This window comes from Ascaphus truei, chromosome 1 (assembly GCF_040206685.1).
Source record: "Ascaphus truei isolate aAscTru1 chromosome 1, aAscTru1.hap1, whole genome shotgun sequence".
NCBI classification, from domain to species: domain Eukaryota; kingdom Metazoa; phylum Chordata; class Amphibia; order Anura; family Ascaphidae; genus Ascaphus; species Ascaphus truei.
Genome location: NC_134483.1, coordinates 343492313 through 343636491, shown reverse-complemented (window position 1 = coordinate 343636491; position 144179 = coordinate 343492313).

Genomic DNA, 144179 nt, shown 5'->3' with positions numbered 1-144179 from the left:
CTCATTGAGTCACTATGGCATTAGATGGAAAGCCTGCAGGCAACTAGCAATACATTTATTATTGGGGAATGCTCCTCCAATACCTTTGGGAAAGCTGCAGGTTTGGAAAAGGCATTCTCGAGAGCAGAGGTTTTCAAACTGTGTTCCCTGAGAAAAAATGGTAATAGTAAACATATAGCGAAACAATGCACCAATAGTTTTATTTATTGCTAGATTTTATATTTACATTAAACAATCCAAATAGGTGTTAAATGTTATTCTGTAATGTTATAAATTATACATATAATATAAATCTTTATAGAATAAAAACCCTAACGCAGAAATCATATTTTTACATACATAGGATAAGCTGGCAGGGATTCCTCAAAGCCTCAATAGATTTTTTAAGGGCTTTGCATATTTTAAATTTTTTGAAAACCAATGCTCTATATTCCCTCAACCAATTCATCTACAAGCACTGGAAGGTAAGTAATGTTCTCACTGTCTGTCCTCTATGCACTTTACTGTAAGAAGTGCTTGCAGCAACTGAGGACCTGTTGAATAACTCCAGATTGCCAGGATAGCATGAATGTTCCGGGTTTAAACTCCTTAGCACATGGGTGTCCTGAGAGTTGTAGTCCTGTTTTATGGAATGCTAAAAGGTGTGAGTTTTAAAATCAGGAGTGGATCAAACTGGTCTAAAAATGTGGATTTAGTTTACAGGTAGGAGTTGCAGGTGCTATTGACAGAAAATGTGAGCATATTTAACATCTGTGTAGACCCAAATGAGGCTGTTAAATAGTTAATACCTATGCTAGCCAGTGGCGTAATTATCATTTTTGGGCCCTGTGCAATTTTTTTAAAGGCCCCTCTCTCTCACTTTGTCCCCTCCTCCTCTCCAACTTTCCCCATCCTCCTCTCTAACACCCCCCCTCCTCCTTTCCAACTCTCACCTCTCCTCCTCCTCCACTCTATGCCCCCACTCTCACTTTGTCCCTTCCTCCTCTCCAACTCTCCCCCTTTCTTCTTTAACTCTCCTCTCCCCCTTCCTTCTAACTAACTAACAACAGGCGTCAGCAAGCCACCGAGATGTGCTGCAGACCGGAGTGATGGGCAGAATTGTCACAGGAACGGTGGCAAAGGAAAAGGAGGAGCAAAGGGAAGCTGAATCCTTGATCCAGGGAAAAGAGGCCTTAATTTCTGCACTCCAAACTGCCCAGCGTGATTATGATGTCTTGCAGGAACAATTGAATAGGGAGCGAGAAGCTAATGCCGAGGTACAGAGGTGTATACTCCCAGCTATACAAGAGTATGCAGCATTAAAGAAAACAGAGCATCTCTTGCGGAGTGAGTTGGAGGAGCTGACGACAAGTTTGAGTAAGGCCAACACCGCAATTGCTAACATGGAATCAGAGAGAACAAGTCCTGACTGGAGACTGTGCTATCAAATGTCCCAGAGAGATGTGCAAAACTTCATCAAAGACTTAGAAGTTTCTCACCAAGAAGCTAGCACGCTCAAAACAGAGCTGGAGCTCTCACGCCAGGAGGGCCACAGTCTAAACACAGAGCTGGGTATGTTGAAGGAAACCCATGAGAATGCCCTGAGGGATTTAGAGACTGTAAAGAAGGAGAATGTAAGTCTGACGCAGAAAAATTCAGACTTGACTGATCAAATCAGTAAAGGTGATAAGAAGCGCCACCAAGCAGGAAAAGTGGAGAAGCAATTGATCCAGGAAAAGCTAGAGGTGCAGGAAGCACTGCAGAATGCAGAGAGGATGCAACGTGTCTCCCTGCAGCAGCACACACAGGCAACGCACTTATGGCAGAGCCAGCTGCAAGAGCTACATGCAAGTCTGCAAGCAGCCAAGGAGAAGCAGCGAGTGCTACAGGAACGGCTGAGTACCCAGTATGTCCCCACAGAACAGCATGAGGAACTGAGGGCCACGCTGTACGCCACAAGAGCATCGCTAGGGGCAGAGCTGGGAAGCCAGGTGATTCTGTATGAGAGGGAGCGCGAGAAGGTCCAGAGACTGGAGCAAGAGCTGGAGAAGCAGAGAGGCAACTCCATCTCCATGAGTCAGTATGCCAAGGAGAAAGAAGCCTGGAAGACAGAAGCAACAGCGATCCTAGCAACAAGAACTGCAGAGCTCAAAAAGATGAAGGAGGCGTTGATGCAAACCGAGAGTAAGCACCGGGAAGAGGTAAAGGCCCTGAGAGGGGACTGGCAGCATCAGATTGAAGAGTTGAAGATGCAGATGGCTGAGCGCGAGATGCAGCGCGCCAAGACGGAGGAGGTGTCCGTCCGTCAGGTGGCCTGCCTGATGTTGCACCATGAAACCGAGATGGCTGATATCCACAAGCGGCTGGACTACACGACCAATGAGGGGGCCCGGCTACAGCTGGAGCTAGACAAGGTCCGTGAGGAGCACCAGCAGCTGCAGGTCCAGAATAAAGAAAGAGAGACAGATTTAAGCCTTGCTTTGAGTCTGCTAGGAGACGTAGAATCGCGACTCAATTCTAACGAAGATGAACTAGCAGCCGCACTGAGTGAAAGAAGAAAGGCAGAAGGACTGCTTCAAGACCTGAGGAAGGACCTGGAGTCTGAGCGTGCTGGTCGCAAGATGGCGGAGAAACAAAAGTGTGACCTAGTCAAGGAGCTTGAGGCTCTGAAGACTGAGCGGGACGCTACGTTGGACTCTACGGCTGCCCAGCAGGAGGTTTCTCAGATGAAGCTGGAGGAAAAGCTTACAACCCCAAGACAGACGTTTGGGTCACGGAAGCAGTCCATGGGAAAAAGGGTGGTAGAGATAAAGCAAGTGAGGCGCACCAGGAAGCGTGACTGCAATACCGTTGCAGTGTTACAGTCTACTTTTCACAAGGCACGGGATGGGAAGACCAAGGTGCTATGTAGTAGCACAGTAAGAAGCCAGTTGTACTATGGGACCCATAGTGGTTTCCTTGCAAGGAAGGCAGCCACTGTGAAGAGACAGTCGAGAATGGGACTAAAGAGTGTCCATGTTTGTAAGATGAGAAAGGCCTCACAGTTTGTTCAGCAACACTCCCAACGGAGTAAGTTAAGGGGACAAGAAAGACAGGCCCAAGCCTTCGAGTCTGCCGACTGTAAAAGAGAGGCATCATGGGGTGCACTTGGAGTTAAAAAGACCCCCACCCAATTTGAAGTTCTGAAGAGAAATTATGTGAAACCCAACACTGAAGGTATGCTGATGGAAAAAGGTCCAAAACCCATCACCGCTAAAGCGGAGTTGCTGTCTTCACAGGAAAAGGCCAAACAGTCACTGGCAAGAGTATGCAATAAGCTGACCGAAGTCAAGGCTCTTCTACAGGGTGACGGAGTCTCTGAAAACAAGGAGATAGTGTGGTACCAGTACTCAGGCCCAGATGGCCTGGTAATTACCCCAAAAAGAAAATGCCTAAATTGGAAGGCAAGAAAAAAAAAAAAAAAGGGGGAGGGAAGGGCCCATGTCAGACATTTTCGCCAAAGATGCTGGTGCATGGGAATGGTGCACGGGCCGCTCCACAGGACAATGTTTCACTGGGGAGAGGGATATGTGACAGAGTCACTAACTCAGTAGGCTGGAATAGTGAATGGAGAGACGCTGCAGCCAGTTCACAGAGTGTTAATCTCCTCAGACAGAAAGAAGCACACCTGCAGCCTAATTAAGCAGGAGGCTTGAGAGACTGCAGGTTTAAAAGCAGGAAGTTACACACACACAGGGAGCTTGTTTTTCCACAGGAAGGTGGAGAGAACTCTCCCGGCTGGGAAGCCGTTGCTGTTGCTCTGGTCCCCCAGTCCTGCGAGGAGCTAGGCTGCTGGGACCAGCTGGGACCCCAACCCAGGATAAAGATCAAGATCGCTGCGAGGCTGGACACAGCCTGCTCCCCGGAACTGTGTTCCTGTTTGCTACTGGAGCGGCAAAACAGATAAGACTTTATTCTTATACGTATCGGTTATCCTTTGTGTAGCATGTTTTGGGCATTAGCTGGCTGTCCTGTTAGTAAGTCCTGTTAGTAGTCAGGATTAGATTAGCTGGCTGTCCTGTTAGTAAGGGCTCAAGAAGTGAGTTAGTGTCCCTAACGGGACTAGGCTTTAATTTTCAAGAAAGTAGTTTCTTAAAGGGACAGTGCACCCATACATATTTTGGTTGTGGCTAATAAACCACTAGTGTTTAAAGTTTCCCATCGTGTCTAGCGTCTTACTGACCCCGCCGCGAGGCCGTCCTGCCACAACACACACACACACACAGTGTCACACACCCAGTCACAGACACACTCAGTGTCACACACACACAGTGTCACACACACACAGTGTCACACACACAGTGTCACACACACACACACACACACACACACACACACACACACACACACACACACACACACACACACACACACACACACACACACACACACACACACACACACACACACACACACACACACAGTGGACAGGAGGAGGAGGGGAGGGAGAGTGGAACGGCCGCCGATCCGAACAGGTGGCTCTGCCTCCCCCCACGCCCATCTCCCGCCCCATGGGGCGCCCCGCGCTGGCAACCACGGGAGCGCCGTGGGCAAGGGGACCGGAGTGAAGGGCATGTCCTGCTCGGCCGCCACTGCCCTGCTCCCCCCCCTCCCGCTGGAATGCGCGTGGCACTATGTGATGGCGAAGCAGCGGAGGGTGAGGGGACTTGCGAGAGGCTGTAATAATACACCAAAATATCTCTGGGTTGAACTGAACACGGCTTAGATATAATAAATTAGAGTTTATTCCTTAAAAAAGGTGAACACACAAGATATACAAATAACAGGCAAAATATACACTTACTTACGGTTGGAATGATGAAGTAATCAGGTTACACGATTAGCAATTCATGCAGCAATCACAAAAATACACAAAAGACACTGAGTATAGGCTTCACACTGGTTTATATGCAATTTCCAGTCTATACCTTATTATTGAGTGCAGGCCATTGGAGAACAATTATCTGCACCCAATCTCTCCTTGCCACCTCACCTGAGGGGCACCTTAACACTCGCCCACTGGGTGGATATTATTCTAATCAGGGGACTTAGTTCCTCAGCCCCCCTCCCACAAGCCTGGCGTCTTAATGCCTAGCTTGGCCAGGATACCCTTTGTTTAAGGTGTGAAGTACAACACTTAATATCAAGTACCCATGTCCTACATTCCTGTGTGCTCGCATACACAAGCAGGGTGGGGGAGTCTTTGATCAGGAGTTTATGATCGACCATTTGTCTCCCATCCTGATCCTGATCCTGATCATTAACATAACATATGGGCTCTGAGTTTTCATACCAGACCCAAAATACAATTTATACTTTAATACCTTCACATTTTAAAATAATCTGTTCTGCTGGGCCAAGGGGGCTGACACTTGCCAACCCTCATGCCGGAGGGGACTCTCCATAGTGGCCAAGTTTCAGCTCTCTGCGACCCCCAGAACCGGAGATACACAAATACAGTTTAAAACTCTTATTATTTTAATGCAGGATTCTCCGCTTAAAAAGGAATCTCTGCTTTTCACTCATTTCCAATTGAAATCAACGGGCTCCGCCACCATGGGCTTTCAATGGAGCAACTCCACCGTTGAAGTCAATGGGTTCCGCCGCTATAGTCTTTCAATGGGGAAACTCCGCCATTGAAGTCTATAGGGCTCCTCCGCCATAGCCCTTCAATGGAGTAACGCCGCCATTGAAGTGTAAGGGAAAAATCACCAACCTTTACATTTGCCCATACTCTGTCTGGTTGTTCGGAGAGGGCTGGAAATGGCCATGCAGTCATGCCGGAGCAGTGACTATATGCGACCCAAATCCCAGCCCCCTGGTCCTCACAGAACCGGAGATATGGACTTACACTTTTTACCGCTTTGGACCTAGCCGTTTTAACGCCACGCGGCTTTTCCCCATTGGAATCAATGGCCGGCGCCGCCATAGGCAATGCATGGGCGAGCGCCGCCATTGGATTCAATGGGACCTCCGCTCCGCCATTAGAGTCAATGGCGCGACCCTCCTGCTGAGCTCGACCCTTTACGGGGGTCCCTCATTCTCGGACCCGTGGTGGTCGTGGGTGGGGGTTCCTAGGGGCTAGGGGCAACAAGAATTTTATTTCTGGGTGCCCTAGAACCTAAGGTTCCCACGCCAATTGTAGGTGAACTTGACCTCAGTGAAAAAAGCTCTTTTCAAAGACATTGTATCCGCTCTTGCGGTCTGCGGTTTGGATGGCTGCCAACCCGTTCCTGGAGGTCGGCGTCGAGGAATCCCCATTGAAGCCAATGGCCCCATTGACTTACAATGGGAAACCACCGCTACTTCTCTCGGACGCCACCTGCTGATCTTCGCTGGAAACAGGCCCAAAACCACCAGATCTGCCATTGGAATGCATGGAGCTGCAATGGCGACCTATGGGAGGCTGCAAAATGGAGCCTGAAAGAGCGGGAAAAGGGAACAAAGGGCTATAACCACTGAATTAACATTAACCCCTTCCTTCCCGCATCAACCCCAGTGTATGTGTTGGTGCAAACACTGGGATGAGAACAATACACGTTTACAGGGACATATACGTTTGGATTCTGAAGCAGGGTAAAACACATTTCTGGACCGCAGTCCAGTTAACCCCTTGCTTCCCAAGTGAGAGCAGGGGTTGGCCAAATGGGGTGTAACCCCTTTAATACCAGGCCAAACCCCCTCTCCCATGACAATCGTGCTCCCCCCGGAGCCAAGCAGGTTTAAGGGCGCCGCGAGGGAAGGTAGCGGAGAGGTGAGCTGCGGGTGAGGGAGGGTGATGGAGGGGGGGGGGAGCCGGCGAGGAGGTGAGCTTTGGGTGATGGGGTGGGGGATCCAGTGGCAAGCCAATGAGAGGCGGGGGCTGGGCCGGGCCACGGAGCAATCTGATTGGCCAGAGGCTGAGTGACAGACTGACGGACCAATCAGATTGCCCATAAGCACAGCAAACATACAAAGTTTTCAGTTATATAGATATAGATATGGAAACAAAAGAAAAGAAAAGGGTCCCACTGAAAGCACTCAAGCAATGATAAATAATCAATGAATTTATTCAATGGAAAAAACACATACATTACACAAAAAATGTTAAAACAGTCCCCTCGGGGGGGGGAGAAGGGGGGTAAAGGGGAGGGGGGTAAAGGAGAGGGGGGTAAAGGGGAGGGGAGAAAAGGGAGGGGGGGGAAAGGGGAGTGGGGGGGGGAAAGGGGAGTGGGGGGGGGAAAGGGGAGTGGGGGGGGGAAAGGGGAGTGGGGGGGGGAAAGGGGAGTGGGGGGGGGAAAGGGGAGTGGGGGGGGAAAGGGGAGTGGGGGGGGAAAGGGGAGTGGGGGGGGGGAAAGGGGAGTGGGGGGGGGGAAAGGGGAGTGGGGGGGGAAAAGGGAGTGGGGGGGAAAGGGAAGTGGGGGGGAAAGGGGAGTGGGGGTGGAAAGGAGAGTGGGGGTGGAAGGGGGAGTGGGGGGGGAAAGGGGAGTGTGGGGGAAAGGGGATTGGGGGGGGAAAGGGGAGTGGGGGGGGAAAGGGGAGTGGGGGGGAAAGGGGAGTGGGGGGGAAAGGGGAGTGGGGGGGAAAGGAGAGTGGGGGGGAAGGGGAGTGGGGGGGGAAAGGAGGAGAGTGGGGGGGGGAAGGAGGGGAGTGGGGGGTGTGAAAGGGTGGAAAGGGGAGAGGGGGGGGGTGGAGAGCAGGGGGCATATGTATTGTCATAATTTATGTATCTGCATGCCCTCTCCACCCCTGTCCGGGCGTCCATTCCCCCGCTGTCTCGGCGGCTGGCCGCTCCCCCTTCTTGGTTCCCCGATGGCTCGGGGCTCGCTCTTCGCTCCCCCGTTCCCCGTGACTCGGGGCTCGCTCCCCCATTAGCCGTGACTCGCTCCCCCGTTCCCCGTGACTCGGGGCTCGCTCCCCCGTGACGCGCTCCCCCGTTCCCCGTGACGCGCTCACCCCCCCTGCGATCGCTTGGTCCCCCGATGTTTCGGACTGAGACGCGTGCAGGCGGCGGCAGCAGGAAGCACGTGCATGTGTGGGCCTGGGGCCTGGCCTGTGTGGGCCTGTGGTGAGGCTGAAATAGGTGAGTTACTGGGGCCATCAGTTGAGGCGGGACGCGCAGTGATGTGACTTACCTGGGCGGCGTGTGTGTGTGTGTGTGTGTGTTTGGACCTTTGGCCCGTCACTCCGCCTCAGGCCAATGAGAGGTGTGCGGGGGTGGGTGGGCCAAGGGACCAATGAGATTGCTGCTAGGGACAGGGAACACACCAGGGAAACATACATACAATGCTTTCAGAAATATATAGTAAGAAGATAGTGTCTGCTCAGATTCAGCCAAATTCAGCGAATTGGATTGGACAGCGCTTCACTTTACAGATGGACAATGACCCAAAACATACTGCAAAAGCAACCCAGGAGTTTTTTAAGGCAAAGAAGTGGAATATTCTGCAATGGCCGAGTCAATCACCTGATCTCAACCCGATCGAGCATGCATTTCACTTGCTGAAGACAAAACTTAAAGCAGAAAGACCCACGAACAAACAACAACTGAAGACAGCTGCAGTAAAGGTCTGGCAAAGCATCACAAAGGAGGAAACCCAGCGTTTGGTGATGTCCATGCGTTCTAGACTTCAAGCAGTCATTGCCTGCAAAGGATTCTCGACAAAGTATTAAAAATGAACATTTTATTTACGATTGTGTTAATTTGTCCAATTACATTTGAGCCCCTGAAATAAAGGGAATGTGAATGAAAATGGTTGCAATTCCTAAACGTTTCATACGATATTTTTGTTCAACCCCTTGAATTAAAGCTGAAAGTCTGCACTTCTATTGCATCTCGGTTGTTTCATTTCAAATCCATTGTGGTGTTGTACAGAGCCAAAATTATGAAAATTGTGTCAGTGTCAAATTATTTCCAGACCTAACTCGTTTATGCACAGATAAAGGATATGAAAATATCCTGAATCTGTGCAGAGTATGTAAAACCAGAAAAATATATAATAGTACCTGCTTTATTATCTCAAGACTGGCTGGTCAAAGCAGAGATCAAAAAATGTGTGCTAAAGTACTCTACCTGAATGCTAAGTAACAGTACCACTCAATCACCAAGGTAAATATATAACATGTGTAGCCCTGCTTCCTATCGAATACAGACCACTACCATGTGCTAAATAACCTGTAGGCTCACAGGGCCTAAGCCTCTGCCACAGAGAGCCTGGGGTGCTCACAATACTTATGCCTTGGTGCAGCGACTCCACCTGCGATAGCTTCCGCCCTAGGGGAAGTGGTCTTCGCAGGAACTTATGTACATGAACACACACACGCATAGCAATACCGTAACCAATATGTTTTACTTATAGCAACCAGCAACATAATCACAGGTGCCCCCCTCTAGAGGAGAGACTACTACCAGCGTCCTTGAACGCTCACTCTCCCTCTCCCTCCACCGGGTGATCCCACCCTGTGTCCAGCTCCCTCTTGGAGTACGTTCCCCACCCCGCCCCTGTCAAGTGAGTCAGTGGATGTATGAGTGTGTGACTGCGCAGCCACCGTGTCCCGGAGTGAGAATGGTACCGTTGGTGCACTTGACGTTTTACCTGCCGGGCACTCCTGTACCCGGTTCTGCAACTATCTTCACAAAGGATCGGCGAGGGCGTAGATGACGTCACCCGTAGGTGTCCGGGGCGATCCCACCCAGACACGCTGCGAATTAGTAGCGGGGCCTGGTCCCAGGCCTCCCGCGGCTTTAGAACTGTCCTGGTATGACTCGTAGCACAGTAAGGGGATCCGGACCCTGACTATGGCCAGTCCCTAGCTCTGCTGCTTGCTACTGGGGCTCAGGGTCTAACTGGGCCTGGGGCATGCGGCCTAGGTAGGGGCGGCAGCCTCCCTACCCCGGAGCTCCTTGTCCTTCCTCCGACAGCTAGCTCTGAACACTCGTGCGCCCCTCCACTTCCTTTTCCTCCCTCCTCTCGTACCTGATTTGTTCTGGCACGTCACGGGGGAAACGCGGGGGCTGCTGGGACCCTTAGTCCCCTAACTCCCCTCCTCCCCTCCTTCGCTTGCTTTTGTCCCTGCCCTGCGCATGCGCAACCTCCGGCCGGACCAATTCTGCACTGGCGCCAACCTAACATGGTGGCTCCCTCTTGCGTGGAACCTCCGTTATCGGAGCGTTCCCTAGGGGCACCTCCCCCACCCCCACAACTAATTGGGGGGGAAAACGGGGTCCCGGCTACATCCTCCCCCGTTTGGATTCCAACTTCCCTGCTTGGACAATACCTTTGAACTGGTACAACATTATATAATGAAAAATTGCATAACACACGACATATCACTCTCTTAAATCAGATTGTACATTTCGCTAAACATCACAATTACTGATTGCACGCAGCTGCGGGCCCACTGCTGAGCCTCATAGTGGGGTGCCCCAAACTGATCGTAGGCCATCCTCATGGGAGGTTGCCCATTCCTTTGGCTTCGCCTTAATGACTGTTCGGTCACTCCCTTGGGGAAGTGACTATTTTGGTCTTGAATCTCGAGTTCTTCCCTTGAGGGGGTTACAGTCTCTAAATTATCCCGACTTGGTGCAAAACACGGGCTTAGTGGGTCCAGTGATGAATTTTCCGGAGCCACCCCCTGGTGTGAATGCTCCCCGTGCCCTTTACCCGTAGCTCCGTCGGGAGGTACTCTCTGTTGAGGGCCCCTTTGAGAGGTTCCCTCTTGTGGATCTTCCTGAACGGTTCAGTTCCTTGGCATGTCGTCTTCCAATGTCCCATCCCCATCCAACGAGGATGCAGGCCACTCCAAATCCCCCTCTTCCACTCGGGGAATAGGGAGTCCTTGATGCGGTAGACCGGAAGGCCAAGCATTTGTGAGGCTACGTCGTACACTCCCTCCCTCCATCGGTCAGCCAATTTATGTTTTCCTGGCACTACCAGGTTACGGAGGAGTACGGCGTCACCGGGTTTAATGTCTGTGTTTAATTTTGTGATCGTACCGCCGTTTATTCCCAGTGTTCAATTTTTCCGTAGATTTCTCAGCTTGTATGTAGGCACGCTGCAGATTCTCTTGCAATCGCTGTACATATCGGAAATGAGTAGTGTTCTGTACCCCATCGGTGGAGATTCTCAATCGTATATCCACCGGCAGTCGGGCTTCTCATCCAAACATGAGGAAGTACGGAGAGAATCCCGTGGAGTCATGTCGCGTGCAACTGTAGGCATGCACTAGCGTTTCCACATGTCGACTCCATTCAGTCTTTTCCACCCCCGTTAAGGTGCCTAGCATGTCCAATAACGTGCGGTTGAACCGTTCCGGCAATGCATACCCTTCGGGGTGGTAGGGGGTAGTTCGAGACTTAGCGATGTGCAAGATTTTCAGCATTTTTCAAGATTTTTCTTTTATTAAGTTGCTTGCAAAGTCTCTTCCCTGATTGGAATGAAGTCGTTGAGGGAGCCCGTAATGCATAAAGTACTTTTCCCAGATCACCTTGGCCACCGTAATGGCTTTCTGATCTTTGGTCGGGAAGGCCTGGGCGTAGCGAGTATAATGATCCGTGATGACCAGCACATTGCCTATGCCGCGGCTGTCAGGTTCAATGCATAGGAAGTCCATACACACTAAGTCCATAGGCCCTGTGCTTTTTAAGTGGCCCATTGGGGCGGCCCTGGTGGGCAATGTCTTTCGCTGAATACACCGCACACACCGTCGACAGTGATTCTCTACTGCTTCTCTCATTTTGGGCCAGAAAAATCGATCTCTCACTAGACCGAAAGTCTTGTCAACTCCCAAATGACCATGTTCATCGTGTAGAGCCCTCAGCACCAAGTATTGTAGTCTTTTGGGTAGTACTAGTTGTCTCCTATTTGGGTGGTTATGATACTCTACCACCCTGTACAGCAGATTGTCTCTTAGTTCGAACTTGTCGGCTTCCCGCATTAGTATACCTCCTACATCCCCCAGAGCTTGTCTGAGGAGGGCCAGGCAATTTTGCCAGATAGCATAGCGAATGGCCCCCGCGACCGGGTCTTGCTCTTGATAGCGTACCATATCTTTCCAGGCTATGATCTTGTCTGGAGTAACGTGCATGCCACTGGGATCCCGATAAGCCTCCGGTATAGCGTTGGATGTGCACCCTAGAGAGTCAGCCACCCTTAATTCTGAGAATGCCACTTGATCATTGACTATGACAGCGGTACCACATAGCGCTCTTAGTCTAGGTCCCGGGATTTCTTCCCATTGGTCTTCATCGGGGGTAGTGGCCTGCCCTGGTCGTCCAGACAGGGCGTCAGCTCCAATGTTTAAGGGCCCGGGCTTATATTTCAGGGTGAAATTGTAATTGAACAGGGCAGCCAACCAGCGATGGCCGGCCGCGTCAAGTTTGGCTGAGGTCATAATATAGGTAAGGGGATTGTTGTCGGTCCGCACCTCGAATGACACACCATACAAATAATCACGAAGCTTGTCGACAATGGCCCACTTGAGGGCCAAGAATTCCAGTTTGTGCACGGGGTAGTTCTGTTCACTGACAGTAAGGCTGCGGCTGATATAAGCTACTGGTCGTAGTCCCTCTGGATATTTTTGATGTAACATCGCCCCTAGCCCATGCAGACTAGCATCCACGTGTAAGATATATGGTTGTTTGGGATTTGCATAGGCCAAGACGGGAGCCGCGGTTAAACTCTGTTTTAGTCCTGGAAGGCTTGTTCGCACTCTGTCGTCCATTTGTCCCCGAAGGGTTGTCGGGCAGGCGTAGCCTTCCGGCCGGTGTCTTCCGGATATATCTTGAGGAGGCCGTTGAGGGCTTTGGCCCGTCGGGAGTACCCCTCCACAAACCTGCGATAATATCCACAGAACCCCAGGAACGAGCATAACTCCCCTACAATGTCAGGTCGGGGCCAGTTGACGACGGCTTCTATTTTGGCTGGATCCGTAGCGATTCCCTAAGCGGACACTATGTGTCCCACGTAAGTCACAGATGTTCGCCAGAAACGGCATTTATCTAAAGAGAGCTTAAGTCCTTCTTGCGCTAATCAGTCAAGTACCTTCAGGAGTCGAGCCTCATGTTCCTCCAAGGTCTTCCCGAAGACTATGATGTCATCCAAGTACACAAGACATTCTCGGGGGTTCAGATTCCCTAAAGTCTTCTCCATTAGCCGCTGGAAGGTGGCAGGGGCACAACATATGCCTTGGGGCATACGGGTGAATTGGTAGAACCCCAAGGGGCAAATGAACGCCGTTTTCTCTTAGTCCTCATGACTCATAGGCACCTGATACTACCCGGACCGTAGGTCCAACACACTGAACCATTTGCTTCCATGAAGAGCGTCCAGGATTTCTTCTATGTGGGGAAGATTGCACTGGTCCGGTACCGTTCGATTGTTGAGGGTCCGGTAGTCTACACATAACCTCACCGTCCCATTCTTCTTTTGCACTACCATGATGGGCGAGGCGTAAGGGCTTCGTGACTCTAACGATTCCGGCTTCTTCCATCTCATGGAGGGCCGCGCGTACATCTTCCACGTCCTTGGGGGCGAGTCGGCGGGAACGTTCCCTGAAGGGCTTGTATCAGTCATCCGAATGGTGTGTTGGGCGTGTCGGCTACACCCCACATCCATCTCTCCGGTAGAGAATACTGGTCGTCTCTCCTCCAGCTGTACTCGCAGCCGCTCCTTCCAGGTATCCGACAGTCCGGACGAGCCGAAGTCGAAGTCTAGAGGCGCTCCGTGATCTTCCACTCGGGCGGCTTTTACTTGTACGGCCTCATTCACCAAGCTGACGGGGTAAATCCTCCCTATCCTTTGTCCCGTGTCGATGGCCATAGGGAAGGGCAAAAGATTTTGAACCATCACATAAATTCGACGGGGAATGGTGGTCGGCCAATCCCAAAAATTCCGGTATTAGCAGATATCCTCGGCGGACATCTTCTTCGGGCGTGCTTTCGAGAGAAAAGAGCTGCTCCTCGCCTACTCGTTCCGCATATGCACACCAGGCGGGTACCCTCTGCATTTCTTCTGATAAGAGCCGGGTCAGTCCTGCCCGGCTGCAGAACAGCAGTCCGTGATCCTCCACGGGGGCCGGAGGGGAATCCGGGTCCACCTGGACCAGTTGTAGTGTTAGGCTGGACAGGGGCAGTTCGTTAGTTTCGTGTAGATAGGCCCGGATGACGGCTTGTACAATGTCAGCATTCGTACCCAGGATGATTGGATACTTAGGTGTCTCTTTGGGTTCCGGACACACCAAGGCGTCCACCTTCATGGGATGCAACTTCCCAGTGTTGAGCTGTTGTATCTCCAAGTCCACGGTCACTATGCCATCAATAGGGTAGACGTCATTGCTCAGCCCTCTTACTTTGATATGCCCGGCCAATTTCAGAGGACGCTTCTGGAGGTCTCGATCGTAGAATCCTCGATATATGATGGTTACTTGGGATCCTGTATCCAGCAGGGCAGAGGAGTAGATACCGTCTACTAGTACTCGGATCAGCGCTACTGGCCCCACGTGGTTACTCTCCTCTTCGGGTTCGCCGCCACCTTGGGTGGAACCAGGGGCTTCTGGGCTGGTCACGTATACACCACATATCATGGCCTGAGGCGTGAACTTCTTGGGTGACGGGCTTCGGTGGCGAGAGTCCCCCATCCAACAATCGTAGGAGATGTGTCCCTTTCTCCCGCATTTATAGCAGGACATATCTAGGGAGGTGGTACGGCGGTCATACGGAGGCGAGGTTCGGCCAGTGTATTTTGGTCTCTCCGGGCCTGGTTTATCCGGCGGTTCTTCCTTCTTTCAGCACCCCCTTTGGGTTTAGGGTTGCTGGCTGCTTTAGACTTCTGTGAGGAGTGAAGCATGAGATGTGTTTCGTGCTCTTTGACTTGCTGTAACAGTTTGATAAACGAGGGGGGAGGCCCTCGAGTGAGATTATCGTGAATCATGTTTGCAATAGGGTGAGTAGGACTGGACCCCCGTAGGTATTGTTTGCGGAGGTATTCATCCATCTGGGATGCGGCCAAGTATTTATGATGCAGGAGGGGACCCAGGGAGATTTGCACGCGGTGGATATAGGCAGACAAATCTTCCCCCTCCTTTTGATTGATGGCGTAGTACTTAGCCCACAAGGCCGCATCATCCTCGGTCGCACTATAGGCCTCGACTAGAAACTCAATCATCATACGAGCTGTCAGATCGGGGTACAGCTCTCGGTGGATACTGATCAAAGTGGACGCCGCGGGTCTCAAGCACTCCATGAGCCGCTGGCGTTTCACTACATCTGTACAAGACCATTCTTCCATTAATCCCCTAGTATGCTCCTTCCAAGGGTCTATCCCGTCCTCTCCCGTGGGCACAGGTAGAGTCCCCGAGAAGGCCTTTAATTTCCAGTAGCTTTGGGAATGCGTGGCCAGGGTAAGCGCTTCTACTAACGGCGGTAAACTGGATGGAGTGGTTAACTGGTCTATCTTATCATTGAGTTTCTGCAGCATGTCACTACGCACCCCCGGTTCTTCTGAGGCGCTAGACCCGGGGTAGCTACATTCTGACGGACAGCTACCCGCCTCGGTCGCGGGGTAGTGAGCAAAGGGGAGCGTCGGGTCGTCGTCACCAAGTTCCCCTACAGGGGGGGTCCCGAAGGGGATAGACCAAGGGGCTGCCGCCGGACGGAGAGTTTGGAAGCGGCAGATATTGATGGGCGGTAGGCTCGAGGACTACTAGATCTCGCCGACAATCTACGAGCAAGGTGTTCCACTTAGCATCTTGATCTATGAGTACGTCTACCAGGCGGGCTTTGGCAAAACCCGGTAGTTGTCGTAAGGCCGTTTGCAATGTCTCTAAGGGTAAAGCCATGGGTACTCGGGTCACCGCCACTGCGCGGCGGGTGGGCGTGCGCATTTGTCGTGCCCAGTCGCGTATTTCTTGACGCGAAGGAAGGGCCATGGCGATATTTTTTTTTCTTGGGGGGGCACCCCAGGTCTAAGATCTCAGCAGCGCCTCCAAATGTAGCCCTGCTTCCTATCGAATACAGACCACAACCATGTGCTATATAACCTGTAGGCTCACAGGGCCTAAGCCTCTGCCACGGAGAGCCTGGGGTGCTCACAATACTTATGCCTTGGTGCTGCGCCTCCACCTGCGATAGCTTCCGCCCTAGGGGAAGTGGGTCTTCGCAGGAACTTATGTACATGAACACACACACGCACAGCAATACCGTAACCAATATGTTTTACTTATAGCAACCAGCAACGTAATCACAGGTGACCCTCTCTAGAGGAGACACTACTACCAGCGTCCTTGAACGCTCCCTCTCCCTCTCCCTCCACCGGGTGATCCCACCCCGTGTCCAGCTCCCTCTTGGAGTACGTTCCCCACCCCCTCCCCCCTTTCAAGCGAGTCAGTGGATGTATGAGTGTGTGACTGCGCAGCCACCGTGTCCCGGAGTGAGAATGGTACCGTTGGTGCACTTGACGTTTTACCTGCCGGGCACTCCTGTACCCGGTTCTGCAACTATCTTCACAAAGGATCGGCGAGGGCATAGATGACGTCACCCGTAGGTGTCTGGGGCGATCCCACCCAGACACGCTGCGACTTAGTAGTGGGGCCTGGTCCCAGGCCTCCCGCGGCTTTAGAACTGTCCTGGTATGACTCGTAGCACAGTAAGGGGATCCGGACCCTGACTATGGCCAGTCCCTAGCTCTGCTGCTTGCTACTGGGGCTCAGGGTCTAACTGGGCCTGGGGCATGCGGCCTAGGTAGGGGCGGCAGCCTCCCTACCCCGGAGCTCCTTCTCTTTCCTCCGACAGCTAGCTCTGAACACTCGTGCACTCTCCTACTTCGCAGGCTTTTGTCCCTGCCCTGCGCATGCGCAACCTCCGGCCGGACCAATTCTGCGCTGGCGCCAACCTAACATGGCGGCTCCCTCTTGCGCGGAACCTCCGTTATCGGAGCGTTCCCTAGGTGCACCTCCCCCACCCCCACAACCAATTGGGGGGGGGGAAACGGGGTCCCGGCTACACATGTAAAAATAACCACAATAAAGGAGCCATGCTGGATAACTGTATAATCAAAACAAGATGATATGCATGTAGATCCCAAGAGGGAGATTGAGCAATGGCATAAAAAGCAAAGGTAAGTGTCCAGCAGTAATCCAAAGCAGGGATGTGTCTGTACTCCCCCAGGAACCCTCCAACTCTGCTTTGGATTACTGCTGTACACTTACCTCTGCTTTTCATGCCATTGCTCAATCTCCCTCTTGGGATCTGCATGCATATCATCTTGTGGTGATTATACAGTTATCCAACATGGCTCCTTTATTGTGGTTATTTATACATGTTATATATTTACCTTGGTGATTGAGTGGTACTGTTACTTAGCATTCAGGTAGAGTACTTTAGCACATATTTTTTCATCTCTGCTTTGACCGGCCGGCCTTGAGATAATAAAGCAGGTACTATTATTTATTTTTTCTGGTTTTACATACTCTGCACAGATTCAGGATATTTGCATATCCTTTATCTGTGCATAAACCAGTATATATGTCTTGGGGTTCCGATGGGACGGTTTTAACATTTTTTGTGTAATTCATGTGTTTTTTCCATTGAATAAATTCATTCATTATTTATCATTGCTTGAGTGCTTTCAGTGGGACCCTTTTCTTTTCTTTTGTTTCCATATTATACTGTCCCCAGCACCGTCATTAGGTCATTATCTATATTAGTTTGACTTCATAATTTGATTTAAGCAATTTGGTATTATTTTTCTAGTTAGTTGCAGGCTTGTATGTCAGTTTCATATATATATATATATATATATATATATATATATATATATATATATATATATATATACACATACTATGACGTCTCAGTCCCAGCGTCAGATCTTTTGTCCAGATCAAAGGCAGGAAACACTGTTCTTTCTAAGCAGGGGTTTATTTACAGGGTACAAAGCAGGCACAGGGTTAACTCATAACACAAAACAGAAACAAAAGACCTAACTCCTTCCAGGAGTACTGACTAACACTGCTTAGTCCCTAACTAATGGTGGGAGAACTAAACTCTTTCCCCACTTTACCCAGTGTACCTGCAGAAGGGCTCCTTTCAGTCTCCCACAGGGCTGTCTGTGTGTGTGTGCCTTCAGATCAGTATAGCAGCAGCGTCCCTCACCCTCTCTGTATAACTCTCAACAGTGTGTGTCTGGCAGCAAGGGGGGGGGGGGTCTCTGTATCACTTCCTGACTATACAGGCTAGGCTAATTAGCTCATTAACTCACAGCTGAACAGACCTTTCCAGAATGATTAACTCTATGAGAGCTGTACAGTCCCACAACTGCCCCATTCTAGCCCTTAGAGAGCAGTGACGGTATCACAATACATACATATATATACACACACACACAGACACACACAGACACAGACACAGACACAGACACAGACACAGACACAGACACAGACACAGACACACACACACACACACACACACTCACACACCAAATGAAAATATTACTGTATGCTCATTTGCATGTCTTAGACAGGTCTGCAACCCTGCCTTTCACCATTATCACCCAGCACACCGCACTTCCACTGCAGCAAGGGATTCTGGGAAATGACATGCAAATGAGCACACAGTGCTATCTTTTGCTTCAAAACCATTTTTAACATGGTTCTCTATAGGCTTAAGCTTGCTCCATGGTCACAGCTTTGAGCACAGCCAGGGTTAAGATGCATAGCCAGTAAACCCACCCACAGACAGCCGTTTCGACCTTAAAGGGTCTCATCGGTGTGGGGTTGTTATACTCGCTATGCAAAAATGAAGCAATGAGGATGGGTTTTACCATACTTAGTTAAGTTATGGTGGGTAAAAAAAGTGACAAAAACCCTCCACAGCAAAGCATATAGCAAATGGAAATATTCCTGTATGCTCATTTGCATGTCTTAGACAGGTCTGCAACCCCGCCTTTCACCATTATCGCCCAGCACACAGCACTTCCACTGCAGCAAGGGATTATATATATAAAAACAAATTTAAGCAGGAAATTACTCTATAACTTGCCTGTTTTATAAAGATTCCTGGCTCCCTAATTTCTTCTGTCCTTCTTGCTTGCCTCCATGCCCTGAAGGTTGTCCGTATACCGCTCCAGAGAAAAAAAACCATGTGACTGATTGTCCATTGCCAAATATCATGAGTGTGACCTCACAGCCCACTCGTAATACGTGTGCAGTAGAGATTAATAGTAAATTAAATTAGTAGGGTGATGATGTAGTCAGTACTTTCCAGCCATTCAAAAAATTGATCATTTTTTGTAAAAAAAAAAATGTGGGTATTTAATTGAGACTTGAACATAGATAGTAAGGGAGCTTAATCAACACTAAGGGTAATAGAGAACCAGGCATAGAGAGGTGTTTGTGGGAACGGTTATTTAAATGAGAGAGTAGTAGAGACAAATTGGGCAGAAATAAGTTAAATAGTATGAAACGAAAAAGTAATGAACTATGCAGAATTTTGCATGCAACCTCTGTCCCAAACAATCCTCCATTGCATAAATTAAGACAGAGCTAATTATTGACTCAATTTATATTATGTTACCATATTAGAAAATACTTTGATGAATGATTGAATGATATATTTTTTATTAGCAGTTACAAACTAGTGGCAAATGACACAGAGGAAAGGATTGGGGATGATGTCCACCATTTTGCAGGTTTTATTGCAGCTGCTCATGGGAGAAAGCAGTGAATGAATACAATGGATTTTGGATCAAGACACAAGTAGCCACTGAAAAACCTGTGTCATGCTTTGTGCCATCATTGTTTTTGAATCTTATCTGTAATACTTTATCAACAAAAATCTCCTATTTGTGCCAAAAACACATCATATAAACGCATTAATAAAAATAAACACCATGCATTACTCCTCGATAAATGACCACACGGCAGTGAGAAAAACAAAACAATTGTTTGTTGGCCAGATAACATTTGATGTGTAGAGGTGGCCTGTAAGGCACCAGAGTACGAAAAGACTATTCACATACACATTTAAATGATCTAAAACGAGAGTTTTCCAGAGGAAAAAATTAGCAGGTTACCTGTACATTTTATACCTCAGTTTTGCTTTATTGTGTGAAAAATTGTCAATTCTTATTAAATGTGTAATCGTCATTTTGTTTGCTCAGGCAGATGACAGAACGGAGCCTGTTATGTACTGTACAGTAAATAATACACTAAAATGGCTATCTGAAAAATGTGGGACAGGCTTCATATTTGAGATAATATTTTATGTGAGTTGTTGTTTTCTTTGTCTTTTCCTCATAATTATAACCTACTGTACATTTAAATGTGCAACTAAGGGCAACAGCTAAATTACATAATTCATTAGGAATTAATGGCAGTGCCATTTTGCACAACTTGTAATGTTGTCTGCTTATTATTTTGTACATACTTAAAAACAAGAGCTAACTCTCAATGTATTCTTCCTGGTAAAATATTCTTATAAATAACAAAATAAAAGATTGGCATTAGTACACAAATCACACAAACATTTAATGTCTCCATAGTAACCAAATGCTTTGTGTTGCGGTGTCGTTTTACATAGCTACTACATCATAGGGTCATGAACTCCAGGGGCCCCATAATGTAGTAGCTATGTCATGTTCTATTTGCTCGTTTATCTAGGTGAGACCGAGGGTTGGTCATGTGATCACAAGGTGCTGTGGCACTCTGGTGTCGTGGCCACTCCAGAACTCAAAGGCTTAAAAAGTGAAAGAACAATAATCCCCAGATAACATCAAATAAAAATATCACTTGCGAGCACACTCACATGTCTCAGACAGGTCTGCAATGCTGCTTTTCCCCATTATCTCTTGTCATGCAGTGTTTCCACTGCAGCAAGGGATTATGGGAAATGACATGCAAATGGACACACTATCACCTTTTGCTGCATGTCCATTTGAACACAGATAACATCCAAATTAGTGGACCTGGAGAAAATATAAATGGATTAATTTGTACACAAGAAGAAAATACGTGAACATTTGACTTGAGGGGGAATTGAATCTTTGCTGGGAAGTCCAGTACATTGATCAGTTACATGTACAGTGTTAGCAAGCTCAAGACCCAAACCCACTGCATTATATTGAATTATTTGTGTCAATTGGAGTACTATTGGCATAGTGACCTAAAGCATACAACAATAAACAAAAAGGCACAATTCTACATCCAATATGACAAATTATTTAGTTCAATACTATATGTTTTTTCTACTCATAAGTTTGGGTCATTTTGTTAAATATTTTGGCCAAACCACGTCAAGTTACTTTATAGGAACAAGGTGTTCTTTATAGGAGCAAATCCCCCCTAAACCCGCTGGTCAGAAAGCACATTGCACAGCAGATACTAATACCAATTAGGCTAAGGCCCCGGTAACGCCGCTGTAACGCACGCCCGCGAGATTGATGGCGCGTTCAGCCGATGCCCCGGTCTGCAGCTCACTGCAGGCAGAGAGCCCGGGGGGGGGGGGGGGCGTGACGGGGGAGTGATGGGGGCGCGGCCATGACGTCACCCGGCAGGTTCGCCCTCATTGGTTGAACCGCCGGGGGGCGTGCCTAATCGCTCGACGCGAGTCCTGCTCTCAATTCTATTAAGAGCAGGAGCAACTCTCGCCCGAGCTCTGCGGCCCCCCCTCGCAGCGGGCCCGGCGCCATTGAAGGGAGGGCTCTCGTCCGTGCAGCGTCCGCTGTAGTAGGCAGCGGGGGCAAGGCCTTATAGCCTATGGGGACATAGTATATGGCACAGCACCCCAGACTCGCCTTAGCAAACTAGACACCCTCTGCAATTCAATATGCCGCTTTGTCCTCCAATGTAACTATAACACACATCACTGCGAAATGCTCAAAGAACTAGATTGGTCATCACTTGTGTCTAGGCGCAAAGTTCATCTCTCTAGTCTTGCCTTCAAATACTTATTGGGCAAGTTACCCCTGTATCTGGACAAGCGCCTCACCCCTACCACACACAGCCACTTATCACCTGAGATCTGAGTCCAAGGAACTTTTCATGGTCCCAAGGTTCAACAAAGTACCCGGCCGCTCTGCCTTCTCTTACCGTGCACCTCGCAACGGGAACACTCTAACGGAGACTCTCGCATCCGCCACCAGTTTAAGCTCTTTCAAAACTAAAGCTGTCTCACATTTTCATGTGGTCTGTAACTTTTACATACGCCTATAACTTATTTTATCTTTAACTGTGCATGCAATGTCTTTATATATAATGTATAACCCTGTTCACCTATTGTAACCATGTATCTGTCATCATAACTCTATGCCCAGGACATACATGAAAACGAGAGGTAACTAAATGTATTACTTTCTAGTAAAACATTTTATAAATAAATAAGATAAACCCACCTTTAGTAGGTAGGGTTTCCAGAGATAATACTGGACATGTATGTGTCTGGTATTACCTCTATGGACATTGTGACTTGACCGGCTTGGGGGGCCGTGAGAATTCCCAGAGCAGGGTGAGAATAGGGCTGTTGCTAGGAGGCTGTGTAGCTTCCTCCATGATTGGCTGCTGGGTAATGCAGCCACTCAGGAGGTATCAGGGGCCTGAGGGTGGGGCCAAGTAGATGAGGAAACAGCATGGAGCAGAGAGTGGAGAGAGAGGTGTGTGTGTGTCTTGAGCGTGTGTCACACCTTTCACCATTGTGTCCTGTATTTGTGGAGAAGCCACCTGACAACCCTATTAGTAGGTCCTACACCACCAATTTTATACTGCCTTATGTATTTCTTCTTCTGCATAGAGACAGAAGAGGAAACAAAACAACAACAGCATGGGGTATGTGACATGTATGCAGTGCCTAGAGGGTTAAAATGTAAGAAGCACTAATGTGATATGTATAAGCTTCAATGCAGTTAATACTGATTAACAAACAGAAGTGTCCTAATCAATGAAATAGTGAAAAATATTTAAAAAAATCAAGTGTAATAAAAAAAAATATATTTTGCATAGGGGCCTTTTTGTCTATTGTTGTACACATTGAAAAAAAATGTTTAAAAAAGTGTTCTTACCCCTCTACAGAGAAATACCTTTTCAAGTGCCCTTCCCCTCTCCTCCCCTTTACTATGTTGTCTCTGACAGGGATAAGGACAATGCGTAAATCTGGTTCCGTTACGAAATAAACAATAGTTCTGCCTCTTTGTGTGCAAAACCAATCACTGGCAAAGCTACGAACCGCAGATGAAGAGGTTGATTCACCGAGGTCTGTTGCAGGATAACATGTGATCCAGGTCTAACTGTAGAGACTGAATCTAGCAAAAGAAGTACAACTGTGCACCCGATCCTCAGACTGGGTCATACAACGGCGTTTTAGCATCAGGGCATATGGCTTGTTTTTATTGCCTCTTACCAGCATGGGAGGAAAAGAAAGACACATTTTTGGAAGCCCTACGAGAATAAAACAAATCTATATCAACAGCAATCATTTATTTCCGTTGTTATATTTCCTAAATGATCTACGATGCGTAGGAATGAATATGGTTGTGCACGTTTGAGAGAATTATGACGGAAACCATGGAAATGTTTTTGTAAATGAGGAGAAACATACTAGTAAAACAAAGACAAGGCTCATTAAGAATCAAGGAAAAAAAAAAAAGTAGGCCAGACAGAGAGGCTAGCTGCATGTAACTAGCAGGGCCAGGACGAAATCTCCAAGTACAAAGAAAATAAGAAAAGAAAAATAACGCAAGAATTCAGAGCAAATGCTATGACCTATTAAGGAGTATTGCAATCAAAGAGAATCAAGATCAGAAGTTAGTGGGAGGATAATTACTGCAAGAGCACAAGTGGTGTAACAATCACTAGCTTAGGAGGGCACATAGTTTGGAGAATGCAGATGTTAAGAGAAGCAGCAGTAATGAGAATGAATCAGTCAGTGTCACAGGGTTCTGAGAGGGGCGTTGTGTCAACAAGCACTTCAAGATGGGAAAGTTAGGTAGACAAGAAAAAATAGTTAAAAGTACAATATGTACTGTTTTCTTTGTTTAATATTCTGTCACAGATCGTCACCAGTGATCACTCAGTCTAGGATTATACTAGTTATTATTCTGGAAATAGGTAAATACAGGTACACATAAAGTGGACCAAGTAGGTGCTCAAGAAGTATACATCAGTTGCTGAGAAATGGCCAGTTTCTATATGTATGTTGTAGGTCTTAGGTCAAGCTCACCAGGTGATTACTGTCTCTCACAATAAATTGGCTCCGGAGCACTATGATAATTATATGAAGGACTCACCCAGGTGTAGCCATCGGTGCCGTGCCTGTAACAATCTTCTTGATGTGTAGCACCGCCAACCCTCGCACGACTCGTCCGTCGTGAGGGTGGTCTACGACCGGCGGTGAGATGATATGCGGCCGATCCAGCAACCCGGCGTGCAACCGGAAGAAGTAAATAAACAGTAGCAATAAAGTTTTTTTGCATCACCTGACCAGCCTTCGCTCTGTTTGCACGGCAGTGCATCGCGTTCTTCTCCTCCACGAGGTGTTCCTGCCTTTCTGGAAATAGACTTTTTTTTTTAAATGTCTGTCCACCTTTTTATAGAAAAATAAATGTCTGCCAGTGACAACCTGTGTACTGTTGTGTATTAATGACATTTGCATTAATAACCTGCTCAACTACAAGGTATTTCAGACGATCACTACCAGTGTGTTAGGATTCATTTTTGACTTGTTGACAGCACAGTTTTCCTTACTGCCAGTAATGTAGCCATTATTGCTGCTATTCTATAGAAACTATTGAGTGATTCAATGCTCTACCTAGTACCAATATATAGTCATGACTACGGTGCACTGGGATATATAAATATTAGAACAACAAAAGTGTAAAACACACTGTTTATACAAGGTCCCATGTTACTGCACTCAGAGTCAATAGTGTTTAGTGGACTATAATAGTCATGGGAATAATACTTCCCATTGGGGGAGATAACATTTAACTCACTTCAAAATAACACACTAGAGTGGGTATCTAATTATAAGGCGCAAAAACAATAAAATGATATTAAATGTAAATAACGGCGACAACAATAAATATATATATATACACAATATTATTCAAATCCCCAGATTGGGGGGCTTCTTAATAGTATTTACTGAATAGATAGGGTCTACATAAATGTAGTAACCATGTTGACCCATTCAGTGTAGTATACAGATGCAGCGGCCGTTATCCGAACATTTCACAGAGCCATTTCGTGAACTCAGCTGTGTTCCACGCAGCATTCACTCGTTATTCTTCCGTGAATGCTGCCGTGAATGCCGCCACTCACACCCGTCACACGTAATCTTCTACAGATAGAGGATTTGTGTATGGCATAAGAGCCTCAGAAAGGACTTCTTTCCCATGTACAGTATGAACTCGTAACGTTAATCTTCAAATAACAATTACACGCACACACACTTGCAGAACTGTACGGCAATAAAAGACAGGTTTAATTGCCCTTAGATTTTTAGATTTTAAGACAACAACACCCGATAAAAACACTAGTAAACACGCGTCTTAACGCGGGAAAGTTTGACGAAATCATGTGGCACAACCTGGGTATGCCCAGGAATACAAATCGTAAAATGTTCGGAAACGGCCGCTGCATCTGTAAATTTCAGATCGGCACTGTAATTCAGTTTTGTTAATACTTAATGTTAGTGCTGGTAATGCATACAAGACTGAAAGCCTGCCAATGCTAGCGACCACCAATAGTGTTGATTAGCAAAAAAAGGGGAAAAAATACTTGCACCAATTCTCAGCATGGACCATAACACTATCTTATCTCACTAATTGAATCATGTAACGTCCCCTGTAGCCAGCTACATTTCCAGAAATTATGTATAGTACGAGAATATATAGTGATATATCAAATACATATATATATACGATATTAAAGGAGCAACACACATTTGAAGGCATATTCGTATTGTCTGAAAACACCCCAAGCTATGCACATGATAAACTGGCAACAGCGTTATTTATGTAGTGTGTAGCTATTTAGTATCGAATTTCAGGCCTGTTGATGTATGTCCACATTCATTGCAACACCTCAAACCTCAAAAGCCACTTAGTAACTGTTGTCTCACGTCAGCAGAGGCAACGCACGACACACAAGAGTTGTATACATTCAGCAAATCTTTCGGTAACAACAACATGCAAAACCAAAGGGCTTTTAGCGCCAGTGTAAAGAACGCTCAGTGAAAATGCCAGCAAAAACCACCGCTATATGACCGTATCTTATACTATATTAGTGAAAGCACTGTATGCCTGTCTGGATGTCCTGTGTCCCTAGGGGAAATCTCATTGGTCCCTTGGGCCGCCCGCCCCCGCACACCTCTCATTGGCCTGAGGCGGAGTGACGGGCCAAAGGGGACGGGGACGGGGACGGACACACACACACACACACACACACACACACACACACACACACACACACACACACACACTGTTGCTTGGCCTCACTCTCCCCCGTCGACCGCAGCTCACCTTCCCCCCCACCTCTTCCGGTGCCCCTCACTCTCTCCCCCACCTCCCCCAAACCCGCATGCTCCGCAACATCCCCAGCCGCACTATCACGTGCGCTCCCGGACGAGGGGAAGCGCGGGCCGGGCCTCCTGCACTCCCCCGGCCTCCTGCACTCCCCCGGCCGCCTGCACGCACTATCACGTGCGCTCCCAGACGGAAGGGAAGCGCGGCCCGGCCCTCCTGCACTCACCCTCACGTGGCGCGGGTCTCCTGCCCCAGCCTGCCACTCTTGCCCCCCCCCCCCCCGCCAGCTTCCGAACCCACCTCCTGCCCCAGTCTGATGCCACGGGGATATCCGTGCCAGGAGGGGAACCGTCTGCCGCCAGGAAACACCACCCGGTCAAGGTAAGTCACCCACCGTCTCCCACCCACGCACTGTCACCCAGTTACCCACCATCTCCCACCCACTGTCACCCAGTCAAAGTCACCCACCCAGTCACCCACACATCCACCCACACACCCAACCAGTCACTCACTCACCCACTTTCACTCACTCACCCACTTTCCCCCAGTCACCCACTTTCCCCCAGTCACCCACTTTCCCCCAGTCACCCACTTTCCCCCAGTCATCCACTTTCACCCAGTCACACACTTTCTCCCAGTCACCCACTCACCCACCCACTCACCCACCCACTCACCCACCCCCCGACCCAAAGTCACCCACCCACCCACCCACCGACCCAAAGTCACCCACCCACCCAAAGTCACCCACCCAGCGACACAAAGTCACCCACCCACCCAGCGACCCAAAATCACCCACCCACCCACCCAGCGACCCAAAGTCAAACCGACCCAAAGTCACCCACCCACTCAGTCACCGACCCACCCACCCACTCAGTCAACTGAGTCACCCACCTAGCTGTCAAGGGGGGGAAGCCCAACCCTGTCGCCCGCCCCCCCAAAATTACATCCCGGGCAACGCCGGGTATATCAGCTAGTCTGTTTATAAGCAAGACAGGATGTGTCCGGGTGCCGAGTCGAGCCTCCTCCATCAGTGACACCACCATCGTGGCGTCCTAAAACCCTACATACGTTTCGTATGTCTACGCATACTTCTTCAGGGGGGAATAAAGGTTCGTAGCTGTATTGACTTTAAGTGCCCACTCTCGTGGGTGTGTCTTTTGATATATACCAATCCCCAGCCGTAGTGGGATGGTATTGGTCTTGCCTCCTTTATTTCCCTGCTAATATTTCTCGGGCTAAGGAAAGACTTGTAATGTGTGGATGGAGATATCGTAATGAGAGGATTTATGATGTTTTACACCTCGAGGACTTAGGTACAAATACTAATAGAAACATGAAAGAAACAAGAGAAAAAGAAGCCCAAGATGTAACACTCTGGTATACTATAGGCAATATCAAAAGTTTATTAATTAGATGTCACAAAAGGAATAAAAGATAGCACAGAAATTTTAAAAGAACATGGCATAGATCCCCTGTACGTAAACCCAAGACAATAAGCTGACTGAAAGCCAAACATGACACATGAGCGCACTGTAGAAAGCCAGGGATTGATGACAAGTGTCCCTAGCAAAGGTACATGAACCCAAAGAAACTGTACTGAAATACCAGTAGACACTGTTCCCTAAGGGGAAGAAACATACAGTGCTACTCTATGACAGGCTCGTGAGTTGTGGAAATAAACACTCAAAAACTCAAGATTGTGCCAGTGAGATGTTACATTAAAATCTGCACCTGACCTAACAAAATAAAATGCATCACTGTCATGGAACAAGTAATCCCATTTCTGCTCTCTCTGATCACCCCCCCCCCTTCTTTGCAGCTTCTGTCTGTCAGTTCCTAATTTCAGCTGCATGTATATTTGCTCTGCACACACACACTGTGCCTGTGTGATTTACTGTTTATAATGTTTCTATTCCTGCCTCTGTTCATGAGGTCTGTGAGTTGCTATAGCAACCTCTGAGATCTTTCTCAGAATGGGCTATTCTGCCCTCCCCCCTGCCTTGCTAACAGTTAGTTTGTCCCATCTCACTTCTAGTGTGACCCTTGCTCCTCACTTCCTTTTCCACCCTGGACACAGTGAGTACAGCATCTGCCTGCTACTACCCTGGCAAGGCCTTTCTGTTTTACCGTAGTCTAACCTCATTCAAGCATTTCTGACAGAGAAGCACTCTCTACTGACACTACACCTACAAGCACCCTTTGTTTTCTACTTCTGCAATAAAGTTAAGAAAGACAATAAGGACTTGTTATGCTTTGGATGAGGGAAGACATGAGTTAAGTTAACTGGGATTATTCATACATCATACGTGACCCTGGTTCCAGTATAATCACTTTAAGGTTGTGCGGCTCATCTGTGCGCTGACCACATTTATTAAGATGTCCTACTCCTTAAGACCTCCTGCAGCTGGAAGACATTTCACGACCCCTTGCAAGGGAATGTGCCATTAGGGGCTAGCTTTACTAAGTTGTTATGATATTCCGTAAGACACTTTCTGTGCCCGAAGACGCATTGTTCACTTGATTGGGCTGCATGGGGCCATATTACGTGGCCCCGACAGGCCTACTTTAAAAAGAAGCCCCACAATCTGATGTCCCCGCCCCAACACCCAGGCACTATGATGCCAATCATGCCCAGCCCAACCTGGAGGGCATGGTCTCACTGTGCAATAACAGATACTATGAAAAGCGGATGAAACACGCTTAACACTGGGTTTGCGTGGGTTGGGAGGTCTACTAAGCTGTGCTAGCAAAAATGGTCCACAATATGCACTTCCACAAGGGGGTAGATAGTGACTCATAGTGATACTATACACCTCATACATTGACCGTTGCCCCCTGCAGACACACTTACCAGAACGCCCTCCTACTGTCTCTGTACGTTCTCCCTACCTACCAATTAGATTGTAAGCTCTTTGGAGCTAAATGTTCCTAAATGCTACTTTTATGTTTGTCTGAAGCACTTCTTCCCATTATGTGTTATTTATATTATTTACAGTATATGATTGTCACATGTATTACTACTGACAAGCGCTATATACATTAATGACGTTATAGAAATAAAGATATACTGTACTGTGCATACTAACATACATATCTAATTGATATCTATAGAATGCTGCAGTGTTTCCAAAAGCTTTTAAGTGCTGACGATATGTCATTTTTTGAAAATACCAGGGGTGGCAAAAAATACCGGATAATATAGTGACAAGTGAAAAAAAAATCAAGTTCATGAAATAGTATTTTTGTAAATGCCGTGTTTTAAAAAAAATAAAAAACTTTCAGGTTAGAAAATTGATCAAAGGAACATCCACTACTAACGAATGCTGAAGAAAAATAAGCTTGTTACAAGTTAGCCCCACCTTATAATCGCTTAATCTTCTTCTTTTTTTTTTAACATGTCTATGCTTGATAATATTTAACATTATAAAAAATAGGCCCTGAAGCCCAAATTAAGACAGGAATACTTTAAACACGTTCCTGGAATATGTATGCTTTCCTTGTTTGCCAGCATTCATTGACTTTTCCGCGACATTGTGGCTGTATATTATAAAGAGGAGGACATCACTGAGTTGCCATTTTAATGTAATCCACAGAAAATAATGTTGTATTGTTTATTCTCATAGCTGCTTCTATATCTCTACATAAAATGCTGCTGTCTCACTAGATTGGTAGTCATATCTATATGGCTTTTTTTGTGTAGGATTTTTATGTATACAACAAAAGACATAAAAGTCCAATGCTACATCGAATGTGACAAATATACATAGTAAAATACTTCAATATTCTCATGAGTAAGGGTCATTTAGTGAAACCCTTTGGCCAAAGCGTTATAAGCCTGCAAGCCACGTCAAGGCTTGACCAGTAAGCAGGTCCTAACATAAATTGAAAATGCTCATTTACCTCTGCTGGAGGGAGAATGGTCGCAGTGTGTCTGTCCACACAGGAACATGAAAAAAACTGCTACTTTAAAAAGTGGGGTGAGCTTAAATCCTGGGAGGAGGGGCCAGTAACCTCTAAACAACTGATACCAGTTGAAAATTAAAATGAATAAACACACAATCCCAGCAAGCTCAAAACCCACCACACACAAACACACACACACACACACACACACACACACACACACACACACACACACACACACACACACACACACACACACACACACACACACACACACACACACACACACACACACATATGTCAAAAGGAGTAGTACTGAGCGTGGCCAAATGTGTCCAACAAAAGACTGAAATGCCCAATGCTACATCCAATGTGACAAAAATACATAGTAAATTACTTAAATATTCTCTGTGGGCCTTCATCTATATCTGCCGAAGGGTCGTTGCAGCCGTTTCCAGATGCAAATCCCCACAGACTTCAATTGGGATTTTCAACCACAATGGCCTTTTATAAAATGTAATAGAGAAAGGGGGGGATGATCCCTGCTCAGCCCTAGATTAACAATTTGAGGGGTGCTACCTGGGAAGAAGGGAGAATGTATATACGAGAGAGAAAAAATCCTTGATGATGCACCCATCCTCTATTAAATGAAAACAAATACATTTTATTAAATTTCAAAATAAAGAGAACGAACTAAATTAAAACCTCAATATGCGCGTAGGTTCTCAGTATATCTAAAACAAATCACAGAACAAAAAATGAGGAACACACATAAATCCTTGTGGTGTACCATGTAGGGTTACTTGCACCAAGAAAAATAACCAGTATTATGTTCCTTAATTAGAAATAAACTGGTCATGTAGACGTGCCAGTCCTATGCATAGCTTTGTACAGCTATTGTTCAGTGATGTATAACTAAGAAGCACCGGGCTTGCAGATCCCAGTATATCTCAGTATGCTGATATACGGTGGTAGATTATCACCTAGATACCCTAGTTCCCCTACATTGACAGAGACTAATTATGGTCTGTATCATGCTCATTTGTCCGTATGCAGATTATTAATACCTCCAAAAAGGTTAAAAAAAAAAGAAGATCTTTCTTTATTTTGAATTGAATAAAATGTATTTGTTTTCATTTAATAGAGGATGAGTGCATCATCGGGGATTCTTTCTCTCTCGTGTATACTTTTATAAAATGTACTAGTATTTTCTCATGCTATATTGATCCGGTACTTGTTTTCTGCCTCTGATCCCAGTGCACTTTGGTCCTATATTTCTATGGAAACTGGAGACTTGGAGAAACAGGACTAGAATAAAATCTTATAACAACATGGCAATACTGAAACCAACATTGAGATAAACCCATCAACTGGAAGGATGGAAAATTACGAGCACTATCATTATTGTTCACTAGAAATAGGTCTTAATTTACAGGTTGACACATTTTAGTTTTAAGGATTGCAATCATACAGACTCGGCAGTTGCTACTTCCTTAACCCAGGGGTGCGCAAACTTTCCCCCCTGCGCCCCCCTGCATGGGGTCTCACCCTGCTCGCGCCCCCCTCCTTACCTTGGCTCCGGTGTCAAATGACGGCGCGGTGTCATGTGATGTCACGTTGCCATGGTAACGTCACGTCACATGACCCAGCGGCATCATTTGACGACACGTTGCCATGACGACACGTCGCTGGAAGCCAATGAAGTCAGTTACAGGGGTCTCACGCGGTCCCCCGGCATTTGATTTAAATGCCTTGAGGACGAGCGCGGAGCCTCTGTAACCGCCGCGCCCCCCCTCCCGGAAAATCTCACGCCCCCAGTTTGCGCACCCCTGCCTTAACCCTCTTCAAGTCTCATCCTCAGTTTATTATGTGTTTCATCTATGGGGGCAGCTCATTAACCTCCGTTACTGGTTAATGCGGTCGATCCGGTATTAACTCCTATTGATTTGAATGGGAGTTAACGCAGCATCTAACCTCTATTTTTTTTATATATTTTCTTTAAATAATGTATTACTTATATTTTTTTCTATCTTATTTTTTAAAAAAAATTATTGTTTGAGCTAATCTGATTTCTGGGATCCTTTCGTAGGATGGGTACTTTGGATCTTTGCCCACGATGCTTAAAAGTGTTGTCCTTATATCATTTAATCAGGTAGTTCTTGTGGACCATGGCTCATCAGGCTTTGTGAGATCTCTTGCTTTTTGAGAGACCACTTTATGTGATACATCTCCCTTAGACTGCAGATGGTTACAGTTGGTACCTAAAAGCTATTACTGAATTTATGAGCTAATACCATGCAATAAGTATATACATAATACTAAGCATTGCATTTTTGTTAAATCGTTTTTTTTTAAAGCCTGGTAAACTTCAGCTCTCTGTGGATATGCCCACAGGTTTGATATATTAGTGTTAAATAAAATCGCTTTAATAATTTTTTTTTTTTTTAAATCTGGTGAAGAAGATGCCAAAATAATAGAAATAATTTACAAATGTTCCAAATGTGTTATCATAAATGCTATTGTTAATTTAGGCACGTATTAATATAATAATTTTGTTGCACTTTTGTCATATATTTATTTTTGAAGTATATGTAACAAATTGATTTTATATTTGTGGATATTGGTTTCATTGCATATTGACACATTTTGTTCATATCATGATAGTCACTCATAGTGACTGCAGAGAAGATTATATATCCCATAGAAACACCAGCATGATTTCTTTTTTGACGATATTGAATGTATTTAATGATATAATGGGGTCACGGAATGTGTACAATCACTATTATAATAGAGCTGTGATTAAGAATGATGTATAGAGTGTATTTAAATTGTAGCACATTTGTAGACTTATTTACACCCAGGCCGAGAGTTACGTGGTAATAATGAGATCATGTCATTTGCATTTTGTGCGGAAAATTGACTAGCATTGTGGGGGCTATAAATATATACATATATACACACACACACACACACACACACACACACACACACACACACACACACACACACACACACACACACACACACACACACACACACACACACACACACACACACACACACACAGCAACTGTAAATATTACTGTATATTCATTTGCATGATGATACCCATCAAGGTTGAAACATGTCTGTGAGTGGGTTACTGGCTTTGCATCTTACCCCAGCCTTTGCTTAAAAGCTGTGTTTAAAGCAGTATGCATTGGCTTAAGGGTTGCTCTGTAATTAGGGTGACCAGATTTTCAAAATGAAAAACCGGGAAACTTTAAAACATTATTTATAAAACAATGTACATCACGTCACCCCCCCCTCCTCATTGCCATGACAACAAGACACTAACGACAGGCGGTGACATGTTGCCATGACAATGTGGCATCACGTGATGCCTCGTCACCATAATGCATCTCATTGTCATGTCAACTTGATGCCGCGTGACGTCACGGAGCGGCTCGTTGTTATGGCAATGTGTATTACGTGACGTCGAGCGGCCATGTTGACGGAATTTGGAGGGGAGGATACAGCCAAAGGCAAGATAAAAAAATATATAATAAATAGATCTAAAAAAATGTTATCTCCGCGTTAGCCTTCAATAGAAGGTGGTAACCCTGGCTGCAGTGTGTGTTTCTGTATACAGAGGTAGGCCCTGCAGTGGGTGTTTGTGTGTATAGAGGTGGGGGCTGCAGTGTGTGTTTGTGTGTATAGAGGTGGGGGCTGCAGTGTGTGTTTGTGTGTATAGAGCAGTGATTCCCAACCTTTTTTGTTTGGAGGAACCCTTTAAGTATTTCGTTACATTTTGGGGAACCCCTATCTGGATAACATGTTCGACGGGTAAATCACAAAATAGACGTGTAAAGAAGTGGGGGTAATAAATAATAATTAACTCATACTTTTGAATAAACAATGTGTATATATTTTGTAATGATTTTGGTTTAAACATCCCCCCCACAGCTCACATCACCCCCCCCTGCATCTCACATCACCCAGCCCACGAATCAATCGATCTCTCCCCCCCTTCTTTTTCCCTCCTCTCTCTCACCCCCCCTTTTCTCCTCCCCCTCCCCTTTTCTCCTCCTCCTCCACCTCTCTCCTCCCCCTCTCTCTCTCTCTCTCTCTCCCACTTTCCCATCCTCTCTCACTCCCCCTCTCTCTCTTCCCCCCTCTCTCCTCCCCTCTCTTCCCCCCTCTCTCTCCTCCCCTCTCCCCCCTCTCTCTCTCCCCCCTCTCTCTCTCCCCCCTCTCTCTCTCTCTCTCTCCCTCTTTCCCCATCCTCTCTCACTCCCCTCTCTCTTCCCCCCTCTCTCTCCTCCCCTCCCTCTCTCTCTCCCCCTCTCTCTCTCTCTCCCCCTCTCTCTCTCTCTCCCTCTCCCCCTCTCTCTCTCTCTCCCTCTCCCCCCTCTCTCTCTCCTCCCCTCTCTCTCTTCCCCTCTCTCTCTTCCCCTCTCTCTCTTCCCCTCTCCCTCTTCCCCTCTCCCTCTTCCCCCCTCTTCCACCCCTCTCCCTCTCCCCCCCTCTCTCCCCCCCCCCCCCCACACACACACACACACAGTCACACTGTCACACATACACACACACACACACACACACACACAAACTGTCACACTCTCACACACACTGTCACACTCTAAAAGGTGGCACTGTGTGCTCATTTGCATGTCATTTCCCAGAATCCCTTGCTGCAGTGGAAGTGCTGTGTGCTGGGTGATAATGGTGAAAGACAGGGTTGCAGACCTGTCTAAGTCATGCAGATGAATATACAGTAATATTTACAGTTGCTATATGCTTTACTGTGGAGGTTTTTTGTCACTTTTTTCACCCACCATAACCTATATATATATAACACAACAGAAAGAAAAAATGGCGCCATATAATAATAAACAATGATAGATGAATACAATGAAGATAATATAAACAATGCACAAAAATAAAAATATAAATGAAAATAACAGATGAAAAGTCCAGAAAAAGATGTGTATATATAAAAAATACAAATCCTAAAAAATGCTCCAATTGCTATCCAAAAGAGTCTCTGCAGCCCGAATGAAGGGAACACCACTACCTTGAAGATATCTATAGAAACACAGAAAAAACAGGCGCACTCATAGCGTAAAAATGTATAACAATATATTTATGGAGTCAAGGATTTAAAAATGCACACTCACAAACATAGCTTAATAAAAAGCATTTTTGAGTAAAACTCAGCCAGCCAGACGCAGGAACCCGGTAACGGGTGACTTTAGTGTAGTGTCCGGTGTAGATACACTGCAGCAGCCTCTGTGAACGCCTCCGGAGCCCGGGGAACACGAGGGACGCCGCCTTCCTCTCAATCCGGCGTCACACAGTGAGTTCTCAGCTCCAGGTACCGAGAGAACTCAGTGACGTCAGTGGATTCTACCGGAAAAAGTTCCCATGAATGCAACGGGTGGACGGCTGAGATAAATACTTCCGTAGACGCAATAAATTGCTGTAGCAAGCCAGTGAGTGATAATATAATAAAACTGGGCAGTACACCTCCACACAACACTCTCTACGCGTTTCATCTCAAAGAGACTTCATCAGGAGTGTTTGTGAGTGTGCATTTTTAAATCCTTGACTCCATAAATATATTGTTATACATTTTTACGCTATGAGTGCGCCTGTTTTTTCTGTGTTTATATATATATATATATATATTTGCACTGTCGGATGGTATGTACCTGAAGGAGGGTTCATTTTTTTTTAAATCCCGAAACTCTGTCATTTGGCCTCGTGTATATTTAATATTTTTTGTTTAGACTTAAAGCTAGTGAGTCAACCCAGCAAGTGAGAGGAGTGACATCATCAAAGTGGAATCTAATCTTCATCTAATTCTATCGGCTTGTTCTATCCCAGGGAGCAAGGGCTTTTAGGGACTTTCGGCCACTTAGAAATGTTGAATGAAGTTTGGGAGAGGCTTACCGGTGTGTGGAGAGAGGTAAATAAAACAATTATTTTTAGAGCAGACTTTACCTGTTTCAGGTGGTACTTACAAAAACAGTGAGTTTATAGATTTAATAGTTTAATCTGGAGAAATACATTTTGAAGCAGCAGTCCATGCTGATCGAATTTTTTTTGTTGCATTTGCAAGAGATCTCCTCTTCTTGCCCTTTCCAAAGCTGTTTTTATTTTTTCATCTGATGCTTCGTTCAGGAGCTATAAGCGTTTGAAATACTAAGTTTCTGGGAGGTTAAAATGAAGGTCTCCCCAGAGTTGTATGCAGTCTAAAAGTTACCATGGTAACCTCAGGAGCTAGTGGTTAACACTATTGAAATCATGTTTTGTAACACACACACACACAAAGTAAAGAAAGGGATCAGGAAAAAGCAACACAAATCTTAGTCAGAGAACCGCATAGCAAGCAGCCAAGCACAGCAAAAAGTAATGAAAATAGAATTAATGCAAAAAGGTCATTTAATGACTATGACAGTCACAAATATCCAATGTTTCTGTGCAGTGCACCTTCATCAGGGAACCAGAGTAAATGACAAAGCCACCCTTAAATAGTGTCCAGAACCTCAGAAGACCCCCCAAAACACCACGCACACACACACGCACACACGCATGCGCACACACACACACAGTTTAAAGGAGCAGGATATGCTCAGGGGCAGGATACTAAAAGTTAAACTCCTAGGAAGCTGAGGAGATTGCTGATTTAAATAATTTTGATATCAGATTTTTCTCTGAAGCTTTATAATGAACTGTGATGTTGGTTCAACCTGACAACTAAACCAGCTTTCTTTTAAATCTAACCAACCTAATTTAATCTTCTTATCCAATGTAACTCCTACGCTAAGGCAGGGGTGCGCAAACTTCTTGAGCTGCGCACCCATGCCCCGGAGCCGCAACGTTTGCTCCGCCCCCTCCGCCCCCTCTCCCAATGACTCGGCGTCAAGTGACGTTGCGGATCATGTGACGTCACCTGACCCTGCGGCGTCATTTGATGCCGCGTTGCCATGGTGACGCGTTGCCGAAGACCCGCAGAGAGCAGGTAAGTGAGTTACAGAGGCCTCACGCCTCCCCCGCATTTAATTTAAATGCCGTGGAGAAGAGCGCTGGGCCTCTGTAACTGCCTGCGCCCCCCCCCTACAAATTCTCCTGCCTCCCCCCCCCAGTTTGCGCACCGCTGCGTTAAGGTAAAGCATTGACAAGGCACTGCGGCCACACGCTTTTTTCTTGTGACATGGCTGTCCTTTACTGGCAGCAATTTGCAGGAAGCCGAAAGCCTTTAGAAAGACAGGAAAGCAGTGCATTAGTCTCTGTTTGATCAGGCTTTTACACACATGCAGCCAGTCACAGCAAGCAGGAGCAACGGAAGGGGGGAAGCTGGCTGGATGTGCCTTGTATTTCCTCATTGTGAAAATATCTTTTCTCCATTTGTCGCACAGGAAATGTTTCGAGAGTAAGGACTTGCAGAAAGTGTGTGGGGCTCTGACGTTGGTTCCTTTTGTTACCGTGTAATATTTTGTATCTAAACTTCTCCTTCTGTATTCATATGCCTTTTGATAAGTAGAAAAACTTTTTTTTGTTATCCACAGGTATACTAAAAATAAATTCAGTTGATAAATTCAGGTTATTTATGTGTGACCCATGGTAAACAGACTGCAAAATTATTTTGTTGGTTGTATTATTATTGTGTAACGGGTATTCCCCCACCCCCAATCGCAGATAGAGTGCATGTGAGGGGGAACCTATATGTTACCAGGTGTGGTGTGTATACCTGCAGGTTCACAAGAGGCCTGAGCCTCCGCTTGCTGGGAACCTGGGGTGCTTCTCTGGAACGTTTCTTCAATCAGCGCCTCCACCTATGTGAGATACTAGGAGTGTAGAGTGGCCCTCACATAGGAACATCCATAAAGTAACCAGCCCACACCAAAGGTTATGGCTAAAAGGGTTTACTATAGGGATCAGTAACATAACACGCAGTATCATTATATAGAGTATCAACAGCTCTATGCATCACAAAACATACATTGGGTGCAAGGGCACCAATATCCCCTTGGTTAAGGCCCTTGGCCTCTCCGTCCAATAGTAACCCAACCATACAGTGCCCACAATAATCGGGTGCTCGGCACCAGTGTCATGGACCCCCACCCAGATGTGTGGCAGCGCTGCTCACGTGTGTATAGTTGGTGCACTTATAGATACCTGCCCGGGCACACATCCGTGCCCGGTTGTAAATATCTTCAAAAAGGGTCTGACGCAGGAACAGGAATCCGCCTCCGCGTGAGGTGTCTCCCTCGTGGAGCGTCTCACCCACAGAATGTCTCTTGTAGTAGAGCCTGTCTGAGCCCAGACGCAGGCCGCGATCACCGCATGCAACTGGCACCGGTGGTATCACATAACACTGTACTGTAGAAAGGACCCCCCCTTGCACTGAAAGGGGCCTTTCCTGAAACTGCCAAACTAACCGATGTGGCTTCACTGCAAGCCACACTGTCTCTTCTTCTAACCTAGTGGGGAGTGGGGCCTACCTGGGCCTGGGGTATTCTCTGGCCTAGTACAGCAGAGCACTGCTCTCTGTACACTTCCTGCCCCAATCTCTTCCTGGCTCCAAATGCCTAGCATGGTCTGTGTGCAACATTGTATCCTTCTACAACAGGAGAAGCTGCAAACTCTATTTGCTGTCTGGCTGCATGTGATGTGGGTGAAAGGGCAGTCCCCAGAGGCTGCTGGGAATTGTAGTCCACTCAGGACCTCTCAGCATTGGGACTGCGTGCGCTAGCTTTACTGCGTCTGTGCGAAGCTGTAATGGCCGCCGCTACGCTTCACTGCGCCTGCGCAACTTCCAAATACTCCTGCACACTTGTAATGGCCACCGCTACCCTTGCCAACCTCTGCGCATTGCGCGAACCTCGCACCAACCACAACATGGCCGCCGGATTGCCTCCGCGCATGCACATCCAAAATGGCTGAGCTCTGCAACCGATGCCGCCGAGAGCCCCCGCCGACGCGCTCACCCCTGCAGCTCCCTGACACAGCGCAGGGGTCCCCTCGCTAGGCGGAGGTAAGGGGGGCCCAGGGGGAACCCGGCTACAATTGTATTACCAAAGCTTACAGTAAACTTTTTGGCAGGTGATAATAATGTGCAAGTAGTTTTGCCATCAATATAAACTGGACAGATTCCATCATTAAAGTAGCAAAATGTATCATATTATATCTTCGCTCTTGCAAATATAAGGGTAGATTCTCAGAGATCCAGTACATTTGGGCTACTAACGTGACGTTACCTAAATAGGTAATATCCGTTTCCCTCAGTTTAACAGGTATCCACAAAGCTAATCATAAGCAAAAACAATGTTCGTTTGGCAAATTGACATTATTAGGTGAGCTGTGTTAATGGAGTTTTTGTTGCTCAGAGATGTAGTAACCAGTACACTACCCCACCCACACAATACTTACACTACCCCTCCACACACGATCCATACACTACCCCCCCACACACTAACCACCACACACAAATACATACACACACACTACCCCAACACACAAGACACACACACACTGCCCCCGCAAAATACATACATGCACACACAACCCACCCCCACGAGATACACACACTACCCCCACACACACAATATACACACACACTCCCCCCTCCCCCACACACACAATTCCCTCATTCCACCCACGCATTTACTACCCCACCTCCCCCCACAATACACAAACTACCCCCCCACACACAATGCACAAACTATCCCCCCCACACAGTAGCACAAACACACACACACACACACACACACACACACACTAACCTCCACACAAAAAACATACACACACACAAGCACACACTATCCCCCCCCACATACACACGCTACCCCACTCCCCCTCACACACACTACTCCCCTATCCCCCCCACACACAATACCAGCATTCCACCCACACGCTTACTACCCCTCCTCCCTACACAATACACACACACACCCTCGCACAACATACACTCTGCCCCCCCCCACTCACACAATACACACAATACACCCCACACTCACAATACACAAACTATCCCCACCCACACAGTAGCCAGTAGCACACACACACACACACTATCCCCTCCTCCCCATACACACTTCCCCCTTCCCCCACACACTAAACACACTATGCCTACTCTGTCCACCACACTCTACCCCTCCTCCCACAAACACTACACACTACACACTACACACACACACACACACACACACACACACACACACACACACACACACACACACACACACACACACTACCCCCTCACCCCACACTACTCTCCCCCACACACACTACCCCCCAACACACACACACAATACCCCCCTTCACCCCCACACACACTATCCCCAACACACACAATACATACACTATCCCTCGCCACACACATGCAGCACACACACACACTACCCCCCCCCCCACACACAATATATACACAGACTACCCCCCCTCACAATACATACACACATGCGCACACTACCCCACCCCCACACACAATAGATGCACACACTACTCCCTCACACATAATATACACATACACCACTAACCCCTCCCCCCACACTACCCCCTCTACCCCCAAGACACACTACCCTCCCCCCACACACAATACCCCTCTTCCCCCCCACATTACCCCAGCCTCCCCCCACACACACTTGCGCCCACACACAAAACACAAACTACACACAACAAACACACACACTACCCCCAACACATAACATTCACATACACACTGCCCCCCACACAATACATACACACATACACTACCCACCCGCACACACAATAGATACACACACACACAATACACCCTCCCCCAAAAGCAATACACACACACACACACACACACACACACACACACACACACACACACACACACACTACCCTCCAGACATATTACCCACCCCAAAAAAACACACTACCCTCCCCCCCCTCACATACACTCAGACACTACAACCTTCCTGCCGCCTGCAGACACACACTACAGATTACACACTTGCCTTGGGAATACGCGTATGTGGAAATTGGGTCAGGCCCAACTTGCAGTGTGGGTCGGCAGAGGAGAGAGACCTGCAGCAAATGGGGTCCAGCAGCAACTAGAGACCTGGCAGCCGGACGCAGAAATTGGACGACCTCTTACCGGGCCTAACTTCATGTACCGGCCAGCCAGGCCCAACGCAGCCGCCGTGCCCGGGACAGTTGTCCCAGCTCTCCCCCCTGTCGGCGGCCCTACTTACCATTACCACATATTTGCTTAGTTACAGATGAACTTGAACACCAGTCACCAACCGTACCTGCGCAGTGGGTCAATCCAAATTCCATGACCAACATTCTACAAAAGGACACCAGTGTGCCCTGCTATTCACCATTAAGTATTCATACAGTACTGCCTCTGTCTCCACTAAACAGCACTAAACTCTGCTATAAAACATAGGCTTTTGCACCATCTTTCCACCATGAAAGGACATCACTACGACCTGCCACTCATCATTGAACCGTAGCATTGCCTTGCCTTCTTTGAGAGGACAAAACCACACCCTGTCAATTAGCAAGTGCAGTAGGAGCAATACATCAGGTGGAAGCGGAGGAAAGCCTAATTTTCTCCACTCTGAACCAATATTCAGTGAATTTCTCTAGCAACATCCTTCTGCAACCGGTGTCCCCATTAAATACCTTCATCTCCCACCATAAAAATAATGTCCTTCAATAATACACAACGTAAAACAATCACACCCCAAAATCATTGTTAATCTATAGTTGATTGCTCCTACAACTGCCTAAGAATATTTTTCCAATCGTTGTAACCAGATCAAGATAATAGAGGCCTGCAGTCACGCTGAAACTCTACACCAGGGGAAAAAATATATACATAATATAAACAATGGTGGGGTCTATGTACTGTATGAGTATAAAGACAAAAACCCAAATGGGCATACAGAGAGAATAGTGTGTTTAGATGGGTTGTTTTGAGCAGAGCTGTGGCATATGTAAGACCATTTCTTACATCTGATGTAGAATTTTGTACTTACCTTGTATTTCAGATATGGTTGTTTTTTTTTGACAAAGGGACATAGAATGGGGCACTAAGACTCAGACTTTGATTAATCTCATTATAACCATGTAACTCCTCCCAAACTCCTCCCTGGGGCTGGCTTTAGGCTTTGTATGGCCCAAGGCAGCACGCTGGCAGCAGGGCCCCCCCTGTAAAAAAGTTAAGTGGACTTATCTTTATGAGCAGCTCTCCTCTGGCAGCGTTGCAGCTTCATGAAGTCATGTGACGTCATGTTGCCATGGCAATGCACTGCTATGGTATGTCGCGGCGTCATTTGACGTCGGTCACCATGGCAATGTGATGCTGCAGGAGGCAGCCCCCGCTCTCCCCGAGTCCCCAGCCACACTCCTCAGCCCCCCTCCATGTCCCCAGGCCCCTACTGGCATCTCCTCGGCTCCCCCAGTTAGGCCCTATCACCCGGCATCCTTCCCCACCACTCAGTCCCTACTAGGATCCTTTCCCCTCCTCTTTCCCCCTCCCCCCCACCGGCATCCACCATCGTCTGCGGCCTGCGTCTCCAGTTCCGGGTGGGCCCACGTGACCTGGGCCTGCGCCCAACGCCCTCCCTAGCCAGGTGGCTCCTCAGACCCCCCACCGTCCGCTGGACCCCACAGCCACCGGTCCCGACCATCTCAAGGTATGTCTACTTGTTTTATATGTTTTGGGGGGAGTGGGGGTCTTGTTATATGTATTTGGGGGAGTGGGGGTCTTTTTATATGTATTGGGAGGAGTGGGGGTCTTGTTATATGTATGTGGGGGAGTGGGGGTCTTTTTATATGTATTGGGGGGGTGGGGGTCTTTTTTATATGTATTGGGGGAAGTGGGATTCTTTTTATATGTATTTCAGGGAGTGGGGGTCTTTTTATATGTATTGGGGGGGAAATGGGGGTCTTTTTATATGTATTGGGGGGAGTGTGGTCTTTTTATATGTATTGGGGGGAGTGGGGGTCTTTTTATATGTATTGGAGGGGAGTGGGGGCTTCTTTATATGTCTCAGGGCTTTTTTTATATGCATATGAGGGGTTTTATAAGCATTGGAGCTTTTTATATATGTATTGTTTTTTTTTTATATATGCACAGTTTTTTTATATGTATTGTTTTTTTTAAAATATGTATTGACTGTCTTTTTTATGTATTGGGGAGGTGGTTTTTTTTGTATGTATTTAGGGGGGTTTGTATATATTTGGGGAGGTGGGGGATTGTATATATTTGGGGAGGTGGGGGATTGTATATATTTGGGGAGGTGGGGGATTGTATATATTTGGGGAGGTGGGGGGTTGTGGATTTTTTTTTAATGTATTTGGGGTGGGAAGTGTTTTGCATTGGAGGTATTTTGTTTGGTATATATTTTGTGGGGGGAATTATGTGAGGGGGGAGGGAATTGAGTGAGAGTGGTGTAATTGACAGAAGGGGAGTGGAGAGAGGGGGGGAGACAAGAGAGGGGGAGAGGGAGTGAGGAAAAGAGGCAGTGGGGGAGAGAAATACATGTGAGGCGGGGGGGGGTCAAGGATTGAGGGAGAGTGGGGTAATTGATGGAGGGGGGGAGAGTAAGAGGTGAGACGGAGGGGAGAGAAATACATGAGAAAAGGGAGGGTGTGACAGGGTGAATGAACGTCACCAGCTCTATGCCTGGCAGACGCATGTGTAGGTAAGCAGTGCAGCAGTGACGAGGTTAATTTTCAGTTGGGAAACTCCTGACAATTAGAGTTGTCCCAGCTGCATAATCAAGGTGTTTTAAAACCCCCAGGCTGTACACATATGCAGGCTAGCTGGTCAGGAGACAGGACTGATATACTGAAGAGATTACTGCTATAAGGTCTGTTTTTCAAAGTACATGTGTGATAACTTTCGGTGTCCTGCATGCTGAAGAGAAGCTGCCTTGTTTTCTATGCTGAAGAGAAGCTATTTTGTTTTTGTATGCTGAAGAGAAGCTATTTTGTTTTTGTGTGCTGTATGTTTTTAAGGCTCAATAAATAAACCTTATCAAGAGAACCCGCGTGTGTGGTTGCATGTACCCTGCAACAGAGGGAAATAGAGGGGACTTGCAAGGTGTAAAATGGGGGGGCTCGCGAGGTGTGAAATAGGGCTTGCAATACTGCTATTTAAGTAAACATTGTGCCCTAAAAATGAAAAAAATCATAGTAGGTGTGTGGGGGGGGGGGGGGGAGGGGTGGGTTGGGGAGAGGGGGAGGCCCTGCTCCTTGCATTTGTCCTGGGCCCCAAGATTTCTGTTGGCAGGCCTGGAGTCAATATTGGTTCCTGGAAGGAGGTTGCAGACTCAGGAAGTATTTTAGTTGGGGAAAGCGGTAGCATTCCAGGCTAGTGCGGCCGGAATGGTGGTGACATTCCAGATGGAATTTGTGGAAGGCGGTACCATTCTTGACTAGGTTCGGTTGGTGTGGTAGTGACCTTCCGATGGGGGCTCTGAGACTAAGGTACTGAATGGCTAGATGCGCACGAGCTGAGGATATGCCTCGAGCTCCGGTAGATGTGAGCAGAGCAATCGGGCTGGGTCCCTGATGCCCTCTTGACCCCATTCCCTCCCATCTCCTAAAACCTCTTGCTCCTACTATAATCCCTATGCTCACACACCTTTTTAACTCCTCCCTCTGCTCTGGAACCTTTCCATCCTCCTTCAAACATGCAACAGTCATACCATTACTCAAAAACAGCAAGCTTGACCCTACCTGTCTTTCTAACTATCGACCTGTCTCCCTCCTGCCTTTTGCCTCTAAACTCCTTGAACATCTTGTATTCTCTCGCTTGCTCCATTTTCTCAACACCTATTCTCTCCTAGTCCCTCTACAATCTGACTTCCGCACTGCTCACTCCACGGAAACAGCCCTCACTAAAATAACTGTCGACTTCCATGCTGCCAAAGACAGAGGTCATTACAATCTGCTCATATTACTCGACCTCTCTGCAGCATTTGATACTGTGGATCACCCTCTTCTCCTTCACATTCTCCATATTCTTGGTATTCGGAACAAAGCTCTATCCTGGATCTCATCCTACTTCTCCCATCGTACTTTCAGTGTCTCTTCTGCTAACACCTCCTCTATTGATCTCTCTGTGGGGGTACCCCAGGGCTCTGTCCTGGGACCTCTTCTCTTTTCTCTGTACACACTCTCTCTAGGTGACCTAATAACATCTTTTGGGTTTAAATATCACCTCTATGCTGACGACACACAAATATACTTATCAACGCCCAACCTTACACCTGCTATACAGACCAAAGTTTCTGAATGTCTCTCTGCTATATTATCCTGGATGGCCCTCCGTCGCCTTAAACTCAACATGGCTAAAACAGAGCTCCTCATACTTCCTCCCAAACCTGGCCCTACTACCTCCTTCCACATTACTATTGGAACTACGATCATTCACCCAGTAGCCCAAGCATGCTGCCTAGGGGTCACACTCGACTCCTCTCTCACATTCGCCCCTCACATTCAAAACATTTCTAAAACTTGTTGCTTTTTCCTCCGCAATATAACAAAGATACGCCCTTTCCTCTGTTGCTCGACTGCTAAAACTCTGACTCAGGCCCTCATTCTCTCCCGTCTTGATTACTGTAACCTCCTGCTGTCCGGCCTTCCTGCCTCTCACCTGTATCCCCTACAATCTATCCTAAATGCTGCTGCCAGAATCACTCTACTCTTTCCTAGATCTGTCTCAGCATCTCCCCTCCTGAAATCCCTCTCCTGGCTTCCAATCAAATCCCGCATCTCACACTCCATTTTTCTCCTCAATTTTAAAGCTTTACACTCTTCTGCCCCTCCTAACATCTCAGCCCTAATTTCTCGCTATGCACCATCCTGACTCTTGCGTTCTGCTCAAGGATGTCTTCTTTCTACCCCCTTTGTATCTAAAGCCCTCTCCCGCCTTAAACCTTTTTCACTGACTGCCCCACACCTCTGGAATGCCCTTCCCCTCAATACCCGACTAGCACCCTCTCTATCCACCTTTAAGACCCACCTTAAGACCCACTTGCTTAAAGAAGCATATGAATAGCACTGTGGATATTCTGAACACATGATACATAAAGCTTGGCCCCCTGCAGACGCACTTACCAGAACTCCCTCCTACTGTCTCTGTACGTTCTCCCTACCTACCAATTAGACTGTAAGCTCCTCGGGGCAGGGACTCCTCTTCCTTAATGTTATGTTTATGTCTACTTTTCCCATGACCTGTTTATATTATTTGTTATTTATTTGATTACCACATGTATTACTACTGTGAAGCGCTATGTACATTAATGGCGCTATATAAATAAAGACATACAATACAATACAATACAATAACTATGAGATATGTATTTGTTGTAATAAATAAAGATGTGGCCATTAATTTCTCCCATGAAGTTGTTGTGGTGTGTTTATTGAGAATGGGAGCGGGGTCCAGCTTGATGCACGGGTAAGTCATGTTTCATTTTCAACCACGGCCAGCTTCACAATGCAGGATTAGTAAATGAACTTAAATGGCTAAATGTGAAAGGGTGATGCAGTTGTCTTTACGTAGGATTTCTGTTTGTGTATTCCCTTACCCCAGACTTTGCTATACAAACTGAGTAATGCTGCAGGTAAATGCTCTATTGAAATATGCATGTCCACACTGGATGAGAAGCAAACAGAGACACATGCTCATTAGAATTTCATTGCCCATATACAGTTCTAATCATAGTATGACATGTAACCATAAAGTGACGCAGGTTTGGGGGACCGGCTGTGGAAAGCATGTGAACACTCTCATGAGCTTCTGTAAATGCTTATTTCACCCAGAGAATGAAGTATGCCGCCACATATTGGATGATAGAACGATAAAGTTAAAGGTGCGGTTCCACCTGGGTTTTTTTATTTCTCTTGTAGGTGGGAAGAAGGGGGTCTCTGAAGCTGAACCATATTAATTTCTGGTCTGAGGACCCTCTGCATCCTGAGATACATACCTCAGTAGGTGGTGCCGGTAGCATCCCTTGATGGGTCAAAAATATGGAGACTTCAATCTCCCGCGGCTGGGAGCCAATAGAAAGCTGCAATGTCATTCATCGCATCTTCCTATTGGCCCGCATGATGCAGGTGATTTAAACCTCCATGAATTACCAGCAGCACCTACGGAGGTAAGTATCTTGGGAAGAAGTGGGGCCTCCGGAGCTGACATTAACACAGTTCAACTCTGGGGACCACCTACTTCTCAAAGAGGAGACTTTTATTTATTTTTTTAACATGGAATGCTGCTTTAAACTGGTTACTTTCTTAAATGTAGTATTTTGCTATGCTGGGATTTTGCAGGGTTTTTTTTTCAGGATAGGGCTTTGGTGAATTTGATTATTAACATTGAAATGCTGAACATTTCCATCTCTTCTGAGCTCTTCCTGCAGATTTACAGCACAGTATAGGATTCCTATGAGAACAGCTTACATTTTATAGTGAAGCGTAGTGGTTTACGGTTACTGGCTTTTCAAGCACAAAAGAGAATTCAGGAGGAAAAAAAAAAAAGGATGAATGGTTTAATTTAAAATAACCCCCAAAGGTGGTTTAAGTAATTTCTATACTGCTTTGAATCCTCCCTTTCCCAACATTGTGAATCTTCCGAGTGGCGCTACTTCTGACATTCAATTTAAAAAATAATTCTGCATTAAAGGAGTCCTATCGTTAGCAGGAGCAATTAAGATGAAGAAGCTGTAGGCCAAAGTAAAGCCATATGAAAGCAGTAAAGGTTTTAGAATAAAGTATATTAGTAACTTCACTTTTTCTACAGGGAACTATCAGTAGTTAAAAATGCGATCTACAATGCTTTTATATTGCTGTTTATAATAAAACAACATGTAAGCAGTGTTTGTTATTTTAAAATGCGTGGTGGTGTGTTTTGTTGTTTCAGAAAACACTCGCAGAAACCAGACATGTGCTGTGTAGCTGCAAGGCTTTCTGCGAAGGAGAAAACATTATTAACATGACTGGTCTACAGGAGGACTATTTTGCCCTGGCTGTGAACAGGGCCAATCGGATGAACGACATGAACGATAGATGATAGAAAGAAAGCCAGACAAACACATTTAAGCAAAAGACGGAAATTAGTGCACTGTAAATAAAAGTAAAAAGTGCACTAGATTAGGAGGTTTAGTATAAAATAATCCAAAGTGGGGGATACCGAGCAGAGCACCCTATCTGACACCCACTGGAAGGCGAACTCTGAGACCATCCCAGCGGACTCGGCGTACATGTACTATGCTTGGACACAGGAGCACTCCCGTGGCCGGAACATGGCCATGATGTTTAGTGGGACCTCCCCTTCCAAGCGCTGCTTCCTGGTCTTATATATGGCTAGCTTAGCCAATACCAGGAGCAGGTTGATGAGGAGATCCCTAGGCTTATTGTCCAGGGACACACATGGGGTTTCCTTCTTCTCCCTTAAATTTGATTTGCACACTAAAATTGACACACACGTTCATTTGAATCAGTTATAAAAAATGTAGGCTACATCGTTAATGGAATAATTTTACTCCACATCTGCAGGATATTGTTTTTTTGCAGGGGGGGGGGGGGGGGGGTGGAGTGGAGTGGTAAACTAACAGAAACGAGGATGTCCCCAGCCCACTCTAACTATCGTTCTGGACTGTTAAACTGCATGTGTTCCTGCTCTAGGTCCACGATCCACCTAATGCTTTCTTCAGGGTATATGAACGTGGAACTATACATATTCGGTTTGCAAGAGCGTTTTCTGAAACAACAAAACACATCATTTAAACTTGTAAAAGCTGACTACACATTTTAGTGTGGCCCTCCTGCTCCTATCGCATGGTACCAACTGAACGACCCGCTGTTAAGGCGCCTTCGGGTCTGGCTCATCCAAGGCCTGCAGCCTCACATGATCTTCTCTTGGAGCAAACCTGCTTTAAGCATGTTTTCTCCCTTAAGAGAATTGCGTTAACTATAACAGCCATTTGTGTTAATTAGATGTGAGTCATATGCATATGAGGTGTTACCATAACAGCAGCAGAAGATTAGAGAGCGCGCTGTTACCATAACTACTGTATGTCAGCATGGGGTTAACTTTAGCTTCCAGGTTAAAGAGAAGATGCTCAAAGAGAGGAACTCCATGGAGATAACACAGATGGGACACAATCATGGAACAGGGGTATATGATAGAAGAGCATGGAAAAGGGGCTACAGTATGGGGGAGGCAAAATACATTTGAAATGATTGGAAAGTGTGTGCTTTATGTTTTTGACGGCAGATTTCTTGATTGCTGTGATCTAGTTGCTAATTTTCACAGGCACTTTGAATAATTCTCCCGATACCTGTTGGGCCTTGTTCTCTCTTTATGGTTTAGAAAAACAATCTTTTTATGAGTTACATTTATCTCACAATATTACTCTTACATCTGTCAAGGAGAGGGCAAATTGTTTGTATGATAATTAAAAAAAAATAATCATGTTTTTCTGCAGAATACACAAACGCAATAGAAAGAGGATAATTACGTGCAAAGCATTTGTTTTTTTTAGTTTTACTAGTACTATTTTTTTGTGAGTTGCAGATAAAGTATGTGCTGTCTACTAGTGTGGTTTGTATGTCAGCATGGAGTATGTCAATGTTGTTATCTGTGATAGAAATGCAAATACACTCTTTGATGTGTTATTCAGGGTGACTTGGAAGGATAAACATCTGGGATACTGCATAGGTACATAGGAAGCTAACCACAAATTAGAAGTCTGCTCCTCTGCCTTTGTCGTTGTCTCCCCTATTGTTTCCAAATAAAAATAAAGTACCTTACAAGAACAGCTGAGCCATCACAAAGCCACTGTTATTGGACTGTACATTTTGTCACCAAGGTTCTTCTTTTAAAATGGGCAGCAATCAGAAATGTCACTTGCATTTCTTATCTGTGTATTTCTGTTTTGAACAGACAGGGCAGCTTTGTCTCGCAGCAACATCTGTGTAGACTAACATTTGAAGATCATCCTTTCACCCAGGTGGCGTAGATAAAAAGGGAGCCGGCGTGCTTTTTATTTTGCCGATAGCAAGCAAATTTAAAGTACAGAATTGTTTCCGTGTATATAAAGTTTAAGGGTCATGCCATCTGACTAGATTGGCTATCCCTTGAGTCCAGTCGCAAAGTATATTTTTCCTGTCTTGCCTTCAAATACTTTCCGGGCAAGCTACCCGCCTATCTGAACCAGCTCCTCATCCCTACCACATGCAGCACTTATCCTCTGAGATCTGACTCCAAAAGAATGTTCACGATCCCGAAGTTCAACAAGGAATCCGATCTCTCCTCCTTTTTCTGTTACTGTGCTCCTCCCATCTGGAACAACATACCAGAGACTCTAAAAACCGCCTCCACTATAAGTAATTTCAAGACTTCAGCTGTGTCTCAATTGAATCTTTTCTGTAACCTTTACATACACCCATAATCATATTATCTATAACTGTCCATGAAATGTGTATTAATATAATGTATAACCTCTGTTCATTTAATGTAACCATGTATTTGTTATCCTAACTGTGCGCAGGACAACCTGAAAATGAGAGACAACTCTCAATATATTATTTCCTGGTAAAACATTTTATAACTATGTAGCAGGGTCACCCATGACTACTAATCTGGCAGTAAGCCCTGGTACAACAGGCCTGCCAGTAGTAATCATGGGGTTTTCCCACTTCACTGGTGCTGCCCTTGAGTGTCAGAGCTGGCGGTGACAGCAGGTCCTGGGACAGACCTGGTGCCCTCTTCTGGCTGTACTTAAAGGCAGACACCGCTCAAAGTTAGTAGTGCATTTCCCCACTTGAGGAAGGCAGGTCACACATTGGAGAGGCTGCATATTGGACCTACTCTATTTCTCTTCCCCTTGGGGGAGAGTGAGTGTGTACCATACCCCTGCCTCCGCTAGGGAGGTGGGAAAGAGCTAGGATGGCTGTGGGTGCCCTTGGCCTGTAGTGACGGTTCAGGGACCATCATCCAGTGAATGCTGACAGACTGTATCCGGCAGAAGACTGCTGAGTAACTGTTACTGCAGAGTGTAGTAATAAACCATTCCTGTTTGCACTATACCTCCTGCCTGGTGCGTGAACTTACTGGGTGGAGAGGTAATAAGTTTTATCGTGGGAGATCACCTTCAGTTCCTGGAGCCTACGGCAGATGGAGGCATTGCACTGCTAAGGAGATATGCGGGGTATGAACCCCAGAAGCCTGTTCCTGTGTCCCCACTACCATCAGCGGACGACTCGGCCCTCAAGTTGCCAGCAGGTATATGCACCATACACCCTGTAATGGCCCCTATCTGCAATTGGGTGGGGGAAACATTATATTTGGTGGCGCTGCTGAGATGCCAAACAGGACAGGCTTTCAGCGAAACAAAGCTGAAGTAACAAGGTACGCTTCCAGAACAAGTGCTAATGAAGGAGGGAGGCTAGGTGCAGTCAGGGGGGAAAAAACCTCACAAAGAACGACCTAGACGGCCCTATCGTGTGAATGGTCGAGACACAAAAGGCTATTGCTGTTCTAAGTCACCCTAAGGTGGTTTGTCAAGATACCTAGAAAGGGAGTGTACCTGGAAGCCCCAGGAGCCACTGAAGGAAAGGTCTGCGATACTGGCAGACTAGAGGGGCGGCGTAAGGGTACTGCATATGGAGTATCTTTGGAGGGGTGTCTGATGTATAAGATGCTTGAATCTCCACTAGAAGAACCCAGAATACTGCAAGCCAGTAGCCAGACTAAAGAACCACAGAGTGCTTGTAATGGACTAAGATCATGTACATCATATTGCGATGGAGCTTTGCTAGCCTGGGGAACAACCTACTCTTGGTAGACTGCTAATCTATGAACTGTGAGGAACCACAAGGAACGGATTCCTGTCGGAATCGCGGCCACAGCGTGGTCTGTGAAGGAATTGTGTCCAAAATGGAGGTTCCCTTATCCAGGAAAACGCTACATGAGTTACAGGACTTAAAATGGCATCTCCCGCCAAGGCTGGATAGCGCACGTGCTGGTTGCAAAAGAACTGTACGCCTCATTGCAAAATTCTGCCCGGGTCTGGCGCGAAAGTCAGAACCCCACCGAAGCGATGTGACTGGCCCAACTCAGAGTCAGAGTCACGCCCCATCCACGTCATCGGGTGTCCCTCTTCTAATCTCCACCAGAGGGAGGGGACACGCCGACAACCAATGCCTAAAGACTTCAGAGAATAAGGGAGGTAGCGGATGCTGCGGACCGCACCCTTATTTCTTCGAAGCCTGGCAAGTGAAAGGAGCGAGTTGCCCCTTGCTCTTGTGCCCTTGTGTTCAGCAAAAACTGATTATGTCTGGAGATATGGAAGTTGACCCTATCGATTACCAGGAGGACTCATGGTGGTAAACGTGGAAAGGAAGTGGTACCTATGATGCTTCTGTTCCAAATGCGATTTACCAGGTGGCAAACTGACCTGGGGAGCCCAGTGTGCCTGCTGCAGAGCACGTTTCCTGAAGCCCATGCTGCTGCAGCCTACGGAGTTCGCAGAGAAAGATGCGACTGAACCCAGTACCTGGGCGGTCGATACTGCTGTTATTAAATCTACCTCAACTATGGAGGCATCGGAGGGTCCCTGCGCCCTACCGAAGGCCCAAGGGGATTCGAGTGTCCCGACAACCTCCTGCCTAGTGTGTGACCTTACTGGGGGGAGAGGTAATAAGTTCTACCATGGGAGATCACCTTCAGTTCCTGGAGTCCACGGCAGGTGGAGGCGCTGCACTGCTAAGTAAATATGTGGGCTATGAACCCCAGAAGTCTGTTCCTGTGTCCCCACTACCATCGGCAGATGACTCAGCCCTCTGTTGCCAGCAGGTATATGCACCATACACCCTGTAATGGCCCCTATCTGCGATTGGGTGGGGGAAACACCGTTACATCTAAAAAAAAATACCTCACCGCATGGGTGACTGAGTATGGAGCACTGTAACAACACCCCAAATATAGTAGTATTCTCCAGATCTAGTTAGGGTTTGGAGATAGAATAATGAAAGCAATGCTGCACCATGTGCCATTATCCATCCCTTGTGCAGGCCAGTCTAGTTGCAAAACATACTCAGAAACTATACAACTTATTATATGGCAACATTATATAAAGAGGCATGTCCCCCAAACATGACCTATGTTGAAAGTGAGCTGAATTTGATGCCATTTAAAGCTAAGTTTCAACCTTATTTTCTTTTTTCCTAGATGTTTTTGAATTAATTTTTTTACTTAAAGAGGCCCAAAGTCTTCATTAAAGCTTTCCCATGGGATCTTCTACAGATGTAGAAGACGTTATTGCTCCACCTGGTGCATTGCAGCGAGACAAACTTAACACGCCAGTGAGGGCAGCCGCCATTGTGTGAGAGGCAAATACAATATGGTGAGCGCAAAAACAAAGAGAAGGGAAAAACGAAATTAGTACACTCATATGGTGTGGCATATAGCCAAACAGTGTAATAAACACAGGAGTGGAAGGGATGGTGAGTAAATAATTATTAAACTACTCACACGGCCATGTGTGAGTGTCTGCCCATCACACAGTTAACAGCCTCGTCTGGATGGTCACTTCAAAGGTCACAGATAGTAGAGGTGATCTCAAAAAAAGATGGAAGGAGAATGCAATGGGTGAATGTCACTGATAAGTGACAGTGGTGATAAGCAAAATATAATTGCTAATATAAGTTCCACTCACATGGCCATATGTGAGTGGGGGGCACTCAGAGAAAATCCAAGCCTCACTGCTAGATGATTGGAACCGAATCCTCTGGTGTCACTCATACACATAATATGCCAGGAGAGTAAAAAACGGGTTGATTTTATTCAAAACAAATTGTCATTAAAATGTAATGCTAAGCAGAACCTGACGAAGCTAACGAGCGAAACGCGTTGTTCTGAGGAGGATTTTGGACACAGTGAGCGACCGGAGGCAGACCGAGTAGTTGTTCGTTGCCAGACCCTCTGGACGCGGAAGTCAGGATACACGCCGAACGAGCCGCAAAGGAAAGCTGCTGTGAGTTCATGAGTGAAGCAGCATTTTTTATGTTTGTCCATGTACCTTGCATTTTGTACATTTTTAATGACAATTTGTAAAGGCAGGTTTACAGACCTGTCTGAGACATGTGAATGTGCACACAAGTGGTATTTTAATTTTATATGTACTGTATATAGATAGATATATTAAAACTTCTAACATTAAAAAGGTTAAAAAAAATAACTGATTAAGTGTCAGTGGGGCTACCTAGGCTCAAGGAGAACCTAGCTAGCTGAAATAGCACTCAATGGGTACTTGAATTTTTTTTTGTACTTACCCCATCATAGTAGACGGCCATCAGCTTCATGGCAAATGCCCAATCATAAAAAATAAATTCCCCAGGCCTGATGGTAAAAAACAATTAAAAAAAAAAACCCATTGAAATAGAAAAACAATCCATTGACCTTATGGCCAACAGAATAAATTCCCCAACCAAAAAAAATAATCAAGGCCATCCATGGCCTTGAAATGAGGGATCCTTATCTTGAATGACACCCTCAATCCTCACTTGACTGAAAAATCTTCACTTGTTAGTATTTGTTCTTTTCTTCATCTGTTCCTCTAGATATCTTCTTTCTTCAGCGATCAGATGTGGCCTCTGCTACAACCTCCTGCTTTCTGTGACAGCCCATGTCTTTTACAGGGGCCAGGGCTGCAGCAGAAGAGCAGTCATGGCATCACGTTACAGCGACTAATCTGATTGCTTACTGTAACATGTGATTGTCGCCTAATAGTTATGACATCACAGATTATACCACCGAGCGAAGCCAAAAATAGCTCTGATGAGGCGTTAGATGATGGAATCCCCCACAAAATTGAGTTATTTCCTGAATTAACTTTAATGGCCTACTGTGGTTATGCGTTGACGTTTGCCACACCACTTTTGCATATCAGTAACAGTAATGGCGGTTAAAGTTATGAGCAGGTCGTCTTAGCAATAAGACAGGCCTTAACGGGTTTCTCTGGAGCTTTGAAGATCCCTGTTAACTTCAGTTAGTGCTTCGATAAGCAAATAAAGGAGCTCTGAGGACCCTGTCCTAAGAACTGTGAGCTTTTAGCTCAATAAGAAGTTGCAAGACAGATGGCTAAGACTGCAGCAGTCAAGCTCCTTATGATGCATTTTACCCTTTCCCAATAAGGACAAAGCCAGTGGGAAATACAAGTCTTTGATGGTGATCTTATCTGCATTGCTTCAGTCATTTGCCGGTTTTTACATTCCATAGCTTCATTTTTTCACTCTCTCCGATGGATACACACAGACTTGCACATCAATGTGAACGTCCTGGTGGAAATGTCCCTGAAATGTCTGTATTTACCATGTATTACTTTACATGTGTAGCGGTCATGTAAAATGGCTACAGTCATCTCTCCTGCTGACAGTAAGGCCTGGTAAGTTGTGGGCATGCCAGCAGTAATTATGGAGGTTTGCCCTCACACCCTGGTGGGGTGCCCTGTGTATGGATGGGAGTGGTCACATGCTCTGACTCCATGGTTAGTGATGTCAGAGGTGTGTCAGCTTCCAGAGTGTACATAAGGCACAGCACTGTGTCTAAAAGTTAGTTCTGAGTTGTTGCTGAGGAGTTCCTGTTGCTGTGCTGCTGTGTTCAGTAAGAGGCAGATGGAGGTCTGCAACATTGTTGCAGTAGTCTGAATGCAGAGCTGTGAGTCTGGCAGCACAAGCAGACAGAGACAAGCTGCCTGAGAGAACTGTGACCAGGGACCTGGCACAGGGCCGAGATCCCTGCGGGGATAGGGAACCCACCTATTAAGGGAAGGCGTACCTTTCGGAGGGAAGCAGCTGGAAGATGGAGGGCTAAGTACACCCCATTGTGGAGGGCAGCTAGCCCACCTCCAGCAATAAAGATGCTCTTAATCACAAACCCTCTCGTGTACATGTGTGGAGTGAATGTACAGAGAGGAGCACCACGGAGGAGTTCCTCGCCAGGACCATCCCCAAGTGACCGAAGGGACCCTGATGAGGTGGAGGCGCTGCACTGGAACTAGGTAGGACTCAGCACACTACCTCAGCTGCCTGTCTGGACGGGTCCTCCCCACACACCATCATGCGGGAGACTCAGGAGTCCTGTTGCCAACAGGTGCACCACCAGACACTATCACACTGTAATGGGGACCGGTTAGACCACAGGGGCCAATGTGAGATTGGGTGGGTCAGGCCGGTTCAGAAACACCGTTACACATGCAAAATACACAATTATAATTTGGAAAATAATAAAACTCCAGGTTTTTTTTGTGTCACCACAGGAGCATTGTTTGCACTTTGTCTCTGTCTATCTATATTTGTAGCTACTGTATTTATCTATTTCTATAGAGGATATCTATTTATTACACCTGCGTACCTTCCTTCTAGCCACACATCTACTTCCACCGCCAACTGGTACATTTCTCTACTCTCAAAGACATTAGAACATTACCTAGGACCCTTTCTCTCCTTCTCATTTGGTGTCTGTGTAGCTCTGGTAAGATTAGATAGACTGTCTGACTTTTACATTGATTAGACCCCCAATGATCTCTGCTACTCATGAAAAGAACAATTAGGTTAAATGCATATGATTTATTGATTAATAATTAAAAATTACAGACATGGGGGAAAGGTTGGATGGAGGTGAAGTGCTGGTTTTCCTTTGATAGGTACAATAATTACAAAGCATACGTTTGAAGTTCAAGAGGACACCCTTAGGACACAAATTTTTTAAAGTAAAAATGACATTACACTCTGCTCAAGTGATTTATTTTGGACAGAGAAATGGTCGTGAAACATGAAGTGATTTAAAATGTCTTCCCTTGATGGAAATGCTGGAGGGTAACAATATATATATTTTTTTTCTCTGACTATGTAATCTGTACCTCTTAAGAGTCTTATCTATAGATGAATCTACTAAAAAACATCTGTGACAACTGCATGAGATAATCTTCAGAGATATACAGGTATACAAAAGGGGAGTAAATGTGTTGCTTTTCATTAACAGTGGACCGTAGGAACACCAGGGATTAAGCATCTGCCCCAAGCTATTCATATCATTTCTTCGGCCCAATTAGTATTGCTTTACAAGAGAGCTACTTTCTGATGTATTAGCTTGTTTTGAGACAAATTACAATATGTAAGAAATATATGCTGCTGCTGCTGCTGCTTTTTTGATCAGCCAATGGAAAAAAATAGTCCTGCGCACCAAATGAAAATGCTGTCCTTTTACTGTATGTACAATAGGAATGGGTTATTTTAAAGTTGAGCAGCGAACCTCTTGCATTTAATCTTGAATAGGGATCTATTTCTTCACAGACTGTGCTCCAAATAGCAATTCACCTCTTGTAAATGTTAAATGTAAATGATTGATACTGTCACCACACCAATCTTTGGTATCTTTATCCAGGATTTGGAGGCACCCTCTGAAAATCTCTACTATTGTTGAAATGGAAATCCTGTGTATATTGCATTAATACAGAGTAGCATGCTGTATTAAAGAGGCAATCCAAGCAGTTAAAAACATAGAGGGGACATGGCCCATCTCTGGTGGCTATGTCCAGAGATCCAAAAGTACTGGCTTATAATACAGGATTTAATAAAAGAGATCACAGGTCTCACAATCCCTATGGATCCACTGACCTTAATTCTGGGCAGACCGATAGAGGAGATTGATCGCCCAGTATGGAAATTAATCTCCTTTATTTTGACAGCAGCAAGATGCTCAGTAGCATACTCCTAGAAGAAGACAGGGACCCCCACAAAACAACAAGTGAAAAATAGACTTAACGAAGTAATGAGGATGGAAAAACTTACGGCTTTCCTAAAACGATCAACCGAAGGGTTCTATAAAATTTGGGAATCCTGGATAATCCAATAGAATGACCCAGAATAGAATCCCCTGAATCATAAAAGCGACAGTGGAGCGGTAGGGGAGACTAGAGGCGGAGCGGCCGGACGAGGGGAGGGATGAACCCTTTCCCCCCCACCCACTAATCGAACAAGGAAAACCTATACAGGCATACCCCGCATTAACGTACGCAATGGGACCGGAGCATGTATGTAAAGCGAAAATGTACTTAAAGTGAAGCACTGCCTTTTTCCCACTTATCGATGCATGTACTGTACTGCAGTCGTTATATACATGTATAACTGATGTAAATAACGCATTTGTAACAGGCTCTATAGTCTCCCCGCTTGCACACACCTTTGGTACAGGTAGGGAGCTGGTATTGCTGTTCAGGACGTGCTGACAGGCGCATGCGTGAGCTACCGTTTGCCTATTGAGCGAGATGAACTTACTCGCGAGTGTACTTAAAGTGAGTGTCCTTAAACCGGGGTATGCCTGTATGTATTAGGCCAGAAATGTAACGTAACCCAATGTATGTAAAAATGAATATGCCTAATAAAAAATGTTTGGAAAAAAAAAAATGTTTGGGTTATGCAGGCTTCCATTACCTTTATTGAAAACTAATTACCTAAGCCCCCGTTCTGCTCATGTGTGACCTCGGCAGCCCTGTTCTGCACATGTGTGACCTCGGCAGCCCCCGTTCTGCTTATGTGTGACCTCGGCAGCCCTCGTTCTGCTCATGTGTGACCTCGGCAGCCCCCGTTCTGCTCATGTGTGACCTCGGCAGCCCTTTTCTGCACATGTGTGACCTCGGCAGCCCCTGGTCTTCACATGTGTGACCTCGGCAGCCCCCGTTCTGCTCATGGGTGACCTCGGCAGCCCCCGTTCTGCTCATGTGTGACCTCGGCAGCCCTTTTCTGCACATGTGTGACCTCGGCAGCCCCTGGTCTTCACATGTGTGACCTCGGCAGCCCCTGTTCTGCACATGTGTGACCTCGGCAGCCCCTGTTCTGCTCATGTGCGACCTCGACTGCCCCCATTCTGTGCATGCGCGACCTCAGCAGCCCCCTTTCTGCACATGTGTGACCTCGGCAGCCCTGTTCTCTACATGTGTGACCTTGGCAGCCCCCGTTCTGCACATGTGTGACCTCGGCAGCCCTGTTCTGCACATGTGTGACCTCAGCAGCCCCCGTTCTGCTCATGTGTGACCTCGGCAGCCCCCGTTCTGCTCATGTGTGACCTCGGCAGCCCTGTTCTGCACATGTGTGACCTCGGCAGCCCCTGTTCTGCACATGTGTGACCTCGGCAGCCCCCGTTCTGCTCATGTGTGACCTCGGCAGCCACCGTTCTGCACATGTGTGACCTCGGCAGCCCTGTTCTGTACATGTGTGACCTCGGCAGCCCCCGTTCTGCACATGTGTGACCTCGGCAGCCCTGTTCTGCACATGTGCGACCTCGGTTGCCCCCATTCTGCGCATGCGCGACCCCAGCAGCCCCCGTTCTGCACATGGGCACACATGGCGGCCCCCTTCTCGGTACCTCCGTATTGGCGGCTCGCTGAGAAGCGAAATGCAGGGAAGCGGGGCCCTACTGTAGAAAGTATGATCTAATCCTACAGAACTGATTTATTTAAAAAAACACATGTCGAATATTGCTTGAATTGTTCCTTTAAATAAAACATTTGGTTGTGGCGAAGCACTGGTTGTTTTTTCCCAGTAGACTGCAGATGTGACTGTCTGCTCACACAATGCAGTCTCACATTGTGTTTGTTCTCTTTCATGACTTTCTGCTGTTTTGAAATGACTGAGACCCTATCCGGTTTGACCCCTATGCCTATTTGTCAGGTTTTGATATGATCTGCAGCTGCCAAAGTTACTCAGAGACAACTTTTAACTACGTTGCACTGCCCTTAGTGGTACATTACTGGCATTCACACTTCCGAACTCATCATATTTTAAAAGATAAAATACTTACTTTTTGTAGGTGAGTAGAAAGCTTCGTGAAATCTTAGCCCCGTGAAAGGTACTGCCGTGAAGTCGGAAAAAAGGAGAGATGTAAACGCGCTTTGTGTGGGTGACCCTATATCTGAGGCTTCGGACATGGTGTCATTAACAGCGCTGGGCAGCGCTGACGCTCATGCTCTCCTGCTCAAGCAGGAGCTTTTTTGTGTCCCTGCATGAGCGTCAGCGTGCGCGCTTGTGAGCCGGGCGGGAGGCGGGGCGGGAGGCAGTGCTAGCGCGCCACGTCACTGCGGCGACGTCACGGACTGCCATTGGCTTTTGGCGGTCACGTGACCGGCCCTGCGCTTCCCTCAGTGGGAAAACTGTGCTGTCGGCTGCAATTCCACACGCCTCCGCACGCCTGCGGAAGCGTGCGGAAGCGCCGTCTAAAGCTGTGCTCATTAGGGATGATGTTTCCCCTCAGCGCGGCTCAGCACGGTCTTTTTGACCATGGCCCTGGCCTAATAATGTGCACAATCCGTGAATGGAAGTGAGGGATAGCCAGCCTATCAGCCGGTTTCACCAGGATACCCGGAGTACAAGAGTAACCAGTAAAAACACTGAATCGGAATCCAAAGAGTCTTATTTGAAATGGCTGAATTTTTAAACAGCTCCCAGGTCTCAAATATTTTCCTATTCATTTTCTTGCAAATGACCCTTTTTGGAATTTTCTTTTGCTTTAATATCAGTTTCTTCTATGTGTATTTGGAAAGCCGTGGCTGATAACCCAGGTGAAGATTAGAGGAGAATCAGGAATGATGAACCGAATGTTCTGAAACGTAACATTTTTCCTTTTAAGTTTTCCTTTAACTTTTTTGCCTCAAACAAATAAAACAATCTAGGTGATTAACCAAAGTCCAACATTACATGTTATAAATGTATTACATGTTCCACATGTATTTTTTCTGTACTGATAAATGTTAAAATGGTTCACTTTATTTTGCCTATTTAGTTGTGCCGAATAGAGGTCATCCCACAATGATGCACAACATGCGGTAGCTAAGGCTAAGGCCCCGGTATCGCCGCTGTAACGCGCGCCCGCGCTTTTGGCGGTGCGTTCAGCCAATTCCCCGGTCTGCAGCTCACTGCAGGAGGAGAGACCGGGGGGGGCGTGGCGGAGGAGTGACGGGGGCGCGGCCATGACGTCACCCGGCAGGTTCGCCCTCATTGGCTGAACCGCCAGGGGGCGTGCCTAATCACTCGACGCGAGTCCTGCTCTCAATTCTATTGAGAGCAGGAGTAGCTCTCGAGCGAGCGCTGCGTCCCCCCCCTCGCAGTGGGCCCGGCGCCATTGCGGGGAGGGCTCTCGTGCGCGCAGCGTCCGCCACAGCGGACACTGTAGTAGGCAGCGGGGTCAAGGCCTAAGACTATACATCTTGCTCACCAGACCTTACAGAAAACAACTGTCCAAAAATAAACACGAGCGGTATGTCTGTGGCAAAGATTGCCCCCCTCCAGAATCTGATTTTCAATATGGCAACTGCAGTTGATGACATAAAAAAGAGGCGAGTGTGATGCAGGGTGTTTTTGAGGGAGCTTGAGGGGACACCGTTTAAGAAATAAATACACACCCAGGATTGAGGCAGGTTTTAAGACAAAATTATGCCATCCAAACACCTGGATCCCCTTGTGGACCGCTCTGCTCACTATTCGCGCAGCAGATAGATTTCATGGGGTCCAGGATTAGAGTTATGACCAGGCCTGCCCTCCGCCACCATATGTCGGCGGTCTTGCAAGCACCCCCATTTCACACCTCACGAGCCCCCTCTATTTCCCCCCGCTCTTCCCATGTATTTCTCTCTGCTCCATCTCACTCCCTCTCCCTCACTCACCTCCTCCATCAATTACCCCACTCTCACTCAATCCCTTCCCCCCACATGTATTTCTCTACCCTCCATCTCACTCTAACTCCCTCATTTCCTCACTCACTCTCTCCTCTCACTCTCCCCCTCCATCAATTACCCAACTCTCACTCATTCCCTCCCTGACATACACAATCCCCAGCCCCAAATACGTGTTAAAAAACAGAACAAAAAAAATACATATAAAAAAACACCTCCCCAAATACATATAACCCACTCCCCCAAATACATATAAAGAAACACATCCCTAAATACATATAACCCACCCCCTGAAATACATTTAAAAAAAACACCCCCAGAAACTTATAAGAAAAAACACCCCCCAAATACATATAAACCCCCCCAAATACATATAACCAGTGTTCGACAAACCTATACATTTGCTCGCCCCGGGCGAGTGGATTTAACCCCCGGGCGAGTAAATATTGGCCCAAGCAGCACACGTTTGGTACTAGGTGGCGAATAGATTTTTTTGTGTGGCGAGTAGATTTTTTGGTGATTTGTCAACCACTGCATATAACCACCCCTCAAATACATATAACCCCCCCCATCACCACCACCACCAGATACATGTATCTACCTTGGGGATGTCCTCTGGCCAGGCCCGGTAGCTGCGGGGACCACAACTGCTTGTCCTCTCATTGCAACCGGGACCAGCTCTCCCCCAGCTGCAGGCCTCGCCCTCACTCTGCCCCACACTGAGCTTCTGATGATGGCATGCGCAGGGCCCCTCTCTCATGCTGGTGTACGCCTGAAGCTGAGTCCACCTTGCTTCCGGCACGCGCCGACGTGACAGATGCCAGGCATATGCCCCAACCCATCCTTATTGCTTTGTAAATTGTCTTAAAGGGCAGCTGAGAATGACAATGTGTTCGCAGAATGTTCACCTCCAGGGATCACAAGAGACGCCTAATATCTGATTCTGGTCCATTGTATACTTTTTCCCAACTTCATGAGAGCTCACAAGGGGTGAAACGTCTTATTGAACTACAGTTTCTTACATTTTTCTTAGCAAGATATGATAACATTTTAAGAAAGGGAAAACTCACCTGTGGTTCCAAGATTATTTATTTATTTTAAAAATGTTTTACCAGGATGTGATACATTGAGAGTTACCTCTCGTTTTCAAGTATGTCCTGGGCATAGAGATAAGATGACAAATAATACATGGTTACAAATACAGTTACATAAGTGAACAGGGTTATACATTATATACATTATATGCAATGTGTTGCAATATTTCAGCTTCTTCTTGGACCTTATTCACAAAACTTTTTTGGATCCAGCATTTTATCCTATTTAAGTTTTAAGTGCAGCCCCTTTACGTGTAGGTCTGTGTAAGTATTGGTGTATTTTGGTAAAAAAAAAAAGTTAACTAATTTTTTTCCAGGTGGGAAGCGTTTAGTAATTTTTTATAGAACAGGTCAAGACATCACCAGATAGCTAATTTTCAGTAATGTACATTTCTAGCTGTGGATTAACAAATAAAACAAGAAAACTTAAAATACACACGACACAACTGAAAAAATATATTTTTGTAGACATTGACTACACAATAATTTTATATAACTATCATAGTTGCACTATAATTTAGCAAAGTATTAGAATCAGACATTATGGATGAGCACAACTAGCAAATGTAACATTAAGTTTACAACAGAATGAGATGTTAGGGTCATATTCAAGATTGGTGGTTCTCTGCCCTCTCTTCAGGGACCACTGGGCACACTGGTGAGTATGAATAACCAATACAGTTGCACACAGGGGAGTGTACCTAATTTGCGTATGAATAGAATGTTGTGTGATTACTAGAGATGGGTGAAATGTTTTTGCAGATTTGGATCTGCCTCTGATTGTCCAGATCCTTTGATCCATGTGTAACGGGTTTCCCCCCCCGCCCAATCGCAGATTATACTGTGGAGGTGTAGGAACATACAAGGTTACTCAGGTGTGGTGCATTACCTGTTGGCTCACAGGAGGGCTCAGCTTCCGCCACGGGGAACCTGGGGTAATTATACTAGGGGTGATCACTTACAACATCTTCTCGGTACAGCGCCTCCACCTGCGATGGCTCCCACCAGAGGGGGAGTGGTTCCTCGCAGGACAATCATAATATTAATCACTTACACGACAGCATGTATATTAACTATATGACTTTACTAACACACATATCACACATTACATAACATCATAACCTTATCACCTCAGGCCCAATGTCTGGCGTTCCCACCCAGTGTCCGGTAATCCCCAATGTCCCGTACTCCTATGGAGATCGTGGGTGACTGCGCAGTCACTAAATTATCTGTTAGGCCTGTTGGTGCACTTATGTGGAAATACCTTCCGAGCACTCCGATGCTCGGGCCTGCAACACTCTTCTCAAAGGGTCAGACGTGCGATGCATCCGTCTGATCCTTTCCAGGTGATATTCTCCGTGGACCCCAACGTGGGTCCGAACTCCATCACTGGAACCGCAGCATCCGCTGAGTCCCTCTCTAACGATACAGCAACGTGACACACCCTGCACTATAGGCCGTCCCTATAGCACAGCATCCTTAAGTGGCTTAAGGGTCAATCTCCTAAGGCATTTGGGTTTGCCTATCCTATAAAGGTAGGTCTTGTACCCACCATACTCATAATACGGGCCCTGGGCCATGGCTCCCCGGATTGGTTACCGCTATGAACCCCCCCAGTTGCCTCGTACTACGCGCAACGCCGGCCTGGGCAATGGCTCCCCGGATTGGTTACCGCTATGAACCCCCCCAGCGCCTCGCCACTCGCAACACGGACCCTGGGCTATGGCTCCCCGGACTGGTTACCGCTATGAACCCCCCAGCTGTCTCGTGCCACTAATTCACCTAAACGCCTGCCGCAACGCTCTGCAGACTAACCTCAGCCCCCTTTATCCCTGGCTATTCCCCAGCTCTGACTACCATGAGTGACAGGGTCCCTCTCAGAGACTATCCCTGGCAACACTCACTAACCTGAGGGATAAGGGATAACTTGGACCTTAGGGCCGCTGGCCTAGTGCAGGGAGTCCCCGGCTCCTGCACCCTACCTCCTTCCTTGGGCTCCTGACTCTGACTGAACTAACATGCTCCAAGCCCGCCAAATGTATCCACTTGCTCCAGGACAATCCTTCAGCCCTATTGGCTCCTATGAGGCACCTGATGCCTCCCTCGCTATGCTCCATGGGAGTTGTAGTCCCATAGAGCCTATCCTGGCATTGGGGCCGCGTGCGCACCCGCCCTGCGCATGCGCAAGTCTTTGGGGGCCGTCTCAACCTTTCCCTACTCTGCTCTGGTACTCGCGCGACTCTCCCTGACTCGGGGGTTCCTCCCGCGCCTGCGCGATCACGGCGCATGCGCGAGTGGCTAGGCAATGGCGGTGCCCTCTTCGCCAGCCGCCGGGACCTTAGAGACGCGACCGCGGCCTTAGGGACGGCCCGATCGCGTCCCCGGCAACCGGCCCGCTCGCGGAGAAGAGGCGCTGCTCCCTCCTCGGCCCCCACCCTCCGGAATGGCCGTCGGGTCTGCCGCTGGCCTCTGGCAGAACCCGACATCAGTCCTGGCCACGGAGGCTCCCTGGGAGGTCGCAGGGGGCAACAGGTGACCTGGCTACACATGGATTAGTCTCTAAAAGATCAATCTGCCATTTTGGATTTCTTTTCTTCAAAGACAGAGAGCAATCAGGGATCCATTGGGGGCTGAGGGGGGGGGGAGTGGAGCTTCCAACCTAGTAGTGTGTCCAGTTGTATATATATCCCCTCCAACGTCCCTCCAAGTAAATTAGGGAGACATGCCAGTGCTGTAAAAAGAGCACCTGAGGTACCAGGTTGGGAGATATACTAATGGTTACGCAATGTCCTGTTGGGTCTGACTCCATTCCAGTCATTAGGTTGGTGCCTTAGGCTTATCAATTCTATATAGTTGGTATGAAGATCATTTTAGGAAATGTGGAATGGGACTCATTTAAATATCAAATATGCTTTGCATATCCATTAGCATATCTCTCAGCCAGGTACCTCAGGTGTGCTCCTTTTTCAGCACAGGTATATCTCCCTAATTTTTGGGAGGGATGCTTGAGGGGATATATATACAACTGGAGACACTATTAAATTTGAATACTGCGCCTTCGCCCTGAGTACCCAATCTGCAAATGGATTTGGAGTGTTCTGCCCATCTTTAGTGGATACCTCAGAAACCTGGTCTGGTTCAGAATGCAAAATGTTTGGTAGTGGTGGGCTTTCCCATTTCGTCTCTATGCTTCACACAACTATAGAGAAGCTTCTATGCGACTGCCGATAGAAAGTACGGAGATCTCAGAACAGTCTGGAGTAGAAGAAACTCAACAGTAAAAGACTCTATGCCCTCTAACATATGAAAGAAGGATGGAAAGAGCTCAAGAGACCCAGCTACGAAAGACATTCCTGTTACTTAAAGGATTGTCCTACCAGAGAGGACTATAGTTTGAGACAGATGCCAGCAAAAGGACTTAGGAATTCAGGACTTTGTGAACTTGGGAACCTGCCGGACTAGAACCTCTCTTCAGTCTGAAAAGGACTCACAGGTTTCATAGTGTTAAAATGCAATTTTTTTGGTTACTATTTTCACTGTTGCTTGTAATTTTATGCTTATGTACTAACATAGTAATATTTATTTTTAAATGCTCTTCTAAAATGACTGTTTTGGCAATCTGTTTAGCCTCAGTTATATAACAGTTAATAAGAATGGGAGCCCTTAGAATATAACCCCATGACATGAGTGTTTTTCTGTCTCTGCCGACCCGCCCGAACAATCCTGTTATAGAATATTTTTTCCCCATTTGGTTTGCTAACAATCATTCAATCAAGGATAACTTTGTACCCCACAAAAAAAGGTTAATCGATGTGCTTTGATGACTTGTCAATAATCTCTTTGAATGTCAAAGAGTTGAACTCTCCCCTTAAGAGAAGATTGAGAGTTTCAGATATTAAATCTAATAAATGTGATCTTGTCATGTTGCAAAAGACACCGCAATAGGGAGAATACACATAGGTTTATGTGACAAATCTTTTCCTGAGGCTGTTTTTTCTCACCCGCATAAGTTTGATAAATGCAAGAAAAACGATTAAATTGCACCACTATAAAATTGATAGTGATGGTAGACTCTTAACACTTGTTAATTGTTGATAAAATGGATTTGATAGATGTGACTTTAGCTTGCATTTATGCCCCAAATGAGAGTCAGGCCAAATTCTTCCAGGAGGAACTTCCCAAATCCATGCACCACAAGTGTGGCTATCTCATTATAGGGAGAGATTATAACATTGCCCATATCATTCAATGGATAAACCTACCTCTCACACTATCATGAATCCAGTAAGTGATAGAAACTCCAAATCAGTATAAAAACTGGAGACGGATAACTGTTTAGTAGATGCCTTGAGGATTTGTAACCACATTTCTAGAAGCTATTCTTTTTACTCTGCACCTCATAACACTTATTCAAGGATAGATCTTTGTATAGTAAGCACAGATGCGATGTGGAAGATGCTCAAATTGAAAACCACACTTGGCCAGACCATGCCTCAGTGACACTTAAGTTAACAGGGCTAAAGCAAAAATCTTCCATAAAATAATTGAAGAATTACCGACTGGCTTTTGGAAAGACCTGAAGTAAGGGAAAAACTTTCGGAATCAAGAACTTTCTACTTTAACCTGAATACCAGTGACCAGATTACCCCAGCAATATTATGGGCAGCTCATAAAGATGTGATTCGGGGAGAGCACATAAGCATAGCTACCCAGAGGAAAAGATTTCAGATGGAGCATAGTAATAGACTAAATACCAGACTATCTACTTTAGAATGGTCCTTCTTGAATGCTCCTGGCTCTTCCACCAAAGCCCAAATAGAAACTACTATGATATAATTAAGGAACTGCCCCATGGAAAATTTGAAAAAGCTATGAGGTGGACTAAGCAGCCATTTTATGACCAGGTCGATAGGTTAATAACCTAAATAGTGATGCATTTAAAAAAAAGGCTGGAACAACAACACATAACCTAGCAGTAATTTGTGAGGAATCTGTAAAATTTTACAGCCTGGAAATTATTATTACTATAACCTAGAAAGTGGGGTGGGCACAAGACAACTTATAGAGGAGAACATAAGAGTATATCTATCTACTTGCAACTTACCGAAGCTAGACAGCCAGATATCAAAGACTCCTGAGCAGCCCATTTCTACTGAAGAGATATCTCTAACAATAAAGTCCCTGAAGTTCTCCAATGCCCGGGTTCGAATGGCTTCTCTAACACATACAATTAAAAAATGTGCCCCCATACTGATATGCAAACAAAATTTGTGCAAGTGACTTCACAAATAAAAAGATATAGTGGGAAATATATATATATATATATATATATATATATATATATATATATATATATATATATATATATATATATATATATAGCAACTGTATATTTACAGTTGCTTTATGCTTTACAGTGGAGGGTTTTTGTCACTTTTTTTTACCCACCATAACCTTAATAATTATGGTGATTATATATATATATATATATATATATATATATATATATATATATATATATATATTGTGACAGAGTCACTGACTCAGTAGGCTGGAATAATGAATGGAGAGACGCTGCAGCCAGTACACAGAGCGTTAATCTCCTCAGAGAAAGAAAGCACAGCTGAAGACTGATTAAACAGGGGCTGAACTCATCAGTGAAACAAGTGCTTTAAAAAGCAGGAAGTTGCTCACACAAGGTGAGCTTGTTTTTCCACAGGAGGGTGGAGAGACTTCTCCCGGCTAGGAAGCCCTAGCTGTTGCTCTGGTCCCCCAGTCCTGCGAGGAGCTATGCTGCTGGGACCAGCTGGGACCCCAACCCAGGATAAAGATTGCTGCGAGCTGGACACAGCCTGCTCCCCAGAACCGGTGTTCCTGTTTGCTGTTGGAGCTGCATTACAGATAAGACTTTATTATGATACTTATTTGTTATACTTTGTAGATTACATGTTTTGGGCATAACCAGATTAGCTGGCTTCCCTGTTAGTAAGGGCTCAAGAAGGGAGTTAGTTTCCCTAACGGGAATAGGCTTTATTTTCTAGAAAGTAGTTTCTTAAAGGGACAGTGCACCCATACTTTATTTTGGTTGTGGCTAATAAACCACTACAGTTTAAAGTTTCTCATCGTGTCTAGCATCTTACTGACCCCGCCGCGAGGCCATCCTGCCACAATATATATATATAATATATAATATATACAACCCCAGTGGAATGCTGCTCCAGTTTCAAGACTTTTCAAATGGTCTTAAGAAGCCATGCGGACGTAGAACAGGCCGCAAATCCTCCCGGGTTTATGTGTAAGAATAAACACAGAAAAAATACAAATGGTGCAATCTACTTTAAAAAACAGTATTTCCAGGACTATAATATAGTTGATAAATTACCTTATATAGTTAAGTGGGAAACAGATCTGGGAGAAGAGGTGAGTGAAGAAGACTGGTTGGCTATTGTAACCACAGCAGCTAAGAGCTCGATATGCACTACTTTAAAGGAGAACGCATATAAAGTCCTTATGAGGTGGTAGCCTATCCCTGATGAAGAAACCCACTATTAGGCGTTTCGAAACGCGTTGGAGTTTTTTTGGCATCGCAGGGACACCGTAGCAGTGAGATACAGGAGGTGACATCAGCGGAGGGGCCGATCGACCAGACTCTGGCAGCAGCTGACTCCGAGTATTGAAGGCGATTTTCCCTCAGCGTCTGGCTTATTTCACCCCACGGCGAGCGGTTTACCTGGCGAGAAAGACCTTAAAACAAATGTGCATGTCCTAGTCACCTTTGGTGAGTAGGATTTCAATTTTATCAAGGCGGAGCAAGTGCATTCCTCATAGTGCAGATGCACAGAAATTTTACATTGGCATCCATTGATATATGTTTGTCATATTATTATATTATGTTTTGTTTAATTGTTTAATTGTTTTATGTGTTAATTGTTTTATTAAATTTGCTCCATTATATTTATCTATTTTGTCCCTGGGTAATGCACTATTGCAGTGTTTTTTTGTATGTTTTGTCTTTTTTCTTGAGGTAACTGTCTAAGAAAGGAACTTTATCCACGACCACATCCATATCCTTACCTCAGCGCCACAGGAGGTTTTTTCCATCAACAGGAGCAACATGATGAATATTGTCTCCCACAGCTGCAAAAGCAAGCAACGCATTGTGAGTACAAGCAAGATGTGGAAGCTGATACCAGTGTGTGTGTGCCCAGTACCACTGATGTCTCTGGAACTAAAAAAATAAAGAGAAAGAAGAAGAAAAATATTTTTCATAGTCACAGAGGAAGTGACCGAACCACTTGAGCCTGCGATATCATGACAACAGGCGTCAGCAAGCCACCGAGATGGGCTGCAGACCGGAGTGATGAGCAGAATTGTCACAGGAACTGTGATGGGCAAAATTGTCACAGGAACGGTGGCAAAGGAAAAGGAGGAGCAAAGGGAAGCTGAATCCTTGATCAAGGAAAAAGAGGCCTTAATTTCTGCACTCCAAACTGCCCACCGTGATTATGATGTCTTGCAGGAACAATTGAATAGGGAGCGAGAAGCTAACACCGAGGTACAGAGGTGTATACTCCCAGCTATACAAGAGTATGAGGCTTTAAAGAAAACAGAGCGTCTCCTACGGAGTGAGTTGGAGGAGCTGAAGACAAGTTTGGATAAGGCAACACCACAATTGGTACCATGGAATCAGAGAGAACAAGTCCTGACTGGAGACTATGCTATAAGATGTCCCAGAGAGATGTGAAAAACTTCATCAAAGACTTAGAAGTTTCTCAACAAGAGGCTAGCGTGCTCAAAATAGAGCTGGAACTCTCACACCAGGAGGGCCACTGTCTAATTACAGAGCTGGGTACTTTGAAGAAAGCCAATGAGACGGTCCTAAGGGATATAGAGACTGTGAAAATGGAGAATATAAACCTGAAGGAAGAGGTTTTAAACCTGACTGGTCACGTCAGTGATGGGACTGAGAAGCTTCACCAAGTACAGAAAGTGAAGACGCAATTGGCGCAAGAAAAATTAGAAGTACAGGCTGCACTGCAGAATGCAGAGAAAATGCTGGAAAAAGAATGCCTCGCCCTGGAGCAGCTGAAGGTCACGATGAGCGCCACAAGAGCATCGCTGGAGGTGGAGCTTAGAAGTCAGGTGATTCTGTGTGAGAGGGAACATGAGAAGGTCCAAAGACTGAAGCAAGAGCTGAAGAAGCAGAGAGGCAGCGCCATCCCAAAGAGTCAGTATACCAAGGAGAAAGAGGCCTGGAAAACAGAAGCAGCAGCCATCCTAGCAACAAGAACTACAGAGCTCCAAAAGATGAAGGAGACGCTGATGCAAGCCCAGAGTAAGCACCGGGAAGAGGTGAAGGCCCTGAGAGGGGACTGGCAGCATCAGATTGAAGAGTTGCAGATGCAGATGGCTGAGCGCGAGATGCAGCACGCCAAGAGGGAGGAGGTGTCCGTCCGTCAGGTGGCCTGCCTGATGTTGCACCATGAAACCGAGATGGCTGATATCCACAAGCGGCTGGACTACACGACCAATGAGGGGGCCCGGCTACAGCTGGAGCTGGACAAAGTCCGGGAGGAGCACCAGCAGCTGCAGGTCCAGAATAAAGAAACAGGGACAGATTTAAGCCTTGCTCTGAGTCTACTAGGAGACGTAGAACCGCGACTCAATTCTAACGAAGATGAACTAGCAGCCGAGTGAAAGAAGAAAGGCAGAAGGACTGCTTCAAGACCTGAGGAAGAACCTGGAGTCTGAGTGTACTGGCCGCAAGATGGCGGAGAAACAAAAGTGTGACCTAGGCAAGGAGCTCGAGGCTCTGAAGACTGGGCGGGACGCTACGTTGGACTCTACTGCTGCCCAGCAGGAGGTTTCTCAGATGAAGCTGGAGGAAAAGCTTACAACCCCAAGACAGACGTTTGGGTCACTGAAGCAGTCCAAGGAAAAGGTGGCGGTAGAGATAAAGCAAGGGAGACGCACCAGGAAGCATGACCATGATACCGTTGCAGTACTACAGTCTACTTTCCACAAGGCACGGAAAGCGAAGGCCAAGTGGCGATGCAGAAGAACAGTAAGAATCCAATCATACTACAGTGCCCAGGGGACCCAAAGTGGATTCCTTGCCTTGAGGGTAGCCACTGTGAAGAGACAGTCGTGAATGAGATGGAAGTGTGCCCGTGATCATAAGAGGCGAAAGACCGCACAGATTGTCCAGCGACTCTCTCAACAGAGTAAGTTAAAGAGTCAAGACAGAAAGGCCCAAGCCTATGAGTCTGCTGATGGTAAAAGAGAGGTGCCATGGGGTGCACTTCGGGTTAATAATAATCCTGACCAAGTTGAAGTACTAAAGATAAATATTGTGGAACCCAAGACTGAAGGTACGCTGATGGAGAAAGGTCCAAAAGCCATCACCGCTAAAACAGAGTTGCTATCTTCACAAGAGAAGGCCAAACAGTCACTGGCAAGTGTATGCAATGAGCTGACCGAGGTCAAGGCTCTTCTACAGGGTAAAGGAGACTCTGAGCACAAGAGAACGATGCATCTTCACGATTTGCAGATCAAGGTCATAACGTGGCGTAGAGTCCTGGCAGAGAGAGCTAATAGACAGCAGGATGCTCAGGAACCTTTGCAAGAAGAGACACAACAAAAGCAGAGCAGCAAACCTTAAACTGGCACAACACAAGGAGATAGTGATGGACCAGTCTTCAGGCGCAGATGGCCTGGTAATTACCCCAAAAAGAAAATGCCTAAATTGGAAGGCAAGAAAAAAAAAAGGGGGGGAGGGAAGGGCCGACGTCGGACATTTTCGACAAAGATTCTGGTGCACGGGAATGGTGCACGGGCCGCTCCACAGGACAATGTTTTGCTGGGGGGAGGGATATGTGACAGAGTCACTGACTCAGTAGGCTGGAATAGTGAATGGAGATATGGCAGCCAGTACACAGAGCGTTAATCTCCTCAGAGAAAGAAAGCACATCTGAAGACTGATTAAACAGGGGCTGAACTCATCAATGAAACAAGTGCTTTAAAAAGCAGGAAGTTGCTCACACAAGGTGAGCTTATTTTTCCACAGGAGGGTGGAGAGACTTCTCCCGGCTAGGAAGCCCTAGCTGTTGCTCTGGTCCCCCAGTCCTGCGAGGAGCTATGCTGCTGGGACCAGTTGGGACCCCAACCCAGGATAAAGATTGCTGCGAGCTGGACACAGCCTGCTCCCCGGAACCGGTGTTCCTGTTTGCTGTTGGAGCTGCATTACAGATAAGACTTTATTATGATACTTATTTGTTATACTTTGTAGATTACATGTTTTGGGCATAACCAGATTAGCTGGCTGCCCAGTTAGTAAGGGCTCAAGAAGTGAGTTAGTTTCCCTAACGGGAATAGGCTTTATTTTCTAGAAAGTAGTTTCTTAAAGGGACAGTGCACCCGTACTTTATTTTGGTTGTGGCTAATAAACCACTACAGTTTAAAGTTTCCCATCGTATCTATTGTCTTACTGACCCCGCCACGAGGCCGTCCTGCCACAATAAAAATATAATATATAATATATACAACCCCAGTGGAATGCTGCTCCAGTTTCAAGACTTTTCAAATGGTCTTAAGAAGCCATGCGGACGTAGAACAGGCCGCAAATCCTCCCGGGTTTATGTGTAAGAATAAACACAGAAAAAATACAAATGGTGCAATCTACTTTAAAAAACAGTATTTCCAGAACTATAATATAGTTGATAAATTACCTTATATGGTTAAGTGAGAAACAGATCTGGGAGAAGAGGTGAGCGAAGAAGACTGGTTGGCTATTGTAACCACAGCAGCTAAGAGCTCGATATGCACTACTTTAAAGGAGAACGCATATAAAGTCCTTATGAGGTGGTATCTCACTCCACAGAAATTAGCAAGGTTTGGACCAGGATGCTCCCCTCTGTGCCCAAGACAGTGTGGAGCATCGGCGAACCTGTTACACATGTTGTGGTCTTGTCCTCGGATAGTCCCATTATGGACACAAATTAGACATTGGCTTCAGAGGATTTTTGACCTCACTATTCCTCCGGATCCATGGCTGTTCCTTTTGAATAGACCTTGGCCGGGCCTTTCAAAAACACGTAATAAATTGATTATGCATTTAGCAACAGCCACGAGGTGCGAGATCGCGGCACTGTGGAAACAAGCAGAGATTCCAAATATCCCCCAGATTAGGAATAGAATGTGGTATATTTGCCAGATGGAAAAATTAACGAGTTTGGTTAATGACACTGGCGCAAAATTGATAAAAGTCTGGATGCCGTGGTTGGCCCAGACAGACATCCCAGGAGTAGAGAGAACCACAATCTGGCAATGATAGAGATAAATGCGTTCTCTTTTGAAGCATGGGTAAGAATATGAGTAAGAATGAGCAAGAATGAGCTATAGGTCACCTTTTATAAGACTAGCCAGGCCTTCGAGGGTGAAACAAGAAATAAAAGAAATAATAGAAAAATAATAAGAACGTTAGTCATCCACACAAGAATTGAAGAAAGTTCCCATAGGAGTAATAGTAAAATAACAGAGGCAGAGATCTCACACCTGTTATCCCCCCCCCCCTTTTTTGTGTGTCTTTTGTTTTTTGTTTGTTTACAAACAGATAACATGTTACAATTTTGATAAGAATATTTTTTATTCCACGTTTAAAATTTCTAAATATACAATGTTTTATTTGATATGAAAAAATTCAATAAAAATTTGAAGTTGAAAAAAATTAATAATATAGTTGATACACTCATAAGTATCACAGTTTTTCCAGCTTTATGAGAACAACCCTTTTCTGTGGGTCTCTATGGATGAGATGTCTTTCAGGTTCACCTCAAAAATAAGAGAGGATACTTATCATATAATTGTAAATTACATTGCATATTCCAGTTGTGCCTCATGTTTTGCAGTTATTTTTTTAACCAGTTTAATTGATTAAGAAAAGTAAGCAATAATATTATTGTACTTTAGTTGCGATTCTTATGTATATTAAGACATATACTTTCAATATTAAATTGACAAAAATCATTGCTGATTTAGGATACCAGCTTGTGAAGAGACCCTCATTCACGACCAAGAGTCACCTTGATGAAGTCGTCCATTTCAGCTCTTTAAGGAACGATTCATGGTTCTTGTACAGTTCTGCTACGTGTTACAGAATGTTGGGTGCTGACGCTTTATATGTAGAGTATAATTATATTTATAAACCTTTAGAGACCAATATACGTCAACAGCTCCTAACACCCCAGCAACTGGGAGATAATAATTTAACTAAATTAGCTCCATCCCATAAACACATAATTTTTTTTCTAACTTTTCAACCAGCTTATGTATTGTGACAAACTCAGTGCAATCTTTATCCTAGTAAAAGGCCACAAAAGCTATATTAAGTCCACCAACTGCAGTGCCACTGACTTTTGGGCTCTACCCTTTAGTGAATGGAAAAAAAGGCCTATGATCTGCAGAATCCTACAATCCACTGTATGTGATTTAGTACATCACAGGCCTTAAAGCTGCAGACCAAGCAATATCATACATGCATGTTTAATACATCAGTTTAGTACTATGAAAAAATACTTGTAGCATTTAAAAAACAAAAAACTCCAAATGACATTTTAAATGTATTTTAATATAAGCATTTTTTGTTTCTATAGCAACCATTTACAACGTCCCATCCCCTTCCTCTCCTGAAACAGGCTCTGGTACACCCCTTTTTGAGCCCTGCCCTCCCTCAACAGTGCACCAATTATATTTAATGACTGCCTGGTCACATGATCTTCCCCACAGAACTTTGCATCTTTGAGTCCTCTTCTGCTGCACTGACAGCCATTTAGTGAACCCCAGAGCCGAATCTTCACCGATCGATCACAGGAGAGCGGGTCGATCTGCAACTTAGCTAATTACTTATCATTGCGTTGATGGTATTAGTGGACATATTGAAGGAAATATATATATATATACATATTTTTAAAAACAGTAGCTTGGACTGCTGCTTTAACCAAGGCTTGTTAAACTGACCATGACATGGGGAATTCATTTTGTATTCAATGTGGGATATTTATTTGTACTGAATATTACTCTGAAAAACAATATTATTATAGTAATTCTCCAGATATTACCAACAACTGGACCATCCTCTACAAACGTCTTTATTTAAAAGGCTTTGCATGCTGCATCTACTGTGGTGGGCTAGTATCAATAACTGCAAAATATGCATATCTCTTGGAGGAGACACTTTTGAGTATTCCAGCTACAGTAAGTAATCTTCCATTGCCTTAAGCAGTATCTGTCATATGTCCCTAGATCATTATTACTAGTTAAATAAGTTATGCCCATGGCTATTCCTAGACATGTAGACATTCATCACCAGTGAACTATTGTTCAAGCCTTCTGTATTAGTTTGTTGTTAGCCCACTTGTCTCCTGCACAGCACACAGGATCCATAATGACAAGCTGTCGTTTGACTATCCATTTCCTTGACAATACCAATATCTGTTCTGAAATGTATAGGCTATGGATGTTAACTTAGGTACCATTTCATGTACACATGAACACTTATGCACATCAATTACCCATCGCAATCTATTTCTCACAAATGAATTAAACCGTGTTCTATCTAGTTACAGATGTATCAAGTGTTACTACTCTCATTAATTCTACAGTGTTTAATGTTGCACTATTGAAAACAATGGAATGAAGTGTTACATCTTTATCTTTGTCCCAAGACTCAACAACGTACCCAGCCGCTCCTCCTTCTCTTACCGTGCACCTCACAACTGGAACAACCTACCAGAGACTCTCACAGCCACCACCAGTCTACGATTTTTCAAAACTAAAGCTGTCTCTCATTTTAATCTGGTCTGTAACTGTTACATACTCCTATAACATGTATTATCTTTAACTGTGCACGCAATGTATTTATGGATAATGTATAACCTTGCTCAATGTAACTTAGGGGGCTATGAACAAAGCTGTGATAAGTCGTTTTAAGAACGCAAAGTGCTCTTAGAACGTGATGTTCCGCTGAGCGCTATTCACAGAGCCGTGCTAACAGGCACTTTGCGCTCTAAAACTGACTTTTTTCAAGAGTCCAACTTTGCTCGTACGATCAGCTGTTTGCACTGATTTCTGCCCTTCTGAGGGATTCACTAAGCAACGCAAACTTATCGTACTTGAAAGTTGCGCTGAACAAAGCTCACCAGCTAAAGGCAGGTGATAAAAAAGCAGGACTTAGAAAAATTTCTTTGTTTACATTTTTGCAGGCGCAACACCAATACAACAGGCCGGCAGGTGTCCCCGGCTGACCCCACGGGGGTCCCCGGCTGACCCCGTGGGGGTCCCCGAGGGAGGCTGGGGTCCCGCAGGTGTCCAGGAGTCCCATGGGTGTCCCCGGCTGACCAAGCAGGGGTCCGGGGGTCCCTGCGGCCGTCCCGGGGTCCCCGCGGGTGTCAGCGGGTGTCCACGGGAGTCCCTGCGGGCCTGCGGTACCAATGTTGTGCCTCCAAAAAAATAAACAATATTTCTAACTAAATGCACCACCCTCCTCCTGCCCCCTAACACATACAATACAGTAATGGGCAAAATTACTATTATCCACATATGGATAATAATGCATTTGCCCATTTTAAATACATGAATCACAATAAATGCATATTACACTTACCTTTTCCAGGCACCCACGATGAAGGCCATCCTCATCTTCATCCTGCTCATGTCCCTCCAATGCTGCAAAACATACAAAAGAATAAAAATAGCCAATGTAATGTCCCTTAACCCCTTAATCACCGTAGCGGTCATTAACCGCTATAGTCATTAAGGGGTTAACCCACCCTCACCCACCACTCGGGAGGCCTATACACCCTCCCCCACTTCCCACCCCATGAGGCCTAACCATCCACTACCCACAGGGAGGCCTACCCACCCTGGCTCGGGGACAATACCCACTTCCCCCACCTCTGTTAACCACAATAAAGAGCACTATATTTAATAAATAATAAATAACCCACCCCATGTGCCCCCATAAATACCTGATTTATTCTTTTACATACAGGGTTAATACCCCAGGCCCACGGGAGTCCCCGGTGGTCCTGAGGGGTGTCCGCAGGCCCCAGTGGCCCAGCAAAGGGTTTCACACAGGGTCTGGAGGCCTACGGGTGGTACCCGCCAGGCATCGTGGTCCACCAGGTGGTCTCTGCAAGTCAAATGGGGTCTCCACAGGTAGGCCCGCGGGTGTCTGGGGGGCCCCGGGTCAGACCCACAGGTGTCTGAGGGTCCTCGGGTGGTTCCCACAGGGGTCTGGGGGCCCTCGGGTGGTCCCTACGGGTCCGAGGTAATTAAGGGGTTAAGCCACCCTGGCCCGATACCCACCTTTCACCCATTCATTTGTACAGTGGCTTCATCATGTATGTATGTATGTATGTATGTATGTATGTATGTATGTATGTATGTATGTATATATATATATATATATATACACACATATATATACACACACACACACACACACATATATATATATATATATATATATACACACACACACACACACACACACACACACACACACACACACTATATATATATATATTCATGTAGAGGTATCAGTACTGTGTTAGCCGAGCTTCAATTATCAAAAAATAAATAGATGATACCGTTCTGTGGCTAACGAAATGCTAATTAGTTAATCTCATCCACACCGGGGGAAGGACAAGCACAGATAACATTCCAAATGACACTGTTTTTAAGTATACCCCTTGCTTGCTTCATTCATTGTAACATCTCCGGAAGAAGAGATCAGTGTATCTCGAAAGCTCGCACAAATAAAGGATTTCGTTAGCCACAGAACGGTATCATCTATTAATTTTTTTATTATATATATATATATATATATATATGCACAAAGAATGACCTAGGCGCAAATGGAGACAAGAAAAGACAGAAAAAACATAGGGTAGTATGTTCAGACTCAATAAACCGCCAGAAGGTATTGTATGCACTTACAGTATAAATGATAAAGTCAAGCCTTGCATCCACTCTGGGATCTGGAACAATTATGCGATGGATCTGGAACAGCTGGGCGTCCACAGCAGTAATGATCTCCAGCACAGATTACCATGCAGGAAGAGAGGTAAAGTGCAAATAGTATAACACAATTTATTAAAATTATTGATAAAAAATTGAATAAGTAAAACACTCACATTCAGTGAGATAACATAAAACTTTTGAGAATTCTGAGCTTCTCACACTCATTAGAAATAGGGTATTTAGCCCTTAGCAGATTTCTTCAGCAGTCCTTGGTATATGGGTTATTGACCACAAGTGAAATACTCCTGTTTAAATGCAGCAAACACATTAGGTGTCTCTACTGCTCCACATAGTCTCTGAATGAGTGTATTACTCAGTTTTCACAACCTAATAGGTCTATTCCGCCGCTCCTAATATATATATAGTACTCACGGTACTTTCTTATAGGTGCAGTCCACAGTGGCACTCCGTGTGTTGTATTATCTTCCCACAAAGAGTCCTCTCTCTTCCTGTGGTTACCCGCGGCTCCAGGGGACGTTCCGTACCACGTGATGGCGCGGTGACGTCACTCACTCTCGCGAGACTTCATCCGGTCTACTGTGGGAGTAGGGCCTCGATCCTCTGCACTGCCGTTCTCCCTGCAGGCAAATAGTGGGACAGGCGGCCACCGGCACCTCCTTGCTGCTGTCTGCTTCTTCTGATGAGTCTGCTTAGTTCAATGTATACCACGCCCTACGCGTTTCTCCGTTAGGCTTCGTCAGGGGCTGATTCCTATATATATGTATATATATGTAGCCGTGACCCCTGATTCACCCCAAGGGATGGGAGGTTGCACTTGCAAAGAGTAGTTACAAAAGCCAGCGAAGGAGGAGAGTACATTTGGCGGGAGAGGAGCAGTCCCTTGACCCAGCAGCCCTACGGGGAGGGTCAGGTGAGAGCGTTTAGCATATGGGCGGAGGAGTTGCCAGAGATATAGGCAGTGGTTGCGCGCACATGGTGCAGAGCTGTTTGGGAGAGACGAGGAGATGGAGAGACTGCGCGGGGAGGTTGTACCCCCAGGCGCAGGCCAGGTGCCCCAGGCCCAGCTAGCCCTGAGTCACCTTAGAGACAAGCTGAGCTAGGGACCGCCTTAGTAAGGGTCTTACCCCCGTACTGTTAGTTTGGTCCGGGACAATTCTGTCGAGAGGGAGATCTGGGCTCAGACCCCTTTTGAGGTACCAGAGTCCGAGAAGGAGCACCCCGGACCCTAGCGAGGGGCTCCTAGGTGTGGGTTATATGTGACCACCAAAGGTACCCTGTCGCTTGTCTCCTTCTGTTTGTATTCAAGGAGATCACTTCTTGGTATTCTGCATATGCTATATGTATGCACACACAGCTGTCTCTCACACATATTAATACTCCTTGTTTTTCCATCCCTATACACCAATAGGGACCACTAAGTATCCACACACACTTTTAGTTGTGCTACAAAAACTCTCACATTTCCACACCCACCCACACCATTTATATCCACTCCCACTCCACACACACCTTGTGTAAAGCACTGTATATACTGTGGGCTCTCCATTGATTTTTATTCACACTGATACACATAAACACTCTTTCTTCACTTGCTTTCAGTAACCTTTTGACACCTCTAGCCATAAAACACATCCACACCGGGGGAAGGAACAGCACAGATAACATTCCAAGAGACACTGTTTTTAAGTATACCTTTTGCTTCATTCATTGTAACATCGCCGGAAGAAGAGATCAGTGTATCTCGAAAGCTCGCACAAATAAAAGCATTTCGTTAGCCACAGAACGGTATCATCTATTTATTTTTTGATTATATATATATATATATATATATATATATATATATATATATATATATATATATGTATATATATATATATATATACCATAATACTGAGTTAAGTTATGGTGAGTAAAAAAAGTGACAAAAACCCTCCACAGGAAAGCAAATATGCAAATACCACTGTATGCTCATCTGCATGTCTTAGGCAGGTCATTTGCATGTCATTTCCCAGAATCCCTTGCTGCAGTGGAAGTGCTGTATGCTGGGTGATAATGGGGAAAGGCGGGGTTGCAGACCTGCCTAAGACATGCAGATGAGCGTACAGTTGTATTTGCATATATATATATATATATATATATATATATATATATATATATATATATATATATATATAAATCCTGTAGAGGTATCAGTACCGTGTTAGACGAGCTTCAATAATCAAAAAATAAATAGATGATACCGTTCTGTGGCTAACAAAATGCTTTTATTTGTGCGAGCTTTCGAGATACACTGATCTCTTCTTCCGGCGATGTTTCAATGAATGAAGCAAGCAAAGGGTATACTTAAAAACAGTGTCTCTTGGAATGTTATCTATGCTTGTCCCTCCCCCGTGTGTGGATGTGATTTATGTCTAGAGGTGTTAAATGGTTCCTGAAAGTTAGTGATGTAAGAGTGTGTGTGTGTATCTGTATGAATATAAATGAATGAAGAGCCCACAGTGTATACTCCATTCATTTTTAATGATGATTAACCAATATACTGTACAAAGAAATGTTTAAGCATTCAAAAAACATGTACAAATGAAAATACCACATCTCCAAATCAATAAATCACATTGCATATCAAAATTAAAATATTAGATAGCCACATAAAAAAATAAATACAAAAATGCAAAATAAAATAATTCTCATCTACCAAATGTCAATCTCCCAATCGCAATCAAAACATTGAATTTTACGGTGTATAGATGATGCAGATAATCTGTGCATCATGTACACTATGCAAATCAATGTTAACAATAAAATATTCCAAACAAAATACAATTCAATCCAAACAAGTATACTATTTAAACCAAGCAAGTAAACAGAAATATATTACCATTAATCAAATCCGAAATCAATTACAATCCAATCCAAATCAATTACACAATAACCTATTTCAATCGTTAAACCAAACCATTCATAAAAAAATTACCATCAGACAAAATATAACTACCAAAAATAATCCACTATTAAAAGGCAAGCACACCCTGAAATCAAGTACTGCAAAAACCTCCAAAAATTACATCTACAGTATCTAAATTAAAAATTTCATAACACACTCATTTGTAAGCATTGCAACAAAATGTTTTTAAAAACAGCAAAACAAGCATTTCCAAAACAACAATTTCTTACCCTGTATGTATATATCGATCTAGACATACATACATACATACATACATACATACATACATACATACATACATACATACAGTGGCAAGAAATAATAATCAAAAAAACAAACCTATCACATGTTAAAAAACAAACAAACCTGTAAAAGTTAAAAATATATACTTTTCTTTTGTTAACTTACCCCAAGCCTCATGGCTTGTTATCTCTCGTTACTAATCTCTGTGATTACTGTTCCAGTTCGTTGTTCTCGTTCCTGTTCCCTCGTAGCCTGCAGCTACTTCACTGAGGCCTGTGTTCCTGTATCCTGAAGACCTGCTGTTTGCTTTCTCCCTGGAGCCCACAACCTGCTGCTTCTACCCTTATCAGAGGTTGCTGTTTGGACCCCGTGGCCTGCTGCTCTTTCTCTCTTCGCAGAGGCTGAAGCACTGGTTTACCGGTGCTGCCTGGCGGTGTGCCCACTCTGGTCTGCCTTCCCTCTCCTAGGCCGGCGCCATGGGCGGTGGATGCTACTCACGCAAACCCCGTTCCCAACCTGCGGCGATTACGTTGAAGCAGGAGGACCTGCTTGATTTCCTGTTGTCCACTCCCTGCTTGGACTACGACTACCCGGACATCTCCTATCCCGACTCTGGCTCGTCCAACGACTACGCTGTTCTCTCCAGTCCTGAACCCGGCCTGTTTGACTATGAACTGCGCACTCCGGACCAGTCTGCGCGGTCTAAGTTTGGTGAATATATAACCCCACCTCAGCCCCGCGGTCCGGCCTCGGTTTGTGGAGAGCACAACCGTAACAGTATGCTCGGCCGCACAAACCGGACCGCCCTGTGGTGAGGGTTGGTATGTTTCTATCTGAAATCCTGTCCCGGCTTGCGGACCAGTCCCAGTTTGAAAATCAGTACCTGTATGAAAGACTGCCCCCGCCTGAAAGTTAGTTCATGTTTGAAGGTTTAACCCCTTCTCAAAGACAGCTCCGTAAAGAACTCCTTACCACGTCCCAGCGCCTTCGAGAGTCAAAACAAACCCTGGCCTCCCATCTTCATAGCCTAAACTGGGACACTGTAGATCCTATGGTACTGGTTCAGGCTCAAGATACGATCCATAAACTGTCCCAAGATTTGGACGATTCCATAAGAGTACAGGACCCTCTCCACCCTGGCTATGCTCTTTGTAATCACTTCCCCTGTGTTCCCAGTCCTGTTGCTCAACCCTTAGGGGTACTGCCTTCTCCTGAGTATTGCCAGACTGATTTTGTGTCTCTAAAGACAAAAGAGGAGTCTCTCACGGTCCCTAGTACTGATTGCACCTCCTATTGCTCTGACTCCAAGGATATGTCTCCTTTAACCCCTGCTAGGCAGCTCTGCGTGCTCCCCACGTCAGAGAAGGAACCCCTTCAACTTCCATTTTCTAAGTTAGAATCCCTAATCTCTGTTCCCAAGGCCATTCCTGTATTAACCCCTGCAGGTCTGCCCTAGGAGTCACCTTTGGTAATTCCCTGTTGTTCGCCAGCTAAGGCCACGTCCTTGGCTCCAGAGGAGGAACTCCTTGTGTCCTCAATTTCAGAGGCAAATCTCCCTATTTTTGACTCTCAGGTACTATCCGCATTGACCCCTGTAAATCCTTGCTGCTACAAAGGCTAATGCATCCTTTTTAGCATCAGAGAATTGATCCCCAAGTCTGACAGCAGAGGTTGCACTGAATGACTCCCCTAAGGTTGCGGAGTCCTTGGATATTCTTTGGTATAATCCCCCTGCTTCAGCTCAAGTTTCCGCTGCTGTGTCCCCTGAAACTTCTGCTAAAATACTGGTTCCAGTTAAATGTATTCAGGAACCTGGTTTTTCCCTAAGCCTGTTCGCAGAATCCCCACTCCCAGGAGCTCAGATCCCTGCTTCAGCGCATAGTCCCCTTGTCATGGAATCTGTAGTCTTTTCTGATTTCCCAGACACTCCTTCCCAAGCAACACCTCCAGAGATCAGGGTATCTGTCGTCACCCCCTTAGTACAGTCAGAGACCACCCTGTCTACATTCCAAATTCAGGTGTTTAAATCTGAGCTATTTTGTTTTCCTTCCCTTGCTAAACCTCAGTCCTTTAGCACTGCATCTAAATGTGCTCCAGCAACTTCTGGGTTATTCAGGGCTAAGATTAAATCTCCTGTGTTAAAGGGTACCTTCTCACACATGTCCAGCAGACCTAGAACTTCCGTGATTGCTTTTAAGTCACCTACCACGGTATCTGATTTTCTCACTAGTGAAACCCAGACACCCACATCACTGACTAATAGTTTCATTATCAGAATTTTTACACTAGTAAACATACCCATTTCTGAATTTGTCATGACAAGTACCCCTGTTGTTAGGGTCCTTGCTGTTTTGGATAAGACTCTTTTTTCTTCTAAGGTTTCTGCTATTAAGAGTTTCCCCGGTTCCAACTTACCACTTATTGTCTCTCTAACTCCCATCAATACTCTCCCACTACCCGTCACTGATTCCCAGGCACCAACTCCAGACGCTAGTTCTCCTCCTACCAGTGCCCCTGCAGTGCTAGATGTTCCTGTTATAGATTCTGAGCCTCCAGCTCCGGATTCTATTCCTCTACTCGCTGCTGCTCTTGTAGTCTCTCAGGTCCCTGTTACTGAAGTATAGACTTCAGCTCCAGATGCTAGCTCCCCTCCTTCCGCTGCCCCTGCACTGCCTGATTCTCAAGTTCCAGATATTAAAGCCCCAAAGCCTATTCCTACTCCCACTCCTATGACAAGTATGATGCCCTTTGAGTTCATTGCAGCACGTAGTCCACCCCATGCAGTTGTTCTAATCTCTGCACGGACCAGCATACCTTCCCTGCACTCTGATGCCATATCTGAAGTAACCCTTGCCGCGCTCCAAATCCCCAGTGCAGGAGGGCAGTTTCTTTTCACTGACCATTCGGTGGTCCCTGAAGTATCCCAGAATGACTTTAAGTATGGGGTTTCTCTCCCTATTGTCTCTAGAACTTTAGACGCTGCCATTGATTTTGTGATCTCCAGTCCCCAGACAATACTATCTCTCACTGAGGGTTCTTCAGTATTTGGGAGCTCCACTGCTGATTGCTTCTCTGCCGCTGTGAACTCATGATTGTCTCTCTCGGAACCTTCTATTGTACCTATTGTTTTCCCTGTGTTGGAAATCCCCAGTTCGTACCCCAAGGTTTCGGTCCCTAAACCTGATTTACCACTCGATTTGTCATCTACCATACCTATACCTGGCACTGTACCCACCCACTCTATACCCCCGCTAAGCACTACCCGGAAAATCGTTGGAGGAAAGGATCCTCTCAAAATCCTACGTGCAGATTTCAGCAAAAACTTTGCCTGTCCGGAGGGTCTCCCTGTTATACCCGATCAATTATTGGTGCCTCTTGGCCGGCACTCTGGTACGACTTCTAGGGACCGGGCACCCAGCTGGGGTCCCTCTGATGTTTCTATTCTGGAAACGCCTCCTTCTCCACAGCTCTGGATTTATAAGCCATTTCGCGTGGCGAGCCCCGTACCAAAAATGTCTGTGCCACCACTCATATCCTAGAACGGTACTCGCCAATGAACTGCTCGTTTACGGATCCCCTTCCCGCCTAAAGCACTTTAGGAACAACTCAATGTTCCCGAGACCCAGGGATGACCCTGTCTGGCCGCAGTTCTCACCGGGGGGGTGGGGGTAGGCTAAGGAGAGCCCACGAGTCTCTGGACCACAACTCTACCCCCAATCCTAGACAGTTCAGGAACAATTCCAGGTCCCCCAACTCTGAGTGGTCATGTTCGCCCGGAGGTCTCACCTGAAGGGATGGGGGGGGGGGGGTACTGTAAGGAATCCACACCTGAGTTTACTGGTTACCTTTGCCTTGCAGTCCTGGAACACTCCCCCTGGTATCTACAGCAGCTGTGCAAGCTATTTACTGCAGCTCCAGCCTGTGCTCTCTCATTGGAAGAATGCTCTTACACTCCCCCTTCTGAGATTGGCCCGCTGACCTTTAAATACTGCATTCCCACAATCCCTCTCTGCCAAGCATAATCCTTCTTGGATGTTACCTGTATTTTGCCACAAGCCTCATGGCTTGTTATCTCTCATTACTAATCTCTGTGATTACTGTTCCAGTTCGTTGTTCTCGTTCCTGTTCCCTCGTAGCCTGCAGCTACTTCACTGAGGCCTGTGTTCCTGTATCCCAAAGACCTGCTGTTTGCTATCTCCCTGGATCCCGCAACCTGCTGCTTCTACCCTTAGCAGAGGTTGCTGTTTGGACCCCGTGGCCTGCTGCTCTTTCTCTCTTCGCAGAGGCCAGTTTGTACTCTTGCGCTGAAGCACTGGTTTACCGGTGCTGCCTGGTGGTGTGCCCACTCCGATCTGCCTTCCCTCTCCTAGACCAGCGCCATGGGCGGTGGACGCCACTCACGCAAACCCAGTTCCCGACCTGCAGCGATTACGCTGAAGCAGGAGGACCTGCTTGATTTCCTGTTGCCGACTCCCTGCTTGGACTATGACTACCCGGACATCTCCTATCCCGACTCTGGCTCGTCCAACGACTACGCTGTTCTCTCCAGTCCTGAACCCGACCTGTTTGACTATGAACTGCGCACTTCGGACCAGTCTGCGCGGTCTAAGGTCGGTGAATATATAACCCAGCCTCAGCCCCGCGGTCCGGCCTCGGTTTGTGGCGAGCACAACCGTAACACTGTGTCTTCTTTCTTCTATTTGTAATCCATTTCGTCAAAGGGGGTCTTCATCTGTATTCTTCTGTCTTCTGTCTTCTTTGTTCTGTCTTCTTCCGGGTCTTCTGATCTTCATCTGCCACGCCCTGGTCTTCTTCTTCTTTAGGAGGTCCGTCCTCCTCGGCGTCTGGCTTCAAAATGAGACGACATAGGCTTTTATAGGCCTATGACGTCACATTTTCGTCAAATGGTTCACACGGCCCTGATTAGGCCGTGTAAACCATGTGATTTAGTAAAAAATAAATACAAATGAGGCCGTGAGAAGGGGGGAGGAAGGGATCCCTAGCCCAGCTACCAGTGCATGCAGCTCAAGTACTTACAAGCAGTGGGCGGCACGTTGTAGATGGTCCTATCATCACATTTTAAATGTGAGTGTGATACCTTGTGGTGTCTTGTGTTATATGTTTTTTAAATACATTTTTGTAGCAGTACTTGCACCATATTTGTCTCCTATATCCTCTGGGCACATTGAGTGTCATTCTAGATATTTGAAGACAAGACGGTGAGCGAAGTGATCCAGTGTATGCTGTGCCTGGAATCAACATCAAAGATACCAATCAATGTCTATTTCCTACAGCCTTGCTGTAAGTAGCTAGTGGCGGGGAAAGGTGTATTCGTTACTCTGAAGATACTGCGCAATGGTTTTTTGTTTTTGTGTTTTTTCCTTGTAGAGCATTTTGACAAAAGGATAGAAATAAAAGAATACTCCATATAAAGAAGAGAACGGTGGAAAACAGGACTGTCCTATATTCCATTCTTCTAGTCTCCTTACTTCTTTGGAAGGACTGGTATTCTTCATGATATTTGCGCCAGGACTTTATTTTCTCTTTTCATTTTGTTGTTACAAGTCATAGGTTAGACTTGTTATTGTGTCCTAAGGCTACCATCCCACAATTTTATCCTCAACAGTTGTAATTGGGATTATATCACATATGATTAGTTTGTTTTGTTAATTACATTTATCACATTGTAGTTTAGGTTGAGTGCACAGTGTAGTATATTTTCTAGGTAACACGCATGCGTAATGCGTAAAAAACTGACGTGCGCTAATAAGACTTTTCACCAATGCGCACGTGCAGTGTATTGTTTAACGTGTCCCCGTGCTATGATAATCCTCGTTCATCCAGGTAACGTTTTGCTAACAGACGTCATTTTTGCATCGCATTTGCTTTGAGAATCCCCATTAAACGGGAAAAAAATAACAACATCTGTTTCCAATTTCGGTAATGATTGTTATTAGCGCAAAAGTGATGGGCTTCTGAATGTAGCGTAATGAGTAATTCTTTTTTTAAAAGAGAACACAGTTTAATGATTTTGACAAGCCTATTATTCTGTCTGTAGTTATCCTATCTCTATTTATTCTTTTATACAGACTTGTGCAAAGACATGTGGTAGATTTAATCAATATTGTTAGTGTTGCCCATGTAATAAATAGCTGTCTAAGGGGGAAAAAGGACCAATGTGTTATATAACTTAACATGGCATCTGAGTGTATTGTTTGCTACTAGCTCTGTTTGCAATAGAGAGTAAACTTTCATGAGCATTGTTATCTCTATCAATAAGTCCAGTGCTATTGTGTGAAAGAGATAAACACTGTTTGCAAGAGATAAAAAAAACCCTTGCTTAAAATACAATAGTAAATTCTTTGAATGTACTGATCCCTCAGTCAGTAGTACTGTTTGTTTTAAATGAGATATGATTACATGATCACTGATATCAGAATGCATGCACTTACATCTCTAATATACTTAGGATAGCTATTCTGTACTCATGCGTTAGATACACGAGTCAATGATTAACAATCATAGCACTGAGAAAAAGAGCAACACAATTATACCAAGAGAGTTGCCTCTGAATATTAAGCATACCTTGCTTAGTTAAGAAGTCCAGTTATCTCACTGAAGAGCCTCTATTGCAAAGTTCTGTGACGCTGTCTTCACTATGCTGGAGAAGAGTTCAGCTCCATTTAACGGGATTACATTTTTCTTAAGCACATGAAAGCAGCTTCACAGGATGTTGAATAAGTGCCAGAGTAGGAATAGGTCCAGAATAGGAATGGGTAGGCCAAAGTTGGAGAACATGTGCTTTGAGTTTTACATGGTCCTTTCTAAAACGAAAAATGAAAACGAATTTTCACCTAAACATTACATTTTACAAATGTTTACAAAGAAAAACGATGTATTTTTTTTAAGATAGATCCATTTTTTTTCTTTTTACCTAAATTCTACCGACAGCTGCACCACGCAATTCCAAACTTTGGGGTCTCCTTGTTGTTAAGGACCTTCCACGAGGCTACTCAACAGAAAGTCCAATGATATTACGGCATTCTATGGGCTGTCGGTCAGAGACTGACTATAGCAGCCATATTGGGAAAATACTTATGTCCATCAAGTTCAGCCAGTCTATGTTAAATTTAGACGACAGATACTTGTCCTATATTTGTATTTATAGTATTTTCATCCAGAGGAAGGCAAACAAAAACACCAAGTGAAACATTATCCAATGATTTTATTTATATTTTATTTCTAAAAATGTTTTACCAGGAAGTAATACATTGAGAGTTACTTCTTGTTTTCAAGTATGTCTTGAGCACAGAGTTATAAAAATACATGGTTACTGTAGACGGACGTTCACAGAGGTACACAATTAGGAGGCTTTAAAATGTGACATTATAATAGGCTTTATTGTGCCTGTTCCTTTTCATCAGGAAATTATCCAAACACAGGGGGGGGGGAACAAAGTTTCCATTCACTTGGGAGTATTTCTAGTGAAATCCTATGCAATTAGTTCACATCTCCATTAGTTAAGCATGTCTCGCAGCCCCAAAACATATAGCATGAAAATAAGCAGATATAAGCAGTCTCTTAAGAATAAAAGTCTTATCTGTTTCTTGGAGGGAAAATCTTCTCACTTCCTGGTTCAGCTTCAGGTGTAGTAGTTTTCCCTGTGTCTTGAAATCAGCTCTGCTGTGCAGAGCTCAAGACCGGTCAGCTCCAAAGGTTAACTCTCAGTCAGAGCTAAGGAGTCACTTCCTGTCTCAAAGGCAGGCTTTTTGTAAACAATCTAATCAGGCAGGTGGTGTTTAGTAATTAACTACCACACTGCTAGATTAAAGGCACATTACTGAACAGGGATAAGTCCCCTTTTACATACCTCCCCTGTTTGTGGGAAGCTCGGGCTTACCACGGCCAAAGCCCATCCTTCCACTCTCATTCTAGATATCTCTGTGACTTGAATGAGAGTGGATGGAGGAAGAGAACCCTCTGTCCCGCTGGGATTGGAGCCCTTTCTCCAGTTTATTTTTGTATCCTCCCGAAGATGCTTGAGATCAGCACTCCTCAGTCGCTCGAGGAGGACTTTTTCCACGTAAAGTCTTTTCATCGCGTGCGCGGTCATGAGATTTCTGTTGCGTCGGGCACTCCTCTTTTTGTAGACAAAGTGTATGGCAACAGTTGTAGAGCAGTTAGGACTAGCCCTTAGAGTTATCTGCTCTTGAAGTGGTCTTTCTGCAGCTTCTCCACACCACGGAGTCGCCAGTTCAGCTTCTTCAGCTAAGGATTCTTCTGGCTTTGATTCTGCACTCCTACCTCTGTTTGTTGCCTGTTGGGCAGCTGTAGGTTTGGCAAGTGCTTTCTTTGGTGGCTCAAACTTCGTAATTTTGTTTTGAAGTTGCGTGGAGTCCCCAACTCTCACTGTACCCTTGTCCTTGCGGGCATTAGTTACTATGGGATACTGGTGCTTGGGCAGAGCCAATACCTTTTTCCGTATTGGAGGAATCTGTATCAGAGTCTCCTTCATATTCTGGAGCTCTGTAATTTTTGTCGTCAAGGTTGCCGCTGCATCTGTTTTCTCCTTGGTGAACTGACTCAAGGGAATGGAACAGTCTCTCTGTCTCTCCAGCTCTTGCTCCAGTTTCTGAGCCTTCTCACGCTCCCTCTCATACAGAGTCACCTGGTATCAAAGCTCCGCTTCCAACGATGCTCTGAAGACATGCAGCGTGGCCTTTAGCTCCTCATACTGCTCTGTGGGAATGTACTGGGTATTCAAACGTTCCTGCAGCGCTTGTACCTCTTTAGCAGCCTGCAGTTTTTCTTCCTGTAGCGTTTGCTGCTTCTCCTCAGCACACTGGAGGTGTGTACGCAGACCTTGCAGTTGGTTCTGCAGTCGGTGCTCTGCGTCAAACTTTTCCTTGACTTCTTCTGTTAACTGAAAATTTTCTTTTTTCAGTTTTAAGTTTTCTCTTTTTAATCTTGAATTTTCTCCTTTTTCAGTCTCTTATTCCATTTACGCACATCTGCTTTGAGAATGACAATCTCCTGGCGTGAGACTTCCTTCTCTAGGTTGAGGGTCTGAAGCTCCTTCTGAGAGACTTTGAGATCTGTTTCAAGATTACCAATAGTTTCTTTAGCAATGTCCAGCTCCTCAGTGAGACTGTGTAGTTCCTTTCTGGAAACTTCCAGGTCTGTGCGGCAGCTGTTGGTCTCATGATGTGAGGCATTCAGCTCTATGCGAAGAGTGTGAACCTCTTGCTGGAAGACTGTCATCTGCTTCAGTGCCTCCTCATACTTCCGCTTTAGCATAGCCACCATTTTATCAGATTGGCTCTGCTTTTCCTCCATGGCGGAAATAGTAGCCTTTGCAGTATCTAGCTCAGTCTTGATATCCTCCAATTCGGTCTTGGCCGCAGAGTAAATTGCGAGCACAGTCTTCTGTAGCTCAGCATTATTTTTTCTCTCTCTTTCCAATTCTTCACAGAGTAGATCACAGTCATGCCTGGCAGCTTGTAGTGCATCTTCAGGGCTGGTCACTCACTGGCTCCGACTCCACTTCCCTGGGATGGTTGGCCGAGGGTTGGTTGGCCGAGGGTTCCTCACTGTTGGCACCGGACAGACACTTCTTTTGGGTACACGACTTCTGCCTTGGGCCCTCTGGATATTCGGTTACCCGCGGGACGAATTCTCCATTTTCTCTAGGCTGCAGGGCAACTCAGTCCCCCTTTTCCTCCACAGGATCTGCGGACGTGTCTGTCCCTTCCACGGTAAGGAAAGAACTGCTTTTCTTTTTCTTTTTCCGTCTTTTTGATTTGGATGACACCGTCCCTTCAGGATATTGGGGTCTCCATCTTCATCTGAAATTTTAGCAGCTTCATTATATACGCCAGGCTTTTCTTGCAGCTGCTTTAGCTGACAGAAATTTTTGGTGATCCACTGCTCCCGCTCTGTCTCCTGCTGATCATATTCGTCATCAAAGGGAGCGGTCTTTTCTGTTCGTGCCGAGTTCAGGCACCCCCACCATTCTTGGGGTATTTTGTGGGTGTGACTCGGTTCGGGTTCCCCATAAGGGATGTCTTCCTCTTTATTGGATTGGAAGGGCCACTCTTCCGTGGGGTAGGGTTCATTACAGGAACGCTGCATCTTGTCCTTCATTTTTAGGCTATCAGGTGTAATTTTCTTCCTGACCTCAGGAGGCGCTATTGCGGCTGTTGCCACTGTATTTGCTAGAACCTCCAATTGTGGTAGTCCTACAGATGGGCATATTTTGCTTGTAGAGGTCGTAGCTCTCACAGGCATCTCTGTAGACTTTTCTTTCTTGGGTAATTTTTTTTTCAATATCAGCAGTACTGTGCATGCATTTTCTTTTATCAGGTATACAAGATTTGCAGTTGCTAGGTAAAAAAAAGTCTATTTGCTATACACCATTTATTTGCTAGGTGCAATCCCTCCGCTTCAGCAACAGAATTTGGTTTTCTGCCTGAGTTCAGTAATTTTCAGTCTCATCTTTGGGTATTATGGCATTCACACTTCACACTTTGGGTGTCTGTTTTGCTCCCAAAATAATAGGCATACTTTTTTACTTGCAGAAAAAAAAAACATTCTTTGCAGTGGACTCAACACTCAGCAATTAGCTTTGAAAAAACTTTTCCTTTATAGGGCAATTTTACACTCAGCATTTGTTTGCTAAAAATTCCCCTGCTTCAGCACAGTCTTGTATCAATTTTCACACTTTTCTGCATATACTCCATTCACAGCTGGTAGCCCTATGCGGTGTGGCAACCTTTATTTGCAAAATCAGTACCACTCGTGGGTCACCATCTGTATTCACTGCTTCAGTGAAACTTTTGAAAAGACATGCAGCGTGGCCTTTAGCTCCTCATACTGCTATGTGGGAACGTACTGGGTATTCAGACGTTCCTGCAGCGCTTGTACCTCTTTAGCAGCCTGCAGTTTTTCTTCCTGTAGCATTTACTGCTTCTCCTCAGCACACTGGAGGTGTGTACGCAGACCTTGCAGTTGGTTCTGCAGTCGGTGCTCTGCGTCAAACTTTTCCTTGACTTCTTCTGTTAACTGAAAAATTTCTTCTTTCAGTTTTAAGTTTTCTCTTTTTAATCTTGAATTTTCTCCTTTTTCAGTCTCTGTATTCTTCACGGCCTCTTTGCAGTCCTTATTCCATTTACGCACATCTGCTTTGAGAATGACAATCTCCTGGCGTGAGACTTCCTTCTCTAGGTTGAGGGTCTGAAGCTCCTTCTGAGAGACTTTGAGCTCCAGATCAGAACCAACGCTAAAACCACCCTACTGCACCGACACACTTTATTCGAGCAAATACCCGGTATGTACCTGGCAGATACCTGGAATGCGCCGCTCCTCACCTCTGACAAGCCCCGTTGCGTTTGCCTTCCCAGCCTGGGTTCATGCCTGGCTGATGGGCGGCTGATTTGTTAAATGATAATGATTAGGATTTAATAGGCTGCAATGCTTCGCGTGTCTACCAGATGGCATAAATTCATGAATTGTAATGCAGTATATATATATATACTGTGCAGTATTGCAGCCAGCGGGAATAAAATGCTTCAATCCCTGCCTAGAAAATAACCCAATATACTCGGGCAGAAAACAGTCACAAACCTCAATACACCCGGGTATACCCGAATTCGTGGAACTAGCCGAGCTCGAATAAAGTGTGTCGCCAGTGTAACTCCTGTTACTAGTTTAAATACCTGGGCATATGGTTTGACTCCCATTTAACATTCGGGATGCACATTGAAACCCTGACATCCAAAACCTATGCCAAACTGGGTGTACTTTAAAGGAACAAATCATCCCTAAGTCTGCTGGTCAGAAAGCGTATCGAACAGCAGATGCTAATGCCAATTATTGACTATGGGGACATAGTATACGGTTCAGCACTCCAAACCCACCATAGCAAACTTGACACCCTCTACAATTCAATATGCCATTTTGTTCTCCAATGCAAATACAATACACATCACTTCGAAAAGCTCAAAGAACTAGATTGGTCACCACTCGAGTCTAGGACCAAAGTTTATCTTTCCTGTCGTGCCTTCAAATACATTCTGGGCAAGCTACCCGCCTATCTGAACAAGCTCCTCACCCCTACCACATGCAGTACTTATCATCTGAGATCTGACTCCAGAGGACTGTTCATGGTCCCAAGGTTCAGCTCCTCTTTCTCTTACTGTGCACCCCGAAACTGGAACAATCTACCGGAGACTCTCACAGCCACCACCAGTCTAAGTTCTTTCAAAACTAAAGCTGTCTCACATTTTAGATAGAGGGCAGAGGAAAATACCTCCCAAACAGAGAGCTCAAAAGCGTGTGAATAGGCACAAAAATCACTTGTATATATATATAGGAAACAATGCTTTAAAGAGTATATAGCACATCCAGTAAATTCATCCAGAATATAATTCTCTAAATCCTAGTATGCTCCTATGTAAGGTTCCATAACCAAAGGAATATGGGGATGTCCGAGGAGACCATGTTATAGATCAGCCAGACCCCCAACTGATTGGTAGAATATTCCCTGGAGCTGGATCAGTAATTTGTGAGTAAACGATAAATGCAATAGTACTCACTTTTCTTTTCTTGGATAGGTTTATTTAAGTTTTGTAATGTTGTAGGTTAGCTGATTATACTGTATGTCTATGTATGTATTTCCTTTTGATTTAATAATTTATATGTATTATTCTTTTAATGATAAAATGTTCCGGCATTTTTGTATATAATGGTTGTCATGGTTACCTCTACCGCCGCGTCACCGGTGGCCGCCCATGATTTTACATTGCGGGAGACCTCTAGGATGACGTGAGAGGGGTGGAGCCTCAGGCAACCAATAACTACATGTGCCGGCACATTCGAGGAGAGCGCTACTCTTTGACAAAGTGCAAGTGGGCACGAAATGCATCAGAGCTCTCTCCTCAAGGCACCTGCAATCGTCTGAACGGTTTACAGACGTCAATAAATACTTTTAAGTGACCCGGCAGCATCAGCTCTTTTTTGGCATGTTTATGCATGCAGTGCACGGGTACACTCTCCTTAATGGGGAAAATCCTCCCCTGTCTCACATTTTAATCTGGTCTGTTACTGTTACAAAAATGAAGGAAAGGAGGAGCACACAGGAGACTTGATTTGAGTTTTGAAAAACTTCAATAAGGTGTTCACAGCATCAGAGCTTTAGTACAGATAACGTTTCAGGTGTTGGGTCTAAGGAAGGGACATATTAGTCCTGGAACGTTATCTGTACTAAAGCTCTGATGCTGTGAACACCTTATTGAAGTTTTTCAAAACTCAAATCAAGTCTCCTGTGTGCTCCTCCTTTCCTTCATTTTTGTGCCATTATCAGGTCCAGCCTTGAGACGCCGGGACCTTTGGGAGGTAAGCACCAGAAGCAGAATTATACCTGCATGTCTTTATTAACAGTGGTGTGCCATTTATTTCTATGATTGCTCGTCTGTTACTGTTACATACGCCTATAATATATATTATCTCTAACTGTGCTTGCTACAGTATGTCTGTATATAATGTATACCCTGTTCTCTTATGTAACTGTATTTGTAACCATGTATTATTTGTCATCTTAACTCTATGCCCAGGTAACCCAGCCAATGCCGGACACAAGCCCGGATGAAAAATGGGGAGTGTTGGTTCCCGTGGTGACAGAACCGGAAAATTAGCCAAGAACCCAATGGCAGGACAACAATTACGAAAATTTCCTACGGCTAGCGCAAACGGCTCAACCGATGCATTGGGAGTAGCTGGGCTCCCTTCGAAAAATGGGCTACCAGCCACACACAAAAAAATTTAAAAGCTAAAGATGTTCTTAACCTCACTACTTGGAATATCCATTCGGGCAACCAAACCGGCAAAATGGATTTATTAGCTGACGAATTCAATATTGATATAGCCACAATTTCCAAAGCCAGACTCCCTGGACAAGGGGAACGTACTGTCTTAAACCCTAACCACTCGGCCCGCTTTCACCTATACTTATCCGGCGGCGATAGTTTTAACAGAGGCGTAGCTTTCATGCTGAAATCTAGTCTAAAGAAATTCATCCCCTGCTTCCAACCGATTTCAGACCGAATCGCCGTATTAGAGCTTGCCAGTAAAATACCAATGACCCTTATTGGGGTCTATGCCCCAACAGAGATCAGCAATGATAAAGACAAAGACACGTTTTACGAGGAATTACAGCAGATTTTAAACTCTTATCAAGATGGAAATCATATGACTATAATTTGCGGGGACCTCAACGCACAAACCGGTTCTAGCTGACTCGGATAGGAAAAAACGCTTGGCCCCTTTGGCTGTGGAAATATTAACGACACCGGTCTCTGCTTATTGTCATTTGCTAGCTATAAAAAATTGGTGGCGTGCAACACCTGGTTCCAACACCATATACGTCACAGGTTAACTTGGTCTTCGAATAATTGAAGAGATTAAAACATGTTGGACTATTTTCTGATACATAAAAGGTTTCAGAGTGCGATACAGGATGTTTGTGTAATGCGCAGAGCTTCTATCAGGTCAGACCATCATTTAGTTTGTACCAAATTTAAGCTTCACCTAAAAGCACATTATGGGGTCTATGCACTAAGCTCAATGGCTTTGTGTTCTGATTTTCCAAAAAAGCAGGTTCGTTAAAAAGTGAGGCCGGGGACGCGATTCACTAAGGCCTTGAGCCCATTTTTAACGTACCTGCTCAAAATAGCTCAGAACAGCCACAGCGTACGTGTTGCTTTTTTCCCCCCTGCTAGCGTTCTTAACTTCACGTACGCTAGCTGATAGAAAAAAAAGCTGCATGTAACATTTGCATGGAGATTTGCCATCTCCATGCAAGACTGTTAAATGCGATCGTACACTAAATAAATAAATTTTAATAATAGTGTACATGAGCAGGACCTGAACCGCATTGGTTTCAGGTCCGAGGACCCCCTACTTCAGGAGATACAGGCCCCGTTATGGGGTGCCAGTATCCCCTGCACTTTAAAGCTCCCACGTCACATGACCGGGACATTTAAATTCTGCAGAGGGATACCGGCACCCCATAAAGGGGCCTGTATCTCCTGAAGTAGGGGTCCCCGAGGCTGAAACCAATGCGGTTCAGCTCAGGAGACCCCCTGCACATCTACACTAGTATTAAAACACACATAACAATAAATAATAATTCATTACCGTAGCGGCTATCCGCTATGGTAATGAAGCTGCATTAATGTACATTTTAATAATAGTGTGTGGGAGCAGGGGGTACCCTGAGCTGAACCGCATTGATTTCTGCCTCCCTGCTTCCCGAGTTACAGGCCCCGGTATGGGGCATCGGGTGCCAGTGTCGCCGCCATCTTCATAGTGTCCATGACGCGACGTGGGCTCTATAAAGATCGCGGCGACACTGGCACCGATGCCCCAAACCGGGGCCTGTAACTCGGGAAGCAGGGGGTCCCTTAGGCACAGTATTAATAAAAATACATTAAAGCAGCTTCATTACCATAGATCTATCCGCTAAGGCAATGAAGGGGTTAAGGAACAATAGCATGTTTATTGGGGACAATTGCCCCCAATAAACAACACACATCCCCCCCGCCCCTAACACAGACAGTACAGTAATGGGCAAAAAGACTATTATCCACATATGGATAATAATGCATTTGCCCATTTTAAATACATATAAATTACAATAAATACAGTCCATATATATTACACTTACCTTTTACAGGCACCCATGATGAAGGCCGTCTTCATCCTCATCTTCATCCTGCCCATGCCCCTCCGATGCTACAAAACATACACAAGAATAAAAACATCCAATGTAATTTCCCTTAACCCCTTAATCACCATAGCGGTTATTAACCGCTACAGTCATTAAGGGGTTAACCCACCCTCACCCACCACTCGGGAGGCCAACATACCCTCCCCCACTAACCCCCCACCCCGTGAGGCCTAACCACCCTCACCCACTACCCAGCCGGGAGGCCTACTCACATACCCTTGGGGCCAATACCCCTCCCCCCACCCCCAGTACCTACAATAAAAACAATACACTGCCCCACAATAAACATCATTATATTTATTAAATACATAACCCACCCCCTGTGCCCCCGCATAAATACATGATTTATTCTTTTACATACAGGGTTCATACCCCAGGCCCACGGGAGTCCCCGGTGGGCCTGACGGGTCACCTCGCAGACCTACAGGTTATCTGCATCATGTTTCACACAGGGTCTGGAGGCCTGTTGGTGCGTCCCGCCAGGCGCCATGATCCACCAGATGGTCTCCGCGGGTCACCGTGGGCCACAATGGGGTCCCCACGGTAGGCCCGCGGATGTCTGGTGGGCCCCGGGTCAGACCCACAGGTGTCTGAGGGGCCTCGGGTGGTTCCCATGGAGGTCTGGGGACCCACGGGTGGACCCTACGGGTCCGCGGTGACCCCACAGATGTGTGGCCACCGGTTGTTTCCTGCAGGTGTCCCCCGTGGACCCGCCAGCCTGTTACCCGTGAGAAGCCTGATGCGACCTCAGGTGGTCTCCAGAGGTCTCTCGCAAACCAAAAGGAACCAACCCTGTATGTAAAAAAAATATACCGGACCTATACATTCAATACATCAATCCCCCCTCCCCCCCCCCCCCAACACATACAGTACAATAATGTGCAAAATAACTATTATCCAGATACGGATAATAGATTATTTGCCCATTATGAAACACATAAAACATGCATAAATCAAAACATGGATTTTTAATCTTAAAATCACCACATTGCATGTTACAATAAATCCAGCATCGATTGTAAATATTAAACAACAAACCAGCAGCTACACAAATGTATATGAAATGGCACACAATTGCATGGAGTGTGTACATGATGCAATTAATCTGTGCATCATGCAACACTATGCAAAATATATGTAACAATATGAACAAACTATGAACAATATCCCCTAACCACCAATGCCATCATGAAAATCAAATAGAAACTAAGCAACATCAATACATTTACCATCAATTAATTAATCCATTTCCTAAACCAATTACAATACAATACAAATCAATTATACAATTCCCTATTCAATTCCTAAAGCCAAACCATTGCCAAAAGAATTCTAATTGAAAGTAACCACAATCATTCTAATCTAACTACCAGAAATAAGCCATTAAAAATAACCTGTAACTAAATACAAATTACATTATTCACACCAATGTTTAAATAAAGCTGATAAATACATTAGCCATACATGAAAAGAACATAAAGATTAGCAAAACAATCAATTATTATCCCTGTATGTCTATCCATATAGATAGATATACAGAACATACAGGGGCAATAATAGAGCGACCCGGAAGCACTGGAACCAATCCACAGGTAACATAAAATAAAAAACCCTTACAATCCATAATGGTGTCTTCTTTCTTCTATTTGTAATCCTTCCCGTCTGTCTTGGGGTCTTCTTTTCTTCTTTGGGGTCTTCTCCGTCTTCTTCCGTCTTCTTCCATCTTCTTCTGCCACGCCCTTCTTCTCTTCTTAGGAGGGGAGGTTTTCCCTCCTCGGCGTCTGGCTTCAAAATGAGGCGATATAGACTTTTATAGGCCTATGACGTCACATTTTGGTCAAATGTTTCCCACAGTCCTGATTGGGCCGTGAAAAACATGTGATTTGGCCGGAAAAAAAAAATGATGACGTCATTTAAAGGCAATGACGCCAGCCAATCAGAATGGCTGAGTTTCAATTGCCTTTAAGATGACGTCATCAAAACAAAGATGGCCGGCGACACATGGCCAATCAGAGCATGGGAACTCCATCCCAACTCTGATTGGCTCAAGTAGACCATGTGACAGAGGCTTTAGCAGTAAAACCAGCAGAGCAAATGGAATCAAATACAGCCTGTACTTTTGGGAAATGGGATTCCCAATCTGCACTATGGATTATGACATCATCCAGGTAAACTGCAGTGTAGCAAACATGTGGTTTCTAGAATCCTGTCTATCATTCTCTGGAACGTGGCAGGGGCCCCATGTAGTCCAAATGGTAATATCTTATATTGAAAAAGACCATCTAGTGTTGAAAAAGTGGTCTTTTCTTTTGCCTGTTCAGTGAGAGGAACTTGCCAGTACCCTTTTGTTATGTCTAGGGTTGTTAGATAACAAGCTTTACCCTCTCTATCAGCGCATCAACCCTAAGCATTGGGTAACTGTCAAATTTGGAAATAAAATTTAATTTGCAATACCTTAATGTGTGGTCAGGTTTTGGTACCAGAACAATAGGGCTGTTCCTCTCACCCTGGGATTCTTCAATTTAACCTTACCGGACCTCCAGGTTACCAAGTATAAATGAATGTAAATGTTTTGTCATTTCTAATACCCGCCAGAGCAAGTCCTTACTCTGCGGCCATTTGTGTCCAAATAAGGTAAATAAAAAATTGAGAGCCTCATGGATGGCTGCTTTAATTTCAAGGAGTTACAGATGTAGCCAGGTTCCCCTTTGGGTGTCTGACCTCCCCTTCACGGTACTCACCTCCGGGTCTGCTGCGGTCGGGTACGGGGGTATGGGCGCGTTTGCGCGCTATGCGCGCGTCTCCTAGGAGTGGCAGCGGTGTCCAGCAGGTGCCGGGAGTTGTGTGGGGACCGGCGGTGGCCGTGCAGGGTGGCACCATCTTGCGCGAGTTCGCACATGCGCAGTTGGCGCTCCGGCGGCCAATACAATTTGCGCATGCGCAGGAGCACCGCGATCAAGTGGAGGCAGGCAGGGAGACTGCTGGGGGGACTACAACCCCCAACATGCACAGGGACAAGGAGACCCATAATGCCAGGGAGCCAATAGGACTGCAGCAATCCCCTGCTTCCAGGGATTGATACTTTTCATGTGCTCAGCCCACGCTAGTGCAGTCAGGACCAGGAAGAGCTAGGGGTAGGAGGTGAGTGCAGGGGTCTTTTAAAGCCCAGGTGCTGTCGCACTGGGCAGGTATCGTTATATAAGTGCACCAACAGAGTATTCACACATAGTGGCAGCGCTGACCACGGGACAAGGGGTATACTGTGGACACGGTGTGGGGGTACACGGTGGTGGGCACGAGGTATACACTCCTAAGCGAGAGTGAAGGATATTGGGGACTGTGGACACAGTGTAGGGTTATCATCCGGGGAAGTAGTGTTACAGGGTGACACTGAGGTTATACAATGTGGAGGTCATATGGTTGATGCACGTGTATTGTGTGATGTTATCTGCATATAGTAAACCTGTGTTATATATACCTGTCATGGGAGAGGGGGTTTGGCCCGGTATTAAAGGGGTTACACCCCATTTGGCCACCCCCTGCTCTCACTTGGGAAGCAAGGGGTTAACTGGACTGCAGTCCAGTAATGTGTTTTTACCCTGCTTCGGTACCCAAATGTAAGTTCCCCTGTAAATGTGTATTGTCCCATTCCAGTGTTTGCACCAACACATACACTGGGATTGATGCGGGAGGGAAGGGGTTAATGTTAGTTCAGTGTTTATAGCCCTTTGTTCCCTTTTCCCGCCTTTTCAGGCTCCATTTTGCAGCTCTCCATAAGTCGCCATTGCAGCCCAATGCAACCTTATGGAGATTCCGGCGATTTGGGCCTGTTTCGGTAGAAGACCTGCAGATGGCGCCCGAGAGGAGGAGCGGCGGTTCCCCATTGTAAGTCAATGTAGCCATCCATTTCAATGGGGATTCCTCAACGCCGACCTCGAGGAACGGGTTGGCAGCCATCCAAACCGCAGACCGCAATAGCGGAAACATTTTCTTAAAGAGAGCTTTGATCACCCTGAGTTCAAGTTCAACTACAATTGGTGTGGGAAACTTAGGTTCTAGGGCACCCAGAAATAAAGTTCTTTTTGCCCCTAGACCCTAGGAACCCCCACACACGACCACCATCGGGTCTGAGAATGAGGGACCCCCGTAAAGGGTCGCGCTCACCAAGGAGGGTTGTCCCATTGAGTCCCATGGCGGCGCCGGCCCATGCATTCCCTACGGCGGTGCCGGCCATTGATTCCAATGGGAGAAAGCCGCGTGGCTTTAAAACGGCTAAGTCCGAAAAGGTAAAAAGGGTAAGCCCATATCTCCGGTTCTGCGAGGACCAGAGGGTTGGGATTTGGGTCGCATGTAGTCACTGTTCCGGCATGACTGCATGGCCATTTCCAGCCCTCTCCGAACAACCAGACGGAGTATGGGCAAATGTGAAAAATTGTGGTTTTCCTATAGACTTCAATGGCGGAGTTGCTCCATTGAAAGACTATAGCGGCGAAGCCCATTGACTTCAACGGCGGAGTTGCTCCATTGAAAGCCTATATCGGTGGAGCCTGTTGATTTCAATGGGAAATAGTGAAAAGCAGAGATTTATTCTAGCTATGGCGGAGAATCCTGCATTAAAGTTAATGGGGGATTTTAACTTGTTTTTGTATCTCCGGTTCTGGGGGTCGCAGAGAGCTGAAACTTGGTCACCATGGAGAGTCACCTCCGGCATGAGGGACTGGCAAGTTTCAGCCCGCTTGGGCTAGAAGAATGGATTATTTTAATATGTGAAGGTATTAAAGAATTAATTGAATTTTGGGTCTGGTATAAAAACTCAGAGCCCATATGGTATGGTAATGATCAGGATGGGAGCCAAGTGGTCTATCATAAACCCCTGATCAAAGACTCCCCCACCCTGCTTGTGTATGCGAGCACAATGGAAAGCAGGACATGGGTACTTGATGTTGTGTGGTAATTCACACCTTGGGACAAAGGGGTTCCTGGCCAAGCCAGACTTTAAGACGCCAAGCTTGTGGGCAGAGGGCTAGGGAAATAAGCCCCTGATTAGAATAATATCCACCCAATGGGCAGGTATTACGGTGCCCCTCAGGTGAGGTGGCAAGGAGAGATTGGGTGCAGGTAATTGTTCTCCAATGACCTGCACTCAATGATAAGGTATAGGACTGGAATTACATATAAACCAGTGTCAATCCTATACTCAGTTGTCTTCGTGTCTTTTCGTGATGTCTTCATCTGAACCTGTATTATGGAAGGAATTGCCAATCCTGTATACTGATTGCTTTTTTGTCCAACCGTTAAGTAAGTGTCTATATTTTGCCTGTTATTTGTATATCTTGTGTGTTCACCTTCACTAGCTACCGTGACAATACCTTTGGTGTATGTGGTTAATATGTGTGGGGTACATTCTACACTCCTAGGTATAAAGCACCACACACCTGGTAACATATATGTTCCCCCTCACATGCACTCTATATGCGATTGGGGTAGTGGGAACACCCGTTATATTTGGAGGCGCTGCTGAGAGCTCAGACCTGGGGTGCCCTGTTCTCTTTTTGTGTCAAAGTGTTCAAATTAAGTTGAAGCATGGCGTACTCAGTAGTATCCTTGCCGTCCCGCCAGGAGGTATACGCATGGGCCTTGGAGATGCAAGACCCACCTCTCCACACGCTGGCAGTGGGACAAGTCCCTGTTGGTACCCCCTCCTCTGACATGTAAGTGGCCTTGAGACAATATCCAAACCTACAGAGGGCGTTAAAAATAAAAATCCTGTGCCACCACAAAGAAGCCGACACGGTGTGGTGCTCTGTGTTAGTGAATGAGGGACATGTTATAACTAAAGATGAAGGCCCCTATGCCTTGTGGCTCTCGGGAGAGCTGAGTTCCCGATGCCCCATCATCTATCCTGAAATGCCTATAAAATCCGAGCCTAGCAGCTCTCATACGAACTTAACAGAGGTTGATATGAAATTGTCGACCCTTTTACCAGGGAGTTTTTGTGAGGATGACCGCAGCACCGTATCCGATTATAATTGTGGTTTAAGTGTTGGCAGTCCCGGTTCCAGTCGAATGGGAGATATACAATTATTGGCCCAGACCATACACTGACTGGGAGTGGCCAAACCTGAATCCCTCTTCTAGTCACCATTTCGCAAATTGAAAATCTTTTCTGGGGTGATCCCTACACCTACCGGAGAAGAGGCTTTCGAGGTATGGAAGGATTACACTTTACAGGTCTTAGAAGAGTGGGCGTGCCCTGACCATGTGAAGAGGCAGAGGATCATGGAATGCTTAAGGCCTCCTGCCTCCACTATGATAAAGATGTTTAAGGATCAACATTCGGAGGCCACGGCAGCAAAGATGATGGAGTCTCTCAATCGAAGCTATGGACGAGAGGTCGACAAAGGTGAACTGATGTCCAAATACTACCTTCTCCGCCAAAAGGAGAGAGAAGATCTATCAGATTTTATATACCGGATTCTATACACCGGATTCAATTGGTTTTGTGGGATCAACGTTCTCGTGACACCATTAAAGCTTCTGAAGTGAATGAATATCGGCGTGATCAATTCCTTTGGGGAGCTATACCCACCCACCATATTGTAGGGATGATTAGAAGCTCGCTGTCGAAAGGAGAACCCCCTACGTTAGAAGATCTTCTGGCAGAAGTGAAGGGTCATGAGGCCTACACTAGGTAACACGCTCCCAAGAAGACCAAAGAACCCCCCAAGAGTGGCACCCAGGGAACTTCTGTTGCCAAGGTCAAGAAATCTCCAAGTCGGGAGGAGGAAGCTCCACCCAAGACACCCTCTGCCAAATCCAGACTGTCAGGAAGAACCTCTGCCACATACAGGCTCGCCCAGAACGTGGCGAAGTCATCTGTTATGGCTGCGGGCGAAAGGCCCACTTCTTCCCGGGACTGTCCAGAACAAGGAGACCCCGACGAAGAAACTCCCAGTAGAAGAAGTGCAGCTAGATCTATGGTATGCCATGTACGGGCAGCAGGGACCGAAATCTCTGAAACTCCGCCTGGATCCGATGATACTCCTCTTGGACCCAGCCACAGTGATGAAGTCTCACCCTTGGATGAATGCAGTCAGGTGGGCCCGTCCGCCATTGTGCGGGTACTGCGAGGGGGAGTATACGCATCTGCTTTGTTGGACACCGGATCTCAGGTGACCATAATATACCGAACATTCTACGATCAACACCTCACTCATCGCACCTTGCAGTCCGCAGAGCATATGAAGGTGAGGGGGCTGAGCAATGAAGATTACCCCATTGATGGGATCGTACAGGTCAAATTAGAGATAGTCCAACTGAACACCGGCAAGACACACCCCATGCATATAGAAGCCATGGTATGCCCTGAACCACAAGAGTAGTGCAAGTACCCAATCATCCTGGGAACCAATACCGACATAGTGCGAGCTGTAATCAGGGCATACTTGAAAAAAAACAACCAACTGCCTATGGCCAACCCAGTACTCGATCCTGGCCTGCGTGAAGAGTGCAACCGGGTATATACTTTAGAGCGTCACGGGGACCTCTACAATCATCAACGCGGACTGACGACCATTTTACCAGGGGGAGTGCAGTTTATGGCCGTCTGGTGCTGCTATCCCGATCGAGATGAGACCGACCATCTTTTCTCTCTGGAGAGTCGCCCTTAGGAAGACGTTCCGAAAGGGTACAGAGTAATACCCGAAGTGAGAGAATGGGCGACTAAAATTCCTCTACACACCTATGTATATGTTCAGAATATTTCTCCATTCCCGATGGACCTCGATGCAGGACAGAGTTTGGGCCGCATGTATCCGGTCAGCCCTGTGGAAACAGTGCCACAGGTGAACGCCGCTGCAGTGAGTGAGCAGATAGTCGACCTGGACTTCAACTTCGGAGATTGACACTGCCAACTGAGTGGAAAGGTCGACTGACAGCTAAGTTGAATGAACGACGCACTGTGTTTTCCACAAGTGAGATGGATGTGGGTTGCAGTCGCAGCGCCCAACACACCATTAGATTGAGTGATGCCACACCGTTCCATGAACGCTCTCGTCGCCTCGCCCCCAGGGATGTGGACGATGTAAGGAACGTCTTGAAAGAAATGGAGACCGCTGGGATTTTGACAGAGTCTCGGAGTCCTTACGCCTCACCCATAGTGGTGGTAAGGCAGAAGAATGGATCCGTAAGACTGTGTGTCGATTATCAGACCCTGAACAATCGTACGGTACCCGACCAATACAACCTTCCTCGCATTGAAGAGATTCTGAATGCGCTAACCGGGAGCCAATGGTTCAGTGTTCTCAACTTACGATCTGGGTACTACCAGGTACCTATGAGTGCAGAGGACCATGAAAAGACAGCCTTCGTCTGCCCCCTGGGTTTCTACCAATTTACGCGTATGCCCCAAGGCATATGTGGGGCCCCTGCTACCGTCCAGCGACTGATGGAGAAAACTATCAGAGACATGAACCCTCAAAAGTGTTTAGTCTACCTGGACGACATCATTGTCTTTGGAAAGACCCTGGAACAGCATGAAGAACGGTTGCTGAAGGTGATAGACCGCCTGGGTAAGGAAGGGTTGAAGTTGTCGCTCAACAAGTGCCGTTTCTGTCACACCTCGGTGACGCACGTGGGACACATCGCATCTGCACAAGGAATTGCCACCGATCCGGCCAAAGTAGAAGCGGTAGTGAACTGGCCTCGTCCTGAGAATGTCACGGAGCTACGATCATTCTTGGGCTTCTGTGGATATTACTGTCGCTTCGTGGAGGGGTACTCTAGTTGAGCTAAACCTCTCAACAATCTTATGAAGATATATCCTGAAGATACGGGACGAAAGGCCACTTCGGCCCGTCAGCCGTTCGGTGATAAGTGGACGTCCGAATGTGAACGGGCCTTCCTGAATTTGAAGAAAAGTCTGACGGAAGCTCCGGTGCTTGCATACGCTGATCCAGAACAACCCTACGTTCTGCACATGGATGCCAGTCTCAATGGACTGGGCGCAGTCTTACATCAGAAGCACCCTGAAGGTCTTCGTCCGGTAGCCTACATCAGCCGCAGTCTGACACCCAGTGAGCAAAAATACCCCGTACACAAGTTAGAGTTTCTGGCTCTCAAATGGGTGATCACGGAAAAACTCCATGATTATCTTTACGGTGTTACGTTTGAGGTAAGGACGGACAACAATCCTCTCACGTACATTCAGACCTCCGCCAAATTGGATGCATCAGGGCTTGTAGTCCTATACAATTACCAATTCTCTCTGAAGTATAAGCCGGGGCCTTTGAACATTGGAGCTGATGCTTTATCCCGACGACCAGGACTAAGTGCTACTCCAGATAATGATGAGTGGGAAGAAATCCCAGGACCTGGGATGCGAGCTATGTGTAGCACAGCAGCCATCATCAACGATCAGGTGGCCTACTCCGAACTATGGGTTGCAGACTCCTTAGGATGCCAGTAGCAGGCTATCCCAGCCACCTACTGCGATCCAAAGGGGATGAATATAACTCATGACAAGGAAATATGATGGAAGGACCTGGTGGACTACCAAGTGAGAGATCCGGTAATCAGCATCATTCGGCAAGCTGTTCATAGAAAGAACCCGGCTCTACTGAAATGTGCCCCCAGAGACCTGATCGCTTCGCTAATGCGTGAGGTGGACAAGTTTGAAATTGACAACTGCTTGCTCTATCGGGTAGTACAATATCATAACCACCCTGATAGGCGACAATTGGTCCTACCCCAGAACTTAAGATATATGGTATTGAAGTCTCTACATGATGAACATGGACATCTCGGGGTAGAGAAGACCTTTGGATTGGTCAGAGACCGCTTTTTCTGGCCCAAGATGCGAGAAGCGGTGGAACAACACTGCCGCCGTTGTTCCCGGTGTATACAACGCAAGACCCTGCCTCCAGAGCAGCGCCCATGGGCCATCTGAAGAGTTCTGGCCCAATGGACATGGTGTGTGTGAACTTTCTGTGCATCGAGCCCGATACTCGAGGAATATGTAACGTGCTGGTCATTACGGACCATTATACCCGGTATGCTCAGGCCTTCCCCACTAAAGACCAGAAAGCCATCACCAAAGTACTATGGGTGAAGTATTTTGTTCACTACGGCCTTCCAAACCGGCTTCACTCAAACCAAAGTCGAGATTTTGAGAGCACTTTGATCCGGGAATTGCTCAAGCTGCTGGACATCGCTAAATCGCAGACAACTCCATACCATCCCGAAGGAGACGCTTTGCCAGAACGATTTAATAGGACCTTATTGGACATGCTCGGAACCCTAAAGGGTGCTCAGAAGACTGAATGGAGTCGACACGTGGAGGCTCTGGTCCACGCGTACAACTGTACCCGCCACGAGTCAACTGGATTCTCCCCATACTTTCTTATGTTTGGACGAGAGGCGAGACTGCCAGTAGATGTACGTCTTCGAGTTTCAACGGATGGGATAACAATGCTACCCATTTCAAATATGTGCAAAGACTTAAGGACAATTTGCAACAGGCTTTCCAACAGGCTGAGAAGTCTACAGCTAAACTGAATGCGGACAATAAAAGACGATACGACTATAAAGTCAAACATCTGGAGCATCGTCCTGGGGACGCTGTATTGCTTCGTAATCTGGGAGTCCCCGGAAAACATAAATTGGCTGACTGATGGAGAGATGGTGTATATGAGGTAGAGTCACAGATGCCTGGCCTCCTGGTTTATCGCATCAAAGACACCGAAGGCCGGGTAAAGGTCTGGCATCGTAATCATCTTCTCCCCATCCCACAAGTGGGAGACGAGGAAGCTGAAATACTGGCCACACCGCTGAACGGGGAGGCCAATCCCTCAGAGATTGGTCAAGAGACTGTAAACAATTATACCAACTCTGAAACTCTTGAAGATCCTATGAAAGGACCCTCTCAAAGGGACTATTCCACTGAAGGGGCATCTCTCGGAGGAGCTACGGGTAAAGGGCCCCGTAGGCCAACGCCTACTAAGGTGGCTCCGGCAGACCAGCCTTTGGATCCACAGAGCCTGTGCTTTGAGCAAAACAGAGACTATTCAGAGACATTTCTCCCCTCAAGGGAAGAGGCTGAGCCTCAGGACTGTACCTATTACTCCCCAGAGGGAGTTGCTGAAGAACATCTCTGTAGGAGCCAAAGAGTATGGTACCCTCCAAACCGGGTAACCTATAACCAAATTGGGGCACCCCATTATGAGGCTCAGCAGTGGGCTCGCAGCAGAGTTCAGTCCGTCATTGTAATGTTCAATGAAATGTACAATCTCATCTAGAGCTGATATGACATGATTAGTTGTATATATTGTGACAGAGTCACTGACTCAGTAGGCTGGAATGGAGGATATGTGTACCTTCCAGCACTCAACCAGTTAATCCTCCCTGGAGTTGTCAAGAACACCTGAAATCTAATTAATCAGCCTGGGCTGAACTCCTGACAACAAGGAAGTGTTTGGTCTCAGGCTGAGCCTGACCCATAAAGCCAGAGGCAGTGAGAGAGACTGACCGGTTTACCCTCAGAAAAGGAGCTCCCCACCTACCAAAGGCTGGTTAAAGAAGTTGGCAGATTGTGAAAGAAGCTGCTGAGAGAGCCGTGCTGAAGCAGTGTGAGAGAAGCTGCTGAGAGAGCCGTGCTGAAGCAGTGTGAGAGAAGCTGCTGAGAGAGCCGTGCTGAAGCGGTGTGAGCGAAGCAGCTGAAAGAGCCGTGCTGAAGCAGGGACATTGCCAGATGGACTAAGATAAGCAAAACCCTTTCTATTGTTTACAAAGACTGTACTGTTACTTTATTGCCGATGCCAGGGCATGTTTTGGGATGACAATCGGCTTAGCTGGCGGCCCTGATAGTAAAGACCTGAAGAAGTCAGTAAGCTCCCTGACAGGGATAGGCGTTTATTTATGTTTTTATTTTAGTTTGGTTTTCTTAAAGGGACGGTGGGTCTGCAAATACGTTACTTAAACCCCTATAAATAAACCCCACGTAAATAGAAGTACTGTGTTTCCGGCCTTATTTGGGATAAAAGTGACCTCAACGTGATGTGGTTGTCACAATATGTTAATGCATTTTTATTATATAACTCATGTTATGTTGTCCCAAGCGAGGTCGTTGGGGATTTCTACCAGGGGGAGAATGTAGCCAGGTTCCCCTTTGGGTGTCTGACCCCCTTCCTTCACGGTACTCGGGTACACGGGTGCCGGGAGTTGTGTGGGGACCGGCGGCGGCCGTGCAGGGCGGCGCCATCTTGCACGAGTTCACGCATGCGCAGTTGGAGCTCCGGCGGCCATTACAAGTTGCGCATGCGCAGGAGCAGCACGATCAAGTGGAGGCAGGCAGGTAGAGTGCTGTGGGGACTACAACCCCCAACATGCACAGGAACAAGGAGACCCTTGACGCTAGGAAGCCAATAGGACTGCAGCAATCCCCTGCTTCCAGGGATTGATACTTTTCACGCGCTCAGCCCACGCTAGTGCAGTCAGGACCAGGAAGAGCTAGGGGTAGGAGGTGAGTGCAGGGGTCTGTGACCCGCTGCATTAGGCCAGCAGCCCCCTAGGCCCCAGTGAGGTCCTGAGTCACCCATTACAGCTTGTTGTGCTTCAGGGACAGGCCCTAGGTTAGGGACCCTGCCCCTTAGTAACATATATATATATTTATTGTCAGTGAGGGACACAGCGGATGCTGCGCTTCCCACGAAGAGGCTTGAGATCAAGCCTACGGTACCGAGAGAGCAGGACTATCTCCAGGGTGGGATCGCCCCTAATGGATCACCGCGCTGGTGAAACCAGGTCGTCGCACTGGAGATCGACGGATCCTTTTTGAAGATCTTTTAAAGCCCAGGTGCCATCGCACTGGGCAGGTATCGTTATATAAGTGCACCAACAGAGTACTCACACATAGTGGCAGCGCTGACCACGGGACAAGGTTTATACTGTGGAGACGGTGGTGGGCACGAGGTATACACTCCTAAGTGAGAGTGAAGGATATTGGGGACTGTGGACACGGTGTAGGGTTATCATCCGGGGAAGTAGTGTTACAGGGTGACACTGAGGTTATACATGTCACGGTAACTTATGACAAGATATAATTTACACCAAAATACCTGGGTTGAACTGAACACGGCTGAGATATGATAAAATATAATTTATTCCTTGAAAAAGGTGAACACACGAGATATACAAATAACAGACAAAATATAGACACTTACTTAAGATGGAATGATGAAACAGTCAAATCTGGACTGGCAGTTCATACAGCAATCTTGAAAATCACAAAAGACTTAGAGCATAGGCTGAGCCTCATTTTTATACCATCTCAAACCCATCTCTTAACCCTAGGCGCCGAGCTGGCTAGCAGGCCCCTTTGAAGTAGAATCTTTAAGTGTGAACTATGACACTTACAAACCACTCAACTTCTTTGTTCCTGGCCCTAGTGTAAGCAATCAGGGCGGTTAACCTTTGATCAGAGGGCTTATGCTAAACCATCCGGCTGCCCATCCTGACCTATTAGCATAGCAGATGGGGTCTGCATCCTCATCTCAGATCCAAAATACTATACACAATATCTTCACATATTAATAAGTTCCGTTCTGATGGGCTCAGTAGGTCGAAACCTGCCAGTTTTTTATGCCTACAGTGACTCTACATAGTGGCCAAATTTCAACTCTCTGCGACCTCCAGAACCGGAGATACATAAATGCACTTTAAAACACTTTTTAAAATACAGGATTCGTCCCTTTAAAAATGAATCTCTGCTTTTCACTCTTTCCCCATTGAAAACAACGGGCTCCACCGCCATATGTTTCAATGGAGCAACTCCGCCGTTGCCGTCAATGGAGTTCCCCGCCATAGACTTTCAATGGGGAAACCGCCGCCATTGGAGTCTAAGGGAAAAACCACAAATCTTTACATTCGCCCACACTCCGTCTGGTTGATCGGAGAGGGCTGGGAATGGCCATGCATTAAATCCGGAACCTTTGCTACATGCCACCCAAATCCCATCCCTCTGGTCATTCCAGAACCGGAGATATGGACTTACATTTTTCACCATTTTGCGCATTAGCCGTTTTGACGCCACATGGCTTTTCCCCATTGGAATCAATGGCCGGCGCTGCCATTGACAATGCATGGGTGCACGCCGCCGTTGGATTCAATGGGGCCTCCGCTCCGCCATTTAATGTCAATGGCACGACCCTCTATCTCCGCTCGACACTTTACGGGGGTCCCTCATCCCTGGACCCGGTGGGGGTTGTGTGTGGGGGTTCCTAGGGGCTAGGGGCAACAAGAATTTTATTCCCAGGTGCCCTAGAACCTAAGATTCCCACGCCAATTGTCATTGAACTTGACCGAAGTGATTAAACTCTTTTCAAAGACATTGTATCCGCTTTTGCGGTCTGCGGTTTGGATGGCTGCCAACCTGTTCCTCAAGGCCGGCGTCGAGGAATCCTCATTGAAGTCAATGGCCCCATTGACTTACAATGGGAAACCGCCGCTCCTCCTCTCGGACGCCACCTGCTGGTCATCGCTGGAAAACAGGTCCAAAACCGCTACTTCTGCCATTAGAATGCATGGAGTCTCAATGACGACCTATGGAAGGCTGCAAAATGGAGCCTGAAAAGGCGGGAAAAGGGAACAAAGGGCTATAATCACTGAATTAACCTTAACCCCTTCCCTCCCGCATCAACCCTAGTGTATGTGTTGGGGCAAACACCAGGATGAGACATTACATTTACACAGGGGAATAAACAGTTGGATTCTGAAGCAAGATAAAAACATATTACTGGACCCCAGTCCAGTTAACCCCTTGCTTCCCAAGTGAGAGCAGGGGGTGGCCAAATGGGGTGTAACCCCTTTAATCCCGGACCAAACCCCCTCTCCCTTGACAATACACTGAGGAGGTCATATGGTTGATGCACGTGTATTGTGTGATGTTATCTGCATATAGTAAACTTGTGTTATATATACCTTTTGTGTATGTGGTTAATATATGTGGGTCCTGTGTGGGGTACATTCTGCACTCCTAGAATCCTACATAGGTGGAGGCGCTGTAAGGAAGATCGTTCCAGAGGAGTCACCCCAGGCTCTCACTAGCAGAGGCTCAGGCGTCCTGTGAGCCTGACAGGTATAAAGCACCACACACCTGGTAACATATGTGTTCCCCCTCACATGCACTCTATATGCGATTGGGGTAGGGGGAATACCCGTTTCACAGTAATGTGAATTCGAAGTTTACAGGGGAAATCCATTAAGTGCTGTTTAAACTCTTAAAATGACTGGCAGACACTTGGGGGCTTATTCAGTAAGCCTGAAGCGGCCAATCGCTAGGTGATCGACAGAAAACTCCTATTGACTTGATGACCTTATGTGTGTGTGGTGTGTTTTGTATTGAGTTTGTCAAAAGTTACCCTCTGCTTAAATTTGACTGAGTGGATGATATCGCCTCTACATATTACTATATAAGAGGGCAAGCACCACCATCCCCAGTATACATAATTACTTTTCCCGATTAAATTGTAACCTTTTACTCCATACACTCCTGCTCAAGAGTTTATTTTATTTGATGCATATCCCATTATTTTGTGCCATGTTTACTGTATGTCTGATACGCAATGTTTCTAAAGCAGCACATACAAACTAAATAAATATAACACATACATAAAGATGAAAACGAGTAACGGAGCGCTAATATTCCCAGCTATAAATATAAAGACAGAAAAAACAGGGAAATATAGTGCAATAGTGTTTGGTAAATTTGGAAAAACAGAGGGAAAGAAAACGGGCTAAGAATGATCCCACTCACGTGCTGCTGAATCAAAGAGCCGATAAGAGATTAAAGAAAAAGCAGCCAATTTAGATAGGGCTCCTCTTTTAAAATACAAGAGGTAGGGTAAATCACAGGCACATTTTATTCCCTTATAACACAATTTAATAAAGACTTGCATAGAATCAATAGCATAGTAAGGAGACATCTGCATGGTTTAAAACAGGGCAAGGTTTTAGGTTTTTTTACCAAATAAACCCCAAATGGTGTTCACAAAAGCTATGAATTTAAGAGACAAAATAGCACCTAGAGTGCACTTAGAAAACAGGAACAGAGAACAATGGTTGGTTAACAACCAAACCGAATAGCTTTTGAAAATGTGAAAACTGTAAAGCCTGCCAATTTGGACACGGAGAGAATTCATAGATTTTAAGTGTTATTAATTGCAGAAGTGAGTATGTGGCGTATGTCCTTGTGTGCCCTTGTGGCTTCAATATGTGGGACGTAGGATTCGCCCACTTAGAATACGGATTCTGGAACATATCAGTAACATCACATTGGGCTTAGAAACCCATAATAGCTTGAGGTACACAGAGGGCACGAAAAAGGATGGAAGGATGCAGGGTGGTACCCATAGGCACAGAAGAACGGGGATTCTTGAGAGGAGTCGTATTTTAAGGAGTTTCATGCAGACTCAGCAAAAGAGAGCAGTTCTGCCAAATTATCCTGCTGTTCATATTCAAAGCAATGAAGGAACTGTTCCAACTACTGGTTTGTCCTTTCTGTTAGGCCATTAGACTGTGGATGGTAAGTTGAGGAAAAATAGAGAGAAATTCCCATTTTGGTACAGAACACTCTACACAACTTGGAAACAAACTGTGAACCCGGTCAGAGTTCCAAGGTAGAGGGTAATTGTTTAAGGGGAATTAAATGGGCCTGCTTAGTGAAGCGACCGACAACTACTTGAATTGTAGTCATACCTTGAGATGGCGGTAGCTCACCAATAAAGTCCATTGGCAAATGGTTCCAAGGTTGGTCAGGTATTGGCAGTGGTAGGAGTAGGCTGCAGGGAAGAGCTCTGTGCACCTTGGTTTGAGCACAAGTGGCATAGGCAGCCACAAACTCTTTGACATTGCTTAGAATCTCTGTCCACAAGTCCATGCATTATAAATATTCAGATGTTTTCTTCACTCTGGGATGGTCAAAAAACTTGGACTGATGTCCCCAACATAGAACCTCTTTGCAGAGCAATATAGGTAGAGTCTTGAATGAGGTACCAGTGCTTGAGTAGAGACTTCCGACTATGTGAAGAGATGATGCAGGCAGGGGGAACGATGGGACACTTATCGGTCTTAAAGGTCTCATCAGTAGCGAATTGTTTGGACACGGCATCAGCCTTAGTATTTTTTGTGCTTGGATGGAAGGAGATTATAAAATTGAACCAAGTGAACCATGAAATTGAAATGGAGTCATGAATTGCGAATATAGTAGTCAGGGGTCACAGGCTGGGATCGAGGCCAGTGGCAATAGAGCAAGGTCGGGGTCATTGGCAGTGGTCAAGGCAGGCGGCAGAGGTGCAAGGTCAGAGTCACAGGCTGGGATCTAGACTGGGTATAAACAAACAGGAATGCAGGAGTCTGAGAGAAACAAACTGAAACCATGCTCTGCCAGCTTCCTGGAGTTCTGTCCTTTTACAGGCAGGATGCCAGTAACCCAGATGGTCACAGGAGCTTCAGTGTGGGCTGTGACAGCGTCAAGGTCTCATACTGCTGCCGGGTTGCAGAGGAGTATATCCTCCAATTGCCAGTGATTCAGACACCATTTGAGGGGGATAATTGTAAGACTGTTTTTTCCCCTTTTCTCCAATTTTTCCAAACATTATTGCACTATATTTCCCTGTGGTTTCTGTCTTTATATTCATACATTGGAATATTTGTGTTCTATTACCTTTTATCGCCTGCATCCAAGACATTTGGAAAAAAAGTATTTTCACATCGGAGCTGCACTATTCTTAATGGTTGTATTTTGCTTTTTTACACGATCACTGTGATTTTATTGCACTCAGTGTCAGATTTCCCATTAGGCCTGGGCCTAAGGTGGCAAAATTTTTGGGCGCCACAAATTGTTGCCCCCATATAATTTGGCCGTACTCTCAGGCCTAATGGTAAGGTCTGTGTCGGCCGCAGTCTTTCTGCCGTGCTCCTGCTGCTTTGGAATCCCAGCATCAAATGACGCTGCGGACGCCCCCGTGACGTCACACGTTGTCTCTTTGCTATGGCAACGTGACGTCAAATGACGTTATGACGTTGCATTTCGATGGAAACGTGCTGCCGTACGACGTCACGTTGGTGACGTTGCGGCGTCATTTTACGCCGGGATTCCAAAGGAGCAGGAGGGCGGCACCAAGGAGGCGGCAGACACAAGCAAGTGCCTAGGGGCGGCAAATTTGAAAATCCGCCGCTGATTGCACTGGCTCACATTTTTCACTTAAAGTGTTATTTGCGCTTGAATTAGTTTGTTTGTTCACATACATCGTCTGAACGTCTGAAGCAACTAAACAGCTATCTATTATATTTACTGCTTGTTATATAAAAAAAGCAATGCAGCATACAATCAATCTTAATTCTAAGTAGAACATCTACTGTAACTATTATTATTAGATGCACAAAAAAATGGCAAACCATGTATTAATACATTCAGAGGAAATACAACTGTTTCTTTTTGTGTTTACAACTATGAACTTATTAGGTTTCCTTCCATAAATCGGCTTGTAGAATGAAGGGTCAGCAGCTCCTCAGCACCACAGAAAACGCGGTGTTATACCTGCAACTGATGGAAGAAATCTCATGCGGAGGATTTTAGAGGAATAGTAGTGTGACCCTGTGGCAGGACGGCCTCGCGGCGGGGTCAGTAAGACGCTTGACACGATGGGAAACTTTAAACACTAGTGGTTTATTAGCAACAACCAAAATAGGTACGGGTGCACTGTCCCTTTAAGAAACTACTTTCTTGCAAATTAAAGCCTAGTCCCGTTAGGGACACTAACTCACTTCTTGAGCCCTTACTAACAGGACAGCCAGCTAATCTGGTCATGCCCAAAACATGCTACACAAACGATAACCAATAAGCATAATAAGAATAAAGTCTTATCTGTTTTGCAGCTCCAACAGCAAACAGGAACACGGTTCCAGGGAGCAGGCTGTGTCCAGCCTCGCAGCGATCTTGATCTTTATCCTGGGTTGGGGTCCCAGCTGGTCCCAGCAGCCTAGCTCCTCGCAGGACTGGGGACCAGAGCAACAGCAACGGCTTCCCAGCCGGGAGAGTTCTCTCCACCTTCCTGTGGAAAAACAAGCTCTCTGTGTGTGTGTCACTTCCTGCTTTTAAACCTGCAGTCTCTCAGGCCTCCTGCTTAATTAGGCTGCAGGTGTCCTTCTTTCTGTCTGAGGAGATTAACACTCTGTGAACTGGCTGCAGCGTCTCTCCATTCACTATTCCAGCCTACTGAGTTAGTGACTCTGTCACAGACCCCTATTCAATATCGTAAGATGCAGTAACACGACTTCTTATAGAAATGCACTCAAACCCAGTCATCAAAAATATAATGATAAGGAGTTCGGAAAGGTCAGAAAAACAGGCAGTGATTTGTACACTAGACAGCAGGTTGCACTCATAAGAGAGCCGACTGCTCCACAGTATGTAGCTCAGTAATCATGATAGCTATAGTAATTAAAAACAACATTCAACACATTGTAAAATAGGTAGTGCCAACGTGACAATATGTATGTATATAAAGCCGTGAGGTCCCCTACATAACGCCGCAAACAGACACAAGAATAATGCAAGAGGTAAAAATAATCAAATAATCAAAAATAATCAAATACACAGGTGGCAATTAAAAGATCCGGCAAACTCGCACAAGACCTTCATTCATGTAATAACCCCCCCAACCGATATACATACACATGTGGGTATGAACAGAGACTAAATAAGTCAAGGGGAATAGTAATTGTTTAAACTCAAATGTCACTGTTAGATATACTTTATCATCTGCTTTTAGGCAAGATTGAGATAGTGTTGCCATAAGGAGCCGCATTGTCAGGTTTTAATGAGGCAATCCAGACACACACACACACACACACACACACACACACACACACACACACACACACACACACACACACACACACACACACACACACACACACACACACACACACACACACACACACACACACACACACACACACACTGTTTGTTTGAATAAAAAATATTTATATCCTGTGGGAAGTGGCTGTAACTTTGACTCATAGCAAGCCAGATCTGGATACTGATAGGCCCTCACACCCAGTGTGTGTTTCAATCAGTACCCACTCCTCAGGTTGGCACTCTCTGGCTGTTGCTAAGGAAGGAATTATCCCATCCACTGCCTGCACCTAACAGGGCTTACATTGGTAGGGCCCAGGAAAAGACATAGCGGCCGGGAGGCTATGCTATATTCTCCCCCTTGTGAAAATTCCAAAGCCCCCGCTTGGATTACAGTAGGTATAACACTACCTTACTGTGCAACAACCCATAAATCACATAACATGAATGCAATAAACATTTACACATTCATGGCAACACCACAGTAACATTGCAATAACATGGCAGAGCTACCTCAGTAGTAGTGAGCCGGATCAGGCTTCATCACCATTTCCTGGCTATCAGGCACTGGAATAGCCTTGTTTGTTTCGATGCAGAGATACACTCTACCCTATTCCTGTGGACATTACGCCCCACACTCCATACCCCTATCAACCTCTGTATTTCAGCCTGTTCTGCAGCCCCGCGCTGACCCACCTCCCCTTCTGTTGATACCCCTACCACAGGTGTGACAAGCAAAGCATGCATAACAACACCATTAATCATGGGGATATCAGGCATTACTGGTGACAAGGCCCAAGGGGTCATAGTGTTAACCTTAGGGTGAACAGCATCAGGGTGTACCAGGACAGGGCAGGGTGGAACAAGCACATTAGAGTCCTGAACACGAGAGTCTAATGAGATTTCCTGAGGCAGCGCCACAAAAGTGTCCACAGTCCCGGCAAGGCTCTGTAGGCCAGGGCCCCTGGCAACACTAGATTCAGCCGCAACAACAGCTGCAGCATCATGGAAGCTCTGTTCTTCTATTCTCCCCCAGCGCTGCAGGAAAAAGGACTCCGAGGACTTGGCACTCACTGGGGAGGTAGCAGCAGCTGTTAAGCTCATCCGGCCGGACGGCTTTGCGGCCTTCTCTTCTCTCGGTGTTGGAGCTGTAATCGACATTGCATCGCCGATATCAGGGGTGGTGCCAGCCTCAGGGGCAGAAACCGGAAAGACGATCGCAAACTGGGGAGCGTGGGAGGCCCCGACCGGTACCTCAGAGGTTGTAGAAACCTCGCTGTCAATCAAACTGGAAACAGGCGCTCCCTCTGCAAGATCCTGGACAGCAGATAGATGGATCCCGTCACTGTATGCAGGTAGATCATCAGCATGGATCTCGAGCAGAGGGATGAGCAGCTCTGACGTCACTCCGAGCGGGACAGCAGAGAACCTCGGCAGGACATCGGGTACGTTGCTGAGGGTCTCAATCCATATCACAGAGCTGGAAAGGGAGCTTCCCTTCCGCTCTTCTCGACATGGAGATTCGACTTCAGATTGATGACTTTCCCGCGGTTCCCTGGCATTGACTACCGGAACCTGCAACTCCGCAGCAGACTCGGGAACGTAGGTGGTATCGGCAGGTACCTCGGAGATGTCAGCGGCCTTGTCATCCGACTCACTGATGGCGATCACCTCCGCAGAATCCTCCCTCTCTGTCACATCTGCCGCAACTCCGGTCAGAGACCGCCCCGCTGACGCGTCACACGGCGGACCCATGCGCCCACGCACGGCCAGGGCGGTACACGCACGCTCGGAAAGGAGCTGCCGGCGCCTCCCACAGGGAGGGAACTCAGCCGCACGCCCGCGTGACGTCAGCATTCCATGACGCGCATCGCGCACGCGCGCGGGTTGCTCGGCAACCAAGGCAATTACCAGGAAAGCCTGACCTGCAGGCTGTTTCAGATTACTGCCTCCCAGACACCATTGGAGGACCGGATCACACCCCTGCATGGTAATTGGACCCTTCCCACATATATACCTGCTCCTGTCTGGCATTCCTTGCTGAGCATAAACTCCTGTTTTTGCATTGTGCTCACCGCTGCTGTTTAGTTGACTTGAACTTTGCTTGGTCTGACCTGTCTGTTCTCTCCTGTCCTGAGCCTGGCTGTTCTTTGGATTCCTACACTCTCCAGCGCTTTGACCCCGGCTTCGCCCTCAACCATTCTACCTTCTATTACCCTGGACCTTGGCTACGGAAATCTACCATCCTCTACTCTCCAACCCCGGAACACGGCAAGTACCCTGACTACCCTGACCTCTCCAACCCTACGACGCTGTACGACTTGGACTATGCATTCCGGACAGGACTGCGTGGTTGTGGGTCGGTGTCTTTCTATCCCCACCTCAGCCCCGCGGTCTTCCGTCCTGTTTGTGGTGAGCGCAGCGTGACAATATGCTCAGCCCAACAAACATGGACGCCGCTGAGGTGGCCCGACGCCTAGACACACATGAGGAATGCTTCCGGCAACTTACCGGATCGTTCACACTTAAGGAACAACTAGTCTCCCAACTTAAACAAGACGTGGATACCCTTACTGAGCAAGTTAGACGCCTGACCTTATCTACAACCAACACCGCCCCACTTGCAACCACTCCCGCTCTCACGACGCTTACCTCTGAGCCAAGACTACCAATGCCCAACCGGTATGCAGGGGATCCCAACGGTTGTCGGGGGTTTCTGAACCAGTGCTCCATACGGTTTGAGCTGCTTCCCTCTCACTTCCCTTCTTCACGATCAAAGGTCGCGTACATACTCTCCTTGCTGACTGACGCCGCTCTAGCCTGGGCATCTCCTATCTGGGAGCAACGTCCTGATCTGACTTCGAACCTCGCCCTCTTCATCGCCGAGTTCAGAAGGGTGTTTGACACCCCAGGGCGTAAGGTTACCGCCGCATCTACTCTGCTTAATATTTCCCAGGGAGACCGTACTGTGGCTCGCTATGCCCTGGATTTTCGGACAGTGGCTACGGAGACCGGCTGGAACGATGAGGCCCTATCTGCAGTCTTCTGGCAGGGCCTGTCCGAACGTCTGAAGGACGAACTGGCCTCTCTTGATTGCCCTGCTGGATTGGAAAATCTGATAAACCTGTGCATCCGTATGGATCAGCGTCTCCAAGAGAGAAAGATGAAGAGAGACAAACACCCTCGAGGTATACAATCATCCTCCTTTTCCACCATAGGCCCTCTACTCTCCATAACTCCCGTTCTAGACGAACCCATGCAGCTGGGAGGGACTAGTCTTTCGCCTATCGAGAGGCAACGGAGAAGACGAGCGGGCCTGTGCCTCTACTGTGGCAATAACGGACAATTGGTGATCAACTGTCCGCTTAAACCGGGAAATGCCAAAGCCCAGTGAGTATAAGGAGGATCACGCTGGGCACTGCAACTTTTCCCCCTCCTCAACCTTCTACTAGGATTTACCTACCCATCTCCATATTCGGTGAGACCTTCACAGTACAGACACGGGCCTTTCTGGATTCTGGGTCAGGGGGAAACTTCGTTGACCAAGAGTTCGCAATCAAGAATAAGATACCATTGGTACCCAAAGATCGACCGGTAGCTCTGGAAGCCATCGACGGACGACCCTTGCAGCCCGCGTTCATTTCCTTGCAAACTGTGCCCCTTAAGATCTCGACCGGTGACTTCCACTCCGAGACCATAACACTGGATATTATCCACACTCCCTCCACGGACGTTATTCTGGGACTCCCGTGGCTCCGGATCCACAATCCAGTTGTTGACTGGACAGAATCCACGCCTCTACATTGGAGTTCCTATTGCTTGGAACATTGCATGTCTGCTCCAAAGGCAGTGGCAGGTCTGGAGATCACGGATCCTGACAGGATACAGCTGCCGGGGATATATGAAGAGTGTCGCGATGTCTTTGACAAACGCCAGGCAGAGGAACTTCCGCCACATCGTGCGTACGATTGCCCAATCGATCTTCTACCCGGTACCATTCCCCCGAGAGGAGGATCATACCCATTATCTATACCTGAGACCCAGGCTATGAGACAATATATCCAGGAGAATCTCCAGAGGGGGTTCATTCAAAAATCCTCATCACCTGCTGGGGCAGGTTTTTTTTTCGTCAAAAAAAAGGACGGAACCCTCAGACCCTGCATAGACTATCGCGGTCTCAACAAACTCACCATAAAGAACCGCTACCCCCTTCCGTTGATAGCAGAATTATTTGACAAACTCCAAGGAGCTAGGATCTTCACCAAACTGGATCTCAGAGGCGCCTATAATCTGGTTAGAATTAGACAAGGAGACGAATGGAAGACAGCATTCAATACTCGCGACGGGCACTACGAGTACCGGGTCATGCCGTTTGGGTTGTGTAACGCCCCTGCGGTCTTCCAAGACTTTGTCAATGACATCTTTAGAGACCTTCTGGACCGTCATGTGATAGTATACCTGGACGATATACTAAATTTTTCCAGATCCATGCCTGAACATACTACTCACGTCAAACAAGTTTTACGGCGCTTAAGAGAGAACCACTTGTTTGCCAAGCTCGAGAAATGCCATTTCCACCAAAAACCTACCTCCTTTCTCGGCTACATCATATCGGACACCGGTCTCGCTATGGACCCTACCAAGGTCAAAGCTGTACTCGAATGGCCCTGTCCTCTCTCCCTCAAGGCTATCCAAAGGTTCCTCGGCTTCGACAACTATTACCGGAGGTTCATTCAAGGATTCTCATCGGTAGTAGCACCCATCACGGCGCTCACTCAGAAAGGAGCTGACCCTATGAATTGGTCTGACCAAGCCCTCCAGGCCTTCGAGAGGATAAAAACGGCATTCGCCTCAGACACACATCTTAGTACACCCAGACCCTTCATTACCCTTTTCCTTAGAGGTTGACGCCTCCAATGTAGGAGCAGGTGCTATACTCTCCCAGAGAATGAACCCTCAAGCTCCACTTCACCCCTGTGCGTATTTTTCAAAGAAATTTTCCTCCGCCCAAAGGAATTATGACGTGGGTAACCATGAGCTCCTCGCGATCAAACTGGCCTTAGAGGAGTGGAGACACCTACTGGAGGACACGGAAACGCCAGTCATGATATTAACAGACCATAAAAACCTACTATACATTGAGGGAGCACGGCGACTCGGGTCTCGCCAGGCAAGATGGTCCTTATTCTTTACGCGCTTCAATTTCATTATTTCATATATCCCAGGCTCTAAGAACCTTAAAGCCGATGCCTTGTCTCGACAGTTCCTGGTAGAAGATAACAAGGTGGAACAGCAGGAGACCATTCTTCCATCCACTTGCATTGTGGCAGCCAATACTTTCAGTGCCTTGTCTGATATTACCAAGGCTCAGAACAACATCCCAGCAGGACTCAATGTTCCGGAGGATCGTTTGTTCACCCCACTTCTTTACCAAAGGAGAGTCATGGAGTGGGGGCATTCATCCAAGACAGCTGGTCATCCTGGCACCAAAAGAACTACTGAGCTCATCGAACGCACGTTCTGGTGGCCCAACATGCGGAGAGACATACAAACTTTTGTAGCTACATGCTCTACTTGTGCACGGAATAAGATGCCACACAACAGACCTGCGGGTCTCCTTCAACCATTACCTATCCCGGAACGTCCATGGACACACATATCTATGGACTTTATTGTTGAGTTGCCTAAATCTAGAGGCATGGACACCATACTTGTAGTGGTGGACAGGTTTTCAAAACAGGCACACTTCATCCCTATGAAAGGTCTACCCACCGCACCGATGTTGTCCGACGTTTTCATCAGGGAGATCTTCAGGTTACATGGGACTCACCTGGTCATAGTATCTGACAGAGGATCCCAATTCATCTCCCGGTTCTGGAGGGCGTTTTGTAAGAGTCTGGACGTCACACTACACTTTTCGTCAGGCTATCACCCCCAGACCAATGGGCAAACGGAACGCACCAATCAGTCTCTGGAACAATTTTTAAGGTGTTTTGTTGCTGATACTCAAGACGACTGGGCGGAACTTCTCCCGTGGGCAGAATTCTCCCATAACAATCTTCGGAATGAATCATCTCAACAGTCACCATTCATGGTCAACTATGGCTTCCATCCTTCTGCACTCCCTTCTCTTATCTCGAAGTCTGGAGTCCTGGCCGCAGAGGACAGGATCCTCCACTTACAAGACTTATGGCAGAAAATCCATCTTAACCTACAGCATGCTGGTAAACTACAGAAGAGACAAGCGGACCGTCACCGATGAGAGGTCCCAGTGTACTCTGTAGGACAAAGGGTCTGGTTATCCACCAAAAACATTTGTTTAAAGGTAGCCTCACCCAAACTGGCACCGCGCTTTATTGGCCATTTCCGCATCACTAAAAGGATCAACCCGGTAGCCTACCGACTAGAACTGCCTAAGAATATGAGAATTCCCTCCGTCTTTCACTCCTCCCTTCTAAAACCATGTCTACAAGACTCATCCTCCAAAGGACAACCTAAACCTCCGCAAACCATACTGGTAGAGGGTCAACAAGAATACGAGGTACAGACCATCCTCAACTCTAGAATGTCCAGAGGAGGATTACAATATCTCGTACACTTTAGAGGCTATGGCCCGGAAGAGAGAGTGGATCCCTCATCGTCAGGTACATGCCAACCGTCTCATTTATGCCTTCCACCGAAGGTACCCTGAAAAACCATCCCTGGGTCACCCGGAGGTCTCCCCTCAAGGGGGGGATACTGTCACATCTGCCACAACTCCGGTCAGAGACCACCCCGCTGACGCGTCACACGGCGGACCCATGCGCCCACGCACGGCCAGGGCGGTACACGCACGCTCGGAAAGGAGCTGCCGGCGCCTCCCACAGGGAGGGAACTCAGCCGCACGCCCGCGTGACGTCAGCGTTCCGCGACGCGCATCGCGCACGCGCGCGGGTTGCTCGGCAACCAAGGCAATTACCATATAGTAATTTGTATTGTGGAGCAATTAAGGCAGATCGCAGACACAACTGGTGTGGTGGAAGTACAAGCGTATCTGCTCGTCACACCCTGTTTGCTCCTTTGCTCCTCCCCCTGGTGGATAGTATAGTACAATCAGGAGCAAGGAAGGGGGAGGGGTTTCAACAGTTCACGCTGTTTCTTGCAAACTGTAATCCAGCAAAAGCTTGCAACTGGATGCAACTTTTGCAAAACAGCATGCGGCTTCCCTGTAGCGATGAGAACCGCCATTTTGAGGTAGTTAAGCAGATCGTGCGGCTCCCAGTTCTCTGGAACCGCCATTTTGTGAGCTAAAGTCCAGCAACCATGTGGTTCTCCTTTCAGGGAAAACCACAATTTTAGAACATAGTACAGGCGTAACTCCTTTGATTTCTGCAGGAACCACACACAATAAAACTTCTTTTCGTGCCCTGGGGAAAGCATCAGAGAACGCCTCATTCTTTTCTGCAATAGTCCATTATTGCGTGAGTACACAGGGGTCTCTGGTGATGCCTCAGAGGCCCTGTCTCCTTGCTGCTTATATTTCTTCTTTGGGTTACAGAAGGGTCCCCACTCCTCCCTGTTGAAGCCTCAGGTAGTCGCTTCAACTGCAGTGCCTGGACAATGGGCTGGAAGCTCCCTGTGTCGCCTCAGGAACCGGCTCCCTATTTTCTTCTTGGTATTCTGATATGCAGGGTACCCACTCCTCCCTGTTGAAGCCTCAGGTAGTCGCTTCAACTGCAGTGCCTAGACAATGGGCTGGAAGCTCCCTGTGTCGCCTCAGGAACCGGCTCCCTATTTTCTTCTTGGTATTCTGATATGCAGGGTACCCACTCCTCCCTGGTGAAGCCTCAGGTAGTCGCCCCAAATCATATTTTTAGAATTGAATGTGGGTATCCACACTCCTTGGTGCAGCCTCAAGGAATAGCCTCACAGATTAATATTCCACGGATATAAGGGTGTCCACACTCCCTGGCACGAAGCCCAGGGGGTTGCCCCAACATATTTTCTTTGGTAAGGGCCTGGGTAACCCCCTCCCCGGTCTAGCCTCAAGGAGAGGTCCCCTTCTTCCTTTCTTTCTCAGTGAGGAAAGCATAAAATAGTCTCTGTTGCACACACAATAAATCCAAAATCCTGCAGCTGCAAAACCTGTGAGCAGTTCACTATCTCAGCAGCGCCTCCAAATATAGCCCTTGTACCCTCCCCTTAAGTGAAATTGGAGTGGGTATGCTTCTTCAGTTACTTCACTAGAGGTTGGGCTATACCTGTTGGTAAACAGGAGGGCTGAGTGCTCTGCGATGTTGTGGGGAGAAACAGGACAGGATCACAGGTTACCTGTGTTCTTGCTTGGTGCATCGCCTCCAGTCGGCATGGATCCTCTCTGATGGCAGGGGATGACCCATACTGACACCTCTTCTTCTTTTAATAGACAGTGAATCACACTCCAGAGCCATTACATTCTTTCCTTCTAGCTGTGCCCTGACTCAGGCTTTAGGCCCAGGTCAGACCAGTTGAACCTCTCCTCACATCTCCTTATGAGATGGAGGACAGATGTTGCTCGTTCCACAGAGAGAGGAGAGAAAGAGAAGGACCCAGAATTTGGGAAAGTCCCAATATTTATATCCTTTGGGGAGTGGCTGTAACACTGACTCATAACAAGCCAGATCTGGATACTGATAGGCCCTCACATCCAGTGTGTTGTTCAATCAGTACCCACCCCTCAGGTTGGCACTCCCTGGCTGTTGCTAAGGCCCACACTTGGATACTTATCCAAGTCTGCAAAAGCACACAAGGCCTTATGAAGGAATTATCCCATCCACTGCCTGCACCTAACAGAGCTTACATTGGTAGGGCCCAGGAAAAGACATAGCGGCCGGGAGGCTATGCTATATACAATTTCATATTATTGATCAATAAAGTCCCCGCTTTAATAATCATTATAGGCTAAAGCTGGTAACTTCCGGGCATTATTGAAATCCCTGCTCTCTTATTGGTTAAAATTCCGGGCATTATCCAATCAGTAATGGCCCAGGAATTTTTGGCACCCTGCCAAGCTTTTCAGCCAATCAGCTTTCAGTTTTCATTCCCAAAGAGTGAAATTTGCTCGTAAACAGGGGAGGTCATTGGACAGAAGGCACCAGCAAGGCACTGACTCCTCCCCCTCCCTGCCTGCTGAGAGCTGTGCACAGGAGAGTGACGGGAAAGGTTTGTGTGTCTGTTGTGTGTTTTGTGGGAGTAAAGGGTCAGCAAAGTGTTTTATTAGTGTGAGTGTCTTCTGTTGGTGTGTGTTTTGTGACTGTAGAGGGGGCAGCAGAGTCTTGTTGGTGTGTTTCTGCTGTGTGTGTTTTGTGTATGTAGAGTGGGAGCTGCAGTGTGTGTCTTCAGTGTGTGTTTTGTGGGTGGAGGAGGAGTGCAGAGTTTTTTTGTTGGTGTGAGTGTCTGAAGTGTGTGGGTTTACAGGGGGCTGCAGTGGGTGTAGGGAGGGGGCTGCTGGTGTGTGTTTTTGTGAATGTAGAGGTGGCAGAGTCTGTTTTGTTGATTTGTGTGTATCTCTGCAGTGTGTGTTTTGTAGGTGCAGAGGGGGGGGGGGCTACAGTGTGTTTTGTGGGTGGAGGAGGGGTGCAGGGTGTTTTGTGTGTGTCTGCAGTGTGTGTTTTGTGGATGTAGAGCTGTCAGAGTCTGTTGGTTTGTGTGTGTCTACAGTGTGTGTTTTGTGGGTGGAGGAGGGGTGCAGAGTATTTTGTGTGTGTGTGTGTCTGCAGTGTGTGGGTTTACATGGTGGCTGCAATGGGTGTAGAGGGGGGCTGCTGGTATGTGTTTTATGGATGTAGAGGGGGCAGCAGTCTGTTTTGTTGGTGTGTGTCTGCAGTGTGTTTTGTGGGTGTAGAGGGGGGTTGCAGTGTGTGTGTGTGTGTGTGTGTGTGTGTGTGTGTGTTTCTGTGTTTTGTGTGTTTGTAGGTGTAGAGGGGGGCTGCTGTGTGTGTTTTGTGAGTGAAGAGGGTGGAGGAGGCCTGCAGTGTGTTTTGTGGGTGTAGAGGAGGGGGGGGCTGCACAGTGTGTAGCGGGGACTGCAGAGTGTGTTTGTGTGTATAGAGGGGGGTTGCAGAGTGTGTGTGTGTGTGTGTATAGATGGGGCTGTGTGTACTGTATGTACAATTTCCTTTTAATAAACTTGCAGTAAAAGCATAAGAATGTAGACAATCATGCTGATAAAAATCAACATGACTACAAAAATGTATCTTTTTTTATGAAAAATGAAAAAAATAAATAAAAATAAGTCCACATTTAGCCTATAATAGTAATAATCCCCTCAGAACAGGGCATTACTGGTCAATAATGCCCTGGCTGGGTTAAAGGCTTCGCCTCGGGCCTTCAACTCTTCCAGCCAGGGCATTATTGGCCAGACATGCCCTGTTCTTCAGGGATTATTACTTAAGTATATTATTTAATTCCCAACATGATAAAAAGTAATATGCAATGTTAATGTTATCACATATATTGTTCCCGATAGCTAGTTACATTGAAAATTCATAATATTTCTATTTCCATAAGAACCATATATTTGCAACCAATATGACCAATATAATCAGTGTGTTTATATTTGTTAAATAGAGGGACTTTTAGGGGTTCCTCCACCTCACATGATTCAATAGTTATAACATCTCAGCCATTATTCTATTATATGTAGGGTGACCACCCGTCCCCCTTTTGCCGGGACAGTCCCGGTTCTTTGAGAGCTGTCCCGGAAATGTCCCGGGTTTTCCTCAATGTGTCCCCATTTTTTTTTTGTCGCTGGCGGTGCGCGAGTAATCTGCGGTGCGCGAGTCTGTGGCGGCGCGGAGGAGGAGACTGCAGCAGCCCGGTTGGTAAGTATTTTTTTTTTAATGCCAGGGGTTGGGCTTTTGTTACGTGGATAATGGATCTTGCTGATTGGATGCGGCTCGGCATTGTACAAAGTCCCTCCCCCCGGCAGTTTCCTACCTTGTTGGCCAATCCCCTGCGCTCCCGGCATTAAGCCCCGCCCCCGGCATCATCCTTCACCAAGGCCCGGCATGTGGGAATGGTTGAAGGGTGATGGGGATGGGGGCAGGGCCAGGGTGCCTGGGGGGGGGCAGGACCAGCGTGCCTGGGGGCGGGGTGCAGGACCAGCATGCCTGGGGGGGTCAGGACCAGGGTGCCTGGGGACGGGGCTTCCGCTTCCTGCTACAGAGCACACGTGGTGTGTGTCTCTGCCCGCTCCTGGCTCCTCTGCGCGGTGTCTTCCCCCCCTCTGCTCGTCCGGGGTGATATGAGGTGGGTTTTTGATCCGTTGCCTCCTGTCCTGGTGCTCTCTTCCCCTACGGTCCCCTTGGTGCGGGAGATGGGCGCGGGGGCGGGCAGTGGTGGCTGCGCAGTGTCCCCCCATTCTGCCCCAGGAACCTGTGGCTGCGCGCCGGGGGAGGGGGGTGGCAGTTTGTACCTTTGCATCTCAGCGCTGCTATCCACCCCCCCCCATGGGGCGGGAGATGGGTGCCTGGGTGGGTGCAGGGGGAGGCGGGGAGCCGCATGCTCGCGGCTGCCTCTGTCTGTACTCCACTGTGTGTTTGTGTGTGTGTGTGTACCAGTGTGTGTGTGTGTACCTGTAACAGGGGAGTTATCCCTGTTCAGGTAATGTGCCTCTAATCCAGCAGTGTGATGGTTAACTGCTGGTAGTCAATTAACAAACACCACCTGCCTGATTAGATTGCTAGGAAAAGCCTGTCTTTTGAGACAGGAAGTGAGACTCCTTAGCTCACACCTGAGCTAAACTTGGAGACAGAGCAGAGATTACTTAGTCCACAACTGGGCTGATCCAAGGAAGGCCAGATGTCTTGAGCGACAAGCTGATCACAAGACATAGGGGACAAGATTCTAACCTGGAGCCTGACATTTCCTGTGCACCCAAGGGTGCGGTTCCAAGAGAGCAGAGAAGCTTCCCCTACAACAGCGCAGCTAACCGATAAGACTTTCATTTATAAGACTTTTTATATCTGTTCATTTCATGCTATATGTTTGGGGCTGGGAGACATGCTTATCTAAAGGGAGTTGTGTATTGCATAGTATTTCACTAGAAATACTCCCAAGTGAATAGAAGCTTTGTTTTCCCCTTGTTTGGATGGTTTCCTGATGTTAAGGAAACAGGCGCAATAAAAGCCTTATTTAATTTCACCATAACCAGTCTCCCTTGCATACCTCTGTGAGCGTCCGCCTACAGTACCAGTGTGTGTGTGTGTGTGTGTGTGTGTGTGTACCAGTGTGTGTGAACCAGTGGGTGTGTGTGTGTGTGTGTGTGTGTGTGTGTGTGTGTGTACCAGTGTGTGTGTGTACCAGTGTGTGTGTGTGTGTGTGTGTGTGTGTGTGTGTGTGTGTGTACCAGTGTGTGTGTGTGTGTGTGTGTACACCAGTGTGTGTGTATGTGTGTGTACGTGTACCAGTGTGTGTGTGTGTGTGTGTGTGTGTGTGTGTGTGTGTGTGTGTGTGTGTGTGTGTGTGTGTGTGTACCAGTGTGTGTGTGTGTGTGTGTACCAGTGTGTGTGTGTGTGTACCAGTGTGTGTGTGTCAGTGTGTACCAGTGTGTGTGTGTGTGTAGTAGTCTCTCTCTCTTTGTCTCTGTCTCTCGTATACCTACACCGAAGTAACCTACCCTTCTTTCATCCAGATATGACTCAAGTTTCACACGGGAGACCTCGGAAGACAGGTAGGGAACACCTCCCCTCCAGTATAGTACCTTGAGGGACTGCGGATCAGGTAAGATCCCAGGCGGGATTGCTGCTTTAGAAATTGTGAAGAGGGGGCATCCTGACACTGGTTAAGGGGTTCAGAAGTTTGGATGGTTTCCTGATGTTAAGGAAACAGGCGCAATAAAAGCCTTATTTAATTTCACCATAACCAGTCCCCCTTGCATACCTCTGTGACCGTCCGCCTACAGTACCAGTGTGTGTGTGTGTGTGTGTACCAGTGTGTGTGAACCAGTGTGTGTGTACCAGTGTGTGTGTGTGTGTGTGTACCAGTGTGTGTGTGTACCAGTGTGTGTGTGTGTGTGTGTGTGTGTGTGTACCAGTGTGTGTGTGTGTACCAGTGTGTGTGTGTGTGTGTACACCAGTGTGTGTGTATGTGTGTGTACGTGTACCAGTGGGTGTGTGTGTGTGTGTGTGTACCAGTGTGTGTGTGTGTGTGTACCAGTGTGTGTGTGTGTGTACCAGTGTGTGTGTGTACCAGTGTGTGTGTGTCAGTGTGTACCAGTGTGTGTGTGTGTAGTAGTCTCTCTCTCTGTCTCTGTCTCTGTCTCTCGTATACCTACACCGAAGTAACCTAAACTTCTTTCTTCCAGATATGACTCAAGTTTCACACGGGAGACCTCGGAAGACAGGTAGGGAACACCTCCCCTCCAGTATAGTACCTTGAGGGACTGCAGATCAGGTAAGATCCCAGGCAGGATTGCTGCTTTAGAAATTGTGAAGAGGGGGCATCCTGACACTGGTTAAGGGTTCAGAAGTTTGGATGGTTTCCTGATGTTAAGGAAACAGGCGCAATAAAAGCCTTATTTAATTTCACCATAACCAGTCTCCCTTGCATACCTCTGTGAGCGTCCGCCTACAGTAAAAGTGTGTGTGTGTGTGTGTGTGTACCAGTGTGTGTGAACCAGTGTGTGTGTACCAGTGTGTGTGTGTGTGTGTGTGTGTGTGTGTGTGTACCAGTGTGTGTGTGTACCAGTGTGTGTGTGTGTGTGTGTGTGTGTGTGTGTGTGTGTGTGTGTGTGTGTGTGTGTGTGTGTGTGTGTGTGTGTGTGTGTGTGTGTGTGTACCAGTGTGTGTGTGTTTGTGTGTACCAGTGTGTGTGTGTGTGTACCAGTGTGTGTGTGTGTGTGTGTGTGTACACCAGTGTGTGTGTATGTGTGTGTACGTGTACCAGTGTGTGTGTGTGTGTGTGTGTGTGTGTACCAGTGTGTGTGTGTGTGTGTACCAGTGTGTGTGTGTGTGTACCAGTGTGTGTGTGTACCAGTGTGTGTGTGTCAGTGTGTACCAGTGTGTGTGTGTGTGTAGTAGTCTCTCTCTCTCTGTCTCTGTCTCTGTCTCTCGTATACCTACACCGAAGTAACCTACCCTTCTTTCTTCCAGATATGACTCAAGTTTCACACGGGAGACCTCGGAAGACAGGTAGGGAACACCTCCCCTCCAGTATAGTACTTTGAGGGACTGCGGATCAGGTAAGATCCCAGGCGGGATTGCTGCTTTAGAAATTGTGAAGAGGGGGCATCTTGACACTGGTTAAGGGGTTCAGAATCATTCACATCTGGCTTTTTTTTGTTTGATTAGTGAGGTACACACACACACACACAAACACACAACTATGTAACAAGGACTAATGGTAGTAAAATAAGTGTACTACAATAAATAAACTGTTATGTAAAAAAAAAAAAATGTCCTGGTTTTTCATTTTCAAAATCTGGTCACCCTAATTATATGTGAACATAGGAAACATTATTATCTCTTATCCTTTCTCATATAGTAGATCATAACAGAATCACGATAACAGTTATATAGTGGTGATTAGGGATTATATCAAGGAAACAGTCCATTATTTATAATATATTATTGTAAAAAAGGTGTAAATTCAATTAACTCATTCAAACCATTTGGAGATTTGGTTTGCAATGCAAAGATCCCAAACTGTTCTCTTTGCAACATCCACAGTTCTCTATTACCCCTTCTAGGATCTTTTAGTATAACCTCTAAACCTCTAAAATGGAGGTTCACATACTGGTCATCGTGGGGATCTAGACAATGCTGTGCCAGGTTATTAACTTTTTTGCCACTTTCCATGTGGCGTTTGGCATTTCTGATACCACTAATGTGCTCCTCTATTCTAATATTAAGGGGGTGAATTGTTTTACTGATATATAGCCGGTTGCATGGGCATTTAATTGCATAAACCACAAATTTAGTTAGACAACTAATATAGTGGTTGATTCTACGCTCCTTCCCTGTTTTATTGTCATAGAATATTTTGTCCTTAGACATATAATTGCACACAGTGCATCTGCCACTGTCGTAATTGCCAATTGTTTTTTCCCAAAAAAACTCCAGAATTCCCATTCTTAATGTTTTTTTAAGGACACTGGGAGCCAGTATCCTTTTGAGGTTTTTGGCTTTTCTAAACGCCACCTTAGACTTATCCGGAATAACATCCCGAAGAATTGGGTCCAATTCTAGAATGTCCCAGTGTTGGTACATTATCTTCCGGATTCTGGTTTCTTGTTTGCAATAATCCGTTCTAAACAGAGAATTAGCTATTTTACCATTATTGCATTTTGATTCTTTGGGAATTAATAGGAATTTTCTCTGCACCTCTCTACTTCTTTTGAGAGCTCTCTCTACTAGTTTTGGCTCATACCCCCTTTCCATTAATCTTTTTGTTTTGACCATTGATTGGTCTTCGAAGTCTACTCCTTGATAAAACACTTGTTTGTGCGAAACGCGTAGGTGGTCCTACACCTCCTTTGGGTGATGTTTATTATTCAATACATTTTTCATTTTGATATCACCTGGCTCCCTGGGCAGTGCGCTGCTTTCTTTTCTTCTTGCTATTAAAGTTGACCTTCATTGTCTTAGCGGCTAGCCGCTAAGGCAATTAAGCTGTTTTAATAAAAATGTAAACACTAGTGTATGCGAACAGGGGATCTCCAGAGCAGAATCGCATTGATTTCAGGTCCGGGGACTCCCTGCTTCCCGAGATACAGGCCCCGATATGGGGTGCCGGTATCTCCTATGCATTTAAATTTCTCGCCTCATGTGACCGGGACATTTAAATGCATAGGTGATACCGGCACCCCATAACGGGGCCTGTATCTCGAGAGGCAGGGGGTCCCCAGACCTGAAATCAACGCGGTTCTGCTCCAGAGACCACTTGCTCACATACACTAGTGTTAACATTTTTATTAAAACAGTACGATCGCTGGCGAGATATGTGCAGGGAGAGGCGGCTCTTTCTGTGCAGCTCTCTATGCAGCTGGCCCACATCGCAGCAGATCGCTCGGGTGAGAACTTTTGAGAGAGGCTGAGATCACATCGTATGATTTGGGCATTTTCCCGCCGCACGGTTTAATTTGGGTTTAGAGTCTTTCTGAATACTGTGATAACGCAACTGACAAAACGTCCGGCGGTAACATGCCAAACTTGCAATTTAGCAGCGATTTCATCAAGGCTACTAGCATAGGCCCCTTAGCCTTCTACGTTTATGTGCAGTCCCAGCTCTATATGAGAATAGTGAGGATATTAGCAATGTTAGAAAACCTCGCTGTATGGAATTTATATAAACTGGGCGTACATTTTAATATTTTTTTTTTTTTTAAATATAGTGGTGGAGAAAAATGTTATTTGCAGGCCATTTTCATAGTGAAAGGTTTAACAAATGTTTAATATAAAACAACAAAATCACCAGCTTGTTCCAGAAATTCTGACTCCTTTGAAGTATCACACATGAAACTTATAAATAACAGTATTGTGATGCTCATAAAGACACTCTGACAAAGGCTTGAACAAACATACAGTTGGTGTATTAATATATGAAAGTCATTATGAGCAGTTATGAGAAGCAAGCTATGTAAACATGTTACACACCCACCTCCCACCATTGTTCTCTGGGTATAAGTGTGGCACTCCTGTGGAGCACGCTGTAAAGTTTAGACAATGAAAAGTGCTACGCTCACACAGGCTGAAAAGCACCATAAACCAGTGACAGTCTTAATCAGAGCCCTTTGAGGAAGGATTGCAGTGAAGCTGCTTAATTTGAGGCTGTATCCTTCTTGGCCCCCTCCCACACCACCTGTGTAAAACCTGCATAAACCTAAAGCTCAGTATTTTGTGTGCAGAGAATGATAATTAACAATTGTTATAATGTAGGCCCCAGGGAGTAGAGATTCCATTATTGGTTAAACCCTTAAAGGTCTGTGCCTACTGTATCCAAAACATTTGCTTTTTCATTCTTTTTCTACAAATTGCCTTTATTTTGCCTTTATTTTGATTTTTGCCCAAGTTGTGCTTGCTATGATTTTAGAGCAGATTTTTTTAAATATAATTATGAGACAAATGTTAAAATATGTTGACAGTAATAACAACTTACACATGACAATAAAACCCATTTCACAGTGATCAATGTTATACTTTGGAATCAACACCATATAGCACACAATATGTTATTATGTTTTATTATGGGAACTCCGTTGTATGTTACTTAGTGACAGGGTGACCAGATTTTCAAAATGAAAAACCGGGACACATTAAAAAATTATTTATAAAACAAATTACATCACATGACGCACCCCGTTGCCATGACAACAAGACATTGACGTCAGGCGGTGACATGTTGCCATGACAATGTGGTATCACGTGATGCCTCGGCGCCATAATGCGTCCCGTTGTCATGTCAACTTGATGCCGCGTGACGTCACGGAGCGGCTCGTTATGGCAATGTGCATTATGTGACGTCGAGCGGCCATGTTAACGGAATTTGGAGGGGAGTATACAGCCAAAGGCAAGATAAATATATAATAAATAGATCTAAAAAAAAAATGTTATCTCCACACAGAGCCACTGACCCACACACCCATTGACCCAAACACCCACTGACCTACACACAGAGAGCCACTGACCCACACACTCACACACGGAGCCACTGACCCACACACAGAGCCACTGACCCATAACACCCACACACACAGAGCCACTGACCCACACACCCACACACACAGGGCCACTGACCCACACACAGAGCCACTGACCCACACACCCACACACACAGGGCCACTGACCCACACACAAAGAGCCACTGACCCACACACAGAGCCACTGACCCACACACCCACACACCCACACACACGGGGCCACTGACCCACACACCCACACACAGAGCCACTGACCCACACACAGAGCCACTGACCCACACACACAGAGCCACTGACACACACACACACACACACACACACACACACACACACACACACACACACACACACACACACACACACACACACACACACACAGAGCCACTGACCCACACACACACACACAGAGCCGCTGACCCACACACACAAAGAGTCACTGACCCACACACACAGAGCCAGTGACACACACACACACACACACACACACACACACACACACACACACACACACACACACACACACACACACACACACACACACACACACACACACACACACACACACAGAGCCAGTGACACACACACACACACACACACACACACACACACACACACACACACATAGAACCAGTGACACACACAGAGCCACTCACATTCACTCTCTCTCTCTGTGTCCTACCTGTCACTGTGGAGCATGGAGGGGGGGGGAAGCCATCTTGACTGGCAGCAGGCACCTCACTTCCGGCTCTCACTGCTGAGGCCCCGCTGACACTAACCCCGCCCCCACCCTGTGCTGTCAGACCGGCCTCTGTTCTTCTCTCTGCCTGCATTCTGTGCTCTCTGCTGCCCCCTGCTCTGATGCCAAATCCGGAACAGCCACAAAAAAACAGGACATTTAAAAAAATGCGGGGCAGCCAGGACAGCCATTAAAAACCGGGACTGTCCCGGCTAAAACGGGACACCTGGTCAACCTACTTAGTGAGCCTGCATGTTTAGTGATATGACTATCTGCCAGGTCATATTACTTAGATGTGAGTTTACATTTATAACTGAAAGTGGATCAGATATTTCTTGAGTGTAAACACAAAAAACAAAAAACAAAACTGTGCGCTACTACCTAACTACCTATAAAGTTTAAATGTATAAATATATACAGTGCAGTGACTATACCATCAATTTAGTGATAAAAAATTTATAAAAAATTAAACCACAACTCCCACAGTGAGATAATTATACATTAAATAATAAGTGCCACATAACCGTGTTGGGGATAATGGCGTCTGCAGCTGTAAACGCAGGGGTGGCTCAGCACCCCACACACACTAAGAGAATGGAAACAAAAGATAACAGCGCACAACGCCAAATAGTGAAGCAAATTCAACAATATATTATAGAATTAAAAAGGGGGTAATATATCTGCGTACATGAAAAAAGTTGGTAAAAGGCATGTAGTGTGTATCACACTGTTTACCACTCGGCAGCTGTTAGCTGTAGATTCAGGTGCTTGCTTCCCTCTGCTGCTGCAGCTCAGTTGATTCTGGGGCAGGACGTCAGTCTTTTCACTCCCAAGGGGATTTCCCTTCATGCAGCCAGGTTCAGCAGCTGGTACTGGGGCTCGGTGAAATCGCTCCTGCTTCCTGGCCGATATGAAGCTGCTCCTGTACCTCGGCAGGTGTATCCTCTGCACAGAGGTTAAAACGCAGCTTGCTGGGGTGCCCTCAGCGTGCCACGATGCAGCAGTGGTGGATTCAATAGGGAAGTTTGAACAGTCTTACAAAGTCTCTCACAAGTGTCCAAAACAGCACACAGGATGAAATAAAAACAGGACAGGCCAATACATAGACAAAGGCCAATGTAAGCAGATATAAGGCAATAGAATGTTACATCCTTGAGTGTGTCTATTCGAGCTTTAGGGCCTTATTGTATATACGTCGAAGTATATGTTCTATGGGGATGTTCACCCGAAAACGGCCTGAAAAGCCACTTTGGCGTAATGTATATACTGTAGACTTACCCCCTTAGGTCTCTGTTCAATGTGCTGTGAAGTGTCTTTCTGATTCTGGAGAAGATGGTAGTCTGGTTAATTTGAGTGCAGATGATCTCTTCTCCAGATTCACTACATATTGAATATGGGCTTAAGGTGCAGATTCACTAACCTCAAATACTGAGTATCACCCAGCGATCCATCGTTAACTGCAATTCAAGTCAATGTCAGTCAACGTGGGATTGCGGTGCGATAACCTACACTGGTGGTTGGGGAATCCCAGCTTTATTTCCTCCCTGGACATAGTGACCTGACGCGCCTTTCACCATTGAGTCCAGTATTTTTGGAGAAGCCACCTGGCAACCCTAATACTGATATTAATAATATGTTTAGAAAGCCAACACAATTTGATTTGTTCATTTGAGTTTAAGGATCCATATCTGGTTATATGAAGGTTTATTGATGTCTGCATAGCATTACCTATACAAGTATCAATGTACAAGGATACACTACCCCGGTATGCAAATTCTTGATACAATAATATGCAAGAGCAAAAGATAATAAACTCAAGGAGAGCAGAGGATCCCACACATCAAAGTCTCCCAAACCTGATCTATTTTGTTAATGTCAGCATTAATTAGTAGACTCATTAAGATATCATCCCTATAAAATTCAGTACACCTTAGAAGAAATGTTAAGATGACAACATAATTGAACTATGTTTGTTGGCTTTCCATCTTGTTTGGCTAACTCCACACCCGACCAAAAAAGAGGCACAACACACACACTGTTGATATGTAATCTGTTGGATAATGTTTTCATATAAAGTTGCTACTCCAGCCACTAGTGATGGAGAGCCACTATTAAAGCATGGGAATTAACCTTAAGGACTCTAGTACAGTATTTGATTGCAGAGTTCAGTTGTGTAATAGCTGCTCCCCATAAAAATCAATGTGTCGCTAATTTTTACACGCTATTTAAAACTGGGCAAAAAACAATTGCCAAAGTTTTACCATAGGCGCACTAAACTCCACATACTGTAGGACCAAAAACGAATGGCGGTGAATAGTTATTAAATGGGTTCAATCCTCAAAGAAGTATTTTTAAATAATTTAAACATTTTAACCAGATGCGTTGGAGAGTTTTAACGATCTTCATCTCATTTTTTTGACAGGACTAGAGCCTTTAATGTGTCTCCCTCCTCTACTAGTAGAGACAGTAGGGGAACCCCTGCTACAGCCTAAATGAAGTGGTATTATGAACGGTGCTTTGGGTATAAACTGTAGTAGATGAAGGAGAGAAAGGACCCAATTTAGCACTCGAGTTCACACTCTGTGGTGTTTAGTGATTGAATTAAAAACATGATCTTTATTAAACAACATATAAAAAAAAGGTCCAACGACGTACTGAAGGTGAGTTGATCCTAAATATAGAAAGCCATATTGGCTCTGGATCAAAAAAGTTAATATGTGCCAGATGGTTTTAATAAACCACTGGTACTGTTGCAACACAGTGATCCTAATGCGAACCTGTGTAGTAGGTGATTGAAACAGGGGTGTCCGGGTAAGTACTGGGATTGCAGGTCACAGTATCATAGTAATTCTGTATAAGATGTGACCCAACTGATAAACATAAAAACAAATATACCATGTATATCAGTATTGGTATTGCTTGATCAGCTATGCTTCTCTGTGATAGTTAGTATGCCCCTATCAGTGACACATGACCTGAGGTAACCCTCTGGATATTGTACTCCTGGGTGTATATACCTGTGTTAACCAGCGTGGTTCTAGTCAGAGAGTGATATCCTGGCTATGGTTGTAACAATAGGTCAGTATCCCAGTGTGGGAGACACTGATAGTAGGGGCAGGTAGGTAACTCTTTTAATAAGGGTTTTTAAACAGAGAGCTGCGTGATTGTAGAAGCTGAAGTGAACCTCACGGATGTGCAGCAGCACACCAACGCGTCAGAGCAACTATGGTGTACTGCAGGTGAGGCTGCTCAGTGCTAAGATACCGGAGCACTATCCCTAAAACCACTTTGAAGAGGCTAACAGTGACCGTCGGGGCACTTATAGCCTATGTGAAACTGCACTCGCAGACTACCGCATTAACTCGCGGTCACACAGATACATGCGGAGGCAGTCCTGATCTGCGCGTGCATGTATGTACAGAGAGCCGACGCGCGCGTTTCGCGAGGGGCTTTTTCAAGGCAAAGGGTTAGTATCATTGAGGATACCCTGCAGGTAGGCAGGTATATATAGGGCCCCCAGTGATGACGTCATAAGTTAACCCCTGGTGTGCCAAGGTATGTTTGGTCCTGAGATGAAGCACAGTAAGTATACCAATGTTTTTAACTACATATCCAGCACACTATTAATAAATAATAAAGATCTGACTCAATTATGTGTTATTCTTGCCTTATTGTCAGAAACTGGCAGAGTGAAGTGATAATTCACTTCAGATCTGCTGCAGGGGTAGTGGAAGTGATGTCCAAAATGATCATGTACATATAAGCACTATGTTCTACTGTCAGGGTCCAGAGGAAGCCCTGTGATATAAAATGATGTCACCGCTCTAAGGTGGTGATAATCTGTGTGCAGGATTGGGGAACTGCCTGTTTTTACAATCATGGCTATAATGGTTGGTATATATTCATGTGCAGATGGTGATGTCACGGAGCTGTGTATACGGTGACGGCCTTGAGATCTCCACCATGACACCAAAACGTACCCTATACGCAGTTTCATTAACTGCCTCAGTACAGGTGTCATATACCAAGGCAAATGTGTCTGTGGCAAAGTCTATGTGGGCAAAACAAGCAGATGTCTTAAACAGAGGGTACTTGAACACATAGGCACCGTGAGGAATAAGACCGATAAACCCCTGTCAAGACACGTCAATCTATGTCATGGTGGAGATCTCAAGGCCGTCACCTTCTGTGGGATTGACCATCCAACAAAGGGTATGCGGAAAGGAGATTGGGACAAAGTACTCCTCCAAATAGAAGCCAAATGGATATACACTTTGGGGACATTGGCACCTAGAGGCCTGAATGAAGGGTTCCTTTACACCCCATTCCTATAGGCAGGGTGTACCTCTCTATTCAGACACTATTTGAAATTCTGTCATACTCACCGTATACACAGCTCCGTGACATCACCATCTGCACATGAATATATACCAACCATTATAGCCATGATTGTAAAAACAGGCAGTTCCCCAATCCTGCACACAGATTATCACCACCTTAGAGCGGTGACATCATTTTATATCACAGGGCTTCCTCTGGACCCTGACAGTAGAACATAGTGCTTATATGTACATGATCATTTTGGACATCACTTCCACTACCCCTGCAGCAGATCTGAAGTGAATTATCACTTCACTCTGCCAGTTTCTGACAATAAGGCAAGAATAACACATAATTGAGTCAGATCTTTATTATTTATTAATAGTGTGCTGGATATGTAGTTAAAAACATTGGTATACTTACTGTGCTTCATCTCAGGACCAAACATACCTTGGCACACCAGGGGTTAACTTATGACGTCATCACTGGGGGCCCTATATATACCTGCCTACCTGCAGGGTATCCTCAATGATACTAACCCTTTGCCTTGAAAAAGCCCCTCGCGAAACGCGCGCGTCGGCTCTCTGTACATACATGCACGCGCAGATCAGGACTGCCTCCGCATGTATCTGTGTGACCGCGAGTTAATGCGGTAGTCTGCGAGTGCAGTTTCACATAGGCTATAAGTGCCCCGACGGTCACTGTTAGCCTCTTCAAAGTGGTTTTAGGGATAGTGCTCCGGTATCTTAGCACTGAGCAGCCTCACCTGCAGTACACCATAGTTGCTCTGACGCGTTGGTGTGCTGCTGCACATCCGTGAGGTTCACTTCAGCTTCTACAATCACGCAGCTCTCTGTTTAAAAACCCTTATTAAAAGAGTTACCTACCTGCCCCTACTATCAGTGTCTCCCACACTGGGATACTGACCTATTGTTACAACCATAGCCAGGATATCACTCTCTGACTAGAACCACGCTGGTTAACACAGGTATATACACCCAGGAGTACAATATCCAGAGGGTTACCTCAGGTCATGTGTCACTGATAGGGGCATACTAACTATCACAGAGAAGCATAGCTGATCAAGCAATACCAATACTGATATACATGGTATATTTGTTTTTATGTTTATCAGTTGGGTCACATCTTATACAGAATTACTATGATACTGTGACCTGCAATCCCAGTACTTACCCGGACACCCCTGTTTCAATCACCTACTACACAGGTTCGCATTAGGATCACTGTGTTGCAACAGTACCAGTGGTTTATTAAAACCATCTGGCACATATTAACTTTTTTGATCCAGAGCCAATATGGCTTTCTATATTTAGGATCAACTCACCTTCAGTACGTCGTTGGACCTTTTTTTTATATGTTGTTTAATAAAGATCATGTTTTTAATTCAATCACTAAACACCACAGAGTGTGAACTCGAGTGCTAAATTGGGTCCTTTCTCTCCTTCATCCCTCCTCTACTAAGCATGTTTCAAAGAAGCTCAAAGTTCTTTTAGCTACATTGTTCCCTTACATTTTTTTATAACCTGCAACACTTCTCAAGATCTAATGTAGCTAGATCCATAGTTCTTCAAAATTTAAATAGTGCTTAAAGTGTTCATAGAATAGATTCCCAACATAGGTGGTAGGGGCTAATACAGTAAGGGAATTCAAAACTGTTTAGGATACACATAAAGGTATCCTAAATATGAAACCAAGCCAAGGATCAAATGGGTCTGGGGAGGTTTTCCACAGTAAGGAAAATTGGCAAATGTGTTCTCATCTCTTTCTATGTTACAGATCTTTTAGGGAAATTACTTTTAAAAGTATCTTAACTGCATATAAAACACAATAGAAAAATGATTTTTACAATTTCTGCTTGTAAATTGTAGAATATATGGCAGATTGTTGAAATGCATGTATGTACATCTTTAATTGTGTAACGCCATCCCTGTGCATAGAGTTTCACAGCAGTAATAGACATGATTTAATAGTATAGCACAGCGGTGCGCAAAGTGGGGGGCGCGGGTGGGGAGAATCGCTGGGGGGGGGGGGGGCGCGGGGTTTACAGAGGCCCCAGTACCCTTCCCATATGCATTTAAATTAATGCCGGGGGGCTGCAGGGCCTCTGTAAACTTCTACTTACCTTGTTTCAGACACTCCTGGTCACAAGTCGCCATGGCAATGCGGCGTCAAATGACACCGCAAAGTCATGTGACATCGCATTGCCGTGGCAACGTGACATCATGATGCCAGGACGTCTGAAGCAAGGTAAGCAGGGGGGTTGTGGGGGGGGGCGCGAGGAGAGGGGGACAGACGGCAGGGGGGCGCAGGGAAAAAAGATTGCTCTCCCCTGGTATAGCAAATAATAGAAAAGAACGCTTAATACATAAAAGGAGACATTAGGAAAAGGAGTCCCTTCCCCAAAGAGCTTATAATCGAAGTGCTAAGTAGGGAGAACTTACAGAGACAGTAGGGGTGTTATGGTAAGTGTGTCTGTAAGGGGTCATGGTAAATGCATATGAGATGTATATTATCAGCCAGCAGAGCTACCCAAATGCTTAATTGAAGAGGTGTGTTTAATGTGGACCTTAAAGTTGGAGAGAGAGGGTGCTTGTCAGATATTGAAGGGAAGGACACAGGTGTGCGGCAGTGAGTGAAAAAGGTTTTAGGCGGGACAGGGCTTTAGATACAAAAGTGTCTCAAAAGAAGACATTCTTGAGAAGAATGCAAGAGTTGGGCAGGTGTATAGCGAAAATTTAGGCCTGAGATGTATGAAAGGGCAGAGGATTGTATAGCCTTAAAAGAAAGACAGCGAATTTTGTAATACGGCTTTAATAGGAAGCCAGGAGAGGGATTTCAGCAGGAGAGATGCTGAGAGAGATTTAGGAAAGAGTAAAGTGATTCTAGCAGCAGCGTTTAAGATATATTAAAGGGGAGACAGGTGAGAGGCAGAAAGGCTGGTCAGTAGAAGGTTGCAATAGTCAAGATGGGAGAGAATGAGGGCATGTATTAGAGTGTAACATGGTAAGTCCATTCTACCTTTCTTTCCCCCTGTAACGTATGACCCTGGTTAATCAGTGGGCTTCTTTCCCCCTGCAGACTCCTCTGTGATGGACAGAGGTGAGGTGGTGACTCACAGCCTGGGTAGGCCTATCAGTATAAGTCTAGACTATAAGCCCGCTCTGAACCCTAATCAGGGGAGTATCCCAAATTTAGTTAGTCTTGCTCTGGAGAGAGAGAAGAGAGCATGGGTTGTCAGTCTCTCCCATGGCAAGGATGAGCTGGCCCACCCCAAGCTCAGGCCTGGGGAATATCAAGACTTATTACCCC